The following is a 128,850-nucleotide window of genomic DNA, read 5'->3' as shown; positions in this document are numbered from 1 at the left end:
GGCAAAATCGCCTGTAAATAACGAATGAGAAAAGGAAAAAAATTATAATAATAAAATCAGTGTATGAGTGAGACACAATAATTCACCAGGGTTACACTCTCCCCCTCTAGACTGCATGAGTCCCTTCATGCAAGTATGGGTTGACAGGGACTTGCAGTGAATCAAGAAGCGCAGTCTCAAAATTTTTAAAGAATGAGCTAATGGCTAGAATCAGGGGTGTCCCTAACTCATCATAAGTAAGTTTATGAGGCTGGCGCTTTGGCCTGCTTGAGCGTCTGACCTCAGGCAACCCCTGCATGATTTCACCTTCAGAGTTTACAGGCTCTGGATTTAGGGAACATGCAAGTTCTGGCTCATGGATGTCTATCACAACATAGTCTGGCCTTGAAGCTCTCTTTGACGAGCTAAAAACATCTACCTCGGTAGGGCTTGCTTGGGGCTCAGGCTGAACTTCACCGCCCGATGACTCAAGTTGGACTTCACTACCTGATAGCTCAGGGACCGGTTCAGGTGTCAGCGGAGCCGCCGTGGGTACTCCAAGATATGATCTGGCAGTTGGCTCTCGCACAGGGCCATCCTCCAACACAAAAGGTCCCCTAGTGATAAAGTTTGGCACTTGGTTAACTGGATAAAGCTCATCCATACTATCTGATGACTTACTCCTTACATCATCGGAACATCCTGGCTGGTTTTTAACAGGTTGGGCTCTAGACCTCAGCCTCCTTGTGACCTTTTCCTGAGAACTCGTCTCCTCGGGGTCCGGCACAGGTAAGAACCCACATGGCAGAAGAAGGTCTCTATGTAGAGTCCTATGGGCCCCGCCCCCCGTTTCAGGCTTAACTACATACACGGGACCCTCACCAATTTCTCTAATCACTATATGGATCTTACGTTCCCACCTGTCTGCCAATTTGTGCTTTCCCCTTATGTTCACGTTCCGGACAAGGACCCGGTCCCCTACCAGGAGCCTTGCCGCCCTGACCTTCTTGTCAAACTGGACCTTATTTTTCATCCTCATCTTTTGGGCACTCTCAGTGGCTAGAGAGTAGCTCTCCTGGAGGCGCTGTTGAAGGCTCTTGACGTATTCTGAATGTGTCTGAGGATCCCCGGTGTCAGGGCCGACCCCCAGAATGAAGTCCACGGGAAGCCTTGCCTGTCTCCCAAACATTAGCTCGTATGGCGAGTAACCAGTCGTATCGTTCCTCGTGCAGTTATATGCATGAACCAACGGTTTAACAAAGTCCCGCCAATGATGCTTCTCCTTATCCTCCAAGGTCCCTAACATCCCCAGTAGAGTCCGGTTAAACCGCTCCACCGGGTTCCCCCGGGGGTGGTAAGGGGTTGTTCGGACCTTAGTCATCCCCATGACTGAGCAAAGCTCTTTAATGGTCTTGGACTCAAAGTCCCGACCCTGGTCGCTCAGCAGACGACTAGGGAACCCATAATGCACAATAAAGTTCTCCCACAGGGCCTTAGCTACCGTCCTTGCCTTTTGATCCCTTGTGGGTATTGCTACTGCAAATTTCGTGAAATGATCTGTGATGACTAGTATATTTCGTGTATCACGACTGTCTGGTTCCAAGGACAAATAATCCATGCAGATGAGTTCCAGAGGGTACGTTGTCGTGATACTCTCCATTGGTGCTGCTCTCTGCGGGAGGGCTTTCCTCCTAAAGCAACGCTCGCACTTCAAGCACTTCGACTCGACATCCTTGGCCATGCCAGGCCAAAAGAATCGGCCCCGGGCAAGGTGTAGGGCACGCTCAGCACCTAGGTGTCCGACTTCATCATGTACGCCATATAAAGCTCTTTGACGGAACTCCTTCGGCAGTACCAGCTGATATGCAGGTCTGCCATGGCTTAGCCACCTGCGATACAGCACCCCATCTCTAAACTCCAGTCTACTCCACTGCCTTACCAGGAGTTTCACTTCCTCCGGTTCGGATCTGACATCTGCGCTACTGGGCTTAGCTGCCTTTGCCAGAAACCCGACAACGCGGCCAATGTGTGGGTCCTCAGTTTGGGCTCTGCGCCAGTCGGCGGGTGTCATTGATGGCAAGACATCCAGGCCAAAGGAATCAGGTATTGAGGATGCATCAGCAGCAAGTGACTCTGCCATGATTGCGCTTGAGTAGCACCCACCCACGCCGACCACAATATGGCGCTGACATATGGCTGAGAATACTTCACAGGAAATTGAAGTACCGGCCACATCAGCAATCCGTCTCTTAAGGCTCTCAATTCGCTCTTCCTCGTCGATAAAGGCGCAGTCTTCTTGTGGTGGGTCCTGAGGCCGCCGAGATAGCCCGTCGGCGTCTCCATTCGCGTGGCCAGCTCTGTACCTGATGTTAAAACGGTAAGTGGAAAGGGCGGCCAACCACCTGTGGCCAGCAGCATCCAACTTCGCCGTCGTCAAAACATAGGTGAGGGGGTTATTATCCGTCAGAACCGTGAACTCACCTCCGTAAAGGTAGTCGTGGAACTTCTCACAGACAGCCCACTTGAGGGCTAAGAATTCTAGCTTATGCGTGGGGTAGTTCTGCTCGCTCTTCGAGAGCCCCCTACTGGCATAAGCCACAACTCTGACTTTCCCCTCTTGCTCTTGATAGAGCGCAGCACCCAAACCCTGCCTGCAAGCATCAGTGTGAAGAATGTAGGGTAGCTGCGGATTGGCAAAAGCCAGGGTGGGTGCTGATGTTAACCTATCAATTAGTGTCTGGAAGGCGACATCACACTCCGAAGTCCACTCATCTCCAAACGGGACTTGTAGGTTAGGATGACCCTCCATGCGAGGCCGCTTATACACTTTCCCTCTCTTCTTTGCTGGGTGATAGCCCGCTGTCAGCTGGTTTAGTGGTTTGGCTATCTTTGAGTATCCTTGTACAAAACGCCGGTAGTATCCTGCGAAACCTAAAAAACATTTCAACTCCTTCCTGTTAGAAGGACGTGGCCAAGTCTTGAGAGCTGAAACCTTCTCAGGATCTGTGTGAACCCCCTGAGCGTCTACTACATGACCTAAGTATTTTACAGACGTTCTGAAGAACTGGCATTTCTCGGGAGATAACTTCAAACCGTAGTCCCTCAGGCGTGTGAGTACTTTCATTAGTCGAGCCTCATGCTCCTCCAATGTCTCTGAGAAGACTATCACATCGTCCAGGAAAACGAGTACTTCATTCAAATGCAAATCACCAACGCACTTCTCCATAAGGCGTTGAAATGTACTTGGCGCGTTGGTCACACCCTGGGGCATCCGATTAAACTCAAAGAAGCCTAACGGACACACGAATGCCGTCTTGTGCTTGTCCTCTTCCGCCATCTCAACTTGGTAATATCCAGACTTGAGGTCCATCACTGAAAACCACTTAGCGCCACTAAGGGCAGTGAAGGCCTCTTCAATGTTCGGGAGAGCATACGCATCTTTAATAGTACGGGTGTTTAACTTCCGGTAGTCAACACATAGGCGGATTGTCCCATTCTTTTTCCGCACAATAACAATTGGGGATGCAAAAGGGCTCTCTGATTCTCTGATGATCCCCGCATCAAGTAATTCTCTGAGATGTTGCTTTACAGCCTCTCTGTCACATGGGTGGATGGGTCTTGGTCTTTCTTTAAATGGAGCATCATCCTGCAGTCTGATGCGATGTTTGACTGCGGTGGTATGCCCATAAGTCAGATCATCTATAGCAAATACTTCAGAAATGCTGCACAGTTTCTCTGTGATATGTCTTTTCCACTGCTCAGTGATAGGCGAATTCTCAAGATCAAATCTGAGCTTACCAGATGATGACTCAGGCATAAGCGCACGTCTGTCAGGACTGAGTGGGGTGATACACTGAGCTACGGATATCTGTGCTAGAACAGTCCGTTGGTGAAGTGTGACATCACGATCACTCACATTATGCAGGACAATTGGGACTTTACAGCTGGCCTCACACGGGACATTCACTAAAGCGGACTCAAGAAGGACTCCACCTGGCAATGGACTGTTTTCATGCGGCTCAAGCACAAAGTCAGTGTGGTGAGCAGTCTTCCCTATCCTAACCGTGCCAGAGGTGCATAGCCTCTGCCGGGCCGGTATGGTAAGAGTCTTAGGCCCTTTCAATTTAACAGTGTGTGCGCGGTTCATGGTGTTATGAACTTGAGCAATATGCTGGAAAAGTTGTGCATAACCGTCATTGGAGTATACACGGAAAAGCGATTTGAGGCCATTTCGCCCAATGCCATGTTGGTAAAGGCGGTCAAGAACATTGGTGCCAATCAATAGGGGAATTTTGCTATTCAAATGATGCTCTGGGACCACCAGCACTAGAGCCATTAAATCGTCTTTCTTCCCGGTTATAGGTTGAGGAAAAGAAATGCTTACTTCAATATAGCCAAGATAGGGAATATTCTGTCCACCTGCGCCCTCGACTTCAAGAAGAGCATGGATGGGTTGAACAGCAAGAAAGGGCAGAAAGTTCTTGCGAAAAGACTCAGAAATGGTTGTAACCTGGGAACCGGTGTCCAGTATGGATTCACATGGCACCCCTTCAATGAGGACTGATGCTGCACATCGAGGGCCTATAAGCCCTGGGGGTACGGATGACATGATGTGATAGCTTGCTCCAGCATCTTTCTGTGCATTGACTTCACAGTCTACTGTGATGGGACTCACTGTACTCGAGCTCCCAGCCCCTGGGCGTCCCCTAACAGGAGCTGTTAACAGTTTAAAGGGGAGTAAGGGGGGTTCTGCTGTGATCTGAAATGGTATTGCCTCTCCCTCAGTTCGGTTCTTTTTTTCTGAACTAGGTCTGGGTTCGCTTCATGCGAACACCTAGCAGCGATGTGCCCATCTTCACCACACCTAAAGCAAAACCATGCCCTTGGCATCCCAGTGGGCACTGTAGTCCTCTGGTGTGTGGTGCTAGCTACAAGACATCTACTGCGTTCAAAGTTATCAACTTCTCTGGGGTCTCTTGCATGTTGTGACAGTCTCTCCACTTGTTTTGTTAATGCTTCAATTTTCTTCTCCAACCCATTTGTGTCGTCTCTGCCCTCCACTTGTTGGTTGATCGTAACTGCTTTCTTTCCCTGCTTGGCACTCTCACCTTGTTGGTGCTGAGGCATCTGAACAGAGTCAGTATCATAAGCAGGCATGCCAAATATGGAGTGGGCATGTATAGCAGCTCTAGTGGTCCCTAAGTGTTTCTTCATGCGATCATACTTGGCAGACCTACGGTCTTCCTCAGTCCTCAGCATGAGGAGCAGGTCAGAGAAAGCTGGTGGCTCTTCTTTCCTGAGCTCCAGCTGCAGGCTCATAATGAGGTTCTGGTCCCAACAGCCCCTACAGAACTGACGAAGCAATTGTTTGTCTGCATCTCTAAGGGAGGCTCCCCCTCTAGATATGGCCTTGATGAGTAGGGTGTGCAGCCTGTTGAGATAAACAGAGGGCTTCTCCCCATTGTTCTGACTGCAGCTCAAAAAGGTGGCATACAACTCCTCCCCATCTTCGACAACACCAAAAGCGGAGTCAAGTTGAGTCACGTACTTACTTGGTAGTGAATCTATGCCAAGTGGCTTCACTATGTCAGTAGCAGGAGCCGATAGACTCTCAAGGATCTTCCTCACCTTCTGACTGTTGGTCAGGGAAGAATCACTAATCAAGAGGTCAACTTGGATGCGCCAGGCTTCATAATCAACTTCCCCATTGGGCCGTGGTGTACGCCCCGAAAAGGTTCGAAGCCTGGGGTGAGGGAGAGAGTGTGATAGAATAGACTCACTGCGAATGACATGTTCAACAACCATCTTCTGGATGTGTGGGGGGTTCACAACATCTCCATCTATGTGGCCGGAACTATTTGGAGTGCAAGGGGAGAATGTGCTGTGAGAGTGCAGACTTGGCGCGGCCTGGGCTGTCGCATTTGGGTCATAGGGTGTGGCAGATGAACTGCAATCAGTGTCGTTAATGACTCGTAGCCCATCTTGGAGGGCTTTCACAAAGCCTGTCGTGTTACTTCCCACAACAGCCTTGAGTTCGTCCAAGTATTGTCGGGCTAATCGTTTCCCTACTTCCTCCTCATACATGCTCCTTATCGTCCTGACGTGCCATGTCACGTCGGGGTCGCATGGACATGCTATTTCCCCTAAGACAAAAGGGTCAGCCTTGGTGATGGACTTGTGTGATGAGTACTCAATAAGGACTCTACCCTTTGGCTCATGTCCTACATCTGGAATCCTAACAATCTGAGAGACGTTCCCATTTACAGAGAACACCCGATCTATTTCCTCATCAGTGTAAATGTCTTCGACACCCGCAACGAGGAGGGTGTTTTGCCCATTTACTCTATAGCGGTCGCACAGGTCCATTGCTTCAGAAATTTTCGGAAAAGATAGATAATAGATAGTATTGTGGGTAGATAGGGTAAGCTACCTATAGCAGACCTCCTGGCTTGGCTCGCCACTTATTTATGTAACCCTGCCTACCAAGGCAGTCTCTGCCGGGACTAGTCGTTTTCGGTATCGTAGGGTTCGTATAGGAGGACTGCGGTAGCGAATACAAATCAGTATATTACGCCCTTTATACCCACAATAACACAATTCCACCAATAAAGTTGCAGGACGTATGTATTGTGTTACACAAGGTGAAGTGATTAAAATACACTATAGCATGAGGACCAACAACCATCTACACAATACATAAAATGTCAACATTAACACTACAAACATTCACAAGTTCACAGAATTAGAACAGTCATTACATTTCAGTCCTATGTTGAATTCAGCAGTAGAAAGGAAAAAAAAACAAAAAAACAGTCCTTTTCCTGGGATTCTGAGATGAGAAAATTATGTGTGAAAAATTGAGTAAAAAAGGAAAAAAAATATGTATGTGTGTGCGTTTGGGGGAAAATAGGTCTGCGATCCGATGTTTAAACAGTGCAATTTCCCAGTCCTACCACTCCGTGACCAACAGCAGTCCACTGAAGGCGGAGGACAACGTGACGGTACGACGATGGAATCCTCAAAGACGACGATGAACGGCGCTACAATGGAGCATAAAAAAAAACCAGCCTGCACATACGTGCAGAGCGATAAGCCACTTTCCAATCCCTCAACATTTATCAATCATCACAAATCAAGAATCTTGTACATACTTCAATAACACATAACATGAAATTACAACAACTTTATACATTGAATACGTTTCCGCTCTCCCTTTCCCCCACATGCAATAGCCAACTCTTCTAGCAAAGTATGAATAACTCAGAATTCATTCACAACAGAAACGTATCCTGACTGGTTTCTTACTCATTTCTCAAACACTGAACAAGGTAACTAATTCTTCCGTACATGAACGATTAGCCATTTAGCTCACAACTTACCAGGATATCTTCAAATAACAATTCTTTAACAATTCTTCAGTGTTTGAGAAGAAAAAAAACGAAATCATAACTTCTTAAAAATCAACTCCATTCCTTTCGTTAACAATATTAAATGTTTAACCTAACTAACTCGACGTACAGATGTTTTCCCTATCTCCGTGTGTGGCACGGTGAAAAAAAAAACCGTTTGAGAAAAAAAAAAACCGTTTGGAACAAAACCGTTTGAAAAAAAACAACGGATCACTCCTCATATGGGGAGAGGGGCCCAAGGAGCGTCTGCTAATATTCTATCCTTAATGTAATATTAAGGCAAAATCGCCTGTAAATAACGAATGAGAAAAGGAAAAAAAAAATAATAATAAAATCAGTGTATGAGTGAGACACAATAATTCACCAGGGTTACATGTTCATATCACCGATTTTTCATGAATGGAAGAGATAAGGTTAACAGATGTACTGTAGGTCACATGTTTTATTAGAATTAACGTAAATTCTGTTGTTTGCAACATTATTAATTTTATGCTCTAAAAAGTGCCTAAAGAAAATTCAACTCGTACAGAATGCAGCAGTCAGAGTCCTAACTAGGGCTAGAAAATTCAATCACATTAATCTCTCTGCATTGCACTGGCTTCCTGTTAAGAAATTAATTGATTTTTAGAATTCTTCTGTTGACCTATAAGGCATTAAATGGTCTTGCCCCACAATATTTGAGTGAACTCATTGTAAACCATAACCTATCTGCTGCGCTCTCAAAACGCAGGCTTCTGTTAGCTCAAATTTAACTAGACTACAGGCAGAGCCTTCACCTTTGAAGCCCCTCAGCCATGGAACAGTCATCCTGCTCCAATCTGAGGTTCTGACACAGTTTCAATCTTTAAATGTATGCTTACGACTCTCACATTTGATCAAGCCTTCAGTTACCCTTTGAGTCTTCTGGTAATCTGAGATGTTGATGCTGTGATCCATCCAGGTCATACATTCCCTCTTGTGACAATGATTTAGGGGGAAAGCAATGGTTCAGTGAGCCCTCGTTACTGTGGTCACCTCCTGGCCCCCTCCATATAGTTATGCTGCTATAGGTAAGCCTGCTGGAGCCACATGCGAATTCCTGGCATTTTTCCAGTAATTTGATGTTTACATATTTAACCTGCATTTTGTATCTTCGTTACATGCTTCTACAAAGACAATTCCATAAAAGCACCTAGAAGATGGTCTGGCTTGCCAGTGAATGTACCGAAGCTGCCAGTGGAAGCCGGTTGACTTAACTTTAGTAACAGAGACCCATTAAAGCTGATCAAATTACTTGCCTGCAGTTTCTTTTGCAGGCTCAACAGAGCACACTGAAGGTGGAAAAAAAATATCACAGAATTCATTCTACAAACACATGAACAGACAGTAAGTAAAACCTGAAAGCACATGTTGCTTTAGATGAAAAGCAAACAAAGTAGCCCAATAATGTTATTTGAAGTACCCTTTGCTAATATTAATACATCTTATCTATAACAGCGGTCATAAAGTACTAGTGCAAATCCATGTTGCAGCCACAGCAGTTTGACTATAGGGTATACAGCTGATCTAAAAGTAGTTAGTCAATTCATACTATAAATTGGGCTCGCAGTTATTCAAACATTTATATTGAGAATACAGTGCCTCATGGTAAAAACTAAAAAAAGTTAATTTACAATTCAAAGTGATAGAATCCCCTGCAAGGTTCTGCCTTAGACTTCAGCTTGATGCACTTAACCACCTCTCCACCGAGACATTTATCACCTTTAACAAACAAAAGTTAATGAGCCAACAGCCACACACAAGTATGTTGTTTCACCATTAATTTAAAAAGTAGTACCTTTTATTGAAGTCAATGTAATAAATAGATGATCAAGAAGTCCTATTGAAATGTAATGTTGCTAAAATAGTTAGTTACTTGTCTTACTTTAAATAGCATACACAAATCAAGATACATATCATTAACAAATATTAAAAACCTTTCCCCATTTTTTTTTTTACATTTTTTAAATGGTTTGCCCTTTTCATAGTTTTCCATAATACATCTGTTCTATCCATAATATTGGTCATTTCCCTGAACATGATAAGAATTAACCATTTCAAATCAACAATATCTTAATATTGGTTTATCCCTTCCCCACCAGGAGCAAGAATTTGGAATAAAAACCACGCAAACCCCTTTTATGACCAGGCCTCAGGTTTCACAGTTTGTTTCCCCTTCTTTCCTGCACTCGTACACTGCAGCATCTCATCGTCGACTCTGAAGCGTCTGGAATTCTGGTGGGTCAGTGTCATCTTGGAGTTGTGTAAGGGTTTTCCTGTAAGGGCTTAGCACTTTTTTGCCGAGTTGACCCTCTTGTAAGATGCTTCTTCAGAACAGATGCTTGTGGCTTTGCCTGGACTGGAGCATCACACGCACCCTCAAGGCCTTTGGGATTGATATTCACATCTGTCTGAGTTTTTCTACAAAATTGCATGGAAGCTGACTTTCAAAAAGGCAACAGCGAACAGTGAAGTAATTGCATAAGTTAGGGTCAATTTGATCCATACGTCTTCCTTCAAATTGACAGGCAAATTTCATATTATATAAAAAGAGCAAAACTGGGTCTCATATTCATATAAAAAGCAAATGCTAACCTGTTGAGGACAGATTGCCGTCGGTGATTTATATACACACCAAGACAAACCAGGAGAACAATCAACAACACGGACAGTGCTGCTCCTGCAATCAGGGCTGGGGAAAATGGGGGGAGGGGGGAGACAATTGATTACTGATAAATGATTCTACCACAAAACAGGAAAAAGAAGTTACAGAGTGAAGATCTCAACTCTCTAAGTGATGTGTAAATACTAAATTTACTCCAACAAATCAGACAAGACCTTGCTTATTTTAATTACCCAAAAATAAACTAAAAATTACAAGTAATTTTAATTTTGTAATGTTTAAGTCAATGTTTTGTGGTCAATTAGGATATGGAACATTCAGCTGTATAGAAATTACCTTTCTAAATATAAATCTTGCATAATTACCGTCTGAAACCAGATTACTAATTAATCTACAAGAAGCAGACAGCATTAATATTAACACCAAATGTGTTCCAAGTCCAAAAGTTGAAGAGAACTCTGCAGTTTGTGTTGCAATGACAGCAAATAACCCAATGGTGGCTTAAAAGTTGTTATTGGTGTTTTTTTTATATATATACCTTTATAAAGTAAACTTCAATACTTTGGCAATATAGAGAAAACAACTGCTAAACCCATAATGCCTCTCACCTCTTGGATCAGTCTGACAGCTGATGGAGACTGGATCACTCCTTGTATCCCCCGAGCACAACCTCAGCGTTATGTCATACCAGTGGGCAGGCAGAAGATCTTGAACTTCAAGCCTTGTTTCATTTGGGTATTGAGGTCTCCTTCCTGGGACCTGCACCTCCACTCCTGTCCAAACTCCAGAAGGAGCGTCCCAACCCAACACCAGAGCTCTTCCTCCAGACACGTACTTACAGTACAGCCCAGTCACAGTCAAAAAGGCTGGGTTGAAAAGAGCAAAATTAAAAAAGCAAAAAACACATCGGATTTCAAATCATCCCAAAAGCTTTGATTGTCAAATCTATTTGAATACTTAAATCAGAGCCAATATATTTGTTCATTTTAGCCTAAATCTCACCTAAACAATCCATATATGCATTGTGCAGAATTGAACATTCACTGTTCAACAGAGACATTTCTATATACTCTGGAAAAGTGAAGTAGATGAGGATATTTCATTAAACCTGTGACTGAAGAGAAATTCAGGCCTCTGCTCCTGATCCCCTCGGACACGGTATAGAGTGTGAAGCTGTATCTGGTTCCAGGGGAGAGTGATGAGACATTATGAGTCACTACAGATCCTGGATCCGAGTCCATTATTGGGGTCTCGGTCCCGTTGCCATGTCTCAGAATGTAGCTGACGTTACTGTGGTTCACTTTTGCCCAAGACAGCACCAACTCATTTTCAGACCGCTGGGTTACATTAACTCTAGCAACATTGACAGGCACTAAAAAAACAAGCGGGAAAAAAAACCCATTGTTAACACATTTAAAGCCATTGTCCCACTAACGTCCACCACATGCTGCTTGTCTTACGGGTGATGCCGGTGAAGTTGTAACCACTACTCCTCTCTCCTCCAAACACAGTGTAGAGGGTGAAGTTGTACTTTGTTCCAGGAGCGAGAGAGACGACCGTTTGCGACGCTACAGATCCACCCCAGTACATTGGAGTGTATGCCTCCGTCTTGTTTTGCCTCAATAAATAGATGTACGCATTGTTGCTGCCCAGTTTACGCCACTCGAACGTTATCGCCGTCTCGGTTCGTGCCTTCACAGAAACGCTGGCGACATTAGGTGGACCTGAGGGAGGAAGAATGAAAAATTCCAACATTTCCACCAGTTCTCACATGATCTTATTACAATTAAAATCAATGTACACCTTACTTACTAGTAACTGCAGCAAAGTTGTATCCACTGCTCTTTAGACCTTTAGACACAGTGTACAAAGTGAAGGTGTATTTAGTTCCAGGCGAGAGAGAGGAGACTGTGTGTGTCATTGTAGGCCCTTCCGTTGACACAGTGAGTGGAGTCTCTGTTCCATTACTGTATCTTAGTATGTAACTGGAGTTTTGGACTTTATTCCACTCCAGTAACAGCTCGGTCTCTGTCCGAGCCTTTACAGAGACCACGGCAACATTAGCAGCTACACAGAGAAAGACAAACAAACAAACACAAACAACAGACATTAACCCATTATATTAACCATCACTGGAAATGTGTAAGTGATATCAGTAGCAAACCGAGGAAGTCTGACGTTAGCATTTGACTTTCGAAGTTTGGTAGCAGTGTCTTTATAACCATCACTACAACCGCCATCAGGCAGCATTAGTCCATGATATGGTTCTTTGAGCTCAAAAGTCAGCAAAATAGATAGATCACATTATTAATCCCAGAGGGAAATTCACGTCTAAAGTATAAATTAGGTATAAAATAAAATGTATAAAGGCATAAAATATTTATATACAACAGAGCTGATTTAAATAAAATTGGTTCAAAATATATATGTGTGTGTGTGTGTGTCATATTGAATGTAAATCTCTTACGTGCCAGAGGTGACTGACCCTAGAGAGAAACAGAGGGACAGCATTATTCTATTCAATATTTCCTTTTGTTAGCCCATGATGTAGATTATTCTAATTATATATTATTCAATCACACATTTGTCAAAAACCTAACGAGTCAAATCAGCTGGGTCAGGGAACACTTTGAATCAATAAATATTTTCAAGAGGTATAAATAACAAAAGTTATTAAAGCCTTTAAAAAAAGAAGACGTTCTCAATGGCTCATAATTCTATAAGTCTCCCAAACCTCCCTGGTGGTTACAGGACCAGCAGAATTCGGAGAAATGTTAATAGGAGCATTTAAAAATAAGTTAATCTGATTGTTTTAAAAAACAAGCTTACCCAAAGAGAAGGCACACACAAAAATAGCAACAACAAACTCCTCATTTTAGCCTGGTGTTTGCAAAAAGAGAAAACTTCTGACTGCATGGAATGTTCTAGAAGACCATTTATTAACCACTCATGTAGCAGCGTCAAGGTAGATTACAGAATCACATCCTGCACCTTTTTAAGTCTCTGTCAAGGGATCTTACTGGATAAACAGGAAGACTTCATTAAATCATTAAATTGTCATTAGACTTTAAAACACATCACCTGCAGCTTATAACATCCTTGAGTGACACACATCTACCAAGATGTGTACAAATGTATTTATTCATTGTAGCGATAAATAAAGTAGCCTACATGTTGCACTATAATACTATATAAAAGTTAAACTAAAATTAAATGTCTCACCCATGTGACATTTAAGTTGTCTTACTTTCTCGACATTTGGTCTCAGGAAGCTCAACAGAAGTACTTAATCACTGGACATTTTGGTTAGGCTTTTTTGTGTACTTGGTTTTCACAGTTAATTCAGTATTTTCGTAAATTGTTGATGGCATTGTTGTTGTTAATTAGCTGACTCAGGTATGGAGTATAGACATGTGGGCATGGCTTACCTTTTATATATTAAGTGTATTGGTTAAAGTAAAGTCTTTAGAAGTGCTGTAGCGTTGTAGTATGGTAATGTAATTTAACCCAGCCCTAGTAAAGCCACTAATGCTGCAGCAGTGTAGCGTTTGTAGTATGGTAATGTAATTTAACCCAGCCCTAGTAAAGCCACTAGTGCTGCAGCAGTGTAGTGTTTGTAGTATGGTAATGTAATTTAACCCAGCCCTAGTAAAGCCACTAGTGCTGTAGCGTTGTACTGTTTGTAGTATGGTAATGTAATTTAACCCAGCCCTAGTAAAGCCACTAGTGCTGCAGCAGTGTAGTGTTTGTAGTATGGTAATGTAATTTAACCCAGCCCTAGTAAAGCCACTAGTGCTGCAGCAGTGTAGTGTTTGTAGTATGGTAATGTAATTTAACCCAGCCCTAGTAAAGCCACTAGTGCTGTAGCGTTATACTGTTTGTAGTATTGTAATGTAATTTAACCCAGCCCTAGTAAAGCCACTAGTGCTGCAGCAGTGTAGTGCTTGTAGTATGGTAATGTAATTTAACCCAGCCCTAGTAAAGCCACTAGTGCTGTAGTGTTGTACTGTTTGTAGTATGGTAATGTAATTTAACCCAGCCCTAGTCAATTCTGCTAGTGTTTAATGTTCACTTGGTGAAGTATCTCTCCTTATTACCCAGTGGTCCCATTGCCCATCATAGTTTTGAGTTTTCCATGCTCTAGTACTAATGGATAAGAACTAGTTGTTTTTCCCTACCTGACCTTCATTGTAAATAGCAAGGTTGGGTTGCCTTGTGTTTGCATTTGCTCCCTGTGTCTGCATGGGTTTCCTCCCACTGTCCAAAGACATGTCTGAGTGTGAGGTGTAGTTGTGAGTATGTGGTGGACTGACGACCTGACCATGGTGCACCTGCCTTCACCCGATGATGCTGGGATTGGCTCCAGCCCCCCGAGACCCCGACTAGCGGGATTAAGTGGTACAGATAATGGATGGATGTATGGGTTGCCTTGTCATGGAAAACACCCACCTCAACTTTGTGAAAGTAAGACATGGAATACAAAGACAGGGGTACCTAATGGGTATAAAGGGCACCTAGATCCATAAGTATCAGAATACAGAGCAGTACACAAAGCATTTTCTGCAGAGTAACTCAGGTTTGAATCAAACATTCATTACACTTCATTCATGTATTTCACCTTTTTTCTTCATTGAGAGACTTGAAAGATTGCAGAAGTCAAATCTAGCCAGAGTACATAAAACACCTCAATCCACAGCAAAACAATTCCACAAAAACACACCCTCCCAAATCTGAATCTTCAGCTTTCACCAGGAACTGGTGGGCTTGCATTTATTTAATCACTTCTGTCCAAACTGACACTTCATTGTCATTTTATGTAATGGAGAAATTGCAACAATGGAGAAATACAACAGTACTGCACTGCTGTTCTAGTATAGGTTCGCTTATCACGCATCATTTTGTCCCCTTTTAATTTTAGCCCCTTCTGCAAAACTTCCTCGTGATCAATAACAGGTTTTACAGGGCATGACGGCATCTTGTACAGATGTACTCATCACATATGTAAATCTTGCATTTGCTATTCCAAGCCAACCCGACAGCACCAGGAGGTGAAGGTGGTTGTCGGAGAGGCCAGTGAGCAGAGAACACCGTGCAATGCACTCTTGCATCTCCGTAATTCACCCCTCCCGCCACTCCATGATTTGACTGTTAATCAAAACGGTCGTAACGCTCTTGTTAATCGTCGTCGCTGTTTAGCAGGGGGGGGCCGTCGTCGACGGTGCTAGCTAAGGTTTTCTTGCTGCGCACTTGCACATGGTCCTCGTTCATCTTCTCCAGGGCTTCGATCTGTAAGGAGAGAGCCATCATCAGTTCACTCTCCTAAGACTTTAGGAGACATCTTCTCAGTGCCCTGTAGAACCCACGCCAGTTTGTTTTTCTATGGAAAGACCTTCACTAGCCACTTTGCAAGGAACACCTATCTACAGCAAATTATACAAATACATTATAGAACAGCAGTGACATTAATGTAGCAGGGACTATGCAGAGGGTGGTGCTCAGGTAGAAGGCCACTTTTAATAGGCATCAATCTAACTGCTGCAGAGTCTGCCACTCCATACATAATCCACCCATTAGTGGCTGTGTGGTCAGAATCAGGACACTGATAGGTTGGCGGGAGACGTGGAAACGTGCCAACATCTCTAACTATTCAGCATGAGGATTCTAACAAACGTTTCTATGCAAGTAAGTGGTGAGTGCGTGTACAGTGATAACCGCTACACTCTTTCTATGAAGAATTGAAACGTTGTGTTTGCCTACCTTTCACAATATATCTTAACATAACGGGACAGCTTAAATGGTGAAGGATTCTTACCTGTGCTAAGAAGTCAGCCTCACTGTCACTGTTGATCTGGAGTCCAGACACAGTGTTGAAGAGTTCATGCACATTCATCGCCTCGGCCACGCCAGCCTTCTGGAAGAACTGGGAACAAGTCAGAAAGGGCTAATTAGAAATCAAATTAAATTCAGTAGGAGAGTCTTGTAGAAAATATGCAAAACTGGCTTTCTGATTGGGCGGTCAGGGGCTTGTGTTTCCCACTGTAGGCCCTGGGGTCCAGATAGAGTGCCTACAATTCTCAGCGTTTTTCACAGACACTTACTGTAGACACATTCCTGCAGTCCCGGAACAGAAACTCCAGACCATGAGGGTGAGTTGGCTCAACAGACTGACTCACGTCGATTAACCACACCTACAGAGGAGAAACAAAATGTGTGATCATTACAAAACAAACAAACCAAACACATAAATAAACAACCTCTATCTTAAGAGCTTTATTTTTCATAATGCAAAGTGTACTGTCCTTCATCAAGCACTGCTACACGCTGCAACATCACAAGTGTCTATATACAAGACACTGTCTATTTAATACAGGTCAACCCTAACCCTCCATTTTGTATGTTCAAAATGAATGGGTGAAGTGGAATATAGACAAAACAGTGGGATGGCAAAACAGCTAAATTAAAATGGCACATTTCAAACAAATCTGGAGGATTACACCTCTCCAATAAGTACAGGCAGAGTTAGCAGGTTGCAGAGTCAGTGTTTAGGATTCCAGTTTTACAAATGTTGACATATGAACCAGGCCCCAGGATTACACACTCTAGATGCGCTTCCATGAGGCTGGGAAGTGCAAGAATCTCACCTGTCCATCATGCCAGAGCATGTTATATTCACTCAGGTCAGCATGAACCAATTTGCACTCTTGAAACAGCTGTTTCATCATCTACAGGGAAACAGAGAAAGAGAAATGCCAGTTTTATTTCTAAAAGAAAATAACAATAAAAACACTAACATTTCTTTATTTCACAAAGCCTTGCAAACAATTTTTCTGGGATTTTTTCTGTATATTTAAGGACATGTATTCTTGACTAAGTAAAGAAACGACCTGACGATCAAACTTGACCAATCACAGACAAACAAGACCTACAGGAACAGGAAAGCAATCTGAAGATACTCTAGCCAATCAGCTTGTACTGAAGAGAAGAGCCAAGCAGACCTGCAGCACTTGGTAGTACGCCTTCTTCATGTCGTCAGAACTCAGCATCACCTCCTTTAGTTTGGGGGCGGGGACTTGGTTCTGACCTATAAAGGACATCACTAGGATGTGCTTCTTCAGAATCACTACTTCTGGACAAGGAATCCCAGCCTTCTTCATTCTGTGTGTGTATGTGTGTGTGTGTGTGTGAGAGAGAGAGAGAGAAAAGTAATTTTACTAATTACACATTACCTATGTAGAATCAATATACATTTTTCATACAATCTTCAGATAGCAATGCTACTTAAACATTATCCTTTATCATGGCTTGACTCGAAACACCATGCTTAAAGTCTCACAGAAGACAAAACTCCAGACTATTCTCTGTCCTGCTCTGAGATGGTGGAACTATCTTCCACTAGATGCTCAGACTGCAGAGTTTCTTGCCGTCTTCAAACATAGACTGAAGACTCACCTGTTTGAGTACTTAAATAAGCACTAACTCAGCAGATAGCAGCAGATAGCGGTCCTTGTTCTAAAATTGTATGTCTATCTGTCAGGTTATTTACGCTTCTTGGTATACGTTTTTAATTCCTGTTTAAGTGAGTATGTTTAATTTAAATACTAGGTAACGGCATTGTAGTTTCCTGTAGTTTAATAGTAGTCTGGCTCAAGGGGATCTTGACTTCTGACCCATCTATGCTATTATGTAGGATGTATTCTGTGAACAGATGCAAAGCACTTTGTAAGTCACTCTGGCTAAGAGTGTCTGCTAAATGCCCAAAATGTACATGTAAACCTTATAGGACTTTTTAAACTCTTCTAAACAATATAACCTGTTGAAATTAGCTATATTTACAGTCTGGAGAATCTAAGTAGTTCATTTATACAACCAATAAAACCAAATAAAGCTTTTTTTTTAAACCCAATTTGATTAAATGTTAAGGGAATCACAACTTACATTCACAGTATATACAATATTACACCAGGAACAGTACATATTCACCCACAACAAAAACCAAACTAATAATGCGTGCAAATTAGAGGTGGGAATTTGCAAAGACTTCCCAATTCAATACTTCAGAAATACTTGTTTGCCAGTTCAGTATACCTCCACTCCCAGTTTGGTCTACGTGAAATGGAGTAACGTGGAAGATTGAGGGCCAATTCATTCTGCCCCAGGAAGCTCTAGTTAAAAGTTATTTTCAGGGGGACTTCCGGTATGGCGCAGACACAAGTAGCAGCCTAAGTTTGAGGCTCCCAGACGGTCTTATTCCCCCTCTAACAAATACTGAGTATTGAAGCCGAAAAGTGTACCTTATGTCATGGAAGGGGGACATAAAAGAAAGACAAGAGGAAATTTGCAACAAAACCTTAAGATGGACGATAAACCCTCGAATGAAAACGAAGAGGCTGGCGACGACGCTAGCAACCCTACCGGACACGAAGCTATGGAGGCTATTCAAGCTAATATCATTAGCGAGATACAGGGGATCCGTTCGGACATGAAAAAAGAGCTTGGCGAAGTGGTGGGACTGTTGAAAAAGGAACTGGTGGACTTTAGAGAGGAAGTCAACCAGAAGCTGAACTTTATCGGATCTGATCTGAAAGAAATAACTGGCAGAGTTGAGGAGACGGAGCGGCGAATAGCTGAAATGGAAGAGTGGAGCGCCGAAGCTAAGCAGGTACTCTCTCATGTTTTAGAGCTCCAAGAGAATACTCAAGCGCAGCTAACAGAGCTGGAGGCGCGTTCACGCAGAAATAACATACGGATACACGGAATTGAGGAGGGAGCAGAGGGAGATAATATGGAGGAATTTCTAAAAAAATTTATCACAACAGAGTTATCTTCTCCCAACGCTACCCTCGACATACAGCGCTGCCACCGATCCCTTGGACCTAGACCACCACAAGGCTCTAACCCAAGGTCTATAGTGATCTGTTTCCAGGAGTATAAAACAAAAGAAATGGTTCTTCGATCTGCCTGGAAAAAGAAAGAGATACACCACAGAGGCAAAAGAGTGTTTTTTGAGCAAGATTACCCTCCCGAAATACTCAGGAAAAGAAAGGCATTTTCCACAATTAGAAAAGCGCTTAAAGAAAAGGGACTCCGCTTCCAGACGCTTTACCCGGCGAAACTCAGGGTCTTTTTTGACAACGGGCCAGTTATCTACAACAGCGCACCAGAGGCGAGAGAGGATTTGAAGAGTAGGGGAATGGACTCCCTGGATGCGGAGCCCCCAGAGCGAGGTACTCTTACGACGAGAATGACACAACTTTCATGGGAAGCTGCGGGCGGAACATCACGTCGACACCGCGAAGCCCGTCTGAAGCACATTCGGGAGAAGTTAAAAGGATTTCGTCACTGCGGAGACACAACACAAAAACCCGCTAACACGACGGACTGATTGGTTTCCAAGAAAAGAAAAAAAGAGAGAGGAATAAAAGAAAAGTCCGGTAACAACAATAAGTAGCTCTTAAAAGATACGGAAAATTTCCTGTTGTAAGCTTAGAACCTTAAAACCGACCGTATGTCTGGTAATTGATATCCGCGTTCTATGTGCACAGTTCTGATCCCAAGTGATCAGAAACACCAGGTTGCACTAGGTAGGGCCCCTTTAGTTCTAAGGGCTTCCCTTCCTAACTTAGAAGTTGAGTTCACACTTCGAAGATGGAGGTCACCGTTGTTAAATATGACTGTTTGCAAGTTAAGTTTCCTTTTGTTTTTTGGGCAGATTCGTTGTTTAGGTTACCATGTGATATTTAAATATTTAGGTGAAGAGTTTTTCTTTTTTGAAGTGAAATGCAACATCAACAATATAAAGTAATTTCTCTCAATGTAAATGGGTTACATAACCCTATAAAAAGGAGCAAGGCCATATCTAAAATGAAAAAAGAAAAACAAGACATCATTTTCTGGCAAGAGACACATCTTTCAAATAGTGAACATGAGAAGCTGCGGAAAATGGGGTTTAAGAACCTATATTACTCTTCTTTTGGAAATAAACATACAAGGGGGGTAGCTATACTTATCTCAAACAGAATAAATTTCCAGTTTTCCTCACAGATTACTGACAAAGAGGGGTGTTACATAATGGTTAAAGGATTTCTTGATCATAAAGAAGTTACACTGCTGAATGTATACAGACCACCAGGCAGTGATAAACGGCTGATTAAAAATATTTTTAACTCAATATCTTTGGAAACATCAGGGGTGCTGATATGCGGGGGTGATTGGAATATCCATTTGCACCCCTCATTAGATTCCTCAAGTAAAACAATAAAGATTAACCCTGCTGCAACATATATTAATAAATTGCTAAAAGAATCTGGCTTAGTAGATGTCTGGAGGGATTTCCATCCACGTGATAAACACTTTACTTTTTTTTCCCATGCACACTCTATCTACACAAGAATTGATTATTTTTTTATGTTTGATTCAGAGAGACACAGGATTCAGAGCTGTGATATAGGGGTAAGGGACATCTCTGACCATGCAGGTGTATATTTAACATTACATTTAGACAACAAACCCAAAGAGACCCTATGGAGACTTAACACCAGCCTTCTGAACGACCCTCTACTCTTAAAATATATAGAGAAAGAATTTGAAGAGTATATGATTAATAACAACAATGGAATGGTAGCGCCCAGCGTGTTGTGGGACGCTGCAAAAGCTGTAATTAGAGGCAAACTTATAATGTGGACAGCTCGCAGGAAAAAGGAAAAAGAAAAACAAATGAGAGACCTAACTAAAACATTAAAACACCTGGAAAGTAAACATATGATACATAATGAAATCCATGTTTTAAACCAGATTCAAAATACAAAGCAACTTCTAAATAATTTATATGAAAATCAAATGGAGCAGAAATTGAAACTAATTAAACAAAACTATTATGAGAATGGCCCAAAATTTAAGAAGTTATTGGCGTGGAGATTACGTAAGCAGCAAGCAGAGAGATTTATACGGAAAGTAAAAGATCCCCAGACTAACAAATTATGTGACAAAATGGAAGATATACAACACTCCTTTGAAAAGTATTACACAAAATTGTATGCCCAACCTATAGCAGCCGAATTACAAGACGTGTCACAGTTTTTGAGGTCTTTAGATCTACCATCAATAGGAACTGAACAAAATAGAATATTAACTCAGGAGATAACAGAGGAAGAAATAGGTAAAGCTATATCAAGACTGAAAACTAATAAAATGCCGGGTGCCGACGGTTACCCATCGGAATGGTATAAAACCTCTAGAAAGATAATAATACCATTACTTAATGACTGCTTTAATTATGTTCTTAAGGGGGGAGAACCCCCTTTGTCTTGGAGACAAGCAGTGATCTCAGTAATACCCAAAACAGGCAAAGATAAAACAGAATGTGGTTCTTATAGGCCTATTTCTGTTCTTAACATAGATTACAGGTTATTTGCATCAATACTAGCAGCACGATTGGAAGATATCATCCCAGACCTGATAGATACAGATCAAACGGGTTTCGTAAAAAACAGACATACCCAGGACAATGTGAGACGTGCTCTTCATCTTATCGCCCATATGAGAAACAGCCAAGCTGAATCTTTGGCTCTTAGTCTGGACGCCGAGAAGGCGTTTGACTCAGTTCGATGGGAATATCTGTATTTAGCTCTCAAACGATTCGGTTTTGATAATCAAACGATTAATTGTCTGAAATGCCTATATTGCTCTCCAACAGCCAGAATTAAAATAAATGGGAATCTATCCAAAACAATATCTCTTGAAAGGGGATGTCGACAGGGATGCCCGCTTAGCCCCACACTTTTCGCCCTTTTTATCGAACCTTTAGCACAGGCAATTAGAGAGGATAAAGATATAACAGGCGTGTTGATTATGAATACAGAATATAAAATATGTCTTTATGCAGATGACATACTTTTGACCCTGACTAAACCGGAAGCAAGTTTACCTAAATTGTTGTCTCTGCTTAAAAGATTCGGAACATATTCAGGCTATAAACTAAATTTACATAAAACTCAAACTCTTACCTTTAACTATAACCCACAGGAAAAAGTTCACAAAAGGCAAATATCTAAATGGGAAAGTATCATAATTAAATACCTAGGTGTGCGAATACCTAAGGACCTATCTGGTATTTATTTGCATAATTATACCCCACTAACAGCTGAAATCAAAGCAGACTTACATCGTTGGTCATTATTACCAATGAATATGTCCAACCGAATAGATGTTATAAAAATGAATATATTACCTAGGCTGCTTTTTCTTTTTCAATCATTACCGGTGGAAATACCGCTCAAACAGTTTCATGAGTGGAAAAGAATGATCTCAACCTTTATTTGGGGAAAACAAAAACCAAGAATTAGGCTACAGACACTACAGTTACCCAGGGAACAGGGTGGAATGGCCTTACCCTGCTTAGAAGACTATTATAGAGCAGCACAGTTACGTTTTCTGGTATGTTGGTGTGATCCGGAACATGATGCAAAATGGAAGGATTTAGAACAAAGCCAATTGAATATACCCCTGCCATCTATACTAGGTGATAAAAACCTTTTAAAGAAATACCTGGATAAGGTTACCGGCTGGATGGCTGTCCCTCTAAATATTTGGTATAAAGAAATTAAAGATTCGAAATTTGAAAGGAATGCACGAAGTTTACGTTGGATAACATATGACACAGAATTCACACCAGCTAAATTGGACACCAGATTTAAATATTGGATGGATAAAGGCATAACTTCATACTGTACAATATTCGCCAAAAAAGATTTAAATACCTATCGACAACTTACAAGAAAATATAATTTAGAGAAACAGGATTTCTTTAGATATCTTCAATTGAGATCTTACTTTAACAAAAACATCAAAACGGTGGGAGAAAAAGGAATGACTTTAATTAAGATATTTATTGACTCATACAAAGGGAACACCAACCGAGGATTAATCTCAAGAATCTACTCATCTCTACAGCTGGAAAGGGGTCTCTCCACAATGTACGTTAAGTCAAGATGGGAGAAAGAAGCCAATATAAAGTTAGCTGAGGATGACTGGCTAAACATATGCAGGACAATGTCTACTACCTCTAGCTCAGGTCTTTGGAGAGAATTTACCTGGAAAAACACTTTAAGATGGTTTATAACCCCGAATATTAAAAAATTACAAAGTAACAATGAAATACATGGCCGGTGTTGGAGAATGTGTGGTAATATGTCTGCAGGTCATTTTCATATTTTCTGGGAATGTCCAAACATTTCCACTTACTGGGTAAAGGTGGTAAAGGAGATCAGAGCAATACTTAATTTTGAACTTGATTTTGATTTCAGTGTCATTTACTTGGGAAACATACCAGCTGGAGTGAGAAAACAGGATAGATACCTCTTACAAATTCTATTAGCAGGTAGTAAAAAAGCAATAACTAGGAGATGGCTAAGCACAGAATCCCCAACTCTCTCTGAGTGGGTAGAAATTATTCAGGAGATTTATGCTATGGAGAGAATGACTTTCTCATTAAGACACGCCTCTAACAGATGTGAAAAGTACTGGAGAAACTGGACATCATACTTGGCTTTGAAATGATATACCTTCTCATGTAATATTGTTGTTTTTCTGACCACACGTGTGTGGACGTATATGTGTGTATGAGGGTCCCCCCCTCTCCTTTTTTACCACTCTGTAATTGCTAATAACCCTCCTGTACTAGCAGCTATGTAACCTTGCTGAGGACAAAAAAGACAACAGATATATAGCACAATGTAACTCTTTTTCTTTACATATGCATGTATGTGGAAAGCATTTCAACTCTTTGATAATGGTCCCTGACTTCTCCTGATCTGCCTTTTCTTTTTGTTATTGTTGCTGATATCTATGTTCCCTTCTATTGAATATAAAAAAATAACAATAAAAACAAATTATAAAAAAAAAAAAATAAAAGTTATTTTCAGTGTATTGTTACACCAACATGGTTTAATGTGTATTTATTTACATATCAATTTTCTTTAGCCTGCAATCTAAAAACTGCTCAAGTATCGCAATATGCACTTAACAAAATGGTCATTCATCACTTTTATGTAATAGTTTATGGTGAGGATTGCCATGATGGTGGGAGAGGTGACACTGTCAGATCAGATCAGATCTTTGGAGTATAAGCTTGTGGGAGTTGTACTTGAGGTACAAGGATGACTTGGACTCTCAGATTAATGCAAGCGTGCAAATGAATAGAATATATATGTGTGTGTATACTATATACTATAATAAGAAGATTCATATTGGTGAGGTGTTTATAATCAAGGAGAAGGAGAATTAATTACTAGAGTAAAATATCATGTTCTTGAACCCTACCTGGTCAGGTTGAGAATAATTACTAGAGTAAAATATCATGTTCTTGAACCCTACCTGGTCAGGTTGAGAATAATTACTAGAGTAAAACATCATGTTCTTGAACCCTACCTGGTCAGGTTGAGAATAGTTACTAGAGTAAAACATCATGTTCTTGAACCCTACCTGGTCAGGTTGTGCATCTCCTTCTCAGCCCACAGACGGATGATCTTGCGAGGGTTCAGCTTGCTGAAACGGTCTTTGAAGCGATAGTCATCCTTGATGTATTTGTCCCGGTTCTTGAATTCGTTCAGAGTGGTCTTGAAGACCTTGAGCACACACTCTTCTGGTACCACCATCTCCTGGGAGCTAGAGATGGTCATCGAGAAACCTTAAAAAGTTGCTAGGTCCTTGTGTTTAGAGCTCTTATGATCAAAAGAAGATGACTCTTCAAAAGAGAAAAGAGGCACCTTCTTTTCTGGGTCTGTTTGTACTGATGTTCTGCACGAATTTCCAGCAGCACACTAGCATTTATAAATCTAAAAACTCTTAAAACTCAGATTTATGAGATTTTATTTAAATACATATGTAGAAATGTAGAAAAAAGTCTATTAGTACACTGGGCATAAAATGTTCCCATATTAGTGCCAGGGGACAGAGGTGAAGTAGAAGCTTGAAGACACACTACTCACCTCCCTCCATCAGCGTGAAACACCACCGACTCTTTCCCTGTGCTGATACAGCCATTGATATTCTCCAGGATGCCTGCATTCACCATTTTGTACATCAGCAGTCTGGTCCTGGAATCAACGGCTTGTTCCTGAAAAATTAAGATTTAGAATCAATCGCAAAATATTTAAAATGACATTTAGAATTGAGCAGGAGAATTCATCACCATCATGTCTTTGTTTTGCTCAGACTGTCACGAATACTTCAGCAATAAATCCATCACCATCTCTCTCTGCATTCCTGCTAGAACGGGTTTAGCCTAAACATTTTCTGGGTAGACTATGAACAGAATTACTGATGTATCCAGTGATTGAACTGAATTTTTCTGAGCAATCCATTGTATATTTCATCAGTTAGTTCTTAACTTACTATTATTATTTTATTGCAAAAAATTTGGTTTTATTCATTCTGATTTCTTATATGGGTTCTCTTTCTGAGTTTTGGTTCCTCTCAAGTTTCTTCCTCATGCTCTTAGGGAGTTTTTCCTTGCCATGGTCACCTCCGGCTTGCTCATTAGAGGCTTGGACCCACATTCTCTGTAAAGCTACAGAGTGACAAAACCTGTTGTACGAAGCACTTTACAAACAGATTAGAATTTGGATCCATTTCTGTTGCGATTTTATATTTATCCACCCAGTTGGGGTCCCACCAAGCCTACCCAGATGCTGACATGATGACACATCTAGAGGACACCCTTACGTTTCAGACAAGGCAGGCAGAGCTGTAAAAGTTCCGATGCGTTTCCATGTACTTTATCATCAACCCTGATCATGCCACACGAAAAGAGGCAGCCATAATTAAACAATAAACTATTGAGTGAAATTTAAAAGCGTCATTAAAAAAGTAGCAAATAACCTTTCGTGTAAGGGCCGCTCGGTGGGTTTTTATTTCCGAGAAGGCGAGGCAGGCGGACTTACGGCCGTCGAGTGCTCCTTCTTCTCGTGCAGTCGGGCGCTGCGGCGCTGCTCGGTCTGACAGTGGCGCTTCAGAGCGTTGTACACGTGATTGGACAGCTTCAGGTCCATGCTGATCCCGTCCCCAACGTGCACCTCCGGGGCAAACTGTGGGGTTCGCAAGGAGTGTGTTCGTAGTAGAGGTGATGGAGAAAAGAAAAACAAACACACTCAACACACGTTTGTAAAAGTAAACAGTAAAATAGGCCGCTCAAAAACCTGTCAAAATCAATTTCAAAAGGCCTTTAAATGTCATCTGAATGACAGGTTTTGACTATACTTTGCCCAATATGCTAAGGCATAAGCTGAGAATGACTAAACATGGGTGGTTACATTGTCCATGCGTGCAGTGTTCTTCCGTCCACAGACGTCCTCATCGTGTTTGGTGGTGATGTTCTTGCCTTTCCCTATAAACCCCTTCTTTGGGGTAGTGGTTGGCTTTGCTGTTCAATAGACAAAACACGAAGAACAACCAGAATGTAGCTTCTCAAAAGGAAGATTACTTGATATAATTCAACTCTCTACACTATCATAGACATTGTAGAACATAGTTATACTTTAGTGTGACAATGTAAACTAAGAATGGATAGATTGGAAATAAAGAATAAAACACCCTTGTAAGGGTTGTGATAGTTTAACACATAAAGAGGCTTGTTTCTCCCATGTCACTAAGACACAATGAAAACCAAAAAACATTAAGGAAATTGACGTAAACAAGTGACCTCCAATAAATAAATACATACATAAACAAGTTATTCATAAAAGACTCTAATGGAGCCACAACTGTCAGCTAGGCTCACCAGGGCGATAAGGGTCATGGCGGGTGTCTTGCCAGTCGACTTCATCCTCGGAGCTGTCACTGTCCTCAAACGGGTGAACCATGCGGTAGTTCTCAAAGGAAATCGACACTGTTGGAATGAGAGTATGAACTTGTACGCACACATGTTTGCACAAAAGTATTCAATACTTGATAGTGAGCTGGGCGTAGGCCATAATCCAGATAATGGACATTCCTTTTCTGTAGACACAATGGTCAACTCTGAACTTCAGTCTGAGCATGCCTTTAACTACAATAATGAATATCCTCCTATGGTATAGCTGCTCACTGCTCTATATGATCAGTGAGTCAATGGACAACACAGACAAAGCACCGTTTCACAAAGGTTCACCAAGATTCACATAGATTCACCAAGATTCAAATAGAGTGAGGACAGACTTACCTTTGCTCTCGCCATTGAACTTCTTCTCTTCTCTGCGCAGCTGTGTGTCGAACTCCCTATCAAACTGCATCTGAAGCATCTGCGCCAGCATCAGGTCACTGGATGTATCTGCGTCCTGTTGAAAGGCTGCCAGGTCCAGGTCCACACTGCATAAGCAAAGTTCCTCTGACATCACTACAAACATCAACCACTTCTACATCCGGAGCGAAATAGACCAGTAAAAGGTCTAAAGGGGTCTTAGACTTACTCAGGAGAGGCGGAGAGGGAATCGCAGTCCTCTTGCAGCTGCTTGGCTAGCTGTTCGCTCATCACGTCCGTCAGGGAGCAGGGAGCCTCCGTCGTTTTTAGAGCACCCCAAGGGCTCTGAACATGAGAACAGTTTAAAAATGACTTAGTGGTCATATTGTACAATTATGTGTGGACTGCACGGATGGGTAATTAAATATGAATTCTAACATGCCACCATCAATTATCAGAGGTTCATAACCTCAGTTGTTGAGGAGATGGGAGGAAACAGCAGGATGTACATGTCATTTCTATTACTTTGATTGTACTTTGGCGGCACTTCAAGTTGGGGGAGGGGTTGATTTGTTTATTTCTTTGTTGTGTTTATAATATTGTATAAAAATCACTAAACAGACTTTGGATTTTAAAAAATGGTTGAATTGAAATATTAATAACACTAGGAAACTGTCAGTGTAAATTTGGTTTACTGTGTATTCAAACACAGAACTAAAGCTGTGTATGAGGTCCATAGTTACCCCATTGAACCTTGATTGCAACCGGTTATTCTCCTCGACTGCCAGTTCTCCTCAAACAGTAGCTTCTTATTACCTGAGCCAGGTATGTCAATATGGGTGGAACAAAACACTGCTTGGAGGTGGAAAGCTTGGACCAGAGACTGTGGTCTAAATCATCTTCACTATGATTATATACAGCTCGACTCTCCTAAAGCTGAAGAAAGCTTCACAACATTAAACATGTATTATTTCTATTACTATAACAAAAATGCTTTCAGTAATAGGTTTATGATCTCTAATATAATAACACATTATAAGACTAAAGGGTCATTCCATATCAACTCAACCAATGGTCCCCACCTGACCATCTCGGAATCCCTTCAAACTTTCCCCATTTGTAGGCAGATGTGTTTCATGGAAAAATCCAAAGTATTTCTGTTACATGTTCAATATTTCAAGAGTTACAGCCATTTTTGTAACCCCACCCTTAGACGCATCTTTTGCGAAAGTGGCTAAATAGCAATATTTGAATGTGAATATCTCCAAAACTATTAAAAATTTTTTTTGTATGTTTAGAAACTTGTATACTTGTAATTTATGTACTTTCTGGTGCTGTAAGTTGTGTTGTGTCAATAGAAAAAATTCCCAAAGTTGGAAAAAAAAAATCAACTAAGTCATTTTCACCTGTCATTATCTCATGGATGGAGTAGAAGAAGGCTGATCTATGTTTTATGTTTCAAAGTACTTCCAGTGGCAATGTTGAAGTAATAATTTAGTTGCCTGTATGTAGTCCAGTTTTTGCACAATTTGCTGTCAAATATCCGATTTCACACGTACGGTACCCTTGTTTGGACACTGATTCCCAAAATACCTGTATTTATTTTTTCAATTTTTTTGTTCTGTTATATACTTTGATATGTGCTGATTATATGGTAGAAAAATTGGAATGGCCTTTTTTGATATAGTGGTTTTATTCAACACTGAAAATCACCAATATCATGGAAAAATAACATTCAAAAAAGAGAAGCAAAACAAACTTTATGTTGTGCTAAAATGTAGTATTTACACAAAAAAATCATTTACACAAAGGCGCCAGATGCATATTAAGTTACACATCAACAAAAGTTAAGTTAATTATGCAGTTTGTTATTTATACACTAGAAATGTGTTGCAGCATAAGCATTAAACTTGGCCGAGATATCAGTCAGATTTTCATAGTCCAATTGATATTGTCTAGCACCACTTCCAAAAGCCTGTGGAACTGGAACACAGCAAAGGACTAGCTGAAATGGCACCCAACACACATTGTCGAGTCTTAACTTGAACATCTTCACATTCTTCAGAGCGAGCAATAATTATGCCAATGTACCAGTCTCGATCATACACAGCTGCGATGTACTGTCCAGGCTGATAGACAGGAGGTGCTTCTTGTGCTTCTGGGACAGGTGATTCTGATGCTAACTGGTGTACAGCAAATAGTGTCCCTTCAGTATCAGCTGAGACCCTGCGTGTTATTAACCCACCTGTGCTGTTGGGTACAAATGAATGAAAAATTCTGGTTCCAGGCACCTTCTTGGCAGCATATCTTTCTTCTAGCTTGAAGTCCCGGATGTGTGTCCAGGGCTGGACTGGGACAAAAAAAATCGGCCCTGGCATTTTTGGTTTAGGCCGGCCCCTCATAAATAGCGGAGCACAACCGACTTGTAATTTGTGTATATGGGGTACGACGTGGGGAAAAAAAATTACTGGTTAAAGTCATTGGATTCAATCTTAGCATTATTATATCACAATCACTTTTATGATTTCATTGAAATCATCTCTAATATGTATTTCCTGAATTTCTTTGATATAACAGCTCAATTCTAATTCAGGTTAAAGGTGCTCCCTCCTTTAAACAGCTATAACATGTATTTGTATCTGGCTACAAAGCTGCTTTATGAATTCATGCAATGCAAACATGTCTTTAAAGCATTTGGCAGTTTTACTCTTATTCATTGTGGGCATATCTTTTGCTAATATTACTTTTCTATTTTTTTACACTTACTGTAGTCATGCGTAAATTGCAAAGCATTTATTTATCATTAATAAGTTTTAAAATCTGTAATTTCACTTGTTTGAGTGCTTTTTAAAACATGTTGAACCACAGCATAGAGGCTACAAATTCAAACTACTATGCAGCTCTTTTATTTATTAAATAAACTTTTATTTATTAAGTTCAAACTACTATAATATGCTCTTTTATTTATTAAATAAAAGAGCCTCATTGTGTTAAAATAGATCGGCTTCCTGCTTCTTCTTCCTACACCATGCTGCAACACTTAGGTGTTGCACTTTTCCAATAGTGGAATAGGGTACTCTTAACCACCCTACTGCAGTAATTCTTTTTGTAATCAATGCAGTTAACACATCACGCATTGGGGGAAAAACCGTCAAATACCGTGAAACTGGTATAATTTTGAAAAATACTGTGATATAGAATTTTGGTCATACCGCCCATCACTACTCTGATCGCTAGCATCTAAGGGCGTACTCACACTAGGCACGGTTTGCTGGTTCCGTGCTGGGGCCCGGTTATACCCCCTCCCCACTCCCCCTCTGGCCTGCACTCACACTGGCTTTATCAAACTGGCCCGAGCACGCTTATGTCACCACAACGTGACTTTATTTGGGAAAAAAGCACGCTTGCACAACACTATGGAGTTCACGATTCTCTTTTTATTGTATTTTTGGAGTCGTTTTGGGAGTGCAGAAACACGGTGCAAGCACAGATTTATCGATAATTTAACACAACAATTGTCTGCTAATCGCTTTGCCGCTATGACGTGAGCGTCGCATCACTGACGTCATGTTTGAGTTCCAGCGAAATGAACCAATCACACGAGGAACCAAGTGGGCCTGGGCACGGATAGCGCTCACACTAGAAGCGAACCGTGCCCGAGTCCACATGAATCGTGCCCTGGCCCACCTCTTCAAGCGGGCCCGAGCACGGTTAACTGATCCGGGCCTGGGCACGGTTGGAGCGCTCACACTAGCCAAACGAACCGTGCTTCAGGCAGGCAACCGTGCCCGGGCCCGGATCACAGAGCCCAGTGTGAGTACGCCCTAACTCATCTAGCTCTGACCGCTAGCATCTAGCTCTGACCATCACTTTGCTGTCGACTGTATTGGACACTGAATAAACAATAACACTTATTAACTTGGTGTGTGTCATGAACTTTACTGATGTAAACCAAACAATAAATAGCTGACCTCTCTTGTCTTGCTAAACCAGCTAGATATTGTTAACTAAAGCTGTCAGTATCATTCGTAATATTATAATATATATCATAATAATACAGACTGTTTTACCACTCCGTAGGATTACTTAAGGAAACTAGCTATACGTTAAATAATAGTTAATTACCTCGCTAGTGTTAGCTGGTGTCACCTTACCCTGGTATGAGTGAATTAATTCTTCTACAAACAATTTATAGCCTCTATTCAACTTGGATCCCTTCATTGTTGAATGTTCTCCAACGATCCTGGAAACGTCTTCAAAATTCAGTCCCAGCAGCGACGACAGGGATAAAGTAAATACACGCTCCATGCTGAGATGAATTGACAACAACCATCTTCTGCCAGTACAGGAACTTGTTTTACCCGGCGGTGACGTATTTCCGCTTTGTTGTGAAAAGGGCCTATTAGAAAATCTAGCAAGCTTGAGCAAAATCCTGGTGAGGACTTTTACTTTCTGAACCTGGAATTGACACCTCTGATTATAAAACTTTTTCTTTCTCTCTGCTCCCTTTAGGCAGACAGGCCCTCAACAACAATGTTCGGACCAGTCAGTTCCGAACCTCCACTAACAGTCAAGATGACAATCCAAATCTTACTTTATAACTTATTCAGTTGCAAAAGCAACGTGTGTTATTTCTGAACTGCTCGTATTCATGCTTAGTTATGTCACAGTTATTTATGAACGGGGATTCTCGTTACAAGTATAGCTTCAAATTTTGTTTTACTATTTCAGTACGTTTGCAGTATATGTTGGGAATAAATTGTACATAGCTCCTGAAGTGCCTTAATTCCTGAAAGCCCGTTACCGATTATCTTATTACACGTTAGTTAGCTAACTAGCTGCTTACTCTGGCCAACTGTGTTGGTTAATAAGGCGTACGGGCGCCTTTAGGCCTCGGTATCTCGTCCTGTCAGAGGTCGGCTGGGTCGCCAGTGATAGCGTCGGGGTTTGGTTAGGTTGGCATTACTCACCTTCACTTCTTTCGCGGATACTTGGTCCATGTTTGTCAAGTTGCGGATGACGGAGGAAGACGTGGATGTCCAGATAAAAGACGTTCAGCGTCAAGCTAATTGGGGGGAAAAAACAGATCCATGAAAAGTTCGCCTGCCGCGAGCCGGCTAGCTGGATCGCTAACCTCGCGAGCTAGGCTATCTCGTCCGTTAACGGACCTGCTCAATAACAGACTCCACACATTTATGTCACGTCGCACAATGCAGCATGCCTAAACACGCTTGTTTATCTGTTGTGATATGTTAGACTATAATGTGTCTTAAAATGTAACAAAGTAGATTATTGTTCGTTCAAAAATGCGAGAGTTTACCTACCTTGTTCGAGCTATCTTTCGTAGCGGAAGAGGAAGAGAGGACGCTCTCCAAAACAAAAGTCTTTGAACGCCTTTGGTATTATGTAGTATCTTTGATATTAATTTGACAATATTAATATTAATTAAAACCATCAATAGATTAACCTTCTACATTTAGATTTTTTGTTAATGTTGACTGCAGAATCAGTGTTGCTACATTATGCTACATCTAGACAGTTAGAAGAAACGATATCGATGGTATATACGTGCAACTACGTGTCAGAAGCTTGTGCACTGGACCTAGGAAGTATTGTTATTTTTTTCTGTCAAAGTTTTGTGGTGTTGGCAGTAGTTGATGCTCAACGGTTCATACGAATAATTTACAAATATAGGCTCCTCATCAGATGAATTTAGCGCGAGCGAGTATTGGTCTTGTATTTTGCATCGTTTTTGTTGCATCCTATTTTACAAACAAGGTGAGAAATTACCTTTCCCCTCATTCCTTCATACCTTGCTTCTCATACCTCAGTCTGTGACATATTTGGAAAACTGTTCAATCAGAAATACTTAATTTCAGCATTAAAAATTGGTTAGTCTATATTCTGTTTTGACCACAAACCTGTTTTTATGTATTTCCGTTAATGGTGACATTCTTCGTATTTTTAGTCGCCTGTAATGGGACTTTTTGCACGATTTGTACTTTATTACGTCAAACAATATTTTTCCCTCAGTATGTCCTGTCTGTCCTGAAGTTTACATATCCTACCCTTTTTCAGGGGTAAGTATGCCTTTATCGTCCAGTTGGGGTGCACAAGTCCTGGAGAGTTTAGTTTTATAGCGCACCTGGTTCATTCAGGTTCTGCTGCTCCTAAAATGTTAATTTGTTTGCAGATTGAATTCTGAATGTGAATATTTTTCACCCATTTCTCTGCTCTGTCACACTTTATTTATGCCTGAAACGAATCCAGAACCATTGGGATACATTACTTGCCTGTCAGTATTTGTATCCCTTTCTCCCCAGGTGGCAAACATCCATTGGTACGCTTCTGCTATGGGTGACAGCAAAACTGGGATGGGTGGAGATAAATGATTTTCCCAGGTTAGTTTGCCAATGCATTATGACTATGGTTTAAAAGTACAATTATAATAAAATATATTTGTCCTGTCTTTAGATCTGGGGCTGTAACCTGGCTCCCAGGTTCAGTACTTTTCGTGGGGCATATTTATGCTGGATCCAAAGCCTTGTCCATCCTGGTATGTCTGTTGCGTAATGTAAGGACAATGATGGTGGATTGTTGGTGTACAATGTAGACTAATCAAGGATGTCTGTTTTTGTCTGCTAGCCAATCCCAGTCTTTTTCGTGTTACAAAATGTGTCTGAGGTGGTCTTCTTTCTCATCGTTAAGCTCTCCCAAAGAGAGGTGAGCATGCATGTTGTTTATGTAATAACGTTTATCTGCACTGTAAAATTGAGAACACAAAAAGTTTTAAGTTTAAAATGACATTTGTTGAAGTTAGCAGGGAAATAGTCTGCATTTTACTTCAGTTTACTCAAAATTGTTGAGGAATTCCTGGTTACCTGTTTTTAAATTCCTTACTGTACAAATGTACTGAGTGTAGTATTTCAAAGTGCTCAGAAGAGAAATGCACTAAAATGTAACTCAGAAATCTGACCTAGCAAATGGAATTAGTTACTACTAGTCATTGATACGGTCCTGTATACATTACTGCTACTGCTGCTAGTGCCTTAAGGACTGTCAATAAACTTAGTTTGTTGCAGTGTTTAAAGTGCCTGGGTAAATAGTTTTGGGGCAAATTAATTTCCTGAATGCTAAATCTATGATGATTATCTAAACTGATTCCATTCTTAGTAGTGTAATCTAGACTCTGGAGTCTTTTATCAGTGTGGATAATATAAATGAGAAATTTCTTTGGTTATTGGTATTATAGTATTTAAAATGTAAATAAAATTTTATTAATTTACATTAATCTTTTTTTTCGGAAGTAGAATTGGTGATGTTTTCTGTCATCTCTTTTGCATACCTCATATCTATTTTATCTGACTCAAAGGAGATGTATTTGAGTATTATTTGTAGTATAGTGTTGCTAATTTATTTACTCAGAAATCTCTTTGTTTTTTGTTTTTATCTTTTTGCTTTGTAAAGAGATCCTCATGGATGAAGATATTCAGGTGTGTTTTTAAGTATTCCTGTGTCCTTCTCATATCCACAGAAGACCTTGCATAATTCACTTTTGGAGATACAGGATCACCTCAGCTAATAGCACTATGTCATGTTCGCTAAGGTCTAGCTATCAAAGACCCGACTCTTTTTTAGACTTACACTATCAATATAACCATAAGGACAAAGCGTTCTCAGTTTTATGACGTATGCAATTCCAAATCTAGAAAGTGTAAACCTTTCCATTCAAAAACCAAAAATGGATATCTAAATGAATGTCAAATGGATTGTAAACTGAAACGATACAAAACATGACATTTTTTGAGTATAATTTTTCCCAGAGACATCTTATAACTGTATTTATATCGAAAGTTGAGATTATCAGTGATTAATTGATTGATTGATTGATTTATTCATTTTTTTCATGTATTTTTTGTCCGTAGTGAAAATGTGATGTTGCTGTCAGCAGTCACCCTTGTTTTGCACAATCCTGAGGTAAAATCTCTTTGTTTGTCACACATACACACACACACACACACACACACACACACACACACATGCACAGACTCTTTAAACAGGTACTGCAAGCTGAAGTATCATATCTTGGGGTTTCTTAATTTATCTCACGTTTGTGACAATGAATTTTTATCATGTTTTCAAATAATAAGCAATATTAAATAATTAGGTCACATTAGATAAAGGAACCCCTGGTCAAATACCTAATTTGTTTATTAAAGAAGTTAAAGCACCACCCTGCCTCATGTTAAAATGTTCTTTCATGAATAACATATGTGCTTTATCAACAACGATTTGCATTCAGGAGCAGCAGTTCACTTTCTGAACACACTGATAAACTCTGTTCATGTTATGTTACATATACTGTACCATTATATTGCATATTCTGTGGAACCAGTAACTAGATTGGCAGTGTGTATCTTTCATAAAAAGTGAAATGAGTGTGAATCAAGCAACAAATCAACAATCAAGGATAAATAACAGAATAGGATTTTTAAAGCCCAAACACACGTTTATCATGAGACGTTCAGTTATGACGTAAAACAGACAGGGTGGTATTTTCCTGTACTGTTTGTCAGGGAGAGACTCTCATTTCATTTATTTATCATATAGGGAGACATTTTAATTGGTGTCCACTTTTTGTTTTGTAAAATATGACTCTGTCCCCTTTTTTAGTTTGGACCAATAGGCTACTTATGGGCTATCATCCACCTTTTCTGTGTTGGTATGTTTGCCTGTTTTTATTCCATTAGAACACCTAATTTAAACCTTGGGTCCTTCAAAATTATTTTTAAAAGTCATAAATAACACATACTGAACATTAAGTAAAACATACAACATAGAGCATACTGCAGAATGTATATCGTGTAATGCATAATGCTATACATTCAAATAGTGTTCATGTCGTCTTTTTATGTGCTAGAAGTAACTTGCCTATTAATGGGGAAAAATTATGATCACCAAGATATCTATGTTAATGGGGTTGGAAAAGAATTGCAGTACTTATAAGTGTTTATTTATGAGCATACGACACCCTTCTCCAACACACTACAACACCCTATTCCAAAACAAAAGTCAATGTACACTACCGTTCAAAAGTTTGGGGTCACTTAGAAATGTTCTTATTTTTGAAAGAAAAGCAGTTTTTTTTTTCAATTTAGCTGACATTAAATGCATCAAAAATACACTCTATACATTATTAATGTGGTAAATGACTATTCTAGCTGTAAACATCTGGTTTTTAATGCAGTATCTACATAGATGTATGGAGACCCATTTCCAACAACCATCACTCCAGTGTTCAAATGGTACATTGTGTTTGCTAACTCTGTAAGTAGGCTATTGGATATTTAGAAAACCCTTGAAAACCCTTGTGCAAGTAGGTTAGCACAGCTGAAAACAGTTTTGCTGATTAGAGAAGCTATAAAACTGACCTTCCTTTGAGCTAGTTGAGAATCTGGAGCATTACAATTGTTGGTTCGATTAAACTCACAAAATAGCCAGACAAAAACAACTTTCAATTGAAACTCGAGAGTCTATTCTTGTTCTGAGAAATGAAGTCTATTCCGTGCGAGACATTGCCAAGAAACTGAAGATTTCCTACAGTGGTGTGTACTACTCCCTTCAGAGGAGAGCACAGACAGGCTCTAACCAGAGTAGAAGGAGAAGTGGAAGGCCCCGCTGCACAACTGAGCAAGAAGACAAGTACATTAGAGTCTCCAGTTTGAGAAATCGACGCCTCACAGGTCCTCAACTGGCAGCTTCATTAAATAGTACCCGCAAAACGCCAGTGTCAACGTCTACAGTGAAGAGGCGACTCCGGGATGCTGGCCTTCAGGGCAGAATGGCAAAGAAAAAGCCATATCTGGCTAATAAAAGAAAAAGATTAATATGGGCAAAAGAACACAGACATTGGGCAGAGGAAGATTGGAAAAAAGTGTTGTGGACAGATGAATCAAAGTTTGAGGTGTTTGGATCACACAGACGAACATTTGTGAGACGCAGAACAACTGAAAAGATGCTGGAAGAGTGCCTGACACCATCTGTCAAACATGGTGGAGGTAATGTGATGGTCTGGGGTTGCTTTGGTGCTGGTAAAGTGGGAGATTTGAACAAGGTAAAAGGGATTTTGAATAAGGAAGGCTATCACTCCATTTTGCAACACCATGCCATACCCTGTGGACAGCGCTTGATTGGAGCCAATTTCATCCTGCAACAGGACAATGACCCAAAGCACACCTCCAAATTATGCACAAACTATTTAGAGAAGAAGCAGGCAGCTGGTGTTTTATCGGTAATGGAGTGGCCAGCGCAGTCACCAGATCTCAACCCCATTGAGCTGTTGTGGGAGCAGCTTGACCGTATGATACGAAAAAAGTGCCCATCAACCCAATCAAACTTGTGGGAGCGGCTTCTGGAAGCATGGGGTGAAATTTCTCCAGATTACCTCAGCAAATTAACATCTAGAATGCCAAAGGTCTGCAATGCTGTAATTGCTGCTAAGGGAGCATTCTTTGACGAAAGCAAAGTTTAAAGTAGAAAATTATTTCAAATAAAAAATTTGATAAATAAAAGTATGAAATTTCAGGGAAAACACAAAATTGTCTGGGTGACCCCAAACTTTTGAACGGTAGTGTATTTTAATAATTATGCCAATAGCAAAGATTGATGAGATAACCGTGCTATCTCTGAGATTACTGCCGTTACTGGGATTACTGGGATTTTTATTCACCCTGAATAATACATAACAGTGTATTCATGTTTGATTTGCTTTATGTATTTCAGGGGCATACAGAGTGATCCAGAGGAGTTCAAAGTCAAGCCAGTTGAGGTTGCTTTTAGTAAAGCTCAAATACACATTTGATCGGTTTGCGTGTTGAGATGCATGCCTAGCTTTTACCCAGTTATTCTCCCAGTTTTATAAATATTTCTTGAATTTTCTCTTTCTACTAGATATTAAACTAGAGACATGGAGAAAGGGAATCTGATACCTGAATGCTTTGCTTATTACCATCTAAATGATGTAGCAGAGTTTCACAGTTCAATAATAAAAATAAATTCTGGAAGTGTTCTCTTCTTTATTGCAGTGAAGCTGAGCAACAGTTCTTCAACTACGTAGTCGGGTAAATTAAGTGCTTTATATATTTCTTTTCGCTTTGTTCATTTGACAAGCACTTTTCAACCATTTTAAACTGATGTCTTTTTAGCATGCTGCTGTTGGCTTCTGCTGCATATCCAACAGGTAATCCCCCAACGCTCTCATCAGCTCTCATCGGGATTAAAATGGTTTTGTTTCATGCTGTGAGGGCCGTGGGACATATTAATCTGTCCTAGAGAGGCGGAGACAATTACTAGTGAAGAATATGTGCAAATCACACCTCAAAATAGAAGTGAAATACAAGGAAAAATAATAAAGAAGGAGATGAAAGGAGAGAAATAGGTTTCAGTGTGGGCAATATTCACTATAATCTTTATTATTTTCAGTTGGTTGTCTCTGTGCTTTTTTCCCTCAGGTGATCTTTACAGTTCCTTGGAATTCCCCCTCCTGATGTCCCATCAGTTCCACAGCAGCGTATTTGCCAGGTGAGAATAACTCATCGTTGAGTTATTGGCACAACTGGCAGTTTGGTGGTCTTTGCAGCATCTTCAGTGTTAAACACACTGACACTGACAAATAATCACCAGTCTTTGGAAAAACATAAATAGGTGAAGACGTGTTGTTGGGGTGTGTGTTCATGTATTTATTGCTTGTGATGTGTTGGTGGGGTGTGTGTTTACGTATTTAGTGTTTGTGACGTGTTGTTGGGGTGTGTGTTCCCATCTCTAGTGCTTTGTTCGTATTTTCTCTAGTCTCTAGTGTTTGTGATGTTGTTGGGGTGTGTGTTCCTGTCTCTAGTGTTTGTGATGTGTTGTTGGGGTGTGTGTTCCTGTCTCTAGTGTTTGTGATGTGTTGTTGGGGTGTGTGTTCCTGTCTCTAGTGTTTGTGATGTGTTGTTGGGGTGTGTGTTCCTGTCTCTAGTGTTTGTGACGTGTTGTTGGGGTGTGTGTTCCTGTCTCTAGTGTTTGTGACGTGTTGTTGGGGTGTGTGTTCCTGTCTCTAGTGTTTGTGATGTGTTGTTGGGGTGTGTGTTCCTGTCTCTAGTGTTTGTGACGTGTTGTTGGGGTGTGTGTTCCTGTCTCTAGTGTTTGTGACGTGTTGTTGGGGGGTGTGTTCCTGTCTCTAGTGTTTGTGACGTGTTGTTGGGGTGTGTGTTCCTGTCTCTAGTGTTTGTGACGTGTTGTTGGGGTGTGTGTTCCTGTCTCTAGTGTTTGTGATGTGTTGTTGGGGTGTGTGTTCCTGTCTCTAGTGTTTGTGACGTGTTGTTGGGGTGTGTGTTCCTGTCTCTAGTGTTTGTGATGTGTTGTTGGGGTGTGTGTTCCTGTCTCTAGTGTTTGTGACGTGTTGTTGGGGTGTGTGTTCCTGTCTCTAGTGTTTGTGACGTGTTGTTGGGGTGTGTGTTCCTGTCTCTAGTGTTTGTGACGTGTTGTTGGGGTGTGTGTTCCTGTCTCTAGTGTTTGTGACGTGTTGTTGGGGTGTGTGTTCCTGTCTCTAGTGTTTGTGACGTGTTGTTGGGGTGTGTGTTCCTGTCTCTAGTGTTTGTGACGTGTTGTTGGGGTGTGTGTTCCACGTCTCTAGTGTTTGTGATGTTGTTGGGGTGTGTGTTCCTGTCTCTAGTGTTTGTGACGTGTTGTTGGGGTGTGTGTTCCTGTCTCTAGTGTTTGTGACGTGTTGTTGGGGTGTGTGTTCCTGTCTCTAGTGTTTGTGACGTGTTGTTGGGGTGTGTGTTCCTGTCTCTAGTGTTTGTGACGTGTTGTTGGGGTGTGTGTTCCACGTCTCTAGTGTTTGTGATGTTGTTGGGGTGTGTGTTCCTGTCTCTAGTGTTTGTGACGTGTTGTTGGGGTGTGTGTTCCTGTCTCTAGTGTTTGTGATGTTGTTGGGGTGTGTGTTCCCATCTCTAGTGCTCTGTTCGGATTTTCTCTGACGTTGGCTTCAGTGAAGTTGAAGAGTCTTCTGTCTCTGACACACTGTGCCGTCTGCTTCTTCCTGGCCAAGGTCAGATACGTCATTCTGATGTTGTAATAGATCTTGTAGTTATGAAACTATACGTCTCATTGTCCTTTCATACTTGCTCATGATGAGATGAGTTAGGAGATGAATAAGATGAAAGTGGATTTCATGATTTCACTTACTTTACCATCTTTTAACACCACCAATCTATTGCATATTTTCAAAGTTTAAAAATAAAATAATGAAACCTAAACATGGCAAAACATCAATTAGATTAAAAAAAAGAAACATTTCGGCCTGTATACCAAACAGAACATCTAGACAAAGGAGGCCCTCCATGACGAGGTCTCCACCTTCTGTGCAGGAAATGTCTCAGACTTTATACAGAGGCATATTTTCTCGGGCAGAACCACCAGGCTGTGGGTCATACTGACAGAAGATCTTTCTTTTAAATGAATGTAACAGCCTTAAGAACATCAATACTCCTGATTCACATATCAGAATGTGAGAGACATCCATTAGCTCATTGAAATAACTTGAGCTTTTGCTTTTAAATGCAGATAGTGGCCTCTGCTCTGTCCGTCTTAATATTCAGCGTAGAGCTCAGTTCCGTAACGCTGTTTTGGTGAGTTGACATGGGTTCATTTCTTGGGAAAATGCTAGAAAGTAATTTTCAGTATCAACCGGGGCTTGGGAAAGCAGTGTGCCAACAGATGACCAAAAAATTTACATCTCACCTCTTTCTCCGCAGCATCCTTATAAACCATGCTGGGGAAGTGATGTCAATAAACTCTGACAGAATTCACATGAAGTGAGTGGTAAAGGATCTCAGTGGTGAACACAAGGAGTCTGTCAGACGTCACCACCAAGGCTTCAACTGTACAGCAGCTACCATTCTCAAAATGTCCACCGTCCCATGACATCACTGTGAAACACGTCCCACAAAATCTATGACCCAGACAAACCAGAGAAGCAAGCAATAATGTTTAATTGGTGAAACTGTAAAATTCATATAAAAATGTGGGTAGACTATCTGGTGGCATGACCAGTGTAACAGTATCTCTGAAATTACGAGCAAGTGTGTAAAAAAATAGACATTCCAACTGGGTGATGTACTACGAAGACTGGGATTACGTTTTACATAGGCAGGACCTATGGTGACGTAGTGGTTGTATGTTAGATAAGGTAAAAGGCCTGTCCTCTATCCATTATTACAGCACTGTGCACTGCCTGCATTATTGTACTTCTATAATGTTTAGTTATTCACAGCTGTGGTGAAAACTATACTTGAAGTCTGAGTGCTGTGTTAAGTGTTAAGTCTTCCTCAGTTTTTGTTTAAGCTGAAAATAATTGCCGTGGACCTGTAGGAAGTAGGAAGTTTGTCCAGGGAAAGTAGGTTACGTTTGACTCTTGTAACTGTTAATTAAAACCTGTTATTTTTTTTATTTTGATTTTTAGAAGTAACTTTACTGAAAATAAGTAGGCACAGCGCACTTCATATTATGCAGTGTTTTTTCCTTTGCATACCTTACACACAAACACAAGACAGTGTAGCGCACACACGTTCCCAAAGCCTGATTAATGTTGCACACCAAAGTGAACTCTCCAGCTTAACTATGAAAAGCGCTGAGGTTCTAAGACTCCAAAGTCTGGAAGGCAGCTGCATTTTGAATATTTACAAACTGTGTAGAAATGGACCATTTTTGCAGCTGTCCGAGGATGGCATTTGTCTTACTCTTAAAACTGGCTTTAGAATTCGCTAGAGATATATGCAAAATGACCTGTTTGTAATATTTTCCTAACAGAATCATTAATAAATGAACGTGGTCCCTAAAGGCCCTTGTGAGAATGCATTGATAGTGGAATCATGAACTGAACTACTAAAAGTGGCTCCACACCACTGAATGTGGATGATCATCTCATGCTTGACTGGCTGATGTGCTAATCACCGTGAGGTTTGTGAGTATTAGACATCATTCTCCTTCAGAGGGAAGCCACAAACAAGAGAATATGCTGTATAGTATTAAAACCAATATAGTATATATACACATTATTATGTCTATTCATATACATAAATGAAAACATATCTAGTGGTTGTCAAATACAATGTCCACATTAACTTGTGCTTCTAAATATTCAAAGCACATACATTTCCAGCAGGCTCTATATGTGCAAGACAATCTGGTACTTTTATATAAGGCATCCTTTTAACACTGGTCACTGGCTTATGACTTGCAATACAGTCAAATTTGTGATCTTTTTAAAAGTCCTTTTTGTTTTAACTCCAATCATTCATGCATTAACACATGAACAGACATTATATTGTATAATTCACACCTACATATGTTCTAAGATGAGTAAATATAAACGTGGCTGTTTGATTGTGCTTAACATAAATCATGCAAAGAAAACCAAGTAAATGCTTTTTTTTATTACAATCTCAATAATTTTGCTACAAGTATACTGTACAGTATTTTAGTGATCTTTTCCACGACCTGAACAGCCATAGTGTTCAGCAGGCACAAAGATGTCATTTTAAATCTTTGGTGTTTTTGCCTTTGGTGAGAACTTTGCAAGGTAAGGTCTTCTCCTCCTCATCCGTGGATCTGCTTGGTCGTCTTCTTTGATATACCCTGTTTAAAACATAGTGATGCCAATAGGTCTTCAAAAGCTCTTTGTACTTGCAATAGACATTAGATCTAAATCTGTCTGCATGACCTAATAGCTAATTGGATCACCACATATTGATCAAGAAACCACTCAATTTTTTCTTATAGAGGGACAAATATATATTGTGCCATACATAGGTGTTCCCGTTTGAAGAACCACCATCATTTAAGAATTGTATACCAAGTTAAAAAGATTTCCTGTCCCTGGTCAGTCAGGGTGTTTACAATAGAGTCCTTAATGCAAATCTGCTGTTTGGAACGTTAATTTATGATGGGACGTGTTTCTTCCACTTAAGCTGAACAGAAGGTTTTGTACTGCTACTGTTTCCAACTACTTGTGTGTCCGTGGGGGTGGACAGGAGGTGATGGCATCCTTCAAATGTCTGAACTGAAATGGGAGGAGCTGGAAGGGTAAAACCACGATGACTAGAGAAACGTCCTTGTGCGTGTAGGCGCTAGTACAGCAGTTAAAAGGGTGCAGCGTATCTAAAATAGAAGAATTAGATGGTGGCCTGTTGGTTACAAAGAGAGCGGGCAGTGTGTGTGTGCGAACCTCTCTCCACGCAGGTCTGAGTGGATGGGAAGCCCACCTCCCAGAAGTTCTCTGGAGTGGAAGGGGGAATGTACCGGTAACGATGGCGAGAGCAGGACGACAGTTTCTTCTGTCTCTCTGCCACCGGCAGGTCTGCATAATACTGACACAAATATGGAGCAACATACAGTAATTATAGTAATTAACATTCCATTACATCATAATCTCTAATGTGCAAATATTTCAACAACACATGAGGTAAAAATGATGTTGAGAGAATGAGATCAAGCTTACAATCTCACACTCTTTACACGTGTGGCCTTGAAGTTTCCGTCTATCGTCTCTCTTGCGTACAACTTCCACACAAGCTACAGATCTGGTGCAGTCACACAATACAGCATAAAGGAATTAATTGCTTTGGACAGCTGTATCTGCACAGTGTTAACAGTATTAACTAGAAGTAGATCTAACTTCTCAGTGACGTCTCCAGTGGGTCCCTCTCCAGCTTTTGTTGAAGGTCTATCAAAGTCTTCTGTGTGGAGCAAAGCAAATCTTAAGTCTGTTATGAACAGTACTAATTTACTTTTATATTTCAGACTTTTTCTTATAAGAAACATTCCATCCCAAGAATCTCAAAGGCAAGTCTTTACCTTCCATTAAACCCGCATCCTCCATCTGTTCATCTTGTTCTGGCTCCTGCTCCTCTTCCTCCTCTGGTTTGTTCTCATGAACCTGCTCCTGGGGGCAGGACTCGTACTCCCCATCCCCGGTGGTGTCAAAGATGTTCGCCAGGCTGTCATTAGCCTTCAGCCCTATCCCTGTGAGGTAAAAGCTCATAAGATCAAACTACTACCTTGTGGTGCTGCTTAAACACACTTAACACACTTCATTTCAAAATAATCTTGCTGGCTTGTATAAACAAGTTAAATAAAGTCTTAAAAGATTTCACGCTAGTTTGTAGGACAAACTTAATCCCAAAGCTATTAAAGGAGACATCATAATCTTGGGGCTGGATGAAAGCTGTAGAAAAACGCTAACTGAGCTGCCGTTACCCGTCGTGCTGTTCAGTTTATCGAGTCCAGCCTGTCTCCGGCTCCGTAGCAGCAGACTGTGACTCACAAACGTGTAGTCCATGTCCACGGTTCCTGCCGGCTGTACTTTGGGCTGGCATAAAGCAATCAAACAATCGATCGATAAAAGGCAGGCATGTCTGAAGATTTGAGGACTGTAAAAGCTGAGAATAAGATACCTCTGAATGAGGGGGGCTACTTGCGCCATACTGTGACAGTGCTGCTCCTGGATCCACACTCCAGCTCTGGTCTAAAATACAGGGGAAAAGGCCTAGATGTTGAAACGTGAAATGTGCCATATTTGTCAATTGTGATTTTCACCTCAATCGAAATCGGTCCTCCGCATTTACCCGTCTGTGCAATTAGAACACGCACTAGTGACTACTAGGGGGCCGTGGTACACACGTACCCAGAGTGGTGGGCAGCCCTAGCCCGTTGGGGTTAGGTGCCTTGCTCAAGGGAATCGAACCCACAACCCTCCGGTCACAAGACCGGATCCCTAACCACCAGACCATGTTTTGCTTTCTAATACATTGCTGTCTCATGAAATTACCCCTGTAAAACACATGCACAACCTAGTTTGAAACCTAGTTTGAAAAAAAATTTAACTATCAGGTAGCTGAAAACCAAAATCACCCCCTCGTGCTACAGCGTTACACGGTGTTAAACATGCAGTAAAGCCACAGCGTTCAAAAGGGTGCAGCGTTCGTCCGTGCTCTGAACGTACCGTAAGGGCTGCAGTCCTGGCTTGCTGGAGGACTCCTGCGCGGACTTAGTGGAGGAAGACTTTTTGGAGGAAGACTTTGTGACCTGCCCTGGTCTGGCACCCGGCTCCCCCCATCACATGGTCCCTTGAAAACAATTTTTATTCTCATAAAACATTCTCAGAAAACATTTGTGACACAAATAACACTGAACTGATGCATCATCGTGGCTAATGCTAATGCTAATGTGCTCAACCACCTTGCTGGGTCGCAGCTGTGAAGACGATGGCCTTTTGTGGCTCTTCATCACGTCCTGCTCCTCAAGCACCAGACGAGCATTAGATGGAGAGACTCGTCTCAGAACAGCCGGGGAGACGGACGGTACAGGGACACTCACGTTCCTTCCTGTAGATGAACTGGAACAGAAAAGACAGGAAAACTGTGAATCATCGGCATGGCAGTTTGTCACATCATATTTTAAGTCCCAGGAAATATAATGTAAAATAATATTTGTATGTTTAAAATATTTGTGGGGAGGGGAGACATGAACCCTAACATGTTCAGCCCTCTAATGCTGATTTTTGACAGTAATCCCGTAGGCCATGCTAGCAAGTTTAGCGTTCACTCGCTAGGTTGCTCAGAGAAAGTTCAAGTGTAAGAGCATAGTTTTTGTAACTGTGTGTGTGTGTGTGTGTGTGTGGTGGAGGGTTCATGTAAAATCCAGCACAGTACAGGCAACATGGGAAAGTTACCATTACTTCACTGCTTGTTGGTGTTAGCACAGTACTCACACACTAGGACACTCTACTCTCTGGGCTTTCTTACATACAGGCTGCAGTAACGTCTGAGAGTCTCCATCACTCCCTGAGTCCTGAACACAAGAAAGGCCCAAAGCTCAGGAATCTCTAGCGCCTCTTAACATTTATTTTGGGCTTACAAACTTCCATGCCAAAGCAAGTAAAATCTTCTTTCAGAAAAACATTTCAAAGTCACTTAAACACAATCCAAGTGTTTCACTGTATTCATAATAGCACTAATGTGGGGAAATAAATACACATTATAATTATAAATGTGACTACAGTTAAAAGGCATCAGTATAGTCAAAGCTGGACCTTTAAACCATAAATGTGACAAACCTGCACTATGCAAGCTAGGAGTCACAGTGTTTGACGCAGAGCACAACAGCTATCAAGTCAGCTCTTCTTAATATTAGGTCACTAACAAACAAAGCTTAAGTAATGATTTTATTATAATATATAAATATATGTTTCTAACTGAAACATGGTTAAATGAATGTACTGCCACAACCGAGTCAGCACCACCAAACTTCAAATTCATAAATGTCTCCTGAGCCAGTGGTAAAGGTGTAGCTGCCATTTTATGCCATTTTAAACCATTTAAATGGTTCCTTCCAATGCAAGCAGTTATCATTTGGTTGTTTTACATCCTTGGTAAAATGATGAATCTCTGTGTAGTCCTGACTGGGATCCCAAAAATATTACTAGTAACGGTCTATAGGCCTTCAAGTTACAATGCAGATTTTACTAATGAATTTTCAGATTTGCTATCTCTCTTTTCCACTGATTTCGACCATTTTATAATTGTTTTTTAATATACACAATGACAATCTGAAAGACAGTTATGCCAAGGATCTCTGTGCCACACTAGGCTCTTTTGTGCTTTCTTAGCATGTAGCCGGGAGTACACACGGTCATGGTCACAATCTGGAACTGGTTATTTCAGAAGATCTCCGCATATCAGCCTCTGTTAAGGATGTAGCTTCACCAGATCATCACTGTGTGTTTTTTGATATGCAGGCCTCAACAGAACAGAAATCCCAGCATGTCACTTTTAAGAAGAGGTTAAAACTCTTCACAAGCAAAATGAGCACCATACATACAAATCTTCTGGGTGCGTTGATTATTTGCTGAACAATTTCAACTCAGAAATTGTTAATGTTATGGATGAAATTGCTCCACTCAAAGCCAATACACAGAGAGCACCATGGAGAAATGCTACTGCAGTTCAAACCCAAAAGAGAGAATGCAGGAAGGCTGAACGCAGATGGTGTAAAACAAAACTTCAGATGCACAAATAAATATACAAAGATATGCTACAGGCTTACAATTTAATCATATGTAAAGTAAGACAAACCGTTTACTCCAACATCATCAACAATAGCAAATTACTCTTCTCAGTGTTTGACAAATGAACACATTTGCACACACAAATGGTCCCTGAATTAATAATGACTGAACAATGTAATTGTAATGTAAGCTCTTTTTTAATAACAAAACTGTTAATATCAGATAAGCGATTAGTCTGTCTCTGCCCACAAATCAGTCTTTTACTGCTGTTCACAATGAACTCTTAATTGAGACAGTGAGGGATCAGTGGTGAAGCCTCCGTTTAAAAAAATGGAGGCAATTGTGCAAAGTAATTACTGAACTGTCAAATCTACAGTTAATTGGGAAAATAACTGAGAAAATAGTCTTCAAGCAGCTTACTGATGTCCTATCTGCAAGTGGCTGTCTAGACAAATTTCAGTGAGGATTTTGACCTACTCACAGTACTGAAACTGCTCTGATTAAGGTAATTAATAACATTCATTTGAACACAGATTCAGGGAAGCTGCTTGACCTTAGTGCAGCCTTTGATACTGCAGACCAGAACATTCTTATAAATAATCTACAGAAGTGGATGGGCCCTAAAATGGTTCAGTTCGTATATTCAAGGCAGGAATTATTTTGTTGAAATCAAAAATAAGATTTCTGAAAGAGTGCCAGTGACTTGTGGTGTTCCACAAGGTTCGATTCTTGGGCCACTCCTATTTAATTAGGGTTCACACACGTAGTGTGGGAAACCTATTGTAATTGCTCGAATTTTTCTTTTTTCTTCTTATTATTATTATTATTTTTCTCCGCATAAAACGCATACTGCAGCCTAGACCGTAAGGCCCAGAGACACCAAACTTGGCAGAATGGTGTAGTCTCTTTGCGAGACCGTGCTAAAGTACAGAGACCCACATTGGCCTGATGGTGGCGCTATAGCGCACCATTTTGCGTTTTGGTCCATATCTCCCAAACCGTAGGGCCTAGAAACAAAATTCCACTTCTGATGGATTCCTTGGTTCAAGCCAAACAAAAAAGCCTCAAGAACCATTAAGCTCCGCCTACTTAGATTTTTTGCTAATTTGCATAATATGCAAAACCTAATTTTTTATACTAGTCCCTGGTTTTTCATCCGATCACCACAAGTTTGGTATCAAAATGTTCAGAAGAATCTCATTATCAATATTCCTGGAAAAAATTGTGACATTTGCATACAGTGTCGTTGTGACATGTCAATCAATAGCTCTGGGGCGTGGCCAAATTTACTTAAACAGCTATATCTCAGCAACGCTTTGACGGATCTTCATAAAATTTTAACAGTTGTTAGGGCACATGACTCCGAGGTCATAGGTCAAAGCTGGCCACGATTGTCCAATAGGGGGCGCTATAACATGGGAAAAACTGTTTCTCAGAAACCATTAGTCACATCAAGCCAAAACTTTACAGGCATCATCAGGGGCCCAAGTGATATCAAGACACACAATGATGACATCATCACTCAAAAAACATGGCCGCCATGAGCCAATTAATTTTTATTTGAATTAATTGGCCATTTGACAGACTTACCATTGGCCAATCAACATGAAACCTCACCACTGTGCATATCTCAGGACTATGTGTCATGCTGTGCAGTTTTAAAACATTTGGCCTCTAGGTGGCGCTATTTGTGAAAATCATGCATAACTCCTCCAAATTTTCACTTAGGAACATGCAACTTTTTTCTTTTTATTCCTTGCAGTAGACCTGACAACTTTGCAATTACAAGTCCTATTAAAAAATGCATACTTTTGTCACATTCATCAATTGTTTGAAAATAGCTCTTTAAGAACTAGTCCTAGGAATTTGATCCAATGATGGCAAAAATGGCATAGGCATAATCTGTAGACACTGTAGTTAACTACATATGGAAAAAATGTTGCATTTTTATTTGTCTGATTGGTCAATTTTTCCATTATATCCTTCTGGCCATGCCATAAATGACCTTTATTGCTATAACTCATAAACCATGTAAGTGATCAACTCCCAATTTGAAAGGCTTTTATACACTGAGGTCCCTGTGAGGTATGCCAAGTTTGGTTCAAATTGGCCTGTCGGAGGCGCTACAGTACCCAAAAACCTGAGAAATCATAAAAACTCACGCAGCAATCTTGTTATGCAGAATACAGACAAGTAATGGGGCTTTTATGATTCAGATCAATGAGGTCTATAACATTGCAATTACATCTCATAACAAAAAGTGCACTGCCTGACCAGAAATGAACCTTTTAATTCACCAAAATGTCATTGCATTACTGAGATTAATGAGATATCAGTATGATAGTACTTGGGCTCCATCTAGTGGCCAAACACCGGAACTGACTGAAAACTATTTCTCACATGAAACACCACACAAACACACACAAAGCTGATCTCAGCATGTGATTTAGTTCTGTGATCTGAATAATTTTGCCAATACATATTATTTTGATCCTTTTGGGCCTTTAGTGCCCCAATTGAACCTTTTTTGCACATTGATTTATTTGTGCATTTTCTCCACTCAAACAGCTTCTTTTCACATTTTGGGGTCTAAAGGACCTTTTGGGCCTCTGCCTATTGAGGCCAAGAAGCCTATTCGTGTGTGAACCCGCCAATTGCCGCTTGCGGCTATATTTTATATATGTTTTCACTTGGACAGATTATCCAAAACTTGCACCATAACTATGCAAACAACAGTAAGATCCATTTTGCCCTTTCACCAGACAACTACCGTCCCTGTAACTCTCTCTGCAAGTGCCTTGAACACATCACTAGCTGGATGGGTCAAAACGTTCTACAATTGAATTAAGATAAAACAGAGAATTATATTTGGAAATAGCAATGAAAGGCACAGATTAGCTGCCTACTTAGACTCAAATCTCTACACTCTAAAGAGCTAGCTTGTAACCTAGGCATACTAATAGACTCTGATCTCAGTTTAGTCACATAAAATCAGTACCTAAGTCAGCCTTTAATCATTTTAAGAAAATCAATAAGATCAGAGATTTCTTGAGTAAACCAGATGTTGAGAAACTCATTCATGCTTTTGTCTCGGGCAGGGTTGATTACTGTAATGGCCTCCTAATAGGACTCCCAAAAAATTCAATCAAACAGTTACAGCTGATTCGAAATACAGCTGCTAGAGTTCTTACTACTAGCAAACAAAGTGATCACATCACCCCCGTTCTTAAGTTCTTACACTGATTACCAGTACAATACAGGATAGACTTCAAGGTGTTACTACTGGTTTATAAATCACTTAATGGTGCAGGACTGGAGTATCTATCTCATATGCTGCAGAACTATGAGCTGGCTAGGAATGTTAGGTCATTAGGAAATAATCAGTTAAACCTGTCCTGCAGCATTTAGCCATTATGCTGTTTCTAAATGGAACCAGCTGTCCGAGGATATTAGAAGAATATATTACACTTTGGATTTTATTATCAAATGTGATAAATATTTGATGTTCCCCCAGTGCCTATAGTTGCCAGCTAACTAAAGTCACATCAGCGTGTGATGGCTTTACTTTCTTTGCTTTTGTTGTTTTTGTACATTGCAGTAACAGTTATAGGAGATAATGTCACCTCATATGTAACTTTGATAATTAAATCCAACCTTCTAGACGCATGCCAAGATGATACTGGTGTTGACAGGAGAAACATGTTCAATCAGTCTTATACTGTAGAGTTAATACTGTGACATAAAAAAGATTAACAACCTAAGAACCTTAACACCTTATGTACCTAGTACCTTCTTAAGGAGTAATTAACTAATAAAAGGTCAAGGAGAATAAAAGGTGAAAAGAAAAATCAGCATGCAAGTGGTAATTGTGAGATTTAATTGAAGAGCCAATGAAAGTCTGACAAACCTGCTCAGCATCGAAATCTAAACGGCAAGTTTCTGCAACCACGGTTCTGCCATGGATATTCGAATGATCCCCTAAGAGAAACAGCACAGACACTAGAGTTATAAAAGAGCAGGACACTTGAGAGGAACAGCTCAGACACTAGTTATGAAAGAGCAGGACACTTGAGAGGAACAGCTCACACTACATGAAAGAGCAGGGCACTTCAGAGGAACAGCACAGACACTACATGAAAGAACAGAGCACTTCAGAGGAACAGCTCAGACACGACAGTTATGAAAGAGCAGGACACTTGACAGGAACAGCTCAGACACTACACGAAAGAGCAGGGCACTTGAGAGGAACAGCACAGACACTACATGAAAGAGCAGGGCACTTGAGAGGAACAGCACAGACACTACATGAAAGAGCAGGGCACTTGAGAGGAACAGCACAGACACTACATGAAAGAGCAGGGCACTTGAGAGGAACAGCACAGACACTACATGAAAGAACAGGGCACTTCAGAGGAACAGCCCAGACACGACAGTTATGAAAGAGCAGGACCCTTGAGAGGAACAGCTCAAATACTACAGTTATGAAAGAACAGGGCACTTGAGAGGAACAGCTCAGACACTAGTTATGAAAGAGCAGGGCACTTGAGAGGAACAGCTCAGACACTAGTTATGAAAGAACAGGGCACTTGAGAGGAACAGCTTAGACACTAGTTATGAAAGAGAGGAAAAGCAAGTCACTCTTCTAGGGCCTCAGTGGTTAAGATGTCAGGTAAAGATTATTAAGCAGAAGTTTGCCTGTTCAAGCCTGACCACTGCCAAGATGCCCCTCCTAGGACCCTAAGGATGGCCCATAACCCCCAATGACTCATAACTGTATTCATAATTGTAAATTGCTTTGGATAAACACATCAAATAAATTACATAAATAAGTTCCAAGTGGAAAAAGAAAGTGTTACTTCTCCTTTGAGTCTTGTGTGATCAGTGGAGATTGCACTTACTTAAACACACCCCATCTAAATCACACGTCTCTGGGACGAGCACGGCTCCACTGTGGGTGTCTGACACCCTGGGCAGCTCTCCCATCGGAAGGTCTAGAAAACAGAGAATCTGTAAATAACTGCTCAGTTTCAGACAAACACATGTGTCAATCTGATTTAAGGAATCTTAACCCCTTCTATCCAAGATCAGTGTGGTAATTGTCACTGAAGTTAAAACGTTTCCCCCCGAACCAACCTGGCAGTGGCTGTGAGAGGGGTTTTTCAGCGTAGCGCACATGGCTCTGATCTCTCTTACGCTTCATCTTGCTGACCACAGGAAAACTCATTGACTGAAGCGGAGAATCCGGTATCACGCCTTCCTCCGGCTCTACGAACGACGTCTGCTGTGAACTAAACACGGAGACGCGTCTTTAGCTCGCGAACAGGGTGCGGTGCGTCTTCAACTGCTCGTGTCGCTCACCGTAGATGCTTCAGCTCCAGGGCGAGCTTCCTGTTCTCCTCTCTGAGGACGTCCCTCTCGGCCTCTGAACATCACGCACGCGTACGCAAAATGGACAATCAGAAAAGCATCTTGCCCAGTATGGTAAACCTATAACTTAAGCTCATTCTGACCATTAAAACCTTCAGGACAGTCAGCAGGATGCTGCAGACATTCTCTTCTAGTCTCATTAGTGCAAATTATTAATTCACCTAATTATTATCAAATCTTAGAAAGTGCAGCTTTACTATGAATTGGACTTTAACAAATAACTTACAGTTACACACAAAAAGTAGAATCTGTCTTACAAACTTACTGATTTCCTTGATGAGTGGAAGATTCTCCTGGTTTTCAATCAAAGTTTGAATTTTCTTCATCTCTTTCTCCATCTCTTTACAGCGATCACATGGTCCAGATTTTAATCTAGCCAGATACAAACGTGTTGCTTCTTATACATACAGTAAGTATATATACAGTTTATACATGTACGCAAGCATGCATACATTTCTGAATTTCTGTTCAGTGCATTTTTAAATATACGTTTGTACATATAATCTTATAAAAAATATGGTGTTTTCAAAAAGAAATGGGAGGTTAGGAGAGTGCCATTGTGTTTTAAGAGGTAAGTGTATGTGGACTACCTGTCCTTTAGATGTGTGATGGAGTCTTGCAAGTTTCTCTGCTCCTCCCGCAAGTGCTGGTTCCTCTTGTAGAACTCCTCCAGACGCTGTGCGTCGCTAACCAGGACAGCAACCCAATGGCACGGAATTAGGGAAACCTCTAACGTATACTACATTTACATTTTGTGAAGTGAAATTAAATATTAAAAATATCATTGGACACAATCAAGAGACAAATATTACCAGAATACAACAGAACACCATGCATTTTGTGAGCAGTGTCTACGTGTATATGGTTCAGTTAGTCACATTTGTTTGGTTAAATTCGAATTTTAGAAATGTAAGAGAGCCTGGTCAGATTCACAAGAGATCAGCCAATTAATTCTACAAAATGTTATTTATTATACACTATAATATATATTTATACAGCTTTGTATTAACTTGTGTACCCTGAAATTCCTATATGCCATATGGGCTTCTTAGGGTGCCATGGCACTAAATATTTTCACATTTTCATATATGCCATTGTTGGTAACTAAAAGTCGATTAATTACAAAGCATTATTCATATAAAGTGTTCCTCAAAAGATCAATTTAAAGTTGCTAATCAGAATTAGTGTGCTGTGAAGAAAATATTAAATAAAAAGTATTATAAAATTGTCAAGTTGTTATAAACAGCACATATATTCTGTTGACCCGAAGTCACTTCTTGGCCTAGATTCAGTATTTTAGATTTAGATTTTAATACACATCACCGAAACAAAGATCCCCAAAAAAGAACCGCTTAGAGAAACTAATATTCACAGAATTTACTCCACTTACAGATAACGCTCTTTCTTCAGATGGTTCACCTTTTCCTGTAGTCCTGTAAAATAAATTGACATGAGAACTCTTTACACGCAGGTGTAAAACCTTAAGATAGCACCGATACCTACCAAATACAACCCACAAACAACCATAAGCTTTCATGATGTTATGATCACAAAAGCATCATCATCCAGTCTCATGAACACTGGACGACCTGTAGGAGTGTGTGCGCAGTAAAACCTTGCACTGTGTGGTCGTGACACTCTCCGAGGCGCCTCAGCAGGTCCTGGAAGGGCTGTCCGGAGTCCGCAGGTGTCCCGCCGCTGCCAGGGGTTGCGCCCTCGTGTCCACCAGTGAGCTGAGGACTGGACATTCTCCTTCACCAGTCCACCTGGCCCGGACTGTAAACCCTTACAGCCAATGTGTAGTGAGGGAACAGGTATAAACGGCAACAGGTGAGCTGGACACACAGGACGGCTGGACCTCTACAGCAAAACCTAACAAATGGGACATTAACAACCACTCTAATCAGCTAACAAACGTTAACTTTACATTGTTAAACAACGAACTAGTTTAGAAATGGTCTTAAATTGTTCAAGGCTGTCGTGGTGTCAGAATAATCTGACAATTATAGCTAGGTATGTGAATTAAAAGTAAAAAAAAAGAAGCTTAAACTCCTACCAAAATATGAGGAGTGTATCCAGACGAACCCCGCCAGTATTGTCAAGTTTGCTCGCTGCGCCTCAAACACCGAAACGCAACGACAGGCGCATCATTACCGCCATCAACTGGACGACAGACAGGGCGAAGAAAACTCCGTGTGGAAAGAACACATAAAGGCCGAATAAACAACAAATACTGTATATATTTGTATGTAAGCGCCCTTTACTAGTTCGCAAACCACTCGTCTGGATGTATAATTTTTAAATAAGTGTAGCGCTGCTGTTGCGCCGCACCAGTAGGAGGCGCTGATTCGCGCCGAACCTCCAGTGCACGAAACCTGAGGAAGAAGACGCAGCGGCTCCGGAAGTGGAGGTAAACTTCACACAGCGCACAACAGCTGTCTCTCAGAAACAACCCCGACGAGTAGGTTTCGTCTCCTTCTGGTTCGTGTTGGGCGCTTTCGTTAACATTTTAACGTTTACGTACGGCCATGGATTTCAAGCTACGATTTTCCGTATTAGGCAGTCGTCTTTTTAATAGCTCTTGTACGTTAGCCGGTTAGCTTGTTAGCTGGGTTGAGTTAGCCCGTTCGACGTCGGACAGATCGGGCTCGGGATCGAGATAACCCCGCTGCTGGTGCGGGTAGGGTGCCCAGGACAACACGGGCATAAAGAAGCAGTCTGTACATTTTATTCATGCTTGTAAATGTTTATTCTACTAATAATGTTAGCTACTAGTTAGCTAGCTAGCTGTGTCTTGTGCTTATGTAGCCAGCTACTTGTTAAACCTCGTCAAGGTGCCACGAGGGGTTTCCTGTTATCCTGGGCTTCATGGATTAGTTTAAGGTTAGCTCAGTATTTTTTTTGCTGTTTTAACGTAAACTTTAAGCAAGCAGCTTATTTATGTGCATGTCACAGAAGTAGAAAATACCACCACAAACCTCTTCTGCCACCTGTAAATTACAGTGTTGTCCTTGCTATTTTTGGTCGCATATATGGGATAAATATTGCCACGATACCTTGATTTGTCACCAAAACATTGTTAATTATTCATTATTTGGTTCTATACCAATACATTCTTAAGCGCAATAGACAACATGATCTGTAAATCTAAATCCACTAATGTATTATGTATTGTGTTTTTTTAGAATGCCTGGTCCTAAAAGAAAAATGCAATCTTCTGAACCGCCAGTTAAGAAGAAAAGGGTGGATCAGAGTTCGGCAGGGTCTGACAAATCCGGCCGAATGTCTCAGATGCCCCAGAGGTCTTTGAGGGCTGGAGTGCCACAGAAGAAAGATTTAGTTCAGTCCAAAAGGAATTCTTCAGGACAGCAGATAAAGGAGAGAGAGGGACAACCTCGTCGGTCCTCCCGACTGAAAACACACCCAAAGAAACTGACTAGTACGAAAAGGCAGAGAGTATCAAGTACTGTGTCAAAAGAACCAGGCTCCAAGCGCGGTGCTGTAGTATCAGAGACAACTGGGGACAAAACAGGTCAGACTTTGCCTGTCTTAAAAAAAGGAAGCCGGAAATACTCTCCGAAAGTGAAGAGAGGTAAATGTCAGTCTCCCCCTTTGGAAAGAGCTAATGCAGTGTTGACAGTGGACCCAGTCCTAATAGAGCACAGCTATGTTCAGCCTCCTGATTCACAAAGTGAAGAGACAACGATGCAAGACAAAGGCAAGTCCGGAGGAAACGTGGGTCTCACAGACCAGGATCCTGCAGTCTGTGTCTCATTGACTGTAGAGAATCAAGCCATCGAGGCTACAACAGCAAGCAAAATATCAGCTGGAGAGCAAAAAGAGCTCTCCAATGACACCAATGAGAAAATGCCTGTAAACTTAGATGGTAAGGTGAGTCTGACGAGACATTCCTCACCGCCTCTTCAAGCACTTTTTAAAGTTATTCAAGAGACTAGCTTCAGCAAACATGGCTTCAACAGCAAAAACATCCCCGTGGATGAGCTTGAGGTGGTGAATACATGTTTTCTACAAGATACTGTTCAGAGTGCAGAGATCTCTGGTCCACCTGGTGTGACGGAGTGCCCTCTCACCTCTGAGATTTTTTTTAAGCTAGATGACGTTGGCATTGAACACTGTGTGGTTGAGGTTGAAACTGCAGAAGAAGTAGTTGAGACTGAACCAGAGGAGGGAGTAGTCAGTGGCTGTGTAGCCTCCGAAAATAACCAGCAACCACCCCAGGACTTGCAGGAGTCGACTGGGCTCAAAGAAACCAGCAAAGCTGCGGTATGCAAGGAGATCGCGTCCACCCCGTCCCTGCCACAGGACGGCGCAAAAGACTCCGCGCAAGGATCCCCGGCTCAAGCCAGCTCTGAACCTCCCAAGAAGCAGGCCATGAACCCTCAGGCCAGAACCAAGGCTCGTCTGGCAGCGCTGGCCGAAGAGAAGGCGGCCGCCGCAAAGAGGCCGCCTCCCAGGCAGCGGAACCTTCTGGCTTTGTGCGAAGAAATCGCAGACGACATTGCGTCCGACGCGGGCGCGGCGGAGGCAGCGGCGGGCGAAGAAACGGTGGACGAAAGCACCCCGTCCGACGACACCAGCCACGGCAAATCCGAAGAGGAAGATTCGCCGGCGGACGCACAGTTCTCCACTGCCTGCTGCGACCCGCCTCCCTCCGAAAACCCGACGGAGGACCTGGTGGAGCACCCGCTGCAGGAGAGCACCCCCAAGAAGCGCTTCTTCCTCAGCCAGGTGACCGTCCCGCTCAAGACGCAAGAGAAAAAGAAACTGTCCCGTTTCCAGAGGTTGCGGCAGGTGGAGCTGCAGAGGGACAAACTGACGTGGACGCGCGTTAAGAAGCTGAAGACGGAACAGGCTTGTCAGGACGCCGTGAAAGACTCCGCGGAGTCTTCTCCCGTCTCCGCAGCCGCCAGCCAAGCCAGCCCTCCTACAGAACCTGCCCCCCTGCCTGTGCCCAAGACGGGACCCGGTGAACGCAGGGTAGCCCTCCCCGCTGTAGCTCCGCCCATGCCCAATGGGATTACCAGCCCAAAGGCCAAACCTGTCATGGACTATAAGCCGTACAGACCCAGACCAAAGTACTCTCCGGATGACTTTGAGATGGACGGGCCTGAAGAAGAGAGAGGGCAGCCAGTTGCCCCAAAGCAGGAGGTAAACAAACCAGTATCCATGTCATGGATATGCTAAACCTTCATACTGTTTCCAACATAGCCGTCTACTCGTTGCAGCTATAATAAAGATTTTAATTAGTGCTCTGTGATCTACACCGTCTTCGACACAAAACCACCAGAATTGTCATTCTTTGTTATTCATACCTGTCCAAGAGATTCTATTTACTTAGTTCGTAAAATAGATGCACAAGTTAACTCGTATTTCATTTTATAGGGCATAACGGAACATCCTTCATCTGTGGATGACGAGCCCTCGAAAACGTTGCCATGTACCCAAAACCAAACAGGTGAGCGTCAGTGTATGGAAGAACACTCTCCTCTTGGATCACTATAGCTACATTTAGACACGCGAGAGAAATCTGATCTAATGTTGATAAAATTGTGCCATCTGATTCTAATTACCTTACTATTTTAGTAGACAAGCTTGTCAGAGCAAGCATGAGCTGCTAAGCTTACAAAATCCATTTCGTTCATAAATATACATAAATATAATAAAGTGAAAATGTTGTAACTACGGTAGTGTTTGTTTAATCAGAATCTAAAATAAAAACATTTAAAGTATTATTATTTTTTATTATAGTATAAATATTGTAGTATTATTACAAATTCAATTAGTCTGATGTACACAACATTGATAATATTATTAGAACAGTGCAGCTGGAATCTCCAGGTTCATTGTGAAATCGAATGATGTTTCGACCCCTATTTAATAAACTTTCCTTTATTAGTGTCTGCAGACAGCACACTGAAATCCTCCAGCTACCAAGAACAAATATCAACAGAAAATTCACAGATCACAAACAGGTATTGCACTTTGGAATGGTAATGAATGCAGTTTCGTCCTATAGTTTTCAGTGGACGTCTAGTTTGATCGTTGTAAGTCGCGCGATTAAGGCTTTGTTTGTATTGCAATATGCTTGTGTTGGCATTTCAGGAGTAGCTGTGGATCAGACACGGAGCTTCAGAAAGAGCTCAAGAACAGTGTAAAGGCCACAAACACGGGAGGAGAGCAGACCAGCTCAGTAAGTTCTACCAAGAAGAACGTGTCGGTGGTCAAAGTTAAGATTCCGATAAATGTGAGTAAAGCTTGACGAAACAAAATGTTTGTGCTGCACCGTAGGAGAGGAGCCAGAACGCATTTGGAGCAGTGACCTGCAACGTATGTGGGATGTTGTACTCTCCCTCCACCACAGAGGACGAGACCCAACATCTGCTCTTCCACAACCAGTTCATCAGCGCCGTCAGATACGTGGTGCGGACAAGTGATTTGAAATCCATACGATTCAAAGGAAACAAGATGACCGTGGAAACAGTTGTGGGCCACTTGATATTGTAACTTAATTAAATCGACTTTGACTTTGATGCAGGGGTGGAAGAAAGAGAGGATTTTAGGAGAGTACCCAGACGGCAAGATTATACTTGTTCTTCCCGACGACCCCAAGTACGCACTGAAGAAGGTACAGCAGGAGTGTCCACTACCTCCGCACGTGTCCCGATCAGCCACTACGTTAAAGCCACGGAACGGGGGGAAATTAATGACACGTGTTAAGTGGGATGATATATTAGGCAGTGGGTGAAGTCAGTTCTTGAAGCTGGCAGTGGCTAGATGGTTAGATGACCGTCAGATGAGTTAGGTGGGTGGGGCGTCTTCTAAACAGAAGGCCTGCAGGTGTGGTGTTCCCGTTATACAGTAGTTAGTGCTCACCAAAGGTGATGCAACGTGGTGCTCTGGGTGATGTTCTGATGGGAAACCTCGAGCCCTAGTTGGAGAAGCATGACGTGGATTTGGAGGATTGGCCTTCAAACTCCCCCAGACCTCAATGCACTTGAGCATCTGCAAGATGCCTTAGGAAATACAAGTCACCCCCACCTTGAAACCTACAGGCCCGTACAGGCTACACCTCGTAACTTGCAGAAAGTTCTACTGTGAGATCTGTGGCTTCAATGTCCTGGCTGATCAAAATGTATATGCCAATACCAGCTCCAGTAAAAATAAGCTAGTTTATTATTGTTGTTTTGGTTTATTTTTTTGTTTTTTTTAGGTGGAGGAGATTAGAGAAATGGTGGACAATGACCTGGGCTTCCAACAAGTGGACACGAAGGTCCCTTCCCAGACAAAAACGTTCCTCTTCATTTCGAATGACAAGAAGGTGGCTGGGTGCCTGATTGCTGAGCACATTCAGGAGGTCAGTTACCATCTGGTTATCCGTCCCTCAGAGTTCAAGGTTTGTGAGGAAAAGACGAACTTTTGTAACTTTTTTATAAAAGATTATTTCTCATGTAAATGAGATTTATTGTAGAACTGGTTTTTAGAAACTCTTCAGAAATAATCAGGTATTTGTGTTAACAGCTAAATTCACAGTGTGTGTATACCAGTATACAGGGCTAATATGGTGTGACTGGTTTTATGTGCAGGGCTACAGGGTGATCGAGGAGCCGTCGCCAGAGGTCTCGGAGGGGGAGAAGGTGATGTTTGAGCGGCAGAGGGCCTGGTGCTGCTCTACCGTGCCAGAACCGGCCGTCTGCGGTATCAGCCGCATCTGGGTTTTCAGCATGATGAGGCGGAGGGGCATCGCCTCGCGTATGATCGAGTGCCTCAGGTATGCAGTGCTGTCGCCCCCATCGGGATCGTTTGGGTCAAGCCAGCAGCAACAGATCTCCCTCCGTTAAAATGGACATCGCATATGTTGAGCCCTTTAAGGAATGATGCAGCAAATGTGTTTGATCAGGCCAGTTAGCAAAATATTCACGAGTAACAGATCAACTACACAGACTGCAACTGCGATGTAATGCATTTCTGTTTGTTAGTGTAATGGGTAGCCACTGGATAGCTCAATACATTTTATGGTAAATTCAGTGTTTTATGTGAACAATGTTTCCTCCACTGTAATGTAATTGTGCTTCATGCCATTTTTTTCTTCCAATTTCAGAAACAACTTCATATATGGATCTCACTTGAGCAAAGATGAGATTGCGTTCTCTGACCCCACACCCGATGGCAAGCTCTTTGCTACCCATTACTGTGGTACATCACAATTTCTGGTGTATAACTTTGTCAGTGGGACACGCTTGACCTGACCCCATTTGAAAATGGACACAACACTCCCATCATGTTCCCCCAAAACACACAACTTGGACTCAAACAAGTCTCAAACAAGCCAGCGATCTTCCAAACACGGAACGAAGAGAGCCAGCTGCATCCTGGGAAATTTAACAGCCTTACCACTTAGACATGCCCACATTTCAAACTTCTAAAATGAGATGGTCAATTTGGATCTAGGTTTTCTTTGCCCATCATATTCTAAGGGATAGTTATATGGACGGTGAAAAGCTAATCCGAGATTAGTTCGACTAATGCTAAATGTTATTTTTCCACCTGAATGAGATGTATTACCTTTCTTCAGAAGGCACAGAATGCAGTTATGCAATCATGTCATACAGCCCCTTGCTAGAGGAACCGACAAGGAAATTTGAGTCCACAGTAGCATGACACTATTTTTTTGGTTAAAATATTTACGCTGTTCTCTCAGGTTTAGTTGGAAGCTGAATTTAGTACTTTCCGTAAGTAGAAGAAGCCATTTTGTCTAGAGCACAGTTATAAATTCAGTGTTTGCTTATCCTCTTTTAACACGGGGGAGATACATGAACTCTGCTGCTGCAGTGTCTCTCTGAGGCTACACCAGACCCCTTCTTTTAATCTCAGGTTGAAATTCAACTGCTTTGTTTTTTTTTTTGTTTGAGACTAGTTTTTTTTCCAAGCATTTAAGCATATGTTAAAACTTTGCACATAAAATTTCAGTATTGCATCACTGTAAATTGGAAAACGATAAACAGGCCTGAACCGATTGATGATTAGCTTATGTATTATGCACCAGCAAACATTTTTTTTAGTGCATTGGTTCTTTAAGTTCTGCTCTCCCTTCAAACTACATTCAGAGCCTATTTTTTAATTCAGTGTATCCTGGTTGGACTTCACTGAGGATTTTTACATTTGGCAATGAAAGCAATAGATACCATTTACATCAAATAATTTCAGTTGTCATTAAAGTACAGTATAATCTGTACTAAATTCCCTCTCAGATGCCAAAATGTCTCAGCCCTCATTTTAAATACTTGTAGATTATGATTTGTTTATGTACACATGTATTTAATTGAATTATATTAATTTGCTCCTATGTATGTAGAAATTTGCCCTTTTATCTTTCTGAAAATGTTTCCAGTGATGCAGTCGAATGGAAAGAATGTTCAGAGGCTTCAAGTTTCACAAGATCATCCTGATTCACGAGTGTAAAAACCAAAACACCCTCTTCCTTTTTAGCCCGTCCAAGGACACGGCGCCTTTGAGCCAAGAAAACAGGAAGCTGGTTGCTCTTTTCTGTTTTGTTTCTCCTTACCTGTAACATCTTGACCCCTGAAGTCAGACACAGTATTTTTGACAGCTAGACATCACAGCACAGCTCAAGCATGCTTGAAGGGGAGCATGCTAACATGCTCATAGTTAGCTCTTATTAATGGGGATAGAGAAATGAAATCAACCTTTTAAGTCACAGAGACCATGAGTTAATGTACTTTCATGGATTACTAGCCATAAATTCCCTAATGTTTCTGGGAATTGAAGTCCCACTGATATAACCCAACTTCACACATCTGTCCTATGGAAATAGTGCCTTAGTAGGTTGAGTTACTTGGCAGTTGTGTGCTTGTTCAGTCATAATCAAAAGATTACCAGAAATAAAATTAATTCTGCGTGTCTGGGATCAGTTAAATACCTTTGCACACTTGAAACAAACCAACAAAATAATAATAAATCACAAAATTAGAACATGAGAAATAAAGCAGGTTATGACAACATTACTGGACTACCTTTTGATACACTTGTTAATAAACACATGCCCTCATGAATGGTGTTGCTTGTTGGGGGGAGTTTAAAAATGTCATTGTTTTAGTTTATTCTTTTACATTACATTCATTTTTTTAAACCAAGAAATAAATATTTTTCTGAAAAATGTGTCAATTATGGGCACCTCTAGAATATAAAACACTAAGAATTCTTTAGAATTCTTATAAGGCCTCCGCGCATCAAACCACACAAAATGTTTCTTTTATAGGTGACGTAATTGAGAAATGTCAGCCTAAATTCTGAAATCAGGTTTAATCATCAGCTGTGACCAAAATGTAAATATAAAAGTTCTTGCTGAAAGTCATCAATTGAAACAAAATGTTTTACAGGTGACATTGAGAAATGAACAATTTAAACTTGTTTCCCTGACCTGACATTTGAGTGCTAAAGCAATTTGCTTTAGCACAGAAAACACACACTTGAAATGAAACAGCCATTGTTGGAAGATCCAGGTTAGAAATGACAATCTTTCCTTTATGTCCATATTGAAGCGATGCATGGAGTTCCCTACCCACTAGAAATCTTTCTGCCGATAACTGCAGATTTTCAGAACGGATTTGTGTTAAATACCAGAAATACTGGACTGAGAACACAGCTGATAATATGGACAGTTTACAAGATGTTAGAAACATGTTCTCCTAGTTCTGAAGTCTTGCAGTAGTGGTTCATGAAGATGAAAGTTCAGCAGGAGGTTCACAGATCAGAGGAGAAATGCCAGATGATAGGATTAAATAGAGATATAAGACTGCTGAAAGCCAGTTTGATGCATAAGGTTTAAAGCAGACGATCTAAACCTACAAACTAACGGAACAGCTCTCAGATAATAAATTGGACTCATCAAAAATGCAAATTAAGACAGCAGAGCATCCCAAGGACAACGGCTCCAGTAAAAAGGAAAAACCTGTGTAGTCTGTGTAAGACTGGTGAAAAGAGGGGGGGGAAACTACAGTACCATTCATTTTGTTTATTTCAGTACTTACACTCAAAATGCAGGAGTGAATACCATTTCATTGCTTCTTTAATCAATTTGGAGTGGAGGAAAATATACAAATGATGGGAACAAACGAAGTTATAGTTCCTCAACGTTAAGACATTTTTTGTGAATGGTCAAGAATGGTCTTGCTGAAGAAAAAAATATCAATGTACACACTACACATACAATCTCTCTCAAGATAATAGTCTTAAAGCCTTTAACATGTCTCACATCAGCACAAACTCAAGTGAATTTTAAGGGTTAGATACCTCTGCATCAGACTTCCCCAATATTCACCAGGTCAGTGAAATTCAAAATATAAATGCAATTTTAAAGTTAGTTAATTGTCTTTAAACCAACGTAACTACTCCGTTTAAAATAACTAGACGTGTTGTGTAGTTTGCCACTGCTCCCTGTCCAATATCTTTAAGCCACGAGAGTCAGCAAAGAAGTATTCCTCACAGCGAAGCTGACAGTTACTGCTCATGTCCCAAACCACATTCACTTTTGACACTTTCATTTACCCTTCTTGAATTTCCCTGGGGTTGCACCCGTCTTCTGTTTCTTCTTTATCGATCCCTTCGTTTCTGGCTCCTATGAGTACAGAAGAAGTAGTTTTAGGTAAAGAGTAATGTAGAAATGACTGCACAACAGGCCTCAGTCAGCATAGACCAGCCTACAAAAGAAACCAGCACCCCTGGTACAAGCTTTGGTTCCATCAAGCAGCACAAACCTTGCGTTTGGAGGAGAGAGATCCTGTCACGGTAAAAAACGCGTCTAGCCGGCCCTGAGTACTCCCCTGTCTGCTTTTCATGATCTTCTTACAGCCATTACGGATACGGTCCTCACTGGAGTTTAAAACACACACACACACACAACAAACGGGGGGAGGGGTAAACACAGACATGCAGAAAACTCCATTAACATGTACTTCAATAGGGCATATACAGCTACAACGAGGTGCATTTTCAGAATCTTTGTGCCATGCAACTGAACTACTGAATCTCTCACACACACACACACACACACACACACACACACACACACACACACACACAGAGCTAGCAATAAAATGACAACTGTCTCCTTTTGTCCTGTATTCCTGTCTTTATTACGACGCCTTTCATTCTTATTAGGACAAACACTGGTTGCAGACTGGACTCTATCGATGCCAACATCAGCTCATAATAACGAGACATAATGAGAATTTTGGCACATGTGCCTCACAGCAAGGGTTATGTGAAAATGCATTATAAAGTAACCCATTTTTATTTTAATGCCTGCAGCCAGAATCGGATGTGGTCTTAAAAAGCTAAACTCAAAACATACGCAAGACTAAAGCACACATCTAGCGATCAGTCTTCTGGGAAACATCTTGATGTCTGCATTCTCCCATCAAGGAGAGCTGTGAGGCGTCCAGCCGTACCTGAATTGTTTCTCCGCACACATGAACTGCACCAGCCCTTCTTCATCGGGTTCGTTCCACTTCAGATCCACGGTGGAGCAGTCCACCACCTCGGGCTCCAGAAACAGCCCCCGCGCCTCCTTGTACAGCCAGTCTTCTGGGGCAGGGTGTTTCTGAGGTAAGAAGACCAACATACACAGTGCATGGGGGAGATGGTGAAGGTCTCACTACTAGAACAAAAATGTTCAGGTTTGTTTTCACAAATTTCATGTCAAATTCACAGTCACTTTTATCATTTCGTGAATGGTTATTCGGAATGAAACACGGCACGACAAACGAGTGTGTTCGTACGCAAAACGATGACATGGAGGTCGAGCATATTTTAAGTGTGTGAGTGAACTCACAGACTGGTCAATGTTCTCTAGTATTTCTTCAATAGAACCATGTTGTTTGATCAGGTCAATGGCTCTCTTGGGTCCAATTCCTTTGATGGTGCCACAGTAGTCACATCCCAGTAGGATACACAAGTCTATGAACTGATGAAGAAACATCAACATGAACGACGTGAAACGACAATAAGAGGTAGAGGATAATTGTTCTGCTGAAAAGACGTCTCACATTCTGGTGCGTCATGCCCATCTCCTGAAGAATACGGCTGAAATGAAACTCCTGGATGGGAAGTTTCCTGGAGATAAAAAGCAACAGTGACCCTCAGAGGTCAAAGCTAACGTGATTTTTATGAAAACCTTGGCTAGGCTCTCTTAATGTCCTGATAGAAATGACTGAAATAACTGCTCTGAAACTAAATTCATCCAAAAGGTCCCCAAATTATCACAGCACAATGTCAGACTGTCAGCTCCATTAGGAGACACACTGCCATGCTAAAGTACTGTTTAAATGTTTGGGGGGGGGGGGGGGTGTTCCAAATAGATAAAAAAACAATTAAAATGTTTTGATGTATTTAAATTAAAAAAGCTATTGTAAATCAATGGGAAATAACTAAAAATGCAACTCTGAACATAAATGACAGTCTGACTCTGACTGTTACAATCTTTATAACAAAATACCCAATAGACATTACAATTATTTATTTACTCAGTTTGCATTTTTTTGTGCTAGATCCATGAAAGATTACTGACGTCCCCTTTTCTAAAAGTCATCCAACATAAAATGAGTCAAGATCAACTCCAAACCCCCAAACAGGTCTTCACAACCAACATACTTGGCTTCACTTGCAGTCAGATGTCTCAGTAGAACGTTGGTCCCGAAGGTTAAGCCGTCCATGTCCTCCGTTGCCGTGGCGAACACTTTCCCCGCCTTAACCAGAGCGGCACAGCTGGCCTCCGCTTCACACGGAGCCTGGAGAGGAACGCGGCCGTCACCATTCATTTAACGTCTACCACAGGGCCTTGTCCACCGAATGGCCACTTTATTTGACACATCCGTCTAGAAGTGCAACGGATCTTCTTCGACCTTCAGAACCCCAGATATTCATGGTGGCGTGAATTCTACGAGTCTTTCTGCTAGCGCAGATGGGACAGCTTCTGCCTCCGTCCAGAGACGCTCTACAGGATTAAGGTCTGGGGAGTGTGAAGGCCACGAGACAGGCTGCACGCCAGGGTCATGTGTCTAATTCCCGTACGAGTAAGCTCCAATCGTTAAAGGTACTGGTGTGTCTAATAAAGTAGCCATTCAGTACACGCTGGAATAAAGCATTTGCATGCAACAGTAATTTGAAAACAAACAGTACCTCAATATAGGGCACTCCCATTAGTTTGAGAAGATTCTTGCACTCATCATTGTGTTGCTTGGTGACTTTTACAAGACGTTTGCTGAACTTATCAATGTTCTCCTGTTCACCTGAGAGTCAAAATGACATGATGTTCTCATTTACAAGAAAACAAGGGAAAAGCCCCAGAGAAAGAAAGTAGAAATGTGTTCACATGAGTGTGCCCATATACACACTTCGCTTGTGTACATCTATCCACTGGAGTACAGCTCAAGGACGTATGTTCTAGAAAATCTGAACGCCAGTCTGGTGTAATAGGAGTTATGTTCAGGGAGGGGCATCCATGTGGTGAGGGTCTCGGCTGTCCTACCCATGTGGTGGGGGTCTCTGCTGTCCTACCCATGTGGTGAGGGTCTCTGCTGTCCTACCCATGTGGTGGGGGTCTCTGCAGCCCTACCCATGTGGTGGGGGTCTCTGCAGTCCTACCCATGTGGTGAAGGTTTCTGCTGTCCTACCCATGTGGTGAAGGTTTCTGCAGCCCTACCCATGTGGTGGAGGTCTCTGCTGTCCTACCCATGTGGTGGAGGTCTCTGCTGTCCTACCCATGTGGTGGAGGTCTCTGCAGCCCTACCCATGTGGTGGAGGTCTCTGCTGTCCTACCCATGTGGTGAAGGTCTCTGCTGTCCTACCCATGTGGTGGGGGTCTCTGCAGCCCTACCCATGTGGTGGGGGTCTCTGCTGTCCTACCCATGTGGTGAGGGTTTCTGCTGTCCTACCCATGTGGTGGGGGTTTCTGCTGCCCTACCCATGTGGTGGGGGTTTCTGCTGCCCTACCCATGTGGTGGGGGTTTCTGCAGCCCTAGCCATGTGGTGGGGGTCTCTGCAGCCCTACCCATGTGGTGGGGGTCTCTGCAGCCCTACCCATGTGGTGGGGGTCTCTGCAGCCCTACCCATGTGGTGGGGGTCTCTGCAGCCCTACCCATGTGGTGGGGGTCTCTGCAGCCCTACCCATGTGGTGAAGGTTTCTGCTGTCCTACCCATGTGGTGGGGGTCTCTGCAGCCCTACCCATGTGGTGGGGGTCTCTGCTGTCCTACCCATGTGGTGGGGGTCTCTGCAGCCCTACCCATGTGGTGGGAGTCTCTGCAGCCCTACCCATGTGGTGGGAGTCTCTGCAGCCCTACCCATGTGGTGGGGGTCTCTGCAGCCCTACCCATGTGGTGGGGGTCTCTGCAGCCCTACCCATGTGGTGGGGGTCTCTGCAGCCCTACCCATGTGGTGGGGGTCTCTGCAGCCCTACCCATGTGGTGGGGGTCTCTGCAGCCCTACCCATGTGGTGGGGGTCTCTGCAGCCCTACCCATGTGGTGGGGGTCTCTGCAGCCCTACCCATGTGGTGGGGGTCTCTGCAGCCCTACCCATGTGGTGGGGGTCTCTGCAGCCCTACCCATGTGGTGGGGGTCTCTGCAGCCCTACCCATGTGGTGGGGGTCTCTGCAGCCCTACCCATGTGGTGGGGGTCTCTGCAGCCCTACCCATGTGGTGGGGGTCTCTGCTGTCCTACCTGTTTCTTGAGCTTGCGCTAGCAGTTTTTCAGCTTCAGCTCTCCGTTCTCCTCTCTTCTCCAACTGAAACAAGGAACACGTGTTAAACGAGCGCACCACTGCTCTTCTGGCTGCTAGTAGCCCGCTTCCATTTTTATTAACTAACAAAAAATATCATCTAAGTAACTGTAGAATAAACATTTTGTTTTTCTGTACTCTAGCATATTTGGTTTGAATTAAAGCAGTCACTGTGATCTTACAGAACAGAAGGTCATTTCTAATCCAAAATGGATTTATTTCTGTGCTGGGTAAACTATACAGCAGTGCCAGGTGTTTCTTATAACACACCCTCCTTTAAACCCACGAGTCATTGGACATCCTAATTAACTAGAAATCATTGTAATAAATCCATCCTCGAAATATACAGAAACAAATTAGAAATGTTGATGCATAAGTCCTTTGTATTTGCCATAACAAGTAAATGATTTTCACACCGTGAAAAGCAACTTATCTGTTTACCTCTCCAGATTTGAGCTGAGGGGGCTTCCCATCAAACACGTACACAGGTTTGATGCCACTATCCAACATTCGGATTGTCCTATAAAACATGCCCATGAGGTGGCTGGGGACGCGGAAACAAATGGATATGTTTATGTTAAAACAGATGTAATCACATTAAACACACATTAAACACATCCCAAACTACTACCTAACTACTGCCTACAACCAAGATAGTTCCTTAACTAGCTAGTTAAGTTACCTCGTTGTTTCTCCATCTTCATTCTGTAAAACATTACCGTCTTGTCTGACAGCAATCAGGAACTGGTAAATACACATGGACGCATCAATAGCGATCTTCCGTCCTAAATGATTGCAAGAGTTGCAAAAGAGCGGGGTCAAAAACAAACCGACAGTTATGGCTAGCTAGGTAGTAAATGCAAGATTCAATATAACAATTGTCTATAACCAGTTAACCTACCAGTGAGGCAAGCTTGGGGTTAGAATAAAACTTTCCATATATACCTAACCAGCAGTGCATGGCTGTAATATCCACCAGTGCATGGCTGTAATATCCACCAGTGCATGGCTGTAATATCCACCAGTGCATGGCTGTAATATCCACCAGTGCATGGCTGTAATATCCACCAGTGCATGGCTGTAATATCCACCAGTGCATGGCTGTAATATCCACCAGTGCATGGCTGTAATATCCACCAGTGCATGGCTGTAATATCCACCAGTGCATGGATGTAATATCCACCAGTGCATGGATGTAATATCCACCAGTGCATGGCTGTAATATCCACCAGTGCATGGCTGTAATATCCACCTGTGCATGGCTGTAATATCCACCAGTGCATGGCTGTAATATCATGGCTGTAATATCCACCAGTGCGTGGCTGTAATATCCACCAGTGCGTGGCTGTAATATCCACCAGTGCGTGGCTGTAATATCCACCAGTGCATGGATGTAATATCCACCAGTGCATGGATGTAATATACACCAGTGCATGGATGTAATATACACCAGTGCATGGATGTAATATACACCAGTGCATGGATGTAATATTCACCAGTGCATGGATGTAATATACACCAGTGCATGGATGTAATATACACCAGTGCATGGATGTAATATACAGCAGTGCATGGATGTAATATACAGCAGTGCATGGATGTAATATACAGCAGTGCATGGATGTAATATACAGCAGTGCATGCTTGCAAACTCACCAAAATAGTTTTTAATATCTTGTTCTTTGATGGCCGCCGGGGCCTGATCCGCTATTAACTTTGCAAGGCCGTGAATTCCCATTGCGATTACCTGAGTAGAAATTAATATAGATTTTAATTCCACTACTATAAAAATGCCAAGATAGCTAATTATTGTGTATATTATTGTCTAATCCGTAAACATGAAGAGATAAATATAAATAAAGACCGTCTTGCTAGACAGCTGCGTTAGCTATACCACTACCGCCGTTCTTCTCCCTCACGCGGGGGGAAAATGAGCGCCTTTCGCGCGAAAACGTACGAAAACATACGAATAGGCATTACGAATCGAACTTAACGTCAACGTCAGCCGAAACGCGAGAATCAATAGCTCGAAATCGATTAACTTGGGCTCATATGGGACTTAAAAGCAGAGAACGTGAGCGCGAGCCGCCGAGCGCGAGGGGTATCTCGAGCGTCCCGCAGCGTGTACGATCTACAATGCAATGCTCCCGTCGACTCCTCGAGAGGCTTCTGCGTGAAGATCAGCGGCTCTCGTGCGCATGCGCGAGCCGTGTCGCCCCAGACGGTGCGGAACGATTAGTCGAGACTGGGTAGACGTTAATTTACAACCGACTACACTTCGCCCATTTTAACCTACACGGGTGTTTCTGTCCCCGTGTGTTTTAACGGGAAGCTGCCGGTGCGGTTAGGGCGGAGGTTAGCGTGTCCGGACAGGTGGAGGTGTCGCTCCTCTGCCCCCGCCTCTCCCGGAAAACGGTGTTTTTATGTGGGGGTGACGTGGATCCAGCGGCGCCTCACGGTCTCTCCGCTGTGAACGTGTCGAACACCGAGACGGGTCGCGTTTACCGGACCGCTCACGGCCCGCCGTCCGGTACCAGGCACCGATATGATGTTACACATGTGCCCTCGGTATTGACCAACCGATTACGGGAGAGACAGCGAGACGAAAGGCCGGCCGTCCCCGAGCGGAGCGGAAGGAGCCCGGTCACCCACACAGGTCTGCTGCGTCTCCGGGACGCGGAAGCGTCTGCAGCTAATTAGCCGACTAGCTCCCTCCACTTTAACCAAACCACGTTTAAACTGACGGTTAAAAATGTGATTTTATCACAAGTTGAGTAATTGGCCGCTAGAGCTTGATACACGCAATTGTATGAGTAAAAGGCGCTAACGTGAGTTAGCTTGGACACTCAGGACCTAGCAGGATATGTATTAACCGTGGATGATGATGATGATGATGAAGGATGATGATGATTCCGGTATTACATCGAGATCTGTGAGCACGGAGTCCTGTGTGTGTGTGTGTGTGGTGGAGAGAGTCAGAGAACTGCCCTCATTTACCGTGGGAGCAAGTTTTAAATGTCAGCCCAGTCCAAAAGATGAGAGGCCTAACTCACATGTACCTCATGCATGCAGACCCAAATAAACATTTCAGAAGTTTAAGTTGCACGTTATTGTAGAATAAGAAGTAAGAATAAAAATAAAACTAAACCATTTTTGGCGAATCTGTTAACTTGATGGTTGTACTTTCAGATGTACCTATGATGGTTGGCACGATTGACCAACGTCACCTCTTTTCCTACAGGAAGTAGTGATATCCAATGATTATGAGTTTGGACATGGAATAATCTAAACTGCGATATTTATGGGCTGTCTGTGTAAACGCTCCTCTTCTTTAGGCCTGTTTCTCCACCACACACAGGCAGAACATTTTGGGTGGTCACAGATTTCGGTGTAACACCTGTTTTGTAACCTAGGTTAGCTCGCTAGCCAAGTTAAGGATCTGTGGAGCCATGATAGATAGATCTCAGCATTGACTTGAGTATGCGATGGTAAATAAACGTGATCTGATCACTTCTGATCTGATAATTATGACAATTATCCTAATTTTGCATCCATTTCCTCATTAACAGGAACTGTCATGACAGTAAAACTTTTGCGTCCTGACCTCGGAATCGTTGGATGGGTTATGGGGTCTCATATGTTGCTTTTGTGCCTGTTGCCTATTGGATTGGCTGTCAATTACAAGAAAGGTGATCCTGTGATTCTCTACGTAAATAAAGTAGGTCCATATCACAATCCCCAGGAAACGTATCATTTTTATACGCTGCCTGTCTGCAGACCCAAAGAGGTGAGTTAGCATCATGAGAGTTTTAATCACATTAGTTTGGTTGTTTAAATATTCATCCGTTCCACTACAATCAAATAATTGGATACGAGTGTGTCTGTTATTTTCTCGTATTATAAATCCATTTATTGCACAGGTGCGTCATAAAGCCTTGAGCCTTGGAGAGGTTTTAGATGGGGACCGAATGGCAGAATCTTTGTACAACATCCGCTTCATGGAAAACACTGATACACAGAAGCTGTGTCAGCTGACACTCTCTGAGAAAGAGGTACTGTCCAAATCCAAACTTCATTTGTAAGATGGAATTTCACATTAAAACTTCCTCTGCTATTTAGATTACCATGCTAACTTGTTATTTAAGTATTAAACGTTTTGATGGATAATGCTTTTCATTGAACAGGTGGATCAGCTGAGAGAAGCGATTGAGGAGCTGTATTACTTTGAGTTTGTCCTGGATGACATTCCTATATGGGGATTTGTGGGATACATGGAAGAGAGTGGATTCCTACCCCATAGCCACAAGGTCTGTCTGTATCTCACTCTCACTAACTGCTCTCAAATTGTTATTTCTTTTTTTAATTTAATTGCTGTATGTTTTGTCTTGCATATCTTGGTCTATATTTTAGGTTAACAGTGCTTTACAGACCTTAATTCCTACAATTAAGGAACTGATTCACTTTATCTGAATGTTACTGTTACTGTTGTTTTCTTCAGGTCGGGTTGTGGACACATTTGGACTTCAATATCGAGTATAATGGTGACTCGGTGATTTTTGCCAATGTGTCGGTAAAGGATGTGAAGCCTGTACCTCTGGAGGAAAGCGGGCCGGGCCGGGGCCCGGGGGGGCTCTCCGTGACCCACACCTACAGCGTGCGCTGGTTCGAGAGCACCTTGCCCCATTCGCGCAGGGCCGAGCGCCTTCGAGACTACTCCTTCTTCCCCAAGACCCTGGAGATCCACTGGCTGTCGATCATCAACTCGCTGGTGCTGGTGGTGCTGCTGCTGGGCTTCGTCATCATCATCCTCATGCGGGTTCTAAAGAACGACTTTGCTAGGTGAGGGATGATGGGCTAGAGAAGAGAGGATTCTATTGGACGAAGGGAATATTAGTTGACCAATGACAGCAGGGGTTATGGTGGCCACACGTTATGGTTCAGTATGACCTCACAAAGGCATGTTTGCAAACCAGCTGGTTGTTTTTGTTTTTTTATTATAATACTTGGAAACACAAGTCAAATGGAAACCCTCCAGTTTGCTTCTGTACACACTATTTGTAAAAGCTCTCGTATCATAAGCATAGTAAATACTAGAGGTGTATTCAACTAAGGATTTTCATAGTCGAATCTGATTCGTCAGATTTTCCCTTTAGTCGACTAATAGTCGAATCAGGGTATTTTATTTTATTTTATCTAGAGCACCTTAAACGGGATCCCGTTCTCATTCAGGACTTTTTTCCACTTCAAAGTAAAAACCTAAAACACTCAGATAAATGAATAAACATAGTAGGTTGGCTTTATTCAGCTTTTATTTATTTACTTATTTATTTTTTAATGAAACGCTAGAGAACATTAACCGTCAGTGCGCAGTGCTCATATCAAACAGGCACTGTGCAAAATGTCAACAATATTTTAAATAAAATGTGCCTGCCTGAAAATATAAAAAAATTGCCACACAACAGAAAAGAATTATAAGTAAAGGTTCAAGTAACGGGGTTTAAAAAGCAAAAAATGTTTATAGGCCTACTTGCCGAGACGCACCGCGACGAAACGAGCGAAACGACAAACGGCTGAACATTTTTTTTCACCTTACCCGTTTTAAATGGTATGCCATGTTGGTTGTTGTCGTGCGAAATGAGACGTTGATGACATAACTTACACTTTACTTTGTTTGATTCATCTTTATCTTTTTCAAAATACTTTTGAAGTTTTTTGTAGCCATTATAATCTCGGGAGATGCTGATCCTGTGGCGTGTTCAGCTCCGCTCATTTGGATTGTGCAACTGCAGGGTGTGATTTATTAATGTGTAGTAAGGAAGATGCCTATTGTTAATGCGCACACATCATTTAAAAATATTTATTAACAGAAATTAGGATGATTTTATTTGACAAAGGGCTATATATAATGAAAAAAAGACATTTCATGTAACAACTAATGCTTAGCAGCATCCTAAGTTAGAATGGTACATTCGACTATGACGTTCATAGTCGACTAGGGGGTATAGTCGACTATAGTCGAATCAGCAACTACTGCAGGTCACCCCTAGTAAATACTATAACAATTTTTTAATAGTTGTTAAGCTAACAAAATGAAAGTCTAATTATACTGAAAAGTAGCAAAATTGCTGCTTATTTAGCATCTCATGGTGCTCTAGCAAGATGTAGTAATAATAATAATAAATAATAATAAATCTGTTTTATATAGTGCTTTTCTTAGTACTCAAAGTCGCTTTACAGTAATTTCACACAAAAATTCACGTACAAACATACACACAAAAAAAAAAAACAAAAGAAAGAAAACAAAATGGAAAAGATAGGGTAATGACTTAAGTGTTATATGCAGACTGGAAAAGGTGGGTCTTGAGGTTATGTTTGAAGGAGTGCAGAGAATCAGACTTTCGGATGGTCAGGGGTAGAGAGTTCCAGAGGGCGGGGGCAGCAATGGCAAAAGCCCTGTCCCCAATGGACCTGTGTTTGGTGATGTGATGTGTTTCAAGTTCATTATAGACTAGAGAAATCGGACCAGTGCTGTTACTCAGGGGTGCCCATTACGTCGATCGTGAAGGAAGTGTCGGTCAATCGCGAAGGAAGTGTGGGTAGATTGCATGACATTAAAAAGTAGTGGATGAATGACAAAATAAATGAGTAGATCTTTCTCACTTGGTCATCTTATAAGAAGCTCGCAAGCTGAAAACTTGTGGGCACCCCTGCGCTAACTCATTGAGATCCTGTATCAAGGCTGTGTGCAGTCCCCAGTCCTTCCTAGTGTTCTCTGTAGGTCCCAGATGCAGCTCTCTTATCTCTCGTGCTGGTCGTACAGGTATAACGTAGAAGAAGATGGGGGCTGTGATGACCTGGATCAGGGAGATAACGGCTGGAAGATCATCCACACTGATGTCTTTCGCTTTCCACCGTATAGAAGTCTGTTGTGCGCCGTGCTGGGAGTTGGGGCTCAGTTCCTCACGCTGGCCACAGGTATAACTCGGCACAAACGACACTAATGATTGCCATTTTAACACAATTAACACATGAGTTGGGTATTGTGCACGTTAAACAGCTGGAAAACTAAGATGAAAAGAGACTGCAGAGTGCCTAAAATGAAATCTTCACTGCTCACATGAGTCCCTCTTAACATCTCATCTCTCTCTTATGGTTGCCAGGTATCATTGTCATGGCGTTGCTAGGGATGTTTAACGTGCATCGCCATGGCGCCATCAACTCTGCGGCGATTGTGCTGTATGCGCTGACCAGCTGTGTGTCAGGATATTGCTCCTGTAGCTTCTACACCCAGATCCATGGGCAGCGGTGGGTGTGGAACATCATCCTCACCTCCACCCTATTTTCTGGTGAGCTACGTCACGCTGGACTCTTTCATAGTTAGCGAATGCAGTACCTGCATTTCGTAACATTCGCCATTAAACCCAAACTCTTTGTCGTCCACGTCTAGCTCCACTGTTCCTGACGTGGAGCGTGGTGAACTCCGTCCACTGGTGGAGCGGCTCCACCCAGGCCCTTCCGGCCTCCACCGTGCTCCTGCTGTTAGGGGCCTGGGTGCTGGTGGGTTTCCCCCTCACGGTTATCGGGGGAATCGTGGGTAAGAACCGGGCGGGCAACTTCCAGGCCCCGTGTCGTACGCGGAACATCGCTCGCCAGATCCCCCAGCAGCCCTGGTATAAACACACAGCTGTGCACATGGCCATCGGTGGATTCCTCCCCTTCAGGTGACTTGTGAAGTGATCGAGAGAAATGTATCGAACATATGACTCGTATACAATCTAAAACATCTCCTAAACCATGAAAGCTTTTTGTACACCGTATTGTAATAACTGCAGTAATAATGGTCCAGACCTCGGCGGTGTATTGAGACGTTTATATCTCATCTTTTACCCCCCTCCCTCTTATATCGCAGTGCCATCTCAGTGGAGCTATACTACATCTTTGCCACCGTGTGGGGCCGGGAGCACTACACGCTTTACGGCATCCTGCTGTGCGTCTTTGCCATCCTGCTGTCGGTGGGGGCCTGCATCTCCGTGGCCCTCACCTACTTCCTGCTGTCGGGCGAGGACTACCGCTGGTGGTGGCGTAGCGTCCTGAGCACGGGCTCCACCGGCCTCTTCATTTTCGTCTACTCCCTCTTCTACTACCGCAACCGCTCCAGCATGAGCGGCCCCGTGCAGAGCGTGGAGTTCTTCGGCTACTCCTTGCTCACCGCCTTCGTCTTCTCGCTCATGCTGGGCACCGTGTCCTTCTGGGCATCCTTGGCCTTCATACGCTACATCTACCGCAGCCTGAAGATGGATTGAGGGGGGGGGGGGGGGGGAGGAGTTCCCACCCCACCCAAACTGGGGAGCACCAGTATCTTAAGAAATTCTGTTTAGGCAGGTTTTACGGCACTGGAATGTATAACTCCACCCCAAGAGGCAAGAGAATTAGTCATCAAATCAAAATAAGCGACTGGTTGTTTGAGAAACAAAATCTGAACTGTTTGTTTCATGTGTTTGAGGTTTCTCAGTAAGACCCCGCCTCATAAAATTCTTAAGGTACATAGTTGTTAGTTTATATGGTCAGCAAATTCTACAAAAATGTGTTTGATTCACTTTTGGTTAAGGCAGTTGATTTGAAAACTGTTGCATGTTCAGTTATTGCACCGTTGCAACTACATTTTATTGAATTCAAATTGGATTTACAGTTACTGGTAGTATTTGGAATGTCCAGTGCATTGTGTGCAGGAAGTGCCGACTATGACTTCTATTTAAAAATGAAACTACGGTTGGGTATGAACTGTTACTTCCTGCAAGGTACAAAAAGCAGGAACACGTTTATACATCTGGCTGCATATGAAGGACTTTAATTATATATACAATTATAAGAGGTTATGGGTTTTTTTTTTCTTCAAAAAGATGAAAGCTGTATGTGGAGAAGGTGTGGTGTCTTTAATATTCATAAGGGAACACTTTTTGGAAAGGGTATTTATAGTATGAGCAAGGAAGAAAAGTGTGTTTAGTAAAGCCGCCATCATCAGTCTAACTTGCATGCTTTTGTTCAGCAGATTGGTATTGTCCAGTTCTGAGAAGTCTTCAGGCATCTGTTCAAACCTGGCCAACAGGTAAATGTGCTAAAGGGCATGCAAGCCAAAGAAGAACCTTTAGAATAGGTGAAAAGGTGAAACCTGTTCCTGTAGAACTGGGAAGCGGTGTCCGTTTGCTTTGAGGGTTAGGAGGCCTTGATTTAGCATGGATATTGAAATCAAAACATTAAAATCAAAACTGTCGCTAGTGACATTTGTAGACAAATGGTTTACACTTGGTTACAAATCTGTAATATGGAACACTGTAGAAGATTGGATTTTGAGAGTAATGCAACATGGGCATGGGAGCAATATGTACTATAGTCACCATGTACTGTGATCTTCAGATGTACATATACAATCTTTTGAATAAAGACTTTTCTTACAAAAAGATGGCCCACAGTTAGACTTGTATGTATATATTAAAAAAAAAATACTACTGATGCTGAAAGTTTTTTTTTTGTTTTATTTTTTTTCCACTCAAGACCAGTAAGTATAGAACTGGTTATTAAAGAACATTTAACAAGAACTCAGCTGAGGTGTAATCCACTAATGAATAAGCAAGTATATATAATTATATACAGAAAACAACTTTGAAATAGATTCAAAAGGTGCAGTCAAAGAAAGCACTACTTTCATGGAGTAGAGAAGTTATTACAGTACTGTAAGGCTGGATGTGGGCACAATCACTACGCCAATCAAGGGTAGTTAACACCACAGTTAAAACAGACCATCTACTGAGTCCACGGCATTAAAATCAGTTACATCTTTTAGATCTTTAACCAACAACTCTCGAGATCCATATAGGATCCATTCGGTTGTCGTCACATACTATGGCTTGCTCATCTGCAACATTTAGACTACAGAAAAAAAAAAAAAGTCATCCAAAATTAGGCAGTTAAAAATCAGATGGTTAAGCTAGAGGCATTTACATCAAATAAAGCATTTATTTAACTTCTAAAACATCAGTAGTGTAGACAAGAGCATTTCCAAACGTATACAGCTAGACAGTGGTAAAAAAAAACATGAACACATCTTGAGCATTATAGCAATTTCATAAAGAGCACAAACTGAAACGGGACAACTCCGTATTGGACAGAGTCTAGTGAATATGGAACAGAAGCTTATTCCATAGAAGCTTATAAAAACATGAGGAAAAATTGTTAATGCTAAAAAATATTTTTTTTAAAAAAGTCAAGATACTCTGGTACAGGTGTGCCCAAGTCTGATGTTGAGTGGCCCCATAGAAGATTACAACCCTATTCTAACATGCCATACCCAATTAATGAATTCTTTTAACTTTAGGACAGCACCAGACATGAATGCTGCTGCCATGAGGTCCATGAATTTACAAAAATATATTTTCAGTACAAAAGTAAAAAATGTCCCGTTTTCATAAGACTATTAAAAAATGAGAAATTGCAAAAAAGTTCCTAAAAATGTTGTGCATGACTGCTTTCCTGAACCACAAAATTCATTTTTTTCTCTAGCTATATGCAGGCTACAAGCAAAGCTGCAGACTTAATCTATTTACACGTGTACTCTAACTCACAGCCAAGTGCAGTTGCTCAAGATGGCCACTGGGTGACACTGTGCATCGAGACCATTTGCGTAGCGTTGGTGCCTGGATCAACGGCACCACCGTCACTATTAAAGCCAGCGCTGCCGCCCGGCTGCACATAACCGGGGGGGTTGGAAAACTCATAGTGCGTCACACCTGGGGGCATGGACCAGTTTCCCTGGGGCCTTGTGGAGACCTGGGAAGGGGAGATAGGCAGGTTATAGTTGGGGCAGAAGGAGGCAGTCTCTGGTGGAGTTTGACTGTAGATGGCGTCTATGAACTGGGTGGTGTTGTATGGGTCTTGGTTCAGTACAGGAACATCTACATGGAACTGAGGGATGGAAAATCTCACGTCAGCACACCGTTTACTGCCTTCAGACAACAAACACACACTGGGCTGTTTGTATCATCCTGCCTTTAAGACACTTTCTTAACTGTGAAATGCCCCCATTATGGATGATTTTTTTCTATATCCAAACTGTGATAGTCACTACTACATGAATAAATAGGACTGCAGACAGAGTGGATAGCCAAAACTAATTCACACACTGAATCCGGTCCTCACCTGAGAGTGTGGGGTCGGGGCATTGGCCATCCCAGCAGTAATGTATCTCTCAGACACCCAGCTGTTATCTTTCTGGTGTCTCTTCAGCTTCATTCGGCGGTTCTGAAACCAAGTTTTCACCTTGAAACAGAAAAGAAAATGGGTCAACTTCAAAACACATTTGGGGTTGAGGAGGTTTGTGGTAATCATTCAGGGGTTGGCGTTTACCTGTTTGTACGTAAGCCCGGTGAGTCCGGCCAGAGCCTTCATCTCCGCGGGGGTCAGATATCTCTGCATGTTGAAGCGGTCGGTCAGCGCGTTCATCTGCCCTTCCGAGAAGGCCGTGCGTGATTTGGTCTTGCGGGGCTGCGGCGGCACTTGCCGGGGTGGGGACGGCGCAGGAGGGGGGGTGGGTGCGGGGGGGAGCGACCCGTCGCCCTTCAGGTTTCGGTTCGCCTCCTCCGCGACGGCCGAGCGGGAGCTGGACACGACGTCGCTGCCGTCCGAGCTGCCGCTGCTGTCCGTCTCGTACGGCTGCTCCTTCTTGACCCACGGGGCGAGGTCCAGGTCGGCCTGGGGAATGACCCCGCCGCCACTGCTACCAGAACTCCAAGAATCTGTAGAAATAATATATTTAAAAAAACATAAGATAAAACATTCTGGTAACATTTAGGTAAAAAAAAAATCCAACGTCGTCTAGGCTCTACCTAATGGGATGCTTTGACAGGATCGCTCAGACTTAATTGTTTTCAGATTTAAAAGAACAAAAAGTACGATATTTCGTAATAAATACTACTCCGTGTCCAGAAATTGCACTAAAGACGATACATTTGAGATAAATGGCAGTAGCACCCAAGTATTTATATAAAAATAAACCCCCTTTCTCGTCAGTTTGACTAGTTAAGAGTAGGCGGCCATTTTAGCGCGGACCTGGCGTGTGCGCCTCCGAGTCGCTGGGCGCGTCGCTGCCGCCCCGGTCCCGGACCGCCTTCGTCTGCTGGTGGCAATTAACCCGGTTGTGCGAGATGAAAAGCCGCCCGGTCTGCGTGTGCGTCTGCGGATCCTTATAGCAGGCCACCGGGCGAGGGCACTGCCCGCTGATACCGGGGTTTGGGTTGGCGAACTCCGCAGTCTCAGGTGCAGCCTGGGCCGGAGCCGGAGGGGGGTAGTACCCGCCGTTCAGGCCCGCCGGAGGGCCGTAAGCGGCCTCGGCCCAGCCCATGTTGGGGTGGTTCTGCTCCGGAGCTTGAGGGTACATTAACCCATACGCATACGCGTGATACGATGGGTTGTAGTTGTAAGTCAGAGGCATTTTCCAGTCCGCCATCTCTATATTATCTGTACTAAACGTAGCCGAGGTTCTTACGATGGAGATCCCGCCCAGTCCGGCTACCAAGCAGACTTGCAGAAGACCCGTTTCTCAGGGACGCGCTTGCGGATACAAGTTTTCCAAAGTGACCATGTACACCTTTAACACATGAACTCTAACGATGCTTCATGTTGAGGTTCATTTATAAAGCCAGGTGTAGGCGTGATTAGGGTGGAGTCGGGAGTAAATGTGTAGTCCAATCAAACAGCTAAATGAGAGGGCGGATGGGCGGGGCTCCACGCCCTTATTCAGGTACGATGCAAATTAAGTGTGTGTGTGTGTGTGTGTGTGTGTGTGCAGTGGTTGGGGGGGGGGGGTGTGGGTGGGTGTCTGTGTGTGTGTGTGTTCGGGGGTGTCTGTGTGTGTGTGTGTGTGTGTGTGTGTGTGTGTTCGGGGGTGTGGGGGGGTGTCTGTGTGTGTGTGTGTGTGTGTGTGTGTGTGTGTGTGTGTGTGTTCGGGGGGGGGGGGGGGCGGTTAGAGACCTGTATTCTAAAATAGCGTGCTGTTTTGGGGGCATCTATTTTCAGTGCATAATTTTATTGTGCTAATCTTAAATTCTAAACTCTCAATTTAAATTTTGTTGCTTTTTTGTCGTTTGTTTGTGAATGTAACTGCGTATGTTGGAAAAACACTATAGGCCTACAAAGCTTACTTAGATTTGTACTGTTTTCATTCTTGCACTGAGTGTTTGCTGATGTGACTACTTGAAATGTATGAGGAAAGTTTGCATTAGCATTGTCATGAAAACAAATGTTTGTAATCGACCCTGTCCGCTGCTTGGAATGGTAATATGTCCGTTAAAAGTGAAAAAAATAAACACGAATGAACATCCTGTATTCTGATTTGCATAATTTGCAGGTTTAGAAAATGTATGGACAGCAAGATAGCAAGCCACATAGATATTGTATATATTTGTGTGAGGTACACTGAGTAGATGGTGAAAATCATGATGAACAATTGTATTACAGACAGCCATGTGTATCTTATAATTCTACGCCACTGGTTACCTTTATTGTATTTATCTATATGTGTTTTATTTGATTCGTTCTGAATTAGGGCAGGTTTACTTCTGTGTCACAGAACCACGTATATTTATAGCATTTAGCAGATGATGTTGTTTTATAGCACAAGCGTACACGGCAGAACACTGAGATTTTCCATATATTCTAGAGTTAAGCTTAGTAGCAGAATATTTTTACTTGCTTACAGCGACGCTGTAAGTTGTTGCAGTCTCATCAGTAATGAGCATGGCATACATTTAGGTGCTAATTCATGTGCAAATAGACCATTATCACACGATCATTTCTTGCGTGAACATCGCCACCAGCTTTAGAACTAAAAGAGCTAGACTTGTGTTCTCCAAAATACCTTTGGAAGGGCGTACGAATAAAGACCATTCTTTTTAATAATGGTAAAGCAATTTATCCTGCTGTATCCAGAAACACTTCTCCAACCCGACATGTATCGTGCAATGTCAGTAATGAGCCCTCCCTGCCAACGACCGGCGCTCTGCGCCGCTGTAATCTCCAAATCTTGGTTTTAATGGTCTCAGCCACGTGTTTGTAGCCACGGTCCCTTTAATATATCGGCTCGTGCGTTCCTTCTGTGGCGCGTGCTAAGTTTGGTTAGCAACAGAACTTCGCGCGCTAGCTGGCGAGCTAACGGCCGTCTCCCGAACTTCAACCGCCGCCTGTTATTTCTCCTCAGGCCGTGTGAAAACCGCCCGACACACCACCGCATTACACATAATATCCGACTTAGTTTAGTTTCTTTTCCATTAACAAACCGGTAACGTTAGCTCGCCTCATCCCCCCGTGCTGTTTGAACGGCCGGCTGCCTGTCATTTCTTTAGCTGGTGTCGAGGGGCTTAATACAGTGTAGCGGGTTTGGTGGGTTATAGTGCGGCCACGTTCAGCTTCGACATGTCAGACGAACTGGAGCACATTCTGTCTCAGCTGACACAGCCTGATAACGCAGCCATTCAGAAGGTAAGATAAACATGTAAGTTAGGTTAAGTTTGCGAGGTTAGATAACTTATTTCACCTTTTGACTGAAATGTTTAAATGTATTCTGCTATATCAGCTATAGAATGGGCTGAATGAACGAGCTGTATAAGCTACCAAGCTCTCCAAGTTCCCTCTGAGTTAGCTGTCTATATATATATATATATATATATATATATATATATATATATATATATATATATAATACATAATATATACACACACATCTCATATACGATATGAGATGCCGGCAATAGCAATGTTGTCTGACAGTGGTCAGTGATGTAGCTAAAACACTATAGTTACATTGATTATTTGTTTTAGCAAATGTTGTGAGGTATCCAGAGAAGCAACCCATTCAAGTGTATGTTGCGTTTAATTTGCATTATAGCTTAATGTGTCGTTTCCCGTGCCAGGCCACTGCTCAGTTGAAACAGGCTTTCAAGGACCCAGCCATCATCCCAGCATTATGTGCAGTTATGACCCAGTCCACAAGTCCACAGGTAGCCCAACATGCTGGAAACATTCTTTTACAACATTCTCTTACTTTCTTACATTTTGTCATGTTATATTCTGTCAAGTTGGGGAGACACATTGTTGTTTTTGTTCAGATCCGGCAATCGGCTGCGGTCATGTTGAGAATGAGAGTGAAGAAACACTGGAAGAAGATCAGCTTAGATCATAGAGAGAGGTTGAAGATTTTATTTCAACTCTTATTTCTATAGTCATTCCGTATTTCAAATGTGGCTTAATGGAAAACACAAGACTTAACATATTTTTGATCTCCCAGTCTCAAAGCAGTGGTCTTGCAAGCCTTTCAACAAGAAACTGAGTAAGTCATTTTTTTGGCTGTGAACTTTTTTTTTTTTTTAACTTTACAAGTGCTTACAAAGTAACACTAAGTTTAATACATGCAAATGTATCTGTTTCCAATTTAGACACACAGTTCGCCACTCTCTCTCTCAGCTGAGTGCAGTGATGGTGAAACACGAGAGCCCTGACCGCTGGCCTGCGCTGCTTAAACTACTGAATGAGTCCACCCAGAGCAACAGTCCTCAAGACAGACAGGTAGTGGTCACAGTTGGTCAGATATTGATCACAGTGTAAAACGGTGCTTTTAGGTACATGCAATAATCTTCACAGTGTAAAATGGTGCTTTTAGGTACATGCAATAATCTTTTTTATCAGGACATGTTTTATTACAATCCTGGATTATACAGATGCACTGTACTCTTGATTTCTCTACATTTGACCATATTTTCTAGCTGGGTCTGCTGCTCCTTAGCAAAGTAGTGGAGTCTAACCCAGAGCCCTTCAAGCCCCACTACAAGAAACTGCTCCAGCTGTTTGCCACGGTGCTCCAGGATGGAACAAACCCAACTGCCTTGTACTACTGTATCCTCACCCTCACCGCCATCACACCTTACACCGGCACAGAGGAGATGGTTAGCAGTCATACGTGGCCACATTTTTTGGGAAAACGCATGCATTTTAAACCTAACTGACCTGAGACCATTTAGGTCATCTTAAGAAAGTGACATGAACTCTAGTGTTAAATCAGCTAAATGTGCATATATTTGTGTAAGCAGCAGAAAATAAGATTTTAAAGATGTGTGTAACCTGTTTCACAAAGAATAGAGCTTTGGTCTGGGCAAGGAGGTCGTAAATGCTCCGTGGGATTGTTGAAGAAACATTTACATTTTCTTTTCTTCCCTGTTCTTCAGAACCTGATGCGTTCATTAATCCCAAAACTGATGATTGCTCTTAAGCACCTCATTCGGGCCGACCAGGTAAGGCTTCTTTGTGCAGCGCATGCACTGATCACCTCCTTTGTTCACTTCAACTATCTGCTAAAGGCCCAAAAGCTGTGTTCTATTGTGTGCTCTTTGTTCAAGCTGAGGAACTGCAGTTCAGCATGTCTGTTCCTGCTCACTGTCTTTGGCTTGAGTTTGACATCCGACTGACCTCTTGTACATTTCACTTTCTTTGATCGATTGGTTCGTTTTGCAGGATCAGGCCGGTGAAGCCATGGAGGTTCTTGACGAATTAATGGAGAGTGAGGTTTCCATTGTGGTCCCTTATATTGCCGAGATTGTTCAGTTCTGCTTGGAAGTGGGTATTAACAATCAACTTTGTGTACAGTGTTGAGTGCTAACGTAAGAACAGGCGCGCATTAATTTGTGTGTTCACTCTTGGTTTAGGTTAGTGCAGATGGTTCACTCAGCGACTCTCTGCGTGTCAAGGCTCTGTCTTGTTTAGCCCTCCTCATAAGGCTTAAGAGCAAGGTACTCCTGTCCACTAATACACGTCATATGGAGGTTAACGCAGTGTCTGCCACCAGCTGGAGAGCCCACACTTGTTCTCAGGGAGTGGATGGATCAGTTAGTCCCTCTTCTTACAGGCTGTGTTAAAGCACAAGCTCTTGACTCCCATCCTGCAAGTAGTGTTCCCCATCTTGAGTGCGGCGCCCCCTCCTGGCGAGGAGGACCCAGAGGACGAGGAAAACGGTGACGGCAGCAGTGACAGTGAGAGCCCCAAGCATTTTGCCGCTCAGGTGCAAAATCTCCCCTTTAATCACCGGTAGTGACACTATAATGTATAAAGAAGAACTGCTCTGGCTGATGTGTGTGTGTGTGTGTGTGTGTGTGTGTGTGTGTGTGATCCCAATGAGCAGGTGATTGACACGATGGCCCTTCATATGCCTCCAGAGAAGCTTTTTAACCAACTGGTCAGTAAGCACATTCAAACATGATTAAGTTGATACCCTCTGCAGATTGTAACCTTTAATGAGTAGCGGTGTTCTTCCCTGCTAGATGCCCATGACCCAGGCGTGTCTGGCCAGTAAGAACCCGTATGAAAGGAAGGGAGGACTCATGAGTCTAGCAGTGCTGGCAGAGGGCTGTGCAGACCACATCCGCACCAAGTAGGCTGCGTTCGTCACTCAACCCTTCTCCACATACAGAAATAAATGAACCTCTTGTTACATTGTGTGTGTGTGTGTGTGTGTACCAGGATGCTGTCATCCATGCTGCAAACAGTGTGTCACAGCCTATCTGACGATAATCAGGTCGTGCGGAGTGCAGGACTGTTTGCACTGGGTCAGTTTTCTGAGTACCTACAGGTAAGATGGTGTATGTTTAAGCCCATGCGGTGTAATGAGCACATCTACATTGGGGGGGGGGGGGGGGGGGGGGGGGGGTGAGCAGGGTTCTTCCTGCCTCAGAATGGGTGGAGGTGCTATTATCCTGATCCTGGGCGCACATATGCAAATGCACCGTATCTCCCTCTGAGTCAAGCAGACACATTTTTGCGAGCAGTGCAGGTGTACTTATGTAGTTAGAGTAATTTTGAACGAAGATGTTGAAATTCGTATCGAATATAAACAAACTACTGTTTTCATTAGAGTTAACAGTGGAGGTTTTGAGGTGCATTGGCATAAATGCAGCTTAACCAGTTCACCAAATCCGGTCGCTAACATGAATTGTTGCGTTTCCTGGGCACAACTTTGCTTTAAGTGCTAGTGAAAAGAGCGTGGATCAGGTGTTGCATTCAGCGTAGCCGTCCATCACATTTGCATGTCTTTAAGAGTCAGGTGCTCAGACATGCGTCTTTATCACTGAATGGAGATCATTGCTGGGACTGAAAGGAAGAGGAGCTCTAAAGGTTTTACCACTGTGTTTGTCCAGCCTCATTTAAAATACGCTTGTAAGGCAGGACTATTTTCTACTTATTTTAATTACAAATAATTTGTTTAGTTTCACAAAATATTAGATGTCCGATTCTCTTCATAATGTGACTGTATACTCAAACATTTTCTGGTCCTGCCATTAAAAACACATGTTTTGTTTTATTGAATAAAACAACAGTAGCATGTAAATGATCTCATAAGTGAATCCCAGACTGCTTACAGAGGGAACACTTTACTGAATTAATTTCAGTGAAGTGCACAGTGTACCTAGCACAGGGTACTGTTTTTGCCCATCTTCAAAGCAGTGCGACACTTGTTGGATAAAAAATAAAATGGCACTTGTTCGGAAATAAGGGTTCCAAGACGCCCTAGTGTTTGACAAAAGTCATAACTGTGGCAAGTTGTAATTCTCCATGCAGGAAAAACCACATGTAATTTAAGGCAGTGATATTTAGAGTGAGCACATCAAGTGAGTGTTTTGATTTGTGTCTCCTGCAGCCTGAAGTGAGTAAATACCACGCAGAGCTGATGCCATTGTTACTGGGATACATGTCTTCTCTGAAAGAGGCCAAAATCGGCCACGTCACCAAAGCTTTCTATGCCCTGGAGAACTTCTTGGAGAACCTGGGTAAGAAGGTGGCACAACCTGCCATACAGGTGACCAGAATAACACAACAGCACCAGGATGATCTCAACTATTCAGCCATTGTTATAATCTGCTATAATGGTGCACATGATAAACTGACTTTTATTTTTTAATTCACATGATGTAAGGTGGGGGTTTGGGGGTGATGGGGTGTGTGTGTGTGGTGGAGGGGGGGCGGTTTGTTCTTTCATTTCTTATGCTAATGATAACGCATGTTCACTTCCTCCCCCTCATGACCAGGTGATGATATTCAGTCTTACCTGCCCACTCTTATGGAGACCATGCTCTCAGCACTCAACAACGCAGACAGCCTCAAACTGAAGGAGCTTGCTGTCAGTGCTATAGGAGCCATAGGTACCACGACACAGCCAGGAAACATCAGACCATTAACTATAGCTGAATCTCCATGAAGACATGCCTTTCTACATAAAGGGATCTCTGCCTTGGTTATACCGTTCATTAAATTATTTCCTCAGTGGTTGTTGTCCCCCAAACTAATAATGTTTTTCACTTCTTCCCTCCCAGCTAATGCTGCCAAAGAGATGCTGGTGCCCTATTTCTGCCCTGTGATAGACAATCTGAAGGGTTTCCTGACGGATACACGGGAGGAGATGAGGTCATTGCAGACCCAGGCTCTGGGTAGGGATCACAAAAAGTACCTTTTTATTTAGAAATGTTGTGTTCTATCTTTAAAGTTGCAATGAGAGCCTTTACACTCTCTCTCTCCCTCGCTTCCCCCCCCAGACACACTCTCTGTATTAGCCCGTACCGTTGGTAAAGATGTGTTCAGTCCGTTGGCAGCGGAGTGTGTGCTGCTGGGTCTGAACCTCACTAATGCTGTGGATGATCCGGACCTGCGCCGATGCACGTACGAAGCCTTAGTGATCAACTCTTCCAGAAGTGGAGCATGGGGGATGTAGTCCTGCCACTGTAGTACTGGATGTAGTCCTGCCACTGTAGTACATTTACATTTATAGCATTTGGCAGACGCCCTTATCCAGAGCGACTTACATTTTTATCTCATTCAAGTGAGCAGTTGAGGGTTAGGGCCTTGCCCAGGAGCACCTCAGTCATGGCCTCTGGTCTGGGGATCGAACCCACGACCCTCTGGTCACAAGACCAGTTCCCTACCACTAGGCCATGACTGCCATGCCTGTAGTACTGTATGTAGTCCTGTAGTCCTGCCACTCTCCCAAAGTCTTATCACAGCCTTTTCTCCACCCAACTGTTATGACATTTACACAATTTACAGAATTTACTTTAATTCTCAGAAAAATGACCTCGGCTACCAATATATATCTCTCTCTCTCTCTCTCTCTCTCTCTCTCTCTCTCTCTCTCTCTCTCTCTCTCTCTCTCTCTCTCTCTCTCTCTCTCTCTCCCTCCCCCCCCCCCCCCCTTCTGCTCCTCCCACCAGGTACAGCTTGTTTTCAGCTGTGTCTACCATCAGTCCAGAGAGTCTGAATCCTCACCTTACTGCCATTACTACACTAATGCTGCTCTCACTCAAATCCACAGAGGGCGTGACGGTAAGAGCTTTCTGTGTTGTAGTATTACTTCTACAAAACTCTAGAACCTCTAATGATCTTAATTAAATATACACTACCTTTCTAAAATCTGGACACCAGTAAATAAATAAATGTTCGGTTTAATCTGTGAACTACTGAATACACCGAGGCTTAAGAGTTGCATTTCCACCACCCCTCAGGCTCATGTAGAGGAGGACAAGCAGTTTGTTCTCCTGGACGATGACGATGATGATGATGATGATGAGGGCAGTGCAGTGTTGGAGGAAGATGGAGAGAATGATCTGGAAGATGTTACTGGGTAATTTAGCAATGACATATTTGTGGGGTTTTTTTGTTTTGCATTATATTATTTCTCTCACTTAAAAGGCGTGTATAGAATAATGTCTTCATATTGTACCCCCTCCCACCTTTTAACGTTTAAGGTATTTTTGGTTATTGATGCAATTAAAAAAACAATTAAAAACCCCATTTCATAGGTTCAGTGTGGAAAATGCGTACATTGATGAGAAAGAGGATGCTTGTGATGCCCTGGGGGAAATTGCCTTCAGCACTGGGTAAAGAGCCTACTTTACTACTTACACTTTTACACACACACACACACACACACACACACACACACACACACACACACACGTGTATCATTTACATCAGATCATGCCTTACCTACTTCAGATGTAGGTGAATCTTTGCACACACACCCTGACTAATGAAGTGGTTCTCCTGTTCTCAGTGCTGCATTCCAGCCCTTTCTTGAGCCGAGCTTTGAACAAGTCTATGAGCTACGTGATGTAAGTTCTGAATGAGAGAGAGAGAGAGAGAGAGAGAGTGAGTGTGTGTGTGTGCGCATGAGAAAGTGGGTAATGGATTCATGTGGATAAATGCACATGCATGTCTTCTCATGCAATAAATGTTTGTGTGTGTGTGTGTGTCCATCCCCACATGCATGTGTGCGCATGCACATCAGTTTCCGCATGAGGACGTGAGGAGAGCTGCCTTCGGTGCCATGGGCCACTTCTGCCGAGCTCAGCACAAAGTGTGGCAGGAGAATCGTACTGAGGTTAATCACCAGGGTGCGTGTCTGTCTCTCTCTCTCTCTCTCTCACACACACACACACACACACACACACACACACACACACACACCACTCACTCTGTGTCTCTCCATCCTTCTCTCACCAACACAAATTTAGATTTTTCTTATTTGCACTGATTTTAAACTACACATCACAGGTTGTACATTTAAAAATCTTTCCCCTCTCTGACCTCTGCTTTGTTTATGAGCTCTCCAAGAAGTTAATGAATGTCTTTTTTACCCAGCGCCTTATGCCGTGTGTGTGTGTGTGTGCGTGTGTGTGTGTACAGCCCTACAGAAGCTGCTGGGCGTGGTGCTGCCCTGTTTCCTGGAGGCGGTGCAGCAGGAGCGTGAGCGTCACGTGGTGATGGGGGTTCTGGAGGCCATGAACGCCGTGGTCAAGGCCTGCAGGGAGGAGGCGCTGCAGAGCCCAGGCAGGCTGGCCCAGATCAGCCAGGCCATCGGCGCCGTGCTGAAGAAGAAGGTGAAGACTCCCCGCCTGGGCTACAGCTACAGCAGAGCCCCGTTGGCCAAGACCAGGGAGCCACCTGCTGCTGCTCATTACAACGGGTTATTTGATTAGGGCTTAGTTGGTTGTAATGAGTAGTTTCTAGAGGGCTGCGCTTCATATGGTTTAGTGTCTTCTTCAATCTGCCCCTCTCACACTCTCCTTTCACAGACTGTTTGTCAGGATGGAGGAGGGGATGAGACGGACGACGATGACCAACAGGTCCTTCATTTTCATCTCCTCATCTTCTCACCCACTGACCTGAAACGGGCAGGAATACTGTACGCTGTCAGGATGCCGTGTCGAGACCTTGTCGTGTGTCGTAGGCCGAGTACGACGCCATGCTGCAGGAGTTCGCCGGCGAGGGAATTCCCATCCTGGCTTCAGTCGCTCCTGCCGAGACCTTCTACCCACATCTCAACGACCTGCTGCCCCTCATCGTGAACAAAGCAGTGAGACCCCTTTAACAAAAATACATGTACCAGTAACCTGCCACTGGGCTCCACCAGAGTAACCCCAGAACCCCGTCCCCTCTGATCTGGCCCGCAGAAGCCGTCGTGCACCGAGGCGGACCGCTCCTTCTCCATCGGCACGCTGGGCGAGACCCTGCAGTCCCTGGCGGACGCGCAGGGGGGCGGGGCCGTGGCCGGACGGCTGTCCAATCGGCTGCTGCCTGTGCTCGTGGCTGGGGTTAAGGACAGCGATGCCGAGGTGCGGAACAACAGCGTGTTTGGGCTGGGGGCTCTGGCTCAGGCGGCCGGGCCCATCGTCGCCTCGTATCCTTCTCTGAGAGCTCTCTCTTCTGCATCTGAAAAATACCTGTATTGTCGGTTCCTCCTTCACTGTGGCCTGCAGCGATTACCCGATGATGCTGTCTCTCTTCTCCAACCTCCTGGTGAAAGAGTCGGACCGCAGGGTGATCGACAATCTGTGCGCTGCCCTGTGCAGGATGATCGTGAGCCATGTGGATGGTGTCCCACTTGAACAGGTACTGCGCCGGCCTGGGGGGGCCAGTGTCCCGTCCGTCTTCAGGACCCCGAGCAGTTTTGTTTTGTTAGTGCTATAAATCATAAAGTTGTAATGTCTAAGGCATGGGTTAAAGTTCTCTGTCACTACGACAGATTTCCGTCATTTGGTTTTTTTGGGGGAAAAATCCGTCGAATCATAATAAACCACACACATGCGTGCTATCTGCTTTGAGGCCGAAATATGATCCCCTCACTGGATCTTCACCGCTGACGGCGGTGTCATTTGATTGACTTGCGGGTCATCCCGCCTTCTGATTTTCGGACATTACGTAGAAAAGTTACCTCCCTCCTGCCTGGCTGGATTATACTTTTGCGAGTTACCGTAGCGCGTGACTCCGCACAAGAGTGCTGGAATTTAGGCTAAAGTACTTGAAAATGCTTGAAATTGTAGCTACTTCGTTTCACAACAAATATCTGTCTGACTGAACAGTTCTCTTGTATTACGTTGAGCCTCTTGTAATTCCAGGACGAAACAAGAGAGAACGTGAAGACGTTAAGATTGGGTGTTTTGAAAGTAAACAACCATTAAATAATGTGATAAAGCGAATTATTTCGAATCATTTCGAGTATATTAAGTTTATATTATATCGAGTATATTAAGTTAATTAAGTTTAACGTGCTGGGAAATATTGAAATGGACCTTGAAAGTGACGTACAAGTGCTTTAATTCCACCTTGTAAAGGTGTATAAACGCAAACATGACGTGCGTTGTCGATTCGCGAGGTCGTGCACCTCTCCAATTTTGTAACTTCACGCATGCCGAGCCTCAGCGCAAAGTCATGTTTGCAGGGTGCGTTTCTTCCATTTAAAATGTCAACTTTTTTATTTATAAACCAATTTAACATGGCTGGTGGTGTTCTGTTTGTATTTAAAAGCTCTATCCAGTGGTGTGATTTAATTTGCCATTTTTGGACATTTAATTTTTTTGTAACATACCTACTTAGCAGGTAATCTTACTGCTTATGTTTTTGCAATAGTGAATCTGATAAAAACAAGAGAGCTTCATACCTTTTAAAACTCACCAGGATTCACTAAATTTGACTTGATCTTTTAATAATTTTCTGGAGGAGGACCCCCAGATAACTCCATTATATAAACATTTATGTACATTTATTGCTCAGATGTTGCATTTTGTCGCTTCATAGATTCTCTCTTCTCTCCTTACACAGGCTGTTTAGATAAATATATTTTATAAATGTGTTTATTGTGTAGAATTAGGCAAAAGAGGCCTTGACCCAACTACACCACATTGTCAGTGATTGCTGGCATTGTCTTTTTCATTCATCAGTCAAATGAAAATTTCTTGCTTTAACCCATAGTCTAAGGTAAGCTGGAGTAGGGACACTGCAGACAGAGTGGACAGAGTTGTGCTCGTTTATCGCGAAGGGACTTGCTTCCTCCCACTCGTGTCCTTTTTTGGAAGTTTGATGGAATTTTTATCATTCGTTCATTCGTTTCATCAAATGCCTCTAGGGGGCATCTTCTCTAACATCATCTATAATATATGTACACTCTCTGGCCACTTCATTTGGTGTAGCTTGCTAGTACCAGCAGGTCTCCTGCTGCTGCAGTCTGTCTGCGTCACGGTGGTGTTTTGCATACCTGAGTAGTAATTCGCCTTCCTGTTGTCTTGGTCCTGGACCATATCTACACGTCAGGTGTTTCCTGCTCTCCTGGCCCGCCTCCCTCTGCAGGAGGACATGGAGGAAAATAAGACGGTCTACGGCTGCCTGGCCTTCCTCTATTCCCACAGCCCAGCGCTGGTAATGCTCCATTCATTCCTGTCAGCCTGTGTCCTGTTGTTCTATTCTAGTTATTGATACTATAACTCAATTATTTCTCATTTCAGGTTGTTGGTCATATGGCGCCAGTGCTGTCTGCTGCAACACACACGCTGGGGACGAAAGACGTCGATGCAGGTGACGGTGGTGGACTTCTGTTTGCTTCTCCTTGTCGGATATCCAGTGATCTGATGTTGAATTCTGTTCACTTTGCTCTTGTCCCCGTTAGACACCCAGAACACGGTCATCATGTTGCTGAGGGATGTTGCCCACCGATATTCCCAGGAGTTTCAGAGTGCTGTGATGTCACTTCCTGCCGAACAGAGGACCAAGCTGACGGCAGCCGTTGCTCAGTCGTAGCTCGGCTTCCTCTCCACCGCTCCCGCTGGAATGATGAATTTCTAATGGGATTTTTTACTACATGAGACCTTAACCGTTGGAGTTCTCCACACTGGGGCACTTCCCTACTAAACTGTTCTGGGGCAGCGGTGTTCAGTCTCACTGTCATTTGTCACACTCTTTTTTTTCTTGAATTGTTATTTGCTAGTCGGCTCTGCTGCTTCTGTAACAACAGAGTGAAGCTATGAGTGAAACTATGAATTCACCAAAGGAAGAAGTGGTATTCAAATACATGCTTGTCACTCTATATTTGGCATACATCACTCCACAAATCTGCAGTCATGCTGATATCGCCACTTGGGTTGTTAAATGAACTGTTAATCATTTTTATGAAACATTTTTATTTATGAAATATTTAGATTTTTAGAGGCAAGTCCATAGTAGCTCAGAACGAGTACAAATATTCCCACAGTGTGCTCAAAATGTTTAATGTCCAGAAATTACATAATAACAAACTGGTTAAGATGACAAGCAGATATATTTAAAGGATATGCAAATTGTTAACAATTCATTTAAAATAAGCTTCTACTGAATGGGATGAGCGAGTAAGGTTTGTCAGTTGCTTTACACACATGCAGTGAATTGTAACCACCATTTGTGGAATGTTTGAGTTTTCTCCTTTAACTAAATTCCCACCCAAGCCAGGACTAAACTCCCTGAAATAACACGTTTGTATTCAGGCAGTGCTATAGTAGTCGGTATGGTGTGGGTAAATGCAGTTCAAAGAAACAGGACCCTGATTAAAATGCGTTGTGGTGTTCGCTTGCTCTGGCTGGTGGTTTCAGTGTTTGTGGGAGACTGTTCACTCCACACTAGGCAGCTCTCATGGTTCCTCTTTGTTCTCCAGTTGGGCCTGGGTGTCCACGGCCAGCGTCATCTCTACGGGCTGTAGCCCATTTTCAGCTGTACAAAAAAACACAAACTTCTGTTTCTTCGCTACTTACAGCAGACTGGGCTGTTCAGTTCTGCACAAACAGGACAAATGCATCTTGTGCTCCTAAAGTGAGTGAGCAGCAGATACTGAAGCTGAGAGTGGAGAGTTAGGCTGCTTCACATTACTGAAGCTGAGAGTGGTGAATTAGCCCGCTTCACATTACTGAAGCTGAGAGTGGAGAGTTAGGCCGCTTCACGTTACTGAAGCTGAGAGTGGTGAATTAGCCCACTTCACATTACTGAAGCTAAGAGTGGAGAGTTAGGCTGCTTCACGTTACTGAAGCTGAGAGTGGTGAATTAGCCCGCTTCACATTACTGAAGCTGAGAGTGGAGAGTTAGGCCGCTACACGTTACTGAAGCTGAGAGTGGTGAATTAGCCCGCTTCACATTACTGAAGCTGAGAGTGGAGAGTTAGGCCGCTTCACGTTACTGAAGCTGAGAGTGGTGAATTAGCCCACTTCACATTACTGAAGCTGAGAGTGGAGAGTTAGGCTGCTTCACGTTACTGAAGCTGAGAGTGGTGAATTAGCCCGCTTCACATTACTGAAGCTGAGAGTGGAGAGTTAGGCCGCTTCACGTTACTGAAGCTGAGAGTGGTGAATTAGCCCACTTCACATTACTGAAGCTGAGAGTGGAGAGTTAGGCCGCTTCACGTTACTGAAGCTGAGAGTGGTGAATTAGCCCACTTCACATTACTGAAGCTGAGAGTGGAGAGTTAGGCTGCTTCACGTTACTGAAGCTGAGAGTGGTGAATTAGCCCGCTTCACATTACTGAAGCTGAGAGTGGAGAGTTAGGCCGCTTCACGTTACTGAAGCTGAGAGTGGTGAATTAGCCCGCTTCACATTACTGAAGCTGAGAGTGGAGAGTTAGGCTGCTTCACGTTACTGAAGCTGAGAGTGGTGAATTAGCCCACTTCACATTACTGAAGCTGAGAGTGGAGAGTTAGGCCGCTTCACGTTACTGAAGCTGAGAGTGGTGAATTAGCCCGCTTCACATTACTGAAGCTGAGAGTGGAGAGTTAGCCCGCTATACGTTACTGAAGCTGAGAGTGGAGAGTTAGCCCGCTTCACGTTACTGAAGCTGAGAGTGGAGAGTTAGCCCGCTTCACATTACTAAAGCTGAGAGTGGTGAGTTAGCCCGCTTCACATTACTGAAGCTGAGAGTGGAGAGTTGGCCCGCTTCACATTACTGAAGCTGAGAGTGGTGAGTTGGCCCACTTCACATTACTGAAGCTGAGAGTGGTGAGTTGGCCCGCTTCACATGACTGAAGCTGAGAGTGGTGAGTTACCCCGCTTCACATGACTGAAGCTGAGAGTGGTGAGTTAGCCCGCTTCACATTACTGAAGCTGAGAGTGGCGAATTGACCCCCTTCACACGTTACTAGAGGCCTTGGGACGAACTGTAAAACCGTCAGTGTTACAGAGCATGATTTCAGTATGGCAAAGTCAAATTACCATTACCAAGACTAGGGCTCCTGTAGGACACAATGTTCACATGCAGGGGATAACAGGCTTTCTTTGTGATATCTGTTTAGACCTGTGTTTTTATTTGAGTTGGGCTCAATGAACACACCTTTCTGGTCATATGCTGTACTGGACTTATTTTAAAAATTTCAGTCGTCCGCATTGGACATGAACATAAGTAAATAATGCCTTCATTTTCAGCTCGTGAAGGAAGTGGAAAGGTGTTCTCCTAATGTCACCATCTTCCCTTTCTATAGTGTCTTCAATAGCCATTTTGAGATTAAAGTGAATGGCTGGTTCTCCTCACCAGGCAGAAGGTAGGGCCAGGGCAGGATGGCCACCCCGCTGCGGCAGTACGCTCGGTCCGTGTGCGACTCGGTGCTGTAGAGAACTTCCTGGCACTTGTCCCGTCCGGGGGGCTGCGCTCTAACTCGCACCTCCAGCACCGTCACTTCCTTCTCCTTCAGTTTCCCGGACCTGCTCCTCACCTGCGTGCGCTTGGTGTCCACCCACACCACCTGCTCCTTTACAGCTGATCTATACACACACACACTAATCACTACCCAGAACACACTCAGAATAACAGCTAGTGATGGTCAGACATCGCTAGGAGCAACATGACTGATAAATGATCTTGGGACACTTGGCAATAAATGAATCTCCATTTTATGAGAAGAATTACGGTAATTGCATGCATTAGCAGTTACATTTGAGCAGTTTTCAACACAATTCTTCAAATAAAACTAGTTGCAGTGGCCCACTGCTAGGTTAAATTTAAAGTAAAATGAGATAGTTATACTTTTTGTATACAATGTAAAACCATAGGAAGTTTAACTTATACAGTTCTGTACTGTTACTACATTTCCACATACAGTTGAAGATGCACTCTGGTAATTTATATAAGTTAAGAACTCACTCCTCAATGCCCAGGTCCGCCAGTGTGGTGTTCAAGAAAGGAAAGTTCTGCTCGGGGCTTATCACCTCGATAGGCAGAGATACACACATGGGAATCTCCTTCTCCACCTCAACCCGTACCATGTTCTCACTGTGAGTCCGATCTTTCCCCTGCGGTTTTCCGAGGCTGCCCGCCGTCCTGGGGTTCCTGCTGCGAGCACTGTCCTGCCAGCCTCACTGGCTACTTGACATTGGATGTTTCTATTGTGTTTTCTCAAATTGTGGCTTTTCTACCTACACTGGCAATCCTGTGCGCCTCTGGTAAACTGGAACAAGTCTGTAGCTGTGAAAGATCTCCTCTGTACGCAGAAGGCGCCCTGGGTGTAGGAAACAACCTTAGACACTGAGGCCTGTGGCAATTTAAAGGACCGGTGTGAATGTGTGCAATGTTGTGCTACCCCGCGAGGTTTATTAGACTGTCAGACACAGACAAACGAGCGTGTGAGATGTTTCTGCACGGCGAGCGCTTGTCTTCGCGTGGACGTCTGCTGCGCTCCACAGATCACCACAAAACGAGTCATCACGTCGTCACCGGTGTCGCGCGCTGCGGTGGCGTCACTCGCGCGCTCACGGGCGTTTTCACAATTCACGGATAACTACGACAATTTTTCGTGATGATTTACACACTTAAATGGACCTGTGAGGTCAAAATGTCATGAATGTCACGTACATATTTTTGTTCTGTTTATGTCACTGATGAATTAACAGTGTACATGTATCGTTTTATTCTCACTATTGAAACCGATATGTATATAATCGTTAAGTCAAGCATGTAAGTAGAAAATGCCCACTTGTCATTTAACCTTTAGCTGTGACAGACGGTCGAAAAAAGTGATTTACTAAGTGCTCACAGAAACGTGCCACATTTTAATTCCTTTAGAAAACGCCCCTAACTTTCCCCTTTCGCTTGTGTGCATGTAGGTGACATCTGTCATGGTCATGTATGGCATCTCAACGGCCTTCCTGTTTAACTACCCTCATCACGACTGAATGGGATCTGTTATAAGTAGTTATAAGCTGTCATAACATGTCAGGTGCACTATAAAAAACGGAGACAGGCCGAGTCTATTTAGCTATTCCCATGCAATTTTTATACACTATATTTCATGCTTATTTCACACTGTGGATGGTATATATTCGCTAAGTGAGGAGAAACATGTTCCTGACAGATAGACCGAAAGTGTTTCAGAGATTTGGGCCATTATGGCAGATACATCATGTTCAGACTGTAAAGGAAAGGGAGCTCTCCTCGCAGGTTATTAAAAGTGACTAAGAGATTGCACTAAATAGAGGAATATGCAGAAATTCCCACCAGAACCTGCCGGAGTGTGAGGATAAATGACCGGTATAAACGCAGTATAATAAGAGCACAGGGGATGCTCAAAGGCCCGTCTGCTGGCACCTGTGTTGGGTCTCCAGTGTTTTCCTCTGGGGCAACACTGGGCATAATTTATTATTCCTATAATGAAATGACAAGCTGTATAATTAGAATTTCACTTCTGTGTCATTTAGTATATAATCGTTTTGTTCCAGTATTGCTTACTGGAACTGTAATGCTACTGTTGGGGGTCCATCAGTTTCAGAAAGCATATGAACTGCAGGTCACCATCCAAATAAATCTCTCTGGCAGGTATGTAGCAAACGCACAATATAAACATACAGCGTGATGCACGTCAGTTGTACGGCATTAAATTCACCAGCAAATGAACCTGTGTGACACCGGCTTAGCACGGGCGGCCTTCTGGGCTTGTGGCAGGCTGCTGCCACATTCCTGCAGGGCAGTTCATGTCCCCGTTCCATTGTGTGAAGTAAGCCAGCTATGAGATCAGAGCTGTATTCTGCCAGCCAGGCGCAGAAGCAGAGGTCAAACGCTGCCTCCCTCTGCAGGACCAAAGGGCTGACGAGAACCACACCATCACCTCCTACAGATCACACCTTCAGTGAATGTGACTATCACGTCCCACGAACGTCCCACTATATCCAAGGATGTTCTAGAGACATGTGTGCCACACGTCATAATCTGGATAAATATTAGAATTGTTATCACTATATAAAAAGTAATTTATTCAATGAGCATTAAACATTTTTATACACCGCACAACTCAAAATAGACATTCATTTCCAAAACAAGCTCAGTATTTAACAAAAGTACTGAGTTCAAAATTCATGAGCATATGTGTATATTACTACACATAACAGTGCACATAACTAAAAAGTTATGAAAATGCAGACAATGAATGTGAGTTTCAAATGTCAGTACATAACTACAGCTGCATTTTATTTTTAGTAGTTGATTTATGAGATTTATGAAACATTCTGGCTAATAAAATCCTATATTGTGTCAATCTTTAATGCAGAATATTGTATTTCTACATCCCAGTGCTTTATGAGTTTTCTAATTAGTCCCACAATATAAGGTCAGCAGTATTTAAACAGTATTAAAGTAATGAACAGGATTACACAAAATTAATCACCATATAAAACTGCATATCATTTAAAAATTATGTTTAAAAACCTATACAGTAAGAATTAAAAACCTAAATTAGGCATTTTCACTTCAAACCAACAATCACTAACTTTTTGCTTTTAACAATATCTTATCAGATTAAAAAAACATTCTTGCTAACTTTGGGTATGTGACTCACCCTGAATTTAGGATTATATTTGCATATTTATAATATCCATAGTTTACTGCCTAATAAAGTATTTCTGTGTCATAGTACTTTGGTGTACATTCTCCATACAACCAGAACAAATGTGTGGAGGATGCAGGTTACGTGTGTGTGTGCAGTGGGCTGTGTGTGAGGGTGATGAGTCCGTATGGCTCAGTCTGCCTCACCAACAGCTTCTTCAAACACACCAGCTCTGCGAAGGACACAAGAACATATCATACACACACATGCCCACACCTGAGCATGCATGTGCAAACACACACACATGACCACACACACATGACCACACACACATGCCCACACACACACACCTACACACACGCCCACACCTGCCCGTGCATGTGCAAACACACACACACACACACACACACACACACACGCATTACCTAGTACTTTGTAAAACACATGAGCTACATCTCTTCGGTCTGCCTCTAGGGGGAGAAGTGAGTAGAAGAGGATTTTCCCAAAGCGATCAATGTATGTGTTCACCGTCCTGTCAGAGATGGAGGGGGGGCGTTTGCAGAGGGTTATTGACCCACTCCACGAGTACAGCATGAAGGTCAGGAGAAGCTTTGAGTCCACTCACTCGATTAAGGTGTCCGCAGAGGCCTCGAGGGTGATCTCAGGGGTGATCTCAGGGGGGACCTGAGGGGTGACCTCTCCTGTTTCAGCCACTTGTGGCATTTCCACACACTCCTCCAATATTGCCTCCATGTAGACTGCGGCCTCGTCCATAGGAGACCTACACACACACACACACACACACAAACAGAGTTTTTCTGCGGTGACAAAATGGTTTGTCTCTACCTAAATGTCTCTAACCTTAATATTAGCGTGCAAAGAGGAATCTCACCAACTCATCCAACCACGCCCACTTTTTAGAACGCTCTACAAAGCTCGCTGTGTTTTACCTTCTGCTGATGGGGGTGATGAGGTCACTCTGAGACTTGTCTCCTTTTGACTCATCCAGTACCAGATCAGACGCAGCTACACACACACAGACACACACACACACAGACACACACACACACACACACAATGCATTGTAACTGACTATTATGTTCAATTAAATTGCTTATGCATTGTCATACAACAGTCACAAAGCAGATTTTCAGGTTAATATGCATCATTAAATCTCTGCTCTGTGTGAACGTCTACTGCAGCCCTGTTAACAGATCAGACGTTCTTCAGTTACTGGTAAACACTAAAGGTGTGGCCCCCATCCACTAATTACTCTCACAATCAACAAAGCGACGACATTCAAGAGTGCTGGAATATTCATTCTTGTTTTGTTTGCGTGACGTTATTCAACGTTAATTATTCATGACGTTGCCAGGGCCACAGTGACCTAGGGGGATTAACACAACCCGCTTCAGGAACTCACGCAGGTGAATGGCATGCTGGGATGCGTGGGAAGGTTAAGTTTTTTCGACTGCTTTTACACTTATCTTCCTCCCACACATTCGGCATACTGCTTTGTCCAAATTAGCTCTCCCTCCGCATTTGGGTCGATCCTGAAATGCGCACGTGTTAGAGGTGTGTGTGTGTGTGTGTGTTGGGCTGTAGCTCCTGGTGCTAGTCTGCCTGCTGAGATTCCTGCCTCATATCACAGACGCATCACCTGCTCTAGCAGGTGAACTACAGGAGCACAGCGCCTGTCTTGCGTAACAAGCGCCGAGTACGGTAAGCAGAAGGCGGCTGAAACGATTACACACAACATCCGAGATTAGGTGCAAATTATGCTCAGTGTGCGTTAATCTCGGGTCGCGTCTGACCTGAGACCTCGGAGAGCAGGAGGCCGGCCTCTGAAGACTCCCTCAGCACCTGGAGGAGAAGAAGCACACAGGAACAGCGTGAGAAGCAGCAGTCACCGCACACAGCCGATCACCTGGCCGTCCCTAAAACGTGAGACTCCCCAGCAGGCTAGCTGGGACAGAGCAGCCACGACGCTCCCACCTCTCTGCTGGACTCGTTCCTCCGCCACTTTCGGTCCTCGTCCACGGGCGGCTCTGTCTGCATCTCAGACAGCTCGCTGTCCTCCCGCGGGCCGCGTCCGCTGGGGAGGGGGGCGGGGACACAGCACTGTTTCCATAGTGACCTGAGGTCCGGGTGGGTTAGGGCTACCGTGGCACACAGAGTGGGATTAGCACCGGTCGGTCCACGTACGGAAAGAAAAGCAGATATATTATGAGTTATGAGTACCACAAATTTAATTTGCAAATTTACGCATGTTTCACTTTGAGTATGAAGTAAGTCCCTGCTTTAACCCACAGCAGCAGAATATACAACAGCATAAACTTCATTTGATTGGCTGAAAATACAGTCATGTGATCTGCCACAGCCACGAATACTTACAATTACAGGGAGAGCTGAGGAGAGCCGACGCCGAGAAACGGACGAGGGGCGGAGCCTGCAGCAGCACGTCGGACTGCGAGACAGAGATACCGTCATGGAACAGACGAACTGTGTGTTTGGTGCTCCTGTAGCCATGAGTGTGTGTGTGTGTGTGTGTGTGTGTGTGTGTGTGTGTGTGTGTGTGTGTGTGTGTGTGTGTGTGTGTGTGTGTGTGCTGACAGGTCCTGCGTTTCCTCCCAGGACCCGTTTGCCCTCTTTAAAGCTAACATTCTGCACTTTACCCTAAACATTAGTAGCTGTGGAAACAAAGGCTTTTCACGTTGCACCATAAACGTAACTCATACCAGTGCACGAGTGTCAGACTTCGGATTGCTGATTTGTTCTCGCATTGCCTCCTGGGAAATCTGCGTGTGATGGTCAGCAAAGATCAGCTGACGTTTGCGGTGGTGACGGCGATTTTCTGGAAGCACGACACCCTCTGGTGCGGGGGTCTGAGGAGGAGTGCAAGAAAACAAACCAGGAAAGAGTCAGACTCATGGATAACATGATAATCAGACTCATGGATAGCATAAGGGTCAGACTCATGGATAACATGATAATCAGACTCATGGATAGCATAAGGGTCAGACTCATGGATAACATGATAATCAGACTCATGGATAACATGATAATCAGACTCATGGATAGCATAAGGGTCAGACTCATGGATAACATGATAATCAGACTCATGGATAGCATAAGGGTCAGACTCATGGATAACATGATAATCAGACTCATGGATAACATGATAATCACACTCATGGATAGCATAAGGGTCAGACTCATGGATAACATGATAATCAGACTCATGGATAGCATAAGGGTCAGACTCATGGATAACATGATAATCAGACTCATGGATAGCATAAGGGACAGACTCATGGATAACATGATAATCAGACTCATGGATAGCATAAGGGTCAGACTCATGGATAACATGATAATCAGACTCATGGATAGCATAAGGGTCAGACTCATGGATAACATGATAATCAGACTCATGGATAGCATAAGGGTCAGACTCATGGATAACATGATAATCAGACTCATGGATAACATGATAATCAGACTCATGGATAGCATAAGGGTCAGACTCATGGATAACATGATAATCAGACTCATGGATAACATGATAATCAGACTCATGGATAACATAAGGGTCAGACTCATGGATAACATGATAATCAGACTCATGGATAACATAAGGGTCAGACTCATGGATAACATGATAATCAGACTCCTGGATAGCATAAGGGTCAGTCTCATGGATAACATGATAATCAGACTCATGGATAACATGAACACCCCACCCACCACAACCTCACACCACCCCACCCCCACATTCACACACCTCACTGCTTGAGCACTGGGACTCTACGGTCTGTTCAAGACTGTGCTCACTGGGCCCTCTAGTGGCTGGTAGGGGTAAGGGAGGAGGGGTCATCTCCAGGGCAACCATGTTCTTGACAGCCTCCAATGGGTATCCAGTATCCTCCATGATCAAAGTCCTGTTCTCACTCGCTGATTCCTTCAGTCTGGGTACACACACACACACACACACACACACACACACACACAAACACACACACACACACACACACACACACACACACACACACACACACACACACAGTGAATACACATACACACACACACACACATGCACGCGCACACACACACACACACATTAAGACTAGACTCTCCAGCAGGCTACTAGGTCTGTATCATTTAGGCTCAAAACCATTTTAATCATCTTTGATTAATATCCATAATGCTAAACACAATCATGAAAACACTGATGTGCTAACAAATTCTTCACCCCTACATACGTGTTCACGTTCCCTTATATACACCAGAAATGGCACTGATCCCATCATATGTACTGTTATCGTACTGAGTTGATATCAGCAAGAAGTTGTGGATTGGATGTCAGTGATGAAATAATTAGAGGTGTCAATTCCAGGTTCATAGATTAAAAGTCCTCACCAGGATTTTGCTCAGGCTTCCTGGATTGTGTTGATTCCACTAATTTTACCTGGATTGCTAATTAGAAAATCTAGCAAGCTTGAGCATAAAAACAGCACAGCTGCTTGTAATAATAAGGTTAGTTTGAGCAGGTCACATGATAACAGCTGGGCTAGTCTGAGCACAGTTCAGAGCGCTGCAGTTTAACTAAAATGCTTTCTTCCCTTTAACCATTAAAAACGATTATGTTCAAGTCCAAATATCCATGCTTGCACATGTTTGATCTCCTAGTTTGATAACGCAACGTGGAGAACGGACTGCCTTCTGCCTTCTAGTGAGAGCATTTAAATGAGAAAGAACAGCGTTTTCAGGAGAAATGAAGGAGACTGTAATGAGAGACATGGATTTACGGCCAATCGAGAGGAGAAACTAAATCCTAAGTCTTGTAAATAAAGCTTTTTTATTTTATATCCACACATCTGTAAAAATAGCATATATAATAAATTCCACAAAAATTCCACTAAACAACTGAACCACAGCTCCACGGTGGTTTTTAATGACAATTATCTGTTCTGTGTCCATGCCAGGCAACAAATGCAAGAAATAGTCATTTTAAATAAAGAAATAAAATAATTTCATGAAAGCTACTTCAGTAAGATGAGCAGATGTCTGTCAGTTAATGACCGTCTACGTTCTGAAGAAACACACCAATGGGCCATCATCTGCAGGCCCATGAGCTGAATACACACAGCGGCGGGTTTGAATAGCTCACTCGACACACCTCCCCATCTCATTTACATCTCATACAAACCACAGAAGACCCACATCTCTGTCTTAGCCAGACAGAAGGTCAGAAGGTCAGAAAGGCACAAGGTCCAGAAGGTGTTTTACCCTGTATTGACTGAAGGTTTTTGCTAACCAACTCACAACTGTCTTCAAACAGATATTCAGGAGTTGTGGGAGTTGTGTGTCTCGGTTCACTTCAAACACAGCAAAGTCGTCCCCATCACCAAAAGCCGTTAAAGGATTAAGGACTCAATGACTGCAGACACATCATCATGATTCATGTCATGAAGAGTTTGAGAGATTAGTATTAGCACACCTAAAGGACGTCACAAAGTGTGTGTTGGTCCCATTGCACTTTGCAAATCAAGCCAAGAGGTCCATGGTCCAAATATGCGGCTTCGCTTCATCCTTCAGCATCTTGACCAGCCCAGATCCTAAACCACAGTTCTGTTCTCAGATCCTAAACCACAGCTCTGTTCTCAGATCCTAAACCACAGTTCGGATCTCAGATGCTAAGCCACAGTTCGGTTATCAGATCCTAAACCACAGTTCTGTTCTCAGATCCTAAACCACAGTTCTGTTCTCAGATCCTAAACCACAGTTCTGTTCTCAGATCCTAAACCATAGTTCTGTTCTCAGATCCTAAACCACAGCTCTGTTCTCAGATCCTAAACCACAGTTTGGATCTCAGATGCTAAGCCATAGTTCGGTTCTCAGATCCTAAACCACAGTTCTGTTCTCAGATCCTAAACCACAGTTCTGTTCTCAGATCCTAAACCACAGCTCTGTTCTCAGATGCTAAACCACAGTTCGGATCTCAGATGCTAAGCCACAGTTCGGTTCTCAGATCCTAAACCACAGTTCTGTTCTCAGATCCTAAACCACAGTTCGGATCTCAGATCCTAAACCACAGTTCTGTTCTCAGATCCTAAACCACAGCTCTGTTCTCAGATCCTAAACCACAGTTCGGATCTCAGATGCTAAGCCACAGTTCGGTTCTCAGATCCTAAACCACAGTTCTGTTCTCAGATCCTAAACCACAGTTCGGTTCTCAGATCCTAAACCACAGTTCAGTTCTTGGACTTCAGAGCAATAAAGATGATAGAGGACTTGAGGAGGAACCTCCACCACTGCCCTTAGCTTCCTCTACAAGACCTGGATGGCTGTGTGGTCCTTCAGGTTTTGGAGGACTACAGTGGAACAACAACTCCCATCAGAAAGAAATCCTAACAAAGGATGTAGTTCCTGCACCAGCTGAAGAAGTTCAATCTAGTGCCTTCATAGTCTAGTGTAAGACATTGCACCATCATTACACCATGGCATATGAGCCCTGCTGTTCTACCGCACACCCTGTCTCATACTGAACATGCTTTGACTCAGATGTATTATATTTTTTTCTGTTCTGTTCAGCACTGTTGCCTTCTTACTCACTGGCTGCTGTATAGTGTGAAAGCTCTTTTGTCAGTTATGGCGCAATTATGCTCTTTACTCTGTACTGTGAGGAACTGCATGGCAAAAGACAACTTCCTTGTGTGTGCAAACGTACTTGGCCTAAAAAGCCTGATTCTGATGCTGTCCGTTATCTTCAGAGTCAGATCAGAGGTCACTGTTAGCTATATCTGCCTTTTCATGAAGCTACTGTCAACTCTCACATCACTGACATCCAGTCCACGGCTCTAACGTGTGTGGTGTGTAGTAGAGACGAGGTTAAGCCTCCGTCATCTCCATCTGCTACTTACAGCTCTGTGGAGACCACGACAGCCTCCGCCTCTCTCCCTCTCTCCGCCTCCGCCTCTCTCCCTCTCTCCTTATCCTCCACTTCGCCTGGTCCCGTAGAGAGAAAAGAGAAACATCCACCCACCCGTCCAGTAAAGTAGCCACGAACCCCTGTCTGCGCGTCTACGTCACCTGGGAGGAAGATGGTGTCCTCCTGCTGCATCAACATCTCCACCTCCTGGGCCGTGGCCTCGGGCAGCTCCATCCCGCCAAACTGAAGGGTGGAGAAGAACGGAAGTTTGGAGGATGAGGAAGAGGAGGGCCGAGGGGCCGGCGTGGGGTGAGGGCATCTCAGATACACGCTACACTCCCTGCAGCTCCGCGTGGGCGATGTTTCGGGCAGCCTTGCTCACGTGTTCGTGCACGTTTTGGGGTTGCGGGTGGATTTTTGAGCAGATCGTGGGTCCGGCGTGGGAGAAAGTATGTAAATGTAAAAGTGAACGCACCTCAGGTGTGAGGGTGCTCTCTGGCTCCTTGTCTTTGATGGTAATTGCTTCAGGAGAGACTGTGAGACCTTCAACGGATGAGAGAGAACATGTGCTGAGCTGATGCTCGAATGAATACAGATCACACACACACACATACACGCACACAGACACACACACCACACACACGCGCGCACACACACACACACGCACACACACACAGACACACACGCACACAGACACACACGCACACACACACCACACACGCGCGCGCACACACACACACACACACACACACGTGCACAAACACACGTGCACACACACACACACGTGCACACACACACACATACGCACACACACACACTCACACACGTGCGCGTGCACACACACATAAACATGCATGCACACACACACACACACACACACACACACACACACAGTTACAAAGAGATATTCACGTTGTTTCATTTGTCACCTACTGGTACTGTAAGTTTTCTTACTTGTCACCAGATGGTGTGGGCGCAGAGGTGATGAAGTCTCCATAAATCGCCATGACTGAAAACGAGCAATCAATAACAATAACTTTGATAACTTTACTTGAACAGCAAGGGTGCATGATGGGAAAGTGTGTGTAAGGTAGCATTTTGTTAGGCAGCATTCATTAATGCATTTCCTATGAATAAATGTGCAGTCATTCTGCACAGTGTGAACCAATCAGAGCACGCACACAACACACGCCCTATTTCCTAACCTGGGGGAGCAGACAGGGCGTAGGCAGCTCACATTCGACCCCCATTACTCCAAAGAATGGCTCTATAGCGCCCTCTGCCTCCTCCAACAAGAACAGCGAGTCAGGGATATCCAGGGCCAACCTGTAAGAGACCAGCCCAACCTAGCATGGCTACCACTATCAAGGGCTGTAGGATGTTTGAAGAGCAGATGTACTGAAGTTCTAGAGTCTGACCTGTCCAACTCCTGGACGTCAATCTGTGAGAACCTCTCTGAGCGCAGAAAGCGCTCAATGGTGTTCTGGACCTCCTCTGGGGAGACATTAAAATCACATTAAGATCATGTCAAAACAATTCACACTTGGCCAAACTTCATTATTTGAAGGTTGTTTCACTTATTATGCGTGTTATTATCTATCTGTAACACTCAAACACTCTTCTTGTTGCCAAGCTCTGCTTGAGGGGTTCATAACACTAGAGATAAGCAGAGATTTACTGAAGCTTCATTATCGCTTTTTTTAACCCCTGACAAGATCACTTATCTCAGGTTCAGATAAATACCTTCTGCGCTGAGACCTTTTAATGCTCCTATTCACAAACGTATAATACACCACATCCAGCAGCGCAGCTTACATAAAACTTACACACGTCATTCCTTAAAACGCATATAGCACGCAACATCCATCTCGAGCCCAACAGCCATTATATAATAATGCACCAGAGCACCTCAGATTACTCCAGAGCCTCGCGAAAATCCCATTAGAAATCAGTCACGACGACAGAAAACTTCAACACATTAAGCCTCATGCAGTATTTCACCGGGCAAGTGCATGAATGACTCTTGCAGTGTTAAATAGCATTTGCAAACAGTTGAAGATCATTTTCGGTGATCAGTTTTCATCTCTGTTAAAACATTATGCTGATAGGCAATAAGGAGTAAACATGGAGTCCTTTAGCAAGTGTAGAGTGGGTCACCGATCAGTAAATGCTAATGGATGCACTGTGAGATAATGGGGCATTTGCCTGCGTTTGCTACAGCGAATGCACAATTAGTAAAAACAGGAGTGAGGACACGGTCGTAAAGGTGATGCTGTAGTGAACACGCTGAAGCAGATGTGGGAGCGTTCTTGGTCTCGGGGACGTGTAAAACGCAGGCGAGGCGTGTTTTACAGCACAGCTGGGGAAAATCACATCACAAGTGGTTCAAGAACTGCAGCAGAACAAAATGGAATCAGATCTGAGTAAGTACATGAAAGGAAACACAAACAAAAGTTCCTGAACAGGCTCTAGATTCCGTAGATTCAGAAGCACACCCACTGAATCAGGGTGGGAGTATTCATTCTGATATCAAATGTATAGCAGCCTAGGGCTTACTGTGACTTTGTGTTTGTGAACAACATGCTAGACACAAGAGTTTAAGCAGAGTTTTTCTGCCATTCCTCATCGGTTATTAATATGAAGACGAACACTGTGATGCTTGCTGTATCTTACCCAGTAGGAAGGCACACTGTCGGTGATAGACGATGACAACTCCATACTGCAGCTGAGAGGACAGGTACAGAGAGAATCGAGGGCGTGGTAGGCTTGGGTCAAGAGGTGGAACCTGGACTTGCACGTAGTCCATAATATCCTCGCTGCACACACACACACACACACACACACACACACACACACACACACACACACACACACACACACACACACACACACACACCGTTTTTAACTTAAGGAACTACTGGAAAGCCCAGATGTCCCTGCCTCCCTCTCATAACTTCATGCAGTGTGTGCAGTAATGCTCGTCAAAGGCTGTTTCAGCAGCTTAAGAGTCAGGGGCACAAAAGTAAAGGGGAAAGCCTGCCGACGCTAAAGGAACACCTGGAGAGCCTTCTGAACGGTGATGTCCCGGCGAGCCTGACTAAAACCCCGTTAGAAATTAGTCACGGCCACAGCAAACTTCACCGGATAAAGCCTTATGCAGTATTTCATTATTAATCTCGCTCCATAAATGACCCATCAGTTAAAACATTCCCTAAAACGTTAAGACTTAAATCAGTAACGTTTTTACTGCAGTGACATTATCGTCTCTGAAAATCTGAACAGGTCACCGAAAATCACATTTGAACCATCAGACTGATAAAATACGCCAGTCACACTGGGTTATAACGTATACCATGAATGTAAATATACGTTAAACGATGTCAATAGATTTAAATAAACAAGATGTTGCGTTTTCAAAGATGACCATAGGAATAACCACTCTACATATGGACACGTTGCACAGTGTAGTTTGCAGATATTTGTCGTCAGGACAAATCATGAACATAAAGCAGAGTATTAGATGAAAATGTTAGCTTAGCTACCTGCCTCGTGACAAAATAGCTCCATCTAGCGAGCTAATTGATAACTGCAAGATGAATAGAAACGGTCGATAACTGGCCTGATAAACCTTAAAAACACGCTCAATTGCGCCAGCTTAACTACGTTTTGCAGTTTAAATGGTAATAAATTATATGTATCTAGTATCAATTCAATAATATAATGTGTTTAAACGATTGATCGTGTGAATTCAGGGAGGGAAGATCCCTGCTAAGAAGGCCCTTTCATGAGTCATGATATGATGAATGCCCTTGTGAAGAGTATCACACAGCTCACCATGTTTTTCCGATGTTGACCTTGAGCAACTCCCTTCTAGTTATCCTGATGCCTTTAGTAGCTGCCAACCTGTATTAACAGTAAATGTGTCATGATGGTAACAGTATTGACCAGACCTGGAATCTTCTTAGGAAGGACACTTCAGACAGGTGCTTCTTTGTGTACATTTGTACACACACTCTCTCTCTCTCTCTCTCTCTCTCTCTCTCTCCCTCTCTCTCTCTCTCTCTCTCACACACACACACACACACACACACAAATTTAAATATATATACACCAACATATATGATAGAGAGAGCTATCTCTAGCTAGCTAATGTAAGTAGGTTAAATAACCTAGCCATCAAAATCCGTTTTTTCCTGTTAATGTTTTTGTCAATTAAACTGAATTTGAAGCTTTATTATAAAGCTTTATTATCTTACACAGAAGGAACCTCTTACCATATTGTGGAGAAACAACCCGTGTGACGGCGAAGAACATTAGGATAGTAAAACATTTTAGCTCATTAGTTAGCTAGCAAGATATGTTAGCTAGTTATGTATCTAGTTATATATCTCAAAATGTAGCAATTGCTCTAATGCTGAAAAAAACCTGATTTATTGAACCCGATTACTACTTAATAATTAGATAGAAAAGAAAATGTATTTAAAAAATTTGACAGATTGCCAGATTAAAATGACAGACTTTCCCGCTAAAATTTGAAACCGAGACGCTGCGCAATTCTTCTCGACCAATCAGACGACCCCGTTCTGTCGCCTGGAGGGCTGACCTGACTTGTTCTAAAGAACTCGTGACCCTACACACACGCACGCACACACACACACACATATATGGTTAGGGTTGGGAACCCTATATATAATATATATGTTATTAAATTATAAAATACTCTTAAATGGACTTTTGTTTTGTTAGGGTCAGTTTCGACCCAGGTATAAAACAAGATCATAAACCGAAATCATAAACACACTATATACCAACACTTGATCTTCAGGCAGGGGCTTCTGTTTGCCTTCTTCACAAAACAAGGAGACATTTTCAGACACGTAAGGCCAAATCAGTTTACAGTTGTGTATACTGTTGTGTATGCTGTCAACAGAAAGGCCCACTGGGCCACAACAAACATTTAAACCAATACTTTCATGGATAAGGAAGTCTAACGTAAGAGGTAAGAATGGATTATATCAGTGGTTCCCAAAGTGGGGGGCGCGCCCCCTAGGTGGGGCGCGGAGCTATTGCAGGGGGGGCGCGGAGCTTGAAAGTAAAACGTGCACATGTGTCAAGGGATGCACCGATTCCGATATTAATATCTGAAAAAATTCTAGATCGGGTATCGGGGACAATGTGACCGATCCATAAAAACAGATCTATTCACTCTAATTATATGCTTGTATTGCTTGCTTTTCGGAGTTAGTTCAACCCTAATACTCGTGCTGGTGGTATTCCACTTAGTCCGTTTATTTGCTGGTTGACCAAAATAAACCTGGGCTCCAGCAATACTTCACTGTTCATACATGAACTGGTGAGTTGTCCAAAGCTCATTTAATGCGTTACTTACAGAAATAAATTAAAGAGCAGTGGTCTGACTCGGTCTACGGCGGAAAGCTAAAAAAACAATATTCCATACGCACGCTCAACTCGCTCCCTTAAAGAGACAGTACACATATTTCTGGCCGTTACATGCTTTGTGCTCTGCGTGATGTCTGCGCTTGCAAAGTAGCCGCATATGTATTGCTGTTTCTCTTATTTCATCTCCTTATTTATTTTAAATTACATTTAGAATTCTTGAACCATTTAAAATGTTTCTTGCAGGTAAATTTTTTCATGTTTGACCAAAGTTGTGAACCTATTGTTTTTGTAAGTTTTCAACACATCCCTAGTCAATATGGGGGGGGGGGGTGTAGGGGGGGCGCAAAAATATTCTCATCTACTAAAGGGGGGCACGGCAGAAAAAGTTTGGGAACCACTGGATTATATTGTGTGTGGTATCTAATGGCTGATTTGAGTCACGGGTCAAAATCGACCCATTAACATAAGAGATAGTAACAGAAAGCCAACACAAGAGGAAGATGATTTTTGTGGATACGCACTTGTACACTCAAGCTGGTTTTGTTCACCATCTCTTTTAAACAAGGAAAAAACACGACAACCATAATATGCTTCCTTTGTGTTTCACCACAGTCACCGTTTAACGGAAAACTCTCCAGACTCTTCACGTCTCCCCTCAGCGATCTCGGCTCCGCCCCATTAGCACAAATCTTACACGCTGGCAGGCGGCGAGCCAATCAAAACTCGCCAAAGTCCTCCGTGCGGTTAAAGGAGGCGGGCCTCGTGACGTCGCTGGGGTTTTTTTTTTAATATATATTTTTTAATGAGAAGTGGCGAGTTTCGCTCCGCGCAGCTCTGCGTGGACATGTCAGGCAGATAGGAGCAAGTTGAAGGACTACGCCTTGCGCGCTTGGCATCATCATCATTATTATTATTAGTTTTTTTTAAAGCACGAACAGAAGTAGAAATGGCATATCACACCCAGTACAGACCTCCGCATTATAACAACGCGCCTCCCGATCAAGCTTTCCTGTGGAATATATTTCAGAGGTAAGTGAGCACAGATTCCGCATTCTCCACACTAGGCGCCCCGGGCCCCACGCATGTCCCGCAAATACCCCGCACATGCCCCCACTGCAGCTCTTACCCCCTGAAGAACACGGGGCGACCGTTTTTGTCAAGTTGTTTGCAAGCTAACGGCTAGGGCAGGGTTTTCTGATGGAAATCCCCAACAAAACTTTGACCTCGTGTCGGTGTGACTCGGTGAAGCGGCGACGTGTGTGTGTGTGTGTGCTGGGGTGGTTTAAAACGACGTGTGTGTGCTGGGGTGGTTTAAAATGAAACGGGACCGTGTCGCAGATAAAGGTCTCAATGCCTTTTACAACGAGTTCACGAAACTGGTTTGGACGCCGTTTCCTGTTTTTCACCGCTTGCGCGGCAGGCTGGGTCGAGGGCACCGCTCACGGCACTGCTCGTTATCACACGCTGTCGTGAGTAGCAGTATTATCCCGTTTAAGCGACAGCTCTCTCACCTACGAAAGCCCATTGAGAAGCTAGGAAATTAGGCTTGGTTCTTAACTACCCTGGCGAGCTAAGTTGCTTCTTGTAGTAATGAATTATGTAATACTGCAGAGGGTTGCTTTCTCGCATTGAAGTGCCACGGGATCAGAAGACGGCACGAACACTTGTAACCAACACTGACCAACAGTAACACTAACTAACAGTAACACTAATAGTAACACTATCTAACAGTAACACTAATAGTAACACTATCTAACAGTAACACTAATAGTAACACTATCTAACAGTAACACTAATAGTAACACTATCTAACAGTAACACTAATAGTAACACTATCTAACAGTAACACTAATAGTAACACTATCTAACAGTAACACTAATAGTAACACTATCTAACAGTAACACTAATAGTAACACTATCTAACAGTAACACTAATAGTAACACCAACTAACAGTAACACTAACAGTAACACTAACGCATCTCCATCTGGACTGGGATTCCATAGAGTGACGACACTGAAAGCCGGGAGGTTTTGGTTGTTTTTGACCTTGTTGGTATAGCCCGACTTTAGAGAGTCAAATGTTGTTTTTGTACTCAGTGACTTACTCTGGCTATTTATTTGTTTTACAAACTGCCATAAAACAATTTTAATTTTATTTCAGCAAATTAGAAACAGAATTTTGCTTCTTCGACGATGGCCTGACTTGTTGACTCCCTTATTACATGGGCCTATAGCTGCTAAATGCTATGTAAACTAACTTCTAGAAAAGGTCTAAAATAGTTATGTTGAGTTTCAGATCATTCTATGTGGTTGTTACTTTTCAAACTGTGCGGGTATGATTCATTGTTCATTTTTGGTACCCTGTGAGCTAATGGAGACTGAAATGGTGGAAACATGACTTCACTTTGGGAAGTCACAGCTGGATTGTTGCACAATGCAACATATGAAGTAGACTGTAGGTTGTGTATCTTTACCTGTATTGAAGACCCTGTGCACAGACGAAAACAAGAGCACGTTCATTTGTCATGCTTTTGTAGCTAACTTAAAGTTTTGCCTCAAATCCAGACAAGAAGGGAGCCTGAAGCATTCACATTCCTCTGCAGGTAACTTGGTCACTGACTGACTCATGTCCTTGAAGTTTTCACTGGGTTAGGCATATGTGAATGGTAGTCATGTGTTCACAGATTTGAGATTATGTGGACAGGCTGATTTCTATTAGGACACACAACCCCACAGTGTTCCGTTCATTCCCCTCTTACTTGAACGTACGTTTTTAGTGTGGAGCCTAGCTGTCTTCAACTGTCTCTGTTTTTCTGTGGGGTTTTCCCAGTTTTTTTTATTAAATACAGGAGCTGCTGTTTGAGGCTGGGCTTGTTGGGTTGCTAGGGAATGTCTGACTCACTGGGTTTCTTACGAGGCTTTGTTGTTTTTTCCATAACTATGATGCCTATATATCTGCTAAAGCCGAATCCCTTGGTTACAGGAAGCAAATTATCAAGTTTGCAATAAATATTTAGGACATTTTCCGACTTAATGTTGGTGTATTGTAGTTTTCCTCTTTAAATGCATTGATTGAAGCTGTGATTGGTTTGGGTCCTCAGAAACATTAGACCTGGTGTAAAATATGTTGGAGGCTAGAGGTACACGTTACGTCTGTGGTTGTTATATTATTTTTTAGTGAAGTATGATTTTTAATTTAGGCCTAGTTATCTTGTTGGTAATGGAAAGTTTGGCCATGAGCATATCTGCTAAAATATCACAGTAAGGTACATTCTTCACACATCTTGGTGACGTACTCTCCAGTGTTGCCATAGGTGTTATCTGTAGTTTTATATTTCTTGTCTACGCTTAAGATGTTCTTGTGTTTTGACCTATGGTCCTGGAAGAAAGTGATTATTTCACTGTATACCCGTATAGCTGAAATGACGCAGCTTCTTGACAACCGATAACTTGCATCTCCCCAAACAGTTCAGTATTCTGTATATTACTAGCTATAACATTTTGTGCATTGCTCCAGTTAAAGCCGAAATCCTAATGAAAATTTTTTTTTTGTCAAATGCAGCTTGTTTTGAATAAATTTCACGTTACATTTTATTTTGCTGTTAGTTACAAGGTATCTGATAATGGTGACTGGTTTTGGAGTTATTCACAAAATAACAAAATCTTACAATAATTGTATAATTTACCTTTGACATGACTGAAAAATTATGGATCCATTTCTACCTATTTTTTACCGTGTGTGTGTGTGTGTGTGTGTGTGTGTGTCTGAACACAGCAGCATGTCACCTCCCCTAGTGCAGAACACAGAGCAGCGTATCACCTCCCCTAGTACAGAGCACAGAGCAGCATATTACCTGCCCTAGTGCAGAACACAGAGCAGCTATTACCTCCCCTAGTACAGAACCCCGAGCAGCGTATTACCTCCCCTAGTGCAGAACACAGAGCAGCGTATTACCTCCCCTAGTGCAGAACACAGAGCAGCTATTACCTCCCCTAGTACAGAACACAGAGCAGCTATTACCTCCCCTAGTACAGAACACAGAGCAGCGTATTACCTCCCCTAGTACAGAACACAGAGCAGCGTATTACCTGCCCTAGTGCAGAACACAGAGCAGCTATTACCTCCCCTAGTACAGAACACAGAGCAGCGTATTACCTGCCCTAGTACAGAACACAGAGCAGCGTATTACCTGCCCTAGTACAGAACACAGAGCAGCGTATTACCTCCCCTAGTACAGAACCCCGAGCAGCGTATTACCTGCCCTAGTACAGAACACAGAGCAGCGTATTACCTCCCCTAGTGCAGAACACAGAGCAGCTATTACCTCCCCTAGTGCAGAACACAGAGCAGCGTATTACCTGCCCTAGTACAGAACACAGAGCAGCGTATTACCTGCCCTAGTGCAGAACACAGAGCAGCTATTACCTCCCCTAGTGCAGAACACAGAGCAGCGTATTACCTGCCCTAGTACAGAACACAGAGCAGCGTATTACCTCCCCTAGTACAGAACACAGAGCAGCTATTACCTCCCCTAGTACAGAACACAGAGCAGCGTATTACCTGCCCTAGTGCAGAACACAGAGCAGCTATTACCTCCCCTAGTACAGAACACAGAGCAGCTATTACCTCCCCTAGTGCAGAACACAGAGCAGCGTATTACCTGCCCTAGTGCAGAACACAGAGCAGCTATTACCTGCCCTAGTGCAGAACACAGAGCAGCTATTACCTCCCCTAGTACAGAACACAGAGCAGCGTATTACCTGCCCTAGTGCAGAACACAGAGCAGCGTATTACCTCCCCTAGTGCAGAACACAGAGCAGCGTATTACCTCCCCTAGTGCAGAACACAGAGCAGCGTATTACCTCCCCTAGTGCAGAACACAGAGCAGCGTATTACCTGCCCTAGTACAGAACACAGAGCAGCTATTACCTCCCCTAGTACAGAACACAGAGCAGCTATTACCTCCCCTAGTGCAGAACACAGAGCAGCTATAACCTCCCCTAGTACAGTGTACATTTAAGCAAACACATCCATCGTCTTCACTAGAACCCTTTTGACCTTACTTCTATGAACATACTGGAGTCTAAGAGCTTATTCATAGTGTCTGTCACTTGGTAATGATTCAAGAAAATACACAAATTCTTGAAAAGTCACTTTTAGCTTTTGTGTAATATCCTTCTGGCTTTCTATGGTAGAAGTAATGTTACCTCACTTTAATGTTTTGATTTGCTCCCACATTTTTACTGTTTAGCTACCAAATCTGTTTTTGGCTCAATGGATGTTTTTCTTATGTTTTGCAAGGCATGATGGGGCATAGGAATATAATAGTTATATGAATTAAAAGAAGCTTCAATGCAAATATGTTTTTAGTAATTGAGTTACTCTATTTGCTCCAGTAATTATTTCCGTCCTAATAAAGTTATTGGTTCTGTACATCGGTATTGGGCATGAAGATAATTATCGGTTATTAGCAGGGGCTCTTCATGGAAATCATGGCAAACTTCCTATGACCATCAGTATTGGTGCAACCCTGAAAAATGGAGCAGAAAAGACACTACGTTCTGCTTTATCATGGGGAGCTTTCCTTAAGCAAGTAGCTTAACCACACAGGTAAATGGACTCATAGATAGATATGTAGATGGATAGTAATGAATTCTATGAATACATGATTTCAAGGAGTTGTTAAATAAAGAGGACACTTTAATTCTACCATGTCTGCAGTGGCATGTGCTAAAATGGTAGTCATGCTTTGATGTGCCTAGACCAGTAATTCCATGCGACAGCAGAGAGGAGCAGTATGTATGGGAATAGTTAATCCAGTAAATGATTAACTGTCCTACAAGCCAGTGGGCCCTATTTCACTCAAAGGAATGTGTGATGATTGCTTGGTTATACAACATACTGCAGTCAGGAGAGGGTGTCCAAAAGACGCGTCCTGTTTTCACGCATGCGCAAAAATGTACATTTATGCCATTTAGCAGGTGCTTTTATCCAAAGATTGTAAACAAGTACAGTCTTGAAAAATTAAGGGTTGATGGTAAGGTTGCAGCGGTAACCGGTTTCACAGTATACCACGGTATTAAAAAGCACGGTTATCATACCGTGTGCGTTTGCGTATTACTGGTAAAAGGCGCCAGCGGAGAAACTCACCCGCACATGCGCAACTCCGCTCCGGTTCAGCTACTCAGCACACACCGATGAGGATGGCAGAAAGTGCATCAGACTTTACAAAATTTTAACCAAAAAAAGGCTAAACTAAAATCAGTAGCTAAAATTACGTGATCGCGGTGGCCTCGCGTGCTGTCGATTCGCGAGGTCGTGCACCTCTCGAATTTTGTAACTTCGCGCGCCGTACCTCAGTGCAATGAACAAAGTCATGTTTGCAGGGTTCATACACCTTTTATAAGGTGGAATTAAAGCACTTGTAAGTCACTTTCAAGGTCCATTTCAATATTTCCCAGCACGTTAATCTTAATTAAGTTAAATATTTATACATATACTCAAAATGATTCGAAATAATTCGCTTTTTTATTCACATTATTCAATGGTTGTTTATTTTCAAAACGCCCAATCTTAACGTCTTCACGTTCTCTCATGTTTATTCCTAGAATTACAAGAGGCTCGTATTTGTTAACGTAATACAAGAGAACTGTTCAGTCAGATAGCTATTTGTTGTGAAACGAAGTAGTTACAATTTCAAGCATTTTCAAGTACTTTAGCCTAAATTCCAGCACTTTTCAAATCTGATACACAAAGCAACATTAAAATTCGTCCGGTAAATGTTCCTTCCCCTGTTTTTGAGGGGTGCTTCTTTATACTACCACATATAGTTTCGGACAACACTGCAAAGAATGTATATACGCTCGAGGTGTGCGGTTTGCGCGAGGTGTGCGGAGTCGGGCGCTATGGTCACTTGCGAAAGTATAAACCTAGCTTTTTAAGGTCCTTGCTTTCACTGGATGTGAAAGACGCCATTAATTTACATGTGTTCATTTTCAAATTCTGACATGCCTGTTTTTCATATGTTAAAACCAGACTCGGTGTGAAAGCCTTAAAATAGAAATCTCTATTGTGATGATCATGTCAGAAATAAATCCTCTCTTTCTGTAGTATCTGGTTATATTTCAACTTGGCAGTAAAACGGACGTTTACAACAGTTGTTGATCAGACACTGACCCAGGCTCAGTTGATCAGATATTAAATAATTTAAACTTAAATAATTATAGGCCTACTGAAATCCATGATTTAGGTTTCTCTAATTTTGCAGTATTTATATAAACAGCTGTACAGCTTATTTTTTTAAGGAGACATTTTGTAAACAATAGTTTCAGGTAGGCCTGTCGCGATAATTACATTATCGACTTATTGTACGATAATTTTTTTAACCGCGATCATTTTTGCTGATGTCGATAATTTACCATTGGGTTTCCGCTCAAATTTGTTTACATGAGAATAAACCGCAACTACGTTAGATTTCAATAACGTCAATAACAGTGCCTCCACGCACACAGGTGGAGATGTGTTAGCTCGTGAACGTATTTGAGGCTAATAGGACTCGAAATAATTCGCTTTTTATCACATTATTTAATGGTTGTTTATTATAGTGACCGTAGCGCGCGACTCCGCTCACCTCGCGCGAACCTCCGCGAACGGTGAAAGCGTTGTTGTTCGAAACGATATGTGGTAGTATAAAGGAAATCCCCTCAAAAACAGTGGAAGGAACATTTACCTGACGAATTTTAATGTTGCTTTGTGTTTCAGGTTTGAAAAGTGCTGGAATTTAGGCTAAAGTACTTGAAAATACTTGAAATTGTAACTACTTCGTTTCACAATAAATATCTGACTGACTGAACAGTTAACAAATACGAGCCTCTTGTAATTCCAGGATGAAACATGAGAGAACGTGAAGACGTTCTAAGATTGGGCGTTTTGAAAATAAACAACCCTTAAATGATGTGATAAAAAGCGAATTATTTCGAGTATATGTATAAATATTTAACTTAATTAAGTTTAACGTGCTGGGAAATATTGAAATGGACCTTTAAAGTGACGTACAAATGCTTTATGAATTAAACTCCGCATTGCCCGAATATGAACTCCGCAAACATGACTTTGTTCATTGCGCTGCGGCGCGCGAGCGCGAAGTTACAAAATTCGAGAGGTGCACGACCGCGATTACGTAATTTTCGCCGCGCAGACCTTCGCTCGGCTCGCGATGCGTCAAGTTTAAACCAGGCTTAAACCAGACTTAACTTGCTATATAGCCAAAGAGATGCTGCCGTTAAATACAGTCAGAAAACATTTATAAACGTGCTGCAAAGATTTAACATGCAGTATGAACTGCCAAAGAAAACCTATATCTCCCAAACTGCCATTCCAACCTTATATAATGAAGTCCCGTGTTCTGAAGGAGATTAGACATCTCATTTTACTCTGCCACTACAGATATGTGGTCAAGCTCAAATATGAACCCATACATGAGCTTTACAATACATTACTGCCAACTGGTGTAATTGTATTATTATGCTACTATATTATTATTGTGGCACATTGTCTTAAAGCTCCTTTGGGGAGCCCAGAAGCAAGAAAAAATTTTATAATGGCACTTTAAAATGACAATATTATCGTTTATCGCAATAATTTCTGGGACAATATATCGTTCTGAAAATTTTGTTATTGTGACAGGCCTAGTTCCAGGTTTCTACAATAAATAGTTCATTGAACAAAAAAAGCTTTTGTTGTAATTTCTTTAAGGGCCCGTGTATCTTTTAATAATATATGTAACAAACCGTGATACCGCGGTATTTTCTGAGACGGTTATCATACCGTGAAAATCTCATACCGTTGCAACCCTAGTTGAAGGCCTTGCTCAGGGGCCAAACGGTTGCAACTAGGTGGGGCTTGAACCTTCTGATTACTAGACCAGCACTATAACTGCTGAACTTGTTGGTTGAAGAGCATATAAAGTCCATGTTTGCTGATGCACAATATGCACAATACTTGAAGACAAATCAAGGTAATGCCAAGAACGTTGCGCCAAGAAGAAACCGCTGCATCTGAGTGAGGTCCAAGCCTGATGGACGTAAATATTTTGAAGCCTCTTTAGTGTGTTCCATATTGTTAAGCCACAGCAAAGGGGAGACAGAGTTCATTAAAAATGACTGGTCACATCGAGTGTGTGCCGTGTTCTGTCCTGAAATACAAGACCAATGGTATTGGGAGCCATATAAGGAGTTTTACACACTGTGTCTATCTGTAATCATAGTCATTTATAGCCATATAATATTGTAACTGTTTCAGTGTCATTACACAAAATAGCAGCTGCTCACTTTGCCGAAGTTCATGGGTTCAATGCTGTTTTCAAGGGCCCGTGTCTGTTCCAGCTCCTTACGTGCCTCGTCCAGGTAATCCCGGATTACAGGGCCCTTGACAACTTGACCAAAGTGTGTTGGGAGTAAATATGTGGCCTGAGAGGTGGTGTTGGTGTCTACACTCTGGCTTACACACACTGGGCATTGTTCAGTTATTGTTCACTTCCAATCCTCAGCACTTCACACTACACAAAGCATGAAATTACCAGAATGCCCTTTGTGTGATTGTGACCAAATCCATGTCTTGGCAATGCTCCGTGTGATGTTTTGTAACCCTCAAAATGCTTGAAATGCCTGAAAAACACTGAATGTTTAAGTTGGTTTGCTGGCTTCTAAAGATGTATGGAAGAAACCCAACAGCTTGGGTGTGTTTTAGGTTATTACAGGGGAATTGCGTGTGACTAATTTCATTAGATGAATGAAATTATGTTTACAAGTAAATCACTGAAATTCTCTTTCCTTCTTAGGGTGGACAAAGACAGAAGTGGAGCGATATCAGACACAGAACTTCAGCAGGCTTTATCAAACGGTACGGCTGCTTCGCATGTCCTCTTCTACCGTTAGTTTTCACACCGTTGTGACCAATGCTAGCCTTCACTAGCAAATATCCCTGTCATTGTGGAACCATTGTGAACCAGCTTCATAGTTTTGGTGTTCAAAGAATGTGTAGCGCAGAGGTGCACAGAGTGATATGACTTAGAAACGTAATAAAATCAAAGGTTACGCTTTTACCTCTTATTCATTTTTCATAACGTTTGCACATGCAGAAAAAAAATCCCTAGCGATTTGGGTGTAAATAGTGTAACATTTCAAGTTTGACCTCAAGTCTCTAATGAAAAAGCTTGTTTTCCTATTTCACAAGGCAATGACGATCTAGGCCTGTGTTTGTGCAGTTATAGTACTGGTTTCTGATGTCGTTTTAAAAGGATCCTAGTGTTCGTGTTCTTTGGTGAGTGACTTTTCCGTATAGAAATGTTTGTCCCTGGAGCTTTACCTCGTGTATCTGCACTGTCATGTTATTACTCCATTGTGAAATTGAATCTATTGAGATGCAAAGAGGAGTCTTGTGTAAGCTTTTAAAATCAGCCGACACAGGGCCAAAGTGTAACTCGTATAATGAAAGACAGTGTAATTGTGTATGAAGTGAGGCTGAAATCAAACTTTAGGATGTGTTTATTGGTAAGGTTGGGCATTGGTGGTCAGTATACACAGGTATTTACTTTAGGAGGTGTTTATGGATCAGTATACACAGGTATTTACTTTAGCAGGTGTTTATTGATCAGTATACACAGGTATTTACTTTAGGAGGTGTTTATTGATCAGTATGCACAGGGGTTTACTTCCTCCTTGAGCTGCAGTATTAGCGTGGTAATCGGTGCCTGGCGTTGCACTACTGCCCAGGCTCTTATGTGACCGTCTTCTCTTGGATCAAATGACCCTGTGACCCTGACCCTGGCCTGCACTGCACCATGGGAATACACATCACAAAATGATGGAGGTGTTGGACTGTAATACAGCGACCCTGGCTATGCTGTAGTCGGGTGCTGAGATGGGAACCGGCTGTGTGCAGGGTGAGTGCCCCTGTAGCGTGGGTGGCTTGCCGCAGGTGACCTGCCCCCCCGTGGTCGTCTCTGTCCGGCCCCCCCCCCGTGGTCGTCTCTGTCCGGCCCCCCCCCCCGTGGTCGTCTCTGTCCGGCCCCCCCCCCCGTGGTCGTCTCTGTCCGGCCCCCCCCCGTGGTCGTCTCTGTCCGGCCCCCCGTGGTCGTCTCTGTCCGGCCCCCCCCGTGGTCGTCTCTGTCCGGCCCCCCCCGTGGTCGTCTCTGTCCGGCCCCCCCCGTGGTCGTCTCTGTCCGGCCCCCCCGTGGTCGTCTCCTGCCAGCTCCCAGTTCCCCTGCAGACTAATTCAGGCCAGTTAGTGCTTAAGATGTCAAAGATGTTTATTTTTAACCCCTGAAGTCTCTGAAATACAGGTAGGACAGGCCAAACAAGCAAGGCATTTAATGTGGATTTAAGCGTTCTTGGAGAGATTCCATTTGATATACTTTCTGCAACACATTTCCAGAGTTTAGGAGCTATAATAAGAGCGATGTCTTCCAGCTGAGCTGCATCGTGTGCTCAGAAATAGAAATGTGCCTGCCTCGGCAGAAAGGAGCGTCGACGCGTCGGGATCAGCATGTGGTCACCGCCAGGTCACCGAAAGCCTCAAACGTCAAGAGCCCTGCATTTGCACAGTGACCGTACTTTTTCTGAACGGTTAAGTTCTTAATACAAAACACGAACTTTTATTGTTTATTTTAATTGTAACAAATACTTCCTGGGCTTAAGTGCTATGAGAAAATGTTGGAGATAATGGTTATTATATTTAATGAGGTGGAACTATCCCTTCATGCCGAATATGAAGGAATGACTTGTACTTTGGATTAGAAAGATTGTGAGGACCTAAATTTAGTCTCGCACACTGCAAGGTTTTACCGAAAAATGTTCTGGGACTAACGTCCATGACTCCATGCATGCCAACATGGGTCAAAGAGCATTTTGAGATGACTGGACATCATCACACGTCCTCCATATTTCACTGTGGTGATTCTTCTCTGCATGACTAACTCCTCTTCATATGCCAGACCCACCTCTGGTGTGGGTGGTGTTTGTGGTCTCAGAGCTATTTTGGTCTCTGCTGACCGTAGTACCATAAAGGTAAGAGTGTGTGTGAGAGATTTCAGCAATGTTTATCAAGCTCCAAGCAGTAACCTTTATGGTCTGATGAGATGGGCCTGCTTTCTGCTTGGCATACTTCCAAATCTGCTTGCTGGCTTAGAAATCTTGGAGGCCTGTTGATGCCAGGATGTCACAATCATCAACGATTTTTCAACCGAGAACCTTGGGGTTTGTGTGTGTGTGTGTGTGTGTGTGTGTGTGTGTGTGTGTGTGTGTCTAGCCATCTTTCTCATTTTTTGTGGAGCAGGCTCACCAGCTGTCTCCAAATGTTTTTTTTCATTTTAGTTATGATGGATCATCTTGTGTTTGAAGTGTGGCCTACTGTAATAATAGTTTTTTCTGGAAGATCTCTCCGTATTTTAAAGGATGAACAATGAACCAAAGTACAGCTGTTCTAATGTAAAGTGACACCCAAATGAAGGTTTTCGGTTGTGGAGAAACGCATGCGCATTCGTTCAGCGTTCATCTCATCCTTCTTGAGGGTCAGGTCTCTCGACACCTGGCATGGCCGCCTCACTAGATTTACGTACTCCTCATTTCAGCAGCGCTACTCTTGACGTTGTTTTAGAGCGACGCTCCTCGCCTGGATGTGTTTCCACGATTATTTAACCGGACCCAGCGTAGCAGTAGCAAAGCACTGGAAAAGCCAGAGTTCTCATTTATCCAGGCACAAACCCGTTAGATGTCAACTGGCTTCCCCACTGAGTCATGAGTTACTTTGTGCTTGTACCCCAGTGATTGGTGAGTCATGAGTTTTAAAACATGGACTTTTGGGGGGGGGGGGGGTGAATTGGACATGGGAGGTGTCTGGCAGCTCTGTGTTTTAGAGCAGTGGGCTCTGGTGTTTTTCTCCTTACTTCTCATAAATGAGGAGCTGGGGGAGTGAAGACCAAAAAACGTGTATCAGTTGTATTGTGGATTGTTTATGAAGCTCCATTTCTTAACTAGGGTTATATTGGCCTATGGGTCATACTTGCAAAGAATTGGCTTCTCAGTGCTGTAATTTGGTTTCTGCTCATCGCACACGTGTCCAAGCAAATGTAATGATGCATTGGTCCTTATTGGGTCTTGACTGTGAGACACAGTTTTAGTTGATATGCATTTTCTAAGGCAGGGGTGTCGAACTCCAGGCCAAATGTGGCCTGCGAGAGCTTAAAAAGCCAAATTGTCTTAAAAAAGAACTCAAATACGTGCAGTGACCAAAAACTACATTTCTCACAATTGTTACCCGTGAAGTGACTGCATCTCGACACAGCAGTGTTACCACAGCAATGCGATTTTACCAATAGGCTAAGTGTAATTGAGAAATACAAATAATGAGAAAAACTGGTATGTCTTTTGTGATATGAAGCAGTGGCGGTTTTCAAAGAGGACAATCCACGTCGGCATTTTGAGACCAAACACGGAACCAAGTATGCCAAAATTAGACATCAACAATAAACAACAAATTACCAAAAGAATTAAAAGGCAAACTGCAACAGAATGTGTTCACAACCACAAACAATGCGGCAGTGAAAGCAGCTTTGATGTGGCTGAGGAAATTGCACGCGCTTCTTTGTCAGACACACTTTTTGAAGCACAATTGCTATTGTATTCGATATTTCAAGTTTTGAACAAAGTAAATGTGATATCTTTGATGCAATTGTTATAACAGAGCAACAAGCAAGTTTTTTACATCTATGCAAATATGTAATATTTGTAAAGTAAGAGTAGTTACATTTATAAGTTCTGTGGGCAACGATTATGCTGATGTGTCCTGGGGTGAAAATGAGTTTGACACCCCTGTTCTAAGGTATGTGTTTTATGGACGCATAGCCATAGGTTAGTATTGGGCCCTCGTGATTGGCGGACTGCTGTCTGCTCCGCCCTCACTCACTGCCAATCACTGTGGTTGGTGAGGGCGTCGGCCGGACCCCTTCCTCCAGTGCACTGAGAAGAGCCTGTGCACACTGCATAGAAGAGGCATTGTGCCTTGGGCCATGCCAGCATAAGGCAGCGGAGACGCCCCGCCCTGCTAGTGTGTACACGTACACACACACACACACACACACACACACACACACACACACACACACACACACACACACACTCACCAGTACCTCGCATGGCTGTCTACAGCCCACATGACACACATTCTTCATGTCTTACAACCCCAGGTAGTTAGAATGTCCTTGAAGGTGAGACAATAAATCCTTGCTCCCTGTGTTGTAGGCCGTGTAGACTCTCTTGGGTTTGTTCCCTCTCTCTCTCCTTTTCTCATTCTTTGCATTCCCACTCCCTCTCTTTTCATTCTCTTTGGCACACCCAGACTGGCCCGTGTCATTCTTTCACTTTCGCACAACTTGGCACACTTCCTGTGGTCGGTCCCTGTGTCTCACTTCCTGTGTTCTGTCCCTGTGTCTCACTTCCTGTGGTCTGTCCCTGTCCTGGTGTCCCCATGCCCTGGGGGAAAGAATGTAAAGTAAAACTAAAACATACTTTTGCTTGGCAAATTCCACATGAACTCCCAGCCAATTAAAAAGAAAATGAAACATTAATTTAAATAATTAAAGTTTAATTTCTCCTGTCCCCTCAACAATTTTTCATTAGAACTTGTATAATGTGCAGGAAAAAAATTTATGTGATTGAAATGGAACCTGAGAGCCAAAGAAGGCCTGCTTAACATGAAAATAAAAGTTCATATAGAGCAAACCATAATAACCTACAAATAGTTTAATATGTTTGGCCAAATGGTGCAAATGTTTCATTGGATAGGTCAAATAAGATTTTTTTAATTTTTTTATTTACATGCACCATGCACATTTTTCTTTTTCATTGCATGTTTTGTCATGTGTATATTACACATGTTCATATCGTGGTGATAAAGAAAATACAGTTTATTGGTTAGAACTATCCCTAGTGCCGCGTTTCCTGTGCTCTGTCCAGGACCTGGTATCCACATGTCTTTTTCCAGTGGTGTGTGTCCGTCAGGTTTCCCGTCCTGGTGTCCCCGTGTCACGTGTGGCGTGTCCTGTGGTCTGTCCTGGTGTAACGGTGCATTTACTTCAGACGTAGTTTATCGCCCCTGCAGAGGCGGTCCAGCTCGCGCAGTGCTGCGCTGTGGCAGGAGCCATGACTCAGCAGACAGCGTGACAGGATTTATTTTGCACCTTGGCTGCATTCATTACGTTACCTGCAGTACAGCCAGTGGACAAAGCGGCTCAGCTATGATAAGCTCCCTGAAGCTCCAATATGTACGATTCATCACTGAGCTCTGTTCTCTGTCTCTGACACACGCACACGTTTGTTCTGTTTCTTGACACACACACACACGGTGGGACTTTTGTCAGATTTACAATGGAGGCACAATTCACAGAGGCAAAATTTAATTAGCTCCTCCACTAGTGACTTTTTGCAGAGCAGCACATTAAACAAACTGATGCTAACTGATCTAGCTACTTATAAAAGACACCTAGGCAAGCCTGGTTTTGCCATACTGCAGGAGTGTTTATTGTGTGAATAAGAACATGTGCTTTGCTATAAAGGGGAGCCGATCTTTGTGCCAAACTGCAACTTTCCTTTCTCAGACTAACCGTTAGTTGAAACAAACTGACAAATCAGTAACGGCGATAGTAGTCACCTTACTTTCATAAACACACACCTCCTATTTAATGAAATCTCTTATGGCTGCAAGTCTTTAGAAAAATGCTTAGAACTCTTGAAGTCAAATTCTTGGTGTTGCTAGCTAACAGCTATTCTGCTGCTATTTAGCATTTTCTGATTTAGCTGGCTAGCCTTAGGACATTGTACTTGTGGCTTGTCACTTGTACATTTCAAGAATGGGGAGACAGGTTTTTTAAAGTGCCTTTTAAACATCTGTAAGGCTTGACAGCATTACATTAGAAACAGCTGACGTAATTAAAATGTAGTTTCCTGTTTTCCTAACTAACCTCATACCTTTTAAAGGAAACCTTGGTGCATGCTAGCTAATAGCTGCTAATGTATGCAAAGATCTTGCATAAGGCATCTTTTACATCTGTGTAACTCCTCCCTTCCTCCCGTTGTAAGGACCGCAAATAGCAGACGCTAGTGACCACACTCGTGGGCCGTGTTCATGAGCCGTTTCTCTAGATCCACGTTCTCCATTGTTAACCCTCGTTTCTCTAGATCTCCATTGTTAACCCTTGTTTCTTCGCTTTCATAGGCACATGGACTCCATTCAATCCTGTGACGGTTCGGTCAATTATATGTGAGTATGTTTGTCTTCTGTGCTTTGACCAGATACAAAAATGGTACTCCAAGAAACCTCTTGATGTTTTAATGCAACACTGAATGTATAGACCATGTCTGTGTCTTTAACTGCTAATATTCTGGTAGTACATCAGACCTGATGAAGCATATAAAAGCATTGAGTTCTGACTGCCTGAAATGACCTCCGTTTGTTGTTTATCATTCTCGCCTCATCAACGAATGAAAAACCCAACACAGCAAGAAACGTAGATGTTACATTTCTTTTGTCACATATTTTTCCCATCTGTAGTCATTGTCATCTTTGTTCTGAATAATCAGCCAGCCAACTTCCACAGACATGTTCTTTTACTTTGAATTTGAAAAAGTGAACCTGAAATGAAATGTATTAAATGTATTCTGCTGTTGTACATTGTTTCATGAATTGACATATTTTA

General features: G+C 42.8%; 12 protein-coding genes across 24 annotated transcripts in view; 5 read left to right on the top strand and 7 right to left on the bottom strand.

The window, feature by feature from the left end:
- Nucleotides 1–9,172: 9,172 nt before the first annotated feature.
- LOC143473327 (receptor-type tyrosine-protein phosphatase H-like) lies at nt 9,173–14,629 on the bottom strand. 2 transcript variants are annotated; one of them, XM_076970262.1, is made up of 8 exons: nt 12,859–14,629; nt 12,497–12,515; nt 11,842–12,096; nt 11,490–11,753; nt 11,138–11,401; nt 10,638–10,895; nt 10,002–10,098; nt 9,173–9,827 (listed from the first exon to the last, which is right to left on the bottom strand). In XM_076970262.1, exons 1-8 carry the CDS (start codon nt 12,943–12,945, stop codon nt 9,656–9,658), a joined length of 1,416 nt encoding a protein of 471 aa, XP_076826377.1. In that variant the 5' UTR covers nt 12,946–14,629; the 3' UTR covers nt 9,173–9,655. The 2 variants fall into 2 exon arrangements, with proteins under 2 accessions (XP_076826377.1, XP_076826378.1); XM_076970263.1 differs by having other exon boundaries at nt 9,654–9,792.
- Nucleotides 14,630–14,753: 124 nt separating this feature from the next.
- Nucleotides 14,754–32,693, bottom strand: riok3 (RIO kinase 3 (yeast)). Its single transcript, XM_076970261.1, has 14 exons — nt 32,566–32,693; nt 32,212–32,306; nt 27,471–27,586; nt 27,224–27,369; nt 26,804–26,911; nt 26,337–26,446; nt 25,968–26,111; nt 25,014–25,141; nt 24,508–24,690; nt 17,025–17,184; nt 16,671–16,751; nt 16,128–16,217; nt 15,842–15,949; nt 14,754–15,315 (listed from the first exon to the last, which is right to left on the bottom strand). Exons 2-14 carry the CDS (start codon nt 32,239–32,241, stop codon nt 15,205–15,207), a joined length of 1,515 nt encoding a protein of 504 aa, XP_076826376.1. The 5' UTR covers nt 32,242–32,306; nt 32,566–32,693; the 3' UTR covers nt 14,754–15,204.
- Nucleotides 32,694–32,695: 2 nt separating this feature from the next.
- Nucleotides 32,696–42,455, top strand: slc35d4 (solute carrier family 35 member D4). 3 transcript variants are annotated; one of them, XM_076970266.1, is made up of 16 exons: nt 32,696–33,019; nt 33,275–33,321; nt 33,565–33,642; nt 33,716–33,797; nt 33,887–33,964; nt 34,709–34,734; nt 35,167–35,218; nt 35,915–35,963; nt 38,024–38,069; nt 38,326–38,361; nt 38,446–38,480; nt 38,752–38,821; nt 39,873–39,893; nt 40,238–40,331; nt 40,847–40,911; nt 41,038–42,455. In XM_076970266.1, the coding sequence occupies exons 1-16, from the start codon at nt 32,948–32,950 to the stop codon at nt 41,099–41,101; spliced, it is 915 nt and encodes a 304-aa protein (XP_076826381.1). In that variant the 5' UTR covers nt 32,696–32,947; the 3' UTR covers nt 41,102–42,455. The 3 variants fall into 3 exon arrangements, with proteins under 3 accessions (XP_076826381.1, XP_076826380.1, XP_076826382.1); XM_076970265.1 differs by lacking the exon at nt 39,873–39,893 and adding an exon at nt 39,025–39,045 and having other exon boundaries at nt 32,697–33,019; XM_076970267.1 differs by lacking the exon at nt 39,873–39,893 and having other exon boundaries at nt 32,699–33,019.
- A 226-nt stretch (nt 42,456–42,681) lies between these two features.
- On the bottom strand, nt 42,682–55,093 carry rbbp8 (retinoblastoma binding protein 8). Of its 4 annotated transcripts, none has more exons than XM_076970259.1 (19): nt 54,832–55,093; nt 54,391–54,647; nt 54,166–54,208; nt 53,366–53,461; nt 53,041–53,147; nt 52,707–52,770; nt 52,490–52,636; nt 52,247–52,341; nt 51,256–51,326; nt 46,053–46,132; nt 45,521–45,677; nt 45,285–45,408; nt 44,737–44,807; nt 44,540–44,651; nt 44,138–44,305; nt 43,959–44,019; nt 43,782–43,863; nt 43,509–43,650; nt 42,682–42,919 (listed from the first exon to the last, which is right to left on the bottom strand). In XM_076970259.1, the coding sequence occupies exons 2-19, from the start codon at nt 54,521–54,523 to the stop codon at nt 42,822–42,824; spliced, it is 1,851 nt and encodes a 616-aa protein (XP_076826374.1). In that variant the 5' UTR covers nt 54,524–54,647; nt 54,832–55,093; the 3' UTR covers nt 42,682–42,821. The 4 variants fall into 4 exon arrangements, with proteins under 4 accessions (XP_076826374.1, XP_076826373.1, XP_076826371.1 ...); XM_076970258.1 differs by having other exon boundaries at nt 52,247–52,339; nt 52,482–52,636; nt 54,391–54,551; XM_076970256.1 differs by having other exon boundaries at nt 52,247–52,339; nt 52,482–52,636; nt 54,832–55,091.
- On the top strand, nt 55,034–62,862 carry esco1 (establishment of sister chromatid cohesion N-acetyltransferase 1). Of its 4 annotated transcripts, none has more exons than XM_076970254.1 (10): nt 55,034–55,185; nt 55,961–57,944; nt 58,179–58,251; nt 58,693–58,768; nt 58,899–58,986; nt 59,085–59,216; nt 59,332–59,421; nt 60,007–60,150; nt 60,380–60,564; nt 60,895–62,862. In XM_076970254.1, exons 2-10 carry the CDS (start codon nt 55,962–55,964, stop codon nt 61,040–61,042), a joined length of 2,919 nt encoding a protein of 972 aa, XP_076826369.1. In that variant the 5' UTR covers nt 55,034–55,185; nt 55,961; the 3' UTR covers nt 61,043–62,862. The 4 variants fall into 4 exon arrangements, with proteins under 4 accessions (XP_076826369.1, XP_076826367.1, XP_076826368.1 ...); XM_076970252.1 differs by having other exon boundaries at nt 55,167–55,236; XM_076970253.1 differs by having other exon boundaries at nt 55,175–55,256.
- A 951-nt stretch (nt 62,863–63,813) lies between these two features.
- fen1 (flap structure-specific endonuclease 1) lies at nt 63,814–70,667 on the bottom strand. Its single transcript, XM_076970264.1, has 12 exons — nt 70,453–70,667; nt 70,245–70,335; nt 69,271–69,373; nt 69,030–69,132; nt 68,531–68,594; nt 66,993–67,102; nt 66,465–66,601; nt 65,861–65,927; nt 65,647–65,778; nt 65,264–65,415; nt 64,571–64,685; nt 63,814–64,431 (listed from the first exon to the last, which is right to left on the bottom strand). The coding sequence occupies exons 2-12, from the start codon at nt 70,324–70,326 to the stop codon at nt 64,354–64,356; spliced, it is 1,143 nt and encodes a 380-aa protein (XP_076826379.1). The 5' UTR covers nt 70,327–70,335; nt 70,453–70,667; the 3' UTR covers nt 63,814–64,353.
- A 154-nt stretch (nt 70,668–70,821) lies between these two features.
- Nucleotides 70,822–78,046, top strand: tm9sf1 (transmembrane 9 superfamily member 1). Its single transcript, XM_076970260.1, has 9 exons — nt 70,822–71,244; nt 72,158–72,375; nt 72,509–72,640; nt 72,773–72,895; nt 73,087–73,427; nt 75,409–75,563; nt 75,749–75,934; nt 76,036–76,309; nt 76,498–78,046. The coding sequence occupies exons 2-9, from the start codon at nt 72,166–72,168 to the stop codon at nt 76,889–76,891; spliced, it is 1,815 nt and encodes a 604-aa protein (XP_076826375.1). The 5' UTR covers nt 70,822–71,244; nt 72,158–72,165; the 3' UTR covers nt 76,892–78,046.
- Nucleotides 78,047–78,578: 532 nt separating this feature from the next.
- On the bottom strand, nt 78,579–81,279 carry nanog (nanog homeobox). 2 transcript variants are annotated; one of them, XM_076971738.1, is made up of 4 exons: nt 80,691–81,279; nt 79,989–80,377; nt 79,782–79,901; nt 78,579–79,547 (listed from the first exon to the last, which is right to left on the bottom strand). In XM_076971738.1, exons 1-4 carry the CDS (start codon nt 81,085–81,087, stop codon nt 79,224–79,226), a joined length of 1,230 nt encoding a protein of 409 aa, XP_076827853.1. In that variant the 5' UTR covers nt 81,088–81,279; the 3' UTR covers nt 78,579–79,223. The 2 variants fall into 2 exon arrangements, with proteins under 2 accessions (XP_076827853.1, XP_076827854.1); XM_076971739.1 differs by having other exon boundaries at nt 78,579–79,412; nt 80,691–81,277.
- Nucleotides 81,280–82,719: 1,440 nt separating this feature from the next.
- ipo4 (importin 4) lies at nt 82,720–94,549 on the top strand. The gene is made up of 30 exons (XM_076970671.1): nt 82,720–83,117; nt 83,549–83,635; nt 83,744–83,823; nt 83,923–83,964; nt 84,071–84,200; nt 84,398–84,577; nt 84,857–84,922; nt 85,143–85,244; nt 85,334–85,417; nt 85,534–85,686; nt 85,807–85,860; nt 85,946–86,055; nt 86,145–86,253; nt 87,319–87,448; nt 87,707–87,820; nt 87,992–88,105; nt 88,211–88,334; nt 88,883–88,994; nt 89,174–89,292; nt 89,471–89,548; nt 89,725–89,782; nt 89,959–90,064; nt 90,357–90,550; nt 90,746–90,796; nt 90,901–91,026; nt 91,124–91,350; nt 91,430–91,562; nt 93,261–93,365; nt 93,452–93,521; nt 93,613–94,549. Exons 1-30 carry the CDS (start codon nt 83,052–83,054, stop codon nt 93,741–93,743), a joined length of 3,255 nt encoding a protein of 1,084 aa, XP_076826786.1. The 5' UTR covers nt 82,720–83,051; the 3' UTR covers nt 93,744–94,549.
- On the bottom strand, nt 94,120–97,264 carry LOC143473605 (uncharacterized). The gene is made up of 3 exons (XM_076970672.1): nt 97,096–97,264; nt 96,487–96,716; nt 94,120–94,685 (listed from the first exon to the last, which is right to left on the bottom strand). The coding sequence occupies exons 1-3, from the start codon at nt 97,215–97,217 to the stop codon at nt 94,606–94,608; spliced, it is 432 nt and encodes a 143-aa protein (XP_076826787.1). The 5' UTR covers nt 97,218–97,264; the 3' UTR covers nt 94,120–94,605.
- A 1,935-nt stretch (nt 97,265–99,199) lies between these two features.
- On the bottom strand, nt 99,200–112,734 carry rec8b (REC8 meiotic recombination protein b). 2 transcript variants are annotated; one of them, XM_076970557.1, is made up of 18 exons: nt 112,619–112,734; nt 110,532–110,600; nt 109,371–109,513; nt 108,116–108,191; nt 107,903–108,023; nt 107,652–107,706; nt 107,173–107,240; nt 106,859–106,940; nt 106,690–106,774; nt 103,551–103,734; nt 102,505–102,651; nt 102,161–102,233; nt 101,762–101,925; nt 101,581–101,629; nt 100,717–100,792; nt 100,392–100,547; nt 100,192–100,298; nt 99,200–99,998 (listed from the first exon to the last, which is right to left on the bottom strand). In XM_076970557.1, the coding sequence occupies exons 3-18, from the start codon at nt 109,501–109,503 to the stop codon at nt 99,907–99,909; spliced, it is 1,668 nt and encodes a 555-aa protein (XP_076826672.1). In that variant the 5' UTR covers nt 109,504–109,513; nt 110,532–110,600; nt 112,619–112,734; the 3' UTR covers nt 99,200–99,906. The 2 variants fall into 2 exon arrangements, with proteins under 2 accessions (XP_076826672.1, XP_076826671.1); XM_076970556.1 differs by lacking the exon at nt 112,619–112,734 and adding an exon at nt 110,972–111,270.
- A 158-nt stretch (nt 112,735–112,892) lies between these two features.
- The window catches only part of pdcd6 (programmed cell death 6), a 19,177-nt gene continuing 3,219 nt past the window's right edge, over nt 112,893–128,850 (top strand). Inside the window, exons 1-3 of one of the 2 annotated variants that reach the window (XM_076970251.1) lie at nt 112,893–113,126; nt 121,939–122,000; nt 128,370–128,414. In XM_076970251.1, the coding sequence (XP_076826366.1) occupies nt 113,044–113,126; nt 121,939–122,000; nt 128,370–128,414 (190 nt within the window). In that variant the 5' untranslated portion in view covers nt 112,893–113,043. Of the gene's footprint in view, nt 113,127–113,482; nt 113,567–121,938; nt 122,001–128,369; nt 128,415–128,850 lie in introns of those variants that run through there. The other variant, XM_076970250.1, reaches the window with a different exon arrangement.

This window comes from Brachyhypopomus gauderio, chromosome 13 (assembly GCF_052324685.1).
Source record: "Brachyhypopomus gauderio isolate BG-103 chromosome 13, BGAUD_0.2, whole genome shotgun sequence".
Classification (NCBI taxonomy): Eukaryota; Metazoa; Chordata; class Actinopteri; order Gymnotiformes; family Hypopomidae; genus Brachyhypopomus; species Brachyhypopomus gauderio.
The sequence above is the reverse complement of the archived record's forward strand: the minus strand, read 5'-3'. Positions and strand labels throughout refer to the sequence as shown.

Coding starts and splice junctions, on each gene's coding strand:
- rbbp8 (XM_076970258.1), bottom strand. CDS start 54,523: ATGTCCAGTCCTCAGCTCACTGGTGGACACGAGGGCGCAACCCCTGGC. Junction 53,148..53,365: donor ATCACACATCTAAAGGACAG/GTAGTCCACATA, acceptor GTATCTGGCTAG/ATTAAAATCTGGACCATGTG. Junction 44,020..44,137: donor GGATGCGGGTTTAATGGAAG/GTAAAGACTTGC, acceptor TGCTCCACACAG/AAGACTTTGATAGACCTTCA.
- slc35d4 (XM_076970266.1), top strand. CDS start 32,948: ATGAATTTAGCGCGAGCGAGTATTGGTCTTGTATTTTGCATCGTTTTT. Junction 33,322..33,564: donor TATCCTACCCTTTTTCAGGG/GTAAGTATGCCT, acceptor CTTTCTCCCCAG/GTGGCAAACATCCATTGGTA. Junction 35,964..38,023: donor CATCCACCTTTTCTGTGTTG/GTATGTTTGCCT, acceptor TATGTATTTCAG/GGGCATACAGAGTGATCCAG.
- nanog (XM_076971738.1), bottom strand. CDS start 81,087: ATGGCGGACTGGAAAATGCCTCTGACTTACAACTACAACCCATCGTAT. Junction 80,378..80,690: donor CTCGGAGGCGCACACGCCAG/GTCCGCGCTAAA, acceptor TTATTTCTACAG/ATTCTTGGAGTTCTGGTAGC. Junction 79,548..79,781: donor CCCCGACCCCACACTCTCAG/GTGAGGACCGGA, acceptor TCCATCCCTCAG/TTCCATGTAGATGTTCCTGT.
- rec8b (XM_076970556.1), bottom strand. CDS start 111,027: ATGTTTTACTATCCTAATGTTCTTCGCCGTCACACGGGTTGTTTCTCC. Junction 108,024..108,115: donor GACGTCCAGGAGTTGGACAG/GTCAGACTCTAG, acceptor GGTCTCTTACAG/GTTGGCCCTGGATATCCCTG. Junction 101,926..102,160: donor CCTCAGCTCTCCCTGTAATT/GTAAGTATTCGT, acceptor GTGCCACGGTAG/CCCTAACCCACCCGGACCTC.
- LOC143473605 (XM_076970672.1), bottom strand. CDS start 97,217: ATGGTACGGGTTGAGGTGGAGAAGGAGATTCCCATGTGTGTATCTCTG. Junction 96,717..97,095: donor GCGGACCTGGGCATTGAGGA/GTGAGTTCTTAA, acceptor GTGTGTGTATAG/ATCAGCTGTAAAGGAGCAGG. Junction 94,686..96,486: donor CTGGCCCTACCTTCTGCCTG/GTGAGGAGAACC, acceptor TTTTTTGTACAG/CTGAAAATGGGCTACAGCCC.
- fen1 (XM_076970264.1), bottom strand. CDS start 70,326: ATGGGAATTCACGGCCTTGCAAAGTTAATAGCGGATCAGGCCCCGGCG. Junction 65,779..65,860: donor TGGGCATGACGCACCAGAAT/GTGAGACGTCTT, acceptor TTTCTTCATCAG/TTCATAGACTTGTGTATCCT. Junction 65,416..65,646: donor TAGAGAACATTGACCAGTCT/GTGAGTTCACTC, acceptor TTCTTACCTCAG/AAACACCCTGCCCCAGAAGA.
- esco1 (XM_076970254.1), top strand. CDS start 55,962: ATGCCTGGTCCTAAAAGAAAAATGCAATCTTCTGAACCGCCAGTTAAG. Junction 59,422..60,006: donor CCAAGTACGCACTGAAGAAG/GTACAGCAGGAG, acceptor TGTTTTTTTTAG/GTGGAGGAGATTAGAGAAAT. Junction 60,565..60,894: donor CGTATGATCGAGTGCCTCAG/GTATGCAGTGCT, acceptor TTCCAATTTCAG/AAACAACTTCATATATGGAT.
- riok3 (XM_076970261.1), bottom strand. CDS start 32,241: ATGGACCAAGTATCCGCGAAAGAAGTGAAG. Junction 17,185..24,507: donor GAGATGCACAACCTGACCAG/GTAGGGTTCAAG, acceptor ATACACACACAG/AATGAAGAAGGCTGGGATTC. Junction 16,218..16,670: donor TGCTCTGGCATGATGGACAG/GTGAGATTCTTG, acceptor TCTCCTCTGTAG/GTGTGGTTAATCGACGTGAG.
- ipo4 (XM_076970671.1), top strand. CDS start 83,052: ATGTCAGACGAACTGGAGCACATTCTGTCTCAGCTGACACAGCCTGAT. Junction 85,687..85,806: donor CCAAGCATTTTGCCGCTCAG/GTGCAAAATCTC, acceptor CCCAATGAGCAG/GTGATTGACACGATGGCCCT. Junction 93,366..93,451: donor ATTCCCACAGCCCAGCGCTG/GTAATGCTCCAT, acceptor TTCTCATTTCAG/GTTGTTGGTCATATGGCGCC.
- LOC143473327 (XM_076970262.1), bottom strand. CDS start 12,945: ATGCAGTCAGAAGTTTTCTCTTTTTGCAAACACCAGGCTAAAATGAGG. Junction 10,896..11,137: donor GAATTTCTCTTCAGTCACAG/GTTTAATGAAAT, acceptor TTTTCAACCCAG/CCTTTTTGACTGTGACTGGG. Junction 9,828..10,001: donor CGGCAATCTGTCCTCAACAG/GTTAGCATTTGC, acceptor GCAATTTTGTAG/AAAAACTCAGACAGATGTGA.
- tm9sf1 (XM_076970260.1), top strand. CDS start 72,166: ATGACAGTAAAACTTTTGCGTCCTGACCTCGGAATCGTTGGATGGGTT. Junction 72,641..72,772: donor TGACACTCTCTGAGAAAGAG/GTACTGTCCAAA, acceptor TTCATTGAACAG/GTGGATCAGCTGAGAGAAGC. Junction 76,310..76,497: donor GGTGGATTCCTCCCCTTCAG/GTGACTTGTGAA, acceptor CTTATATCGCAG/TGCCATCTCAGTGGAGCTAT.